The 144,179-nt window shown below is 43.2% G+C and overlaps 3 protein-coding genes across 6 annotated transcripts; 1 reads left to right on the top strand and 2 right to left on the bottom strand.

Annotated features, from left to right (window-relative positions):
- Window positions 1-466: 466 nt before the first annotated feature.
- LOC117966440 (putative aminopeptidase W07G4.4) lies at window positions 467-21,170 on the bottom strand. The gene is made up of 17 exons (XM_059008463.1): window positions 21,060-21,170; window positions 18,292-18,330; window positions 17,353-17,443; window positions 16,225-16,290; window positions 15,682-15,764; window positions 14,848-14,956; window positions 13,843-13,967; window positions 12,750-12,849; window positions 11,555-11,630; window positions 10,501-10,586; window positions 8,489-8,593; window positions 6,805-6,880; window positions 6,082-6,200; window positions 3,737-3,820; window positions 2,856-2,913; window positions 2,075-2,256; window positions 467-970 (listed from the first exon to the last, which is right to left on the bottom strand). The coding sequence occupies exons 1-17, from the start codon at window positions 21,071-21,073 to the stop codon at window positions 836-838; spliced, it is 1,548 nt and encodes a 515-aa protein (XP_058864446.1). The 5' UTR covers window positions 21,074-21,170; the 3' UTR covers window positions 467-835.
- Window positions 21,171-21,376: 206 nt separating this feature from the next.
- Window positions 21,377-27,635, top strand: LOC117397929 (fumarylacetoacetate hydrolase domain-containing protein 2). Of its 3 annotated transcripts, none has more exons than XM_059008465.1 (8): window positions 21,377-21,532; window positions 22,596-22,858; window positions 24,778-24,994; window positions 25,485-25,544; window positions 25,708-25,870; window positions 26,075-26,183; window positions 26,847-26,934; window positions 27,414-27,635. In XM_059008465.1, the coding sequence occupies exons 2-8, from the start codon at window positions 22,599-22,601 to the stop codon at window positions 27,474-27,476; spliced, it is 960 nt and encodes a 319-aa protein (XP_058864448.1). In that variant the 5' UTR covers window positions 21,377-21,532; window positions 22,596-22,598; the 3' UTR covers window positions 27,477-27,635. The 3 variants fall into 3 exon arrangements, with proteins under 3 accessions (XP_058864448.1, XP_058864447.1, XP_058864449.1); XM_059008464.1 differs by lacking the exon at window positions 21,377-21,532 and adding an exon at window positions 21,651-21,772; XM_059008466.1 differs by lacking the exon at window positions 21,377-21,532 and adding an exon at window positions 21,832-21,956.
- Window positions 27,636-31,189: 3,554 nt separating this feature from the next.
- LOC117397772 (glycerol-3-phosphate acyltransferase 2, mitochondrial) lies at window positions 31,190-66,395 on the bottom strand. 2 transcript variants are annotated; one of them, XM_059008677.1, is made up of 22 exons: window positions 65,403-66,395; window positions 63,218-63,373; window positions 55,702-55,812; window positions 55,085-55,158; window positions 53,433-53,543; window positions 53,056-53,217; window positions 52,862-52,961; window positions 51,397-51,533; window positions 50,713-50,812; window positions 49,635-49,847; window positions 47,880-47,987; window positions 47,432-47,511; window positions 46,331-46,449; window positions 42,654-42,724; window positions 41,276-41,540; window positions 40,333-40,481; window positions 36,382-36,459; window positions 36,115-36,240; window positions 35,226-35,343; window positions 34,081-34,149; window positions 33,798-33,853; window positions 31,190-33,160 (listed from the first exon to the last, which is right to left on the bottom strand). In XM_059008677.1, the coding sequence occupies exons 2-22, from the start codon at window positions 63,287-63,289 to the stop codon at window positions 33,041-33,043; spliced, it is 2,439 nt and encodes an 812-aa protein (XP_058864660.1). In that variant the 5' UTR covers window positions 63,290-63,373; window positions 65,403-66,395; the 3' UTR covers window positions 31,190-33,040. The 2 variants fall into 2 exon arrangements, with proteins under 2 accessions (XP_058864660.1, XP_058864659.1); XM_059008676.1 differs by having other exon boundaries at window positions 41,276-41,543.
- Between the last annotated feature and the right edge of the window lie 77,784 nt (window positions 66,396-144,179).

Consider the following 144,179-nt stretch of genomic DNA (forward strand, 5'->3'; position numbering starts at 1 on the left):
AATATATCACACAGTCGGTTCAAACAAACTGGTTTTATTCAGTGGGAGACACAGAGTGGCGAGTGGATGGAATGGGTCATCAAGCCAATTAGGACCTCCAAAAGCTATCTGCATGAGGTTCTGGGATCTTGAAAATCTGGTCAATTGACTGGTGAATGTCAACAGTAACTTTTCATAAGTTCTTATTGTGTTCTAGTGAAGAGTTTAAAATTCTAGATGAAGTGCAACTCAAACAGAAACTTTGTAGGCGAGGTAGTTCTGCTTTCAAGCCAAATTCATTTGAAGGCGTGTTTTGTGGACAGCGTGCTGGTAAACAACTTTGTCATGTAACATCTGGCGTGACACAAGTTTGACAGATTTAAACTTTTTGTTCAATCAAAACTCTGACAGGTAAATAGAAGAACCTTTACGATAGCTGAAATAAAGCCCCCCCCCCCCCCCCCAAAAAAAAATAAATTGACGCTGGTTAATATATCATTTTTATTATTTTTTTTTCAGCCGACACACACAAAAGAAATGCATAACAGTGTTGCAGGTTCCACGGTTGAACAAAGCAACATTTCAGGCACACTACAGCAAACGTGTCTGTTTGTGCAAAATGTTATAGGTTTACAGAACTCCTTTCCAATTGACTGGCTTTAAACAGGAAAAAGTGAAATTAATTAGATTTTTGTTGCTTTTTTGTTTACTGATTGGCGTGTGTGCCGCACAGCCAGCTCCTGATTGGCCGACTCAGACAATGATATGATTGGTATTGGCTGTACTGGCAGCGATGGCTTCTGATTCGGTGGGATTTAGACTGTGGTGCCAGGAGATGGCTTCTGATTGGCTGGTCTCAGAGGCGGTGCAAAATGTAATTGGTTGCCATGGTGAGGATGGGCGCTCCAGTGGGAATTCCAGGGAACGGTCCAGATGATCCGGCAATGTCAATGTGGGAATATCGGAGCGGCTTCTCGGAATCCACACCGTGCTGAAAAAACAAAACGGAGACAAAAAAAAAAAAAAGAAAGAAGGTGGTCAGGGGCCAGTTGCATAAAATCACCTTAAGTATTCAGTTTAAGTACAACACACTTAAGGATACGTTTTCCCTTAACTACGGTACTGAATCTGTGAAGCTGCTTTCTGCAACACCTGAACACTTAAGGGAAAAACCAAGGGGAAATTTAACTTGAGATGTTTCATGCAATTGGCAACAGGTTGTAATCTGTACAAAAAACACCCAGTCTGATTATACCAATCTACATTTCCAGAAGCTTATAGGAGCTTCTATACGAGTGCATGATGAAAGTTGAGAAGAAAAATTCAAAACCAGGACGAGCCCGGCTCTTGCATACAGTGGTTAAGACTCGCGGCCTGTTTGCATCCAGCTTCCACCCTGTTAGGGGGTGTAATGATTCATCACATACCGACCAATCGTGATACTTTCTTTACATGGATCGGATCGCAACAGAGGTATGGATCGCTTGTATCATGAGACGAGACCAGTTCACTAAATGGTTCCTGAATGAAGAAGTGTATATTATAGTTCATATGAACACCCTTTAAAAATATAGCTGGTATGAATTTTGTCTTAACATTAAAGTCCATCATTTAAAATGATGCATCATACAAGTATTGTAACACATACCCTACTGCAGCCTGCACACTGTGACAGGGATCATTACACTCCTAACCTGTTACACAGAGCACTGAAACAGACCTCGCTAACCAACAGCTGCTCTGCCAGGGGCAGACATGGGGGCAATTAGTCAGCATTGCAATCAGAATTGTTGACAGAAATTGCAATTACAATTCTATTTTGTTCCAAATTACAATTACACAAAAAAAACTACACATAGTAACATGTTTATTCTAAGTAAATATAAATGCGTCACCAAAAGTGGTTGAAAATACAAGGATAAAAATGACAAATGCGGAATTGAACAGTAAATCGATTCATCATATAGTACAATTAAGCAGGTGTGCCAATATTCAACTACGAATGACATTGTAATTGCAATGAACCATGAATTGCAGCTCCAGTGTCACTGGCCCAGGTCTGGCCAGGGCTACAGAGGAGGAGAGGCTGGGGTACCTGGTCGAGCCCCGAGGCCATGATGAGGAAGGCGGCGGGGGTCTGGTGCCCCCTAGGGGTGGCGCTGGAGGGCAGGTTGTTGCACTGCAGGATGTCTTCGTATTCAGACTTGCCGCGGTGGAAATCGAAATCCTCTCGGCGCACGGTGGAGATCTCAAACACATCACCCAGCTCGTCACCCGCTGAGAGGGACAACGCAGGGTTACAAATCAAACGCAGATTACACAAACAAATGCACAGGGCTCCCAGCTCAAAGCTATTTACACTAATTTACCATTAACGATAGTAAGAAGGCACTGAAAAAAACACTTTTAGGTCGAAACAGCTGGCATTTTATTGATTTAGCATCTTTTAGTATGTCTCAACTCAGCACACTTGAGTGTTTTATAGTGATGGATGAAAAATGTACCCAATAAAAAAAAAAAATAAAAACCATAAAACAAAAGAACTCTGACATAATAAGTTGTTCTGGAATTGTAAAGGTGATGAGGCAGTGAGGACGTGGAGTAAACAGCTTTGAGAATCTAATCCACAGTGGGGCTAATGAAGCTTGTAGTAAAACCCGGAATGGGTGAAACTTATGTAAACAGGAGTCTTGGTTCCATCCCCGAAAAATGAAAGAGCGTGACCTACAGCCAACTTACACGCATGGAAGATCCCCAACCAAGTTTCATCAGAAATTGGAGAAGCATTTTTTCTAGAGGTAGAACACTTCTCAAAATCGGTTTTGATTATTTTATTTTTTTAAACGTACAACTAGTTTTAGAAAAAGGACCCTCACCTTTCTGCCACTGCTGAGCATTCCCAACGCTCCGGGCTGGGCCATTATCCATGATGATCTGAGAGAGAGCGAGCGAGAGACACACAGACAGACAGAGACAGAGATAGAGAGAGAGGCCTGGGTTACACACCATGGGGCCAGGAAAGGCACAGGACTGTTTGTGCTCCCGGGCGCTATGTGATGTTGCAAATAACAAGGGTCTGCAAGATGGGAATTCTGCTTACAAGAGAAACAGCCAAAAATGAAATATTTACTGTGAAGTTGTTTCAACCCCAATGGAACCCCTGTCCCAGCATTTTACAGGAACAAAGAATCCTGCTGGATTTCTTTTTGTGTTAGGGGGTCTGATCTACCTTATCAGTTTTTTTGTGGTCTCAGTTTAGGGGGTCTAGTTGATCAGCCTACACCCTGATAAGCCACAGCTGGGTGTTTGAGTATTTTACAGCACTGGGGAATCACTTTGGACCGTCTCAACCAACCGTTTTTAGAATCCCGGGATAACCACAGACAGATGGTTGATGCAACCCAGGGAGGATTCCCACAATGCTGTAAAATGCTCTAAAAATCACAGTCCATGTGTGCGTTTACAGATTCTGTGGACCCCTCCGAATGATTGTAGAGAACTGGCATCTCAGCCCATTGAAGTGGATGGAGAGGCGAGGGCTTGACGCAAACTGCTAGTCGTACGGTTCAGAGAAGAAATATTCTCCGGAAGGGCCAGCTCCGTAGTGGAGAGGCAAGCGCAGGTCTTATGCTTATGTCAGTATTGTTAAGTAATCAGCCACTAGGAGGAGATTCATTACATGGTCCTGGGTGAGCCTGCAGTACTGCACTCTAATTATCTGAGTGTGCCCGCCTCCCCGCCCCGCCCCAGCACTCACAGAGTAATTGGGTCCCATGGCACGGATGGCGTGCCCGGTGAGGGTGGCGATGGTGAACAGCTCGGGGGCTACCTCCGACAGGGCCTGGGAGAACAAGAAAACAGGGATGGGAATCACACTCTCATTCCACAGATTGATCCATTCCTGGTTTTACTGCGAGTTTAATGAAACACACCTGAGTTTGTTACCTGTACAGTGGGGTTGATCAAGCTCCTAGTAAAACCTGGAATGGCGAAACTGCTGTATTAAAGACAACCTGCTTTACTCGTACAATAGGTAGATAGATAGATAGATACAAGTACAGAGAACTCAAACACACAAACACACACAGCTCTGTATCCAAGGAGAATCCAGATCCAACAGGATACTCAATCACTAGAAATACTTGAAGAAAAGTCATTGATAAACTGAAAACCTAGCTATTTCAATAATGCTACAACATTTCAGCTTGGTAGACTGATGTACATCTTTCAGTTTGTCAATTACTTTTTTCTTCATTATAATTTATATATACTGAGCATCAAAAGAAACATATTACTTGTATTTGGATAAAATTCACTAGATGTGATCGAAAAATGAAACTCTGTTTTAGAGCAGGTGCAGTGACTTTTTATTGTGCTGTTTAACAATTGACATCACGAAGATGCTGCAAAATGATCTGCCGATCTTGGGCAGGTGTTGTGACTCTTGGTCTCTCAGTTCGTGGCCTGTCATTGACAGAGTGTGTCTGGTTATACCGTCTCGCCAGGTTTGAAATTGCTGGCTGTGAGCACCCAATTTTTTTTGAAAATAAATGTGCTATAATAGTGATATTCTTTTGGATGTTCGGTATACATACAAAGTTGTAGTCAAAAGTTTACATACCCTAATGGAATTTTATAATTTCTAGAAATTTCTTGAAAACAAAGAATTTTAGGAAAAATCTTTTGTAGCAAAAGCTTTGCTTTTGTGGATGAGGAAAAAGTTACAAGAAATAGATGTCTACAATTATTTATTTCTGCAATTTTTTGGCAAAAATGCCAATTCAAAAGTATTCATACCCTTTCATGCTATGATCGTGTTGTCTACAAGGTGCTAGAAATTTCAATATGATAATGCAGAACCTAATTCTGGAAAAGTCTAGAAAATGCAGGATTGTAGGTGAACATTCTTAGAGAGTATAAAAGGCATAGGATAATTGCTGTCATTACCAAGAAGTCAATATGGGACAAAGTAAAGAGCTATCTGAAGACCTTAGTCAGAAAATGATTTATTGTCATAAAGCTGGAGAAGGGTACAAGAAGATTTCTAAGTATTTCAGTATCTCAATTTCACCTACTGTTTCTATTAACAAGCAGTAAAAGACGCATGATTTGCAAAACATCTTTTGAATGATGGATAGGAGTTCTGGTCAAAGGTTTTGTGGAGTGATGAGACAAAAATCAAGCTATTTGGTCACGCAGATAGTCGTTAAGCTTGGAGAAAGTCTGGTGAGGCGTACAAAGAACAATTTTGCGTTGAAGAATGGTCAAAAACCACAAAAGAATCATGCCAAAAGCTCACTGACAAATATCCTAATCATTTAAAAGAGGTTATTATTGCTAAAGGTGCCTCAACTAGCTATTAATTTCATTTTTCTTGTCAGGGTATGAATACTTTAGAATTGTCATTTTTTGAGTTTTGCCAAAAAATTGCTGAAAAATAATTTTAGACACCTATTTCTTGTACTTTTTCCTCATCCACAAAAGCAAAACTTCTGCTGCAAAAGATTTTTCCTAATTTGTCTGACAAATTATAAATTTCCATTAGGGTATGTAAACTTTTGACTACAACTGTGTGTTTACATATATATATGCCTAGAAAACTGAAGTAGTTGCTCTCTGCATTAATGATTCAGACAATTGCTTGCATCATCAGTGATGAAGGTTCAGATGAGGAAGACGTGGAGTTCTGATCAGATGACCGTCTGATTGATTACGCTGTAACCATATTTAGAATTTTTTTTTTTTTTGACATCACAAACACATTTTTTTGTATTGAACATTTTTAATGCTACTTTGGATGCAATGTTACTTTATTATTTTGTGTTGTGCTTTCACACTGGACACAACAACGTTTATTACACAGATTATGTAAAGCCATTAATTTCAGCGGACCGAAAATGTTACACGTTTAAATAATTTTTTAAATATAGCGACGACTTCTGGCGTTTTTCAATGTTTGTTTTGTGAAAATATTTGAAATGACAAGAGTATTTAGGATGTTTCTGACACAAGCGCCCTTCATCAGCTTTACTTTACTTTCAAGTGTTTTTGTTTATTTTTAATATTCTAGTGTGCACTGCATGTAAACCCTCTTCTACATACCCGCTCCTTCATCTCGCTCAGCAGGTCTGCCATCACCATCCTGCCCTCAGCGTCCGTGTTCCCCACGCGAATGCGCCTCTGAGCCCGAGATGTGATGAGCTCATCCGCCACATAGCAATCTGAAGGGAGGAGGGGAGGGGAGGGGAGGGGAGGGGAGGGGAGAGGAGTGGAGGGGAGGTTACATCACTACACTGTGCTGCAGGAATGAAGGCACAGTCTAGCTCATTTAATCAAAAATGTATTTATATTGTATATATATTTTTTTTTAAATCGCTATTTTTAAATTGCCCATTTAATATTTTTGCTTTTATTCTTAACATTTCTGATATCACATTGCAGCCCCTTTTACTTAGATTTTCAATTGAAATGAAGGGGCATTCTCAAGACACAAGTGGCAACTGTCCTCAGTTCTATAGCAGGGCAAGCTACAGAGACACAGATACTGTTGGTATTTGTGCAGTTTTCCCCATGGTTATACTATGCACTTACCATAGTTTACCCTGGTTTGTCATGTTCACTACCATACCGAACGATTCTTTACAATGCTTTATTACACTTTGCTGTGCTTTTACTATGGAGAACTTTTAAAAGGGCAGATACAGGGAGAGAGAGAGAGAGAGAGAGAGAGAGAGAGAGAGAGAGAGAGAGAGAGAGACACAGGTTCTGACACAGGCAGGCAGGCAGGCAGGCAGACCCCTCTCTGCTGTGACAGCGCTGACTCACCGGCCCCCACGCTGTTCCGCACCATCGCCATGGCACCCAGCACCTTCAGATTCTTAGGCTTCAGCTCAGCCAGCACCTACAAGAGGGGGAGGAGCGAAGCCAATTCAACAGAGAACCTGCAACAGCCATGGAAACAAGACTCCCGCGGCATAGCAGTTTGATCCACTCCTGGTTTTACGACGAGTTTAATAAGATACACCCGAGCTTGTTAACTATACACTGGGGCTAATCAAACTTGTAGTAAAACCAGGACTGGGCAGAAATGCTGTGCAATAGAAGTCTTCAATCCCTGTGGCTGCAAGACAGAGCACCAACCTCACTACTCACATGCTACCCCCCTGCTTCGCACTCTCCACTGGCTACCTGTCTCTGCTCGCATTCAATTCAAGACCCTTGCTCTTGCCTACTGCTCTTTTCACCACACTGCCCCCTCCTACCTCAATCCCTCGTGTCTCCCTACACCCCCTCTTCACTCCCCCTCTACTGGCTGACTGGTCCTGCCTTCCCTCCACTCTCCATCCTCCCGTGCTGCTCCTTCTCTTCCCTCTGTGGTGGAACCAGCTACCGGAGAACTTCAGGACTGCCCAGTCTCTCATTGCCTTCTGCCACCTCCTCAAGATCCACCTGTTCAGACTGCGCTTGTAGATCTCCTGCTCCGCCCCTCCTGCTCTGCACTGGACTCGCCTGACCTCAGCACCGCGTTACTGGATCCTCAGCTGATGCACTATCCTTGCACTATTGCACTGCTAATATGTCACTGTAGATATAACTTGTCTTAATCCAAAATTGTTACTTCTTAGAGTATTATATTCTGGTAACATTTGCACTTACTGTAAACTACGCTATTTAAAATACTGTTTTTGCATTGTAACAACTGTAAGTCATCTTGAATAAAAGGTATCTGCCAAATAAACTAATAACCACAACTAAACACCAGACACCTGGCAGGAATTACAGTAATGATGACAAAATAATAATACCACTGTCTGAAAGGATTTAAATGTGGGTTACTAGGTTACATTTCAACATCTCTATTAGCAGATCTGAGTGTGTGCGCTCCACACACACACAGGCTTGTCTATACCTGGATGAATCGGACCCTCCACACACACACACACACACACACACAGGCTTGTCTATACCTGGATGAATCGGACCCTCCACACACACACACACACACACACACACAGGCTTGTCTATACCTGGATGAATCGGACCCTCCACACACACACACACACACACACACACACACACACACACAGACTTGTCTATACCTGGATGAATCGGACCCTCCACACACACACACACACACACACACACACACAGGCTTGTCTATACCTGGATGAATCGGACCCTCCACACACACACACACACACACACACACACACACACACACAGGCTTGTCTATACCTGGATGAATCGGACCCTCCACACACACACACACACACACACACAGACTTGTCTATACCTGGATGAATCGGACCCTCCACACACACACACACACACACACACACAGACTTGTCTATACCTGGATGAATCGGACCCTCCACACACACACACACACACACACACACACACACACACACACACACAGGCTTGTCTATACCTGGATGAATTGGACCCTCCACACACACACACACACACACACACACACACACACACACGCACACGCGCTTGTCTATACCTGGAAGAATCCCGCCACGGCTGCAGAGCCACACTTATCCCGGTGCATTCCAGCCATAAACCCCCCGGCCTTAATGTCAGCTCCGCCCGTGTCGTACGTGATGCCCTGGGGGAGAAAGGAAAGGAAAGGTCTTGGGAAGTGCAAGGAATGGGAACTGAGAACTTACTTTAACCTGGTCACTGCGCTTCACAATCCGGCTCTTTAAAGTATCCTGCGTGAGGTTTCTAGTTTGAAAAGGCTGCAGATCAGTTAGAGCGAGTTCATTCAAAATGCAGCAAAACACATTTACTGTTGAAGCATGTTTAATGTTCAGAGGGCGGGTGAAACTGTGTCGAAGTGTATATGCCACTTCGAAATAGATTTAGGTCACAAGAAATAGATGTCTACAATTATTTATTTCAGCAATTTCACCAAAAATGCTAATTCAAAAGTATTCATACCCTGACAGGGAAAATGAAATTAATAGCTAGTTGAGACACCTTTAGCAGTAATAACCTCTTTTAAATGATTAGGATATTTGACAGTGAGCTTTTGGTATGATTTGTTAGTGATTTTTGACCATTCTTCAACGCCAAATTGTTCCAGTTCATTCAAATTCCAAGGACTTCTCTCGTGCACAGCCTTCTTCAACTCATACCAAAGATTCTCAATCGGATTTAGATTGGGACTCTGACAAGGCCATTCCAGAACCTTGATTTTATTCTTCTTTAACCATTCTGAAGTAGATTTTGACGTGTGCTTTGGGTCGTTGTTTTGTTGGAATGTCCAGTTGTACTTTAAACCAAGTTTTGTAACAGAGGGTTTCAGATGATTGGCCAATATCTTTTGGTATGCTATGGAATCCATTTGACCATGTATTGGAACTAAATTTCCTGTGCCATTAGAGGAAAAACAGCCCCATAGAAGGACATTACCACCTCCATGCTTGACAGTAGGTATGGTGTTCTTTTCTTTGTACGCCTCACCAGACTTTCTCCAAACTTAACAACGAAGTGATTCTCCTTGAGACACTTTCCTAAGAGTGGCTTGTTCCTTGGCCTGTGACTATTGAGACCTTCACCATGCAATACTCGACCTATGGTTGAAATGGAAACCCCAGTCCCACTTGCAGCCAATTCACTTTGAATATCTTTGGCAGTCAATCTCGGATTGTTATTAACCTTCCTCACAATTCTTCTACTTGTTCTTGGTGAAAGAACCTTCTTTCTTCCAGACCGAGGGAGCGTTGTGACAGTACCATGAGTCTTGTACTTCTTAATAATAGAAACAATAATTGAAATTGAGATACTCAAATGCTTGGAAATCTTCTTGTATCCTTCTCCAGCTCTGACAATAAATAAATCTGCCTAAGGTCTTCCCATAATGACTTATTGGTAATGACAGCAATCATCCTATGCCTAACCCTTTTATACTCTTAAGAATGTTCACCTTCAATCCAACATTTTCTAGACGTTTCTAGAACTAGGTTCTGCATTATCATATTGAAATTTCTAGCACTGTATGTATGTATGTATGTATGTATGTATGTATGTATGTATGCATGCACACACATTTCTTGTGTGTCTCTATTTGCCAAAAAGGCTGCAGTGTGCACGGAGCAGCGTGTTTGTAGCAGTAAAGGCTGCAGTGTGTACGGAGCAGCGTGTTTGTAGCAGTAAAGGCTGCAGTGTGTACGGAGCAGCGTGTTTGTAGCAGTAAAGGCTGCAGTGTGTACGGAGCAGCGTGTTTGTAGCAGTAAAGGCTGCAGTGTGTACGGAGCAGCGTGTTTGTAAGCAGTAAAGGCTGCAGTGTGTACGGAGCAGCGTGTTTGTAGCAGTAAAGGCTGCAGTGTGTATGGAGCAGCGTGTTTGTAGCAGTAAAGGCTGCAGTGTGTACGGAGCAGCGTGTTTGTAGCAGTAAAGGCTGCAGTGTGTATGGAGCAGCGTGTTTGTAGCAGTAAAGGCTGCAGTGAGTATGGAGCAGCGTGTTTGTAGCAGTAAAGCAGCCTCCTGACTCAGTCACATGGCTCCTACCTTTCCCACCAGCAGCAGGGTCTGATCGATGGGCCCCTCTCCAGTGTACTCCAGTTTGATTACTCTGGCCTGGTGACGAGGCACAGCTACAGGAGAGACCACAACAAACAAATCATTGAAACGAGAGTGTCAGTGACAGCACAGCACCAAGGAAGGGCGACACGCAGATAGACCTGCTTAAAGAAGTCTCCATTTATCCCCACACTGACTCTCTTAATGTGTGTGGTAAAGAATGTCCTTTCAAAACCTGGAATGAAGACTGACCCATAAAACGTACACCTATATTGCTTTTGTTCAGGTTAAAAGTTGATGAAGTAAACATGCACAAAATGGGACAACTGTTCTTTTATTATTATTTTACTGATCAGTCACCAAGTCTGCCTGCCCGCATTGCCATTGTATGCCCCGTCTGTCTGCAGTGCCATTGCAGTGCCCCCCGTCTGTCTGCAGTGCCATTGCAGTGCCCCCCGTCTGTCTGCAGTGCCATTGCAGTGCCCCCCGTCTGTCTGCAGTGCCATTGCAGTGCCCCCCGTCTGTCTGCAGTGCCATTGCAGTGCCCCCCGTCTGTCTGCAGTGCCATTGCAGTGCCCCCCGTCTGTCTGCAGTGCCATTGCAGTGCCCCCCGTCTGTCTGCAGTGCCATTGCAGTGCCCCCCGTCTGTCTGCAGTGCCATTGCAGTGCCCCCCGTCTGTCTGCAGTGCCATTGCAGTGCCCCCCGTCTGTCTGCAGTGCCATTGCAGTGCCCCCCGTCTGTCTGCAGTGCCATTGCAGTGCCCCCCGTCTGTCTGCAGTGCCATTGCAGTGCCCCCCCGTCTGTCTGCAGTGCCATTGCAGTGCCCCCCGTCTGTCTGCAGTGCCATTGCAGTGCCCCCCGTCTGTCTGCAGTGCCATTGCAGTGCCCCCCGTCTGTCTGCAGTGCCATTGCAGTGCCCCCCGTCTGTCTGCAGTGCCATTGCAGTGCCCCCCGTCTGTCTGCAGTGCCATTGCAGTGCCCCCCGTCTGTCTGCATTTGCCTGGGTGTCCGTCTGACCATTTCTCTGTCTGCCTCTCTCACCGTTGGCGCAGCGGTTCACGGCTGCCAGGCAGGGGTACTCCTTCTCCAGCTGCTTGACGTCACTCACAACGCACACCTGGAGAGAATGATGAGAAAGGTCAAAGCAAGAAAACTAAAGCAAGGAGACGATCGATTCGGACAAATCCTTCCTCAGTGCGGTCACCTGACCTGACCAACATGCATGGGATAGGGTAGGGGATCTCCAAGTAGAAACAAGACCAAAACATCCTTCCATGCAGTGAAACATTACAAACTGCTGAAAAAAGGAGCTTTGGGCAAATCATTTCTATTGAATTTTTTCAATTTATTTCCATTGCTTTATATGGGGGAAAAATGGCACCCTCATACAAGATCATAATGAATTTGCATCTTCCACAAGTCAAAGTGCAAAGACTAAAAGAGGGTTCGCCATGCCAATGTGAATGTGGGGAAGCTATAAAAAAGGCCAACAAGATGCTTGGATATATTGTGAGAAGTGTTGAATTTAAATCAAGGGAAGTAATGTTAAAACTTTACAATGCATTAGTAAGACCTCACCTAGAATATTGTGTTCAGTTCTGGTCACCTCGTTACAAAAAAGATATTGCTGCTCTAGAAAGAGTGCAAAGAAGAGCGACCAGAATTATCCCGGGTTTAAAAGGCATGTCGTATGCAGACAGGCTAAAAGAATTGAATCTATTCAGTCTTGAACAAAGAAGACTACGCGGTGATCTGATTCAAACATTCAAAATCCTAAAAGGTATAGACAATGTCAACCCGGGGGACTTCTTTGACTTGAAAAAAGAAACAAGGACCAGGGGTCACAAATGGAGATTAGATAAAGGGGCATTCAGAACAGAAAATAGGAGGCACTTTTTTACACAGAGAATTGTGAGGGTCTGGAACCAACTCCCCAGTTGTTGAAGCTGACACCCTGGGATCCTTCAAGAAGCTGCTTGATGAAACTCTGGGATCAATAAGCTACTAACAACCAAACGAGCAAGATGGGCTGAATGGCCTCCTCGTTTGTAAACTTTCTTATGTTCTTATGTTCATGCATGAAAGGGTTAAACGGACATAGATTAATAAAGGGGCGATATTGTACGTGAATCTCCTATTTTGTCACATGGGATTCATACAGTACAAGCCATTCAACCGAATTCAAAGAGCTATTGAGTGATTGATGCTCCCTTTACTTACTGTTTTGGGGTCTCACCTTGATGGGGGTGTTGTTGAAGAGCTCCTCAACGTACTTCACTACCAGGGGGGCTGCCATCCTCTCGGGGTCCGAGCCCCCGATATCCCGACACACCACCCTGCGGGGCACGGAGAGGGCGATGGCACACACATATATTAGGGCCGCGCCGACACTACCACGAATTGCTTAAGAATTTATCGCCGATTTCAAAACAAGAGCTGTCCTTCCCTCACCTTTACAATCAAGTACCAAATCGATGCCAATTCAACTTCAATACCGACAGTTTTAAAAGCTGATTGGAAGATGATTTCTCTCCTCCGGGACACTGGCATTTTCCCTGCCGTAACAAGGCGAAGGACAGCTTTTCTTGTTTTGAAATCAACACATTACTGAATGGATTTATTGCATACCTGCCAATAAATACTTCTTAAAGGCAACCGCACACCACTATATATATATATATATATTATATATATATAAATATATTTCTTAGCAGACGTCTTTATCCAGGGCAACTTACAATTGTTACAAGATATCACATTATTTTTACATACAATTAGATTATTTTTTACATACACTTACCCATTTATACAGCTGGGTTTTTACAGGAGCAATCTAGGTAAAGTACCTTGCTCGCAGCAGTGTCCCCCACCTGGGATTGAACCCACGACCCTCCGGTCAAGAGTCCAGAGCCCTAACCACTACTCCACACTGCTGCCCTATATCTATGTCTATCTATCTATAAAGCTCAAAAGAGCCAGCTGCCCTAAAATAAATCAATAAAATAATTTGACTATATATAAAGGGCAATTTTACGAATTAAAAAAAGTGTAATATTTTTTCAGCCCAAAAACGTAAATCAGTGTCAGCGAGACTACAGCTGTGCACCAGCAAGGGAGTGGGGGGGTGCTTAACTTCATTTCTGAGGATTCATTTGAGACTCCTATCGCAGAGCAGCTCTCAACACACAGGGACAGCAGAACAGACAGCTATCGGGATTGCAGCAATAATCATTTGATTACCCGAATAAACTGGCACTTAAACAAAACTGAAATAAAAACAGCGTTCTGGGTATATTTTCCACCCGATCCCGTTCCTGTTCCCTCCTCACCGGCCGCTCTCCAGTGCGCAGGCTAGATGCTTGATCCTCTTGCCCTCCGCCTCCCCTGGAACCCAGAACCCCAGGGCATCCACCTTGCGAGGCTTCTCTGGGTAAGCCTCTCGCACCTCCAGCGGCTGGGGGGTGGTTAGAGCGAGGAGAGAGGGGAAAGATTAGGTGTAATGGTGCAACATCTCTGGTCAAAAATAAAACCATAATATCATACCTGAAAATTACAACACAGTGAACTTACAGGGTTGCATGTTCCTATTCCTATGTGTTGCTACAACTGTTTACGTAAGGGGTTAGTATTTAATTTATTTTTTTTACATTTTGATCACTTTTGAATTGCATTCCCTGCCTCAAGATGGCTTCACATGTACCCGCACGGACCTCTCAGAACTACATTTCCCATCATCCTCCTGCTCACTGGTAAATCCATCTCACTTACATGTGAGCAGGAGGGTGATGGGAAATGTAGTTCCATGCGGGTACATGTGAAGCCATCTTGAGGCAGGGAATGCAATTCAAAAGTGATCAAAATGTAAAAAAAAAAAATTAAACACAATACACACACCTTACGTAAACAGTTGTAGCAACACATAGGAACATGTAACACAATAAAATAAAAAGGTCCTTATGTGCCCTTTAACCTATTATTACCTGTTCGAAAGCAAGCCACAAAACATTCGAAGCATCCTGGCAGCAAACAGAAAACCATAATCAAAGTGCACAGGACGCTGAACCACGGCAGCGTACAAGTTATACTACATAATGTCATTTTCTGACAATTACACGCAGTGATGGAAATAAGATGCCCCCATTGCATAGCAGTTTGATCCATTCCTGAGAGTAATACGACATACCTGAGCCTGTTACCTGCATACTGGGGCTAAGCAAGCTTGTATTAAAACCTGGAGTGAGTGAAACTGCTAATGCAACTGGAGTCTTATTTCCATCCCTGTCACTTTCTGGAAGTCCCTGGATGTTCCTCTCTTGTTCTCTGTCTGCACTCACCACATACAGAGCGTGCAGAGCTCCCAGCACAGACACCAGCGTGCTCTCCTTGAAGGTGCTGTGTGCGGGACACACCAGCAGGGGGCTCTGCATCCCCGCTTTCAGAGCTCTGAAACAAAAGACAAGGCAAGTGTCAATCCCTGACAAAGCACACTCTACGATCACGTCGAGAGAGAGAGAGAGAGAGAGAGAGAGAGAGAGAGAGAGAGAGAGAGACACACAGGAGGCAGGCTATGTGATCAGAGAGAAAACGGGGTAGGAACTGGAATTAATAGTTTGTTCTGAACTGAATATAAACTCATATTGCAATCAGGAGAGGGGAAAACTAAAACCAGGGATGGAAATAAGACTCCCATTGCATAGCAGTTTGCTCCATTCCTGGTTTCATTAGGAGTTTAATAAGACACGCCTGAGCTGGTCTCTCTGTACAGTAAGTGCTGAAAACACTTCCGCATTCTTCAGATAAAAGACAGAACTTACAATCAATTCCAATTCCCCTTTTAACCAACGCCAATCATTTTTACGACACAGGCTTTATAGAACAAACAGCTATATAACTTGTCAACACCACGTGGGACTAGACAATTACAACACACACATATCAGATCATTTCAGCTTACAATGAATCATCATGAGCTCCTCAGATTTAGAATCTGTCAGGTTATAGATTCTCCCTGCGAGGCTAAAAAGCTTCTCAACAGGTGCTAATGAAGCCAGTGCCGTAAAAGGAACTGAAATGGATTACAAGGGAATGGGAAACGGAAATGGATTTTAAGAAGGAATCGAGCCCGCCCCCGCTCAGCCGTTCCCTGGAAACACAATCGGTTCACGCACCTCTTCATCCCAGCGACGGCCGCGTCGGTGAATCTCCTCACGTCATCGTAATCGCGGTCCAGGGGTCCGGTCGGCGCAAACACCTGCACAGACACCATGCTTTACTTACACAGAATCTCAGCAATTGTGCTGTACAGCGGCTGCGGTTAGTAAAAGACTCTGCACAGCTCCACACGGTGATACAAATAAACACTCTGGAGGGGCAGACAAGTTTGGTTTCTTTTGCTTTTTTCAACTTGCTGTAAAATCGTGCAAACAGGCGCGCATATCACACAAGTGTGCTTATACAGTGCGCAGGCTTGTAGAGTTGGAGAAAGCAAAAAGATAGAACCCATAAGAAATCCAATTACCTTAATGTGGTATTTTTTCAATGTTACAACTTACCTTGCTGGTGTACAGCAAAGCAGATTTATAAACATCTTAACCTGACGCTCGTCTTCAGCCATGGGGGCGCCTACATCCATAGACAGGTACACAGGCTTGTATATGAAACTGCATTATCTAAGACATTGTTTTGGTTAGCACTCCTGACTGCAGACTCACCAATCTGTCCCCTGGAACGCCCGGGACCTTCAGCAGGACCACCTCGCTGTGCACAGCAGCGTCTACCTGTGAAAACAGCACAGTGAAGGAGTCACCACTCTGAACACAGCACAGCGAAGAGGAGTCACCACTCTGAACACAGCACAGCGAAGAGGAGTCACCGCTCTGAACACAGCACAGCGAAGAGGAGTCACCGCTCTGAACACAGCACAGTGAAGAGGAGTCACCACTCTGAACACAGCGAAGAGGAGTCACCACTCTGAACACAGTGAAGAGGAGTCACCACTCTGAACACAGCACAGCGAAGAGGAGTCACCACTCTGAACACAGTGAAGAGGAGTCACCACTCTGAACACAGCACAGCGAAGAGGAGTCACCACTCTGAACACAGTGAAGAGGAGTCACCACTCTGAACACAGTGAAGAGGAGTCACCACTCTGAACACAGTGAAGAGGAGTCACCACTCTGAACACAGTGAAGAGGAGTCACCACTCTGAACACAGTGAAGAGGAGTCACCACTCTGAACACAGTGAAGAGGAGTCACCACTCTGAACACAGTGAAGAGGAGTCACCACTCTGAACACAGTGAAGAGGAGTCACCACTCTGAACACAGCGAAGAGGAGTCACCACTCTGAACACAGTGAAGAGGAGTCACCACTCTGAACACAGTGAAGAGGAGTCACCACTCTGAACACAGCACAGCGAAGAGGAGTCACCACTCTGAACACAGTGAAGAGGAGTCACCACTCTGAACACAGTGAAGAGGAGTCACCACTCTGAACACAGTGAAGAGGAGTCACCACTCTGAACACAGTGAAGAGGAGTCACCACTCTGAACACAGTGAAGAGGAGTCACCACTCTGAACACAGCACAGTGAAGAGGAGTCACGTTTTGGCAAAGCTAGAATTTAAAAGAGGATATCTGGTACTACACTAGTTTAAAGAAATCTGTTTTTGCAGATCTTTCAGATGCACTTTCATGGTCATGACACCTAACAAAGGGGAGTTGTGAAGCCCAGGACTGTGTGAAGGGTGAGTGGGAGTTTCGATCCCTGCTTCAGGACCATTGCATTGTGACTGTATGGCACTGTAGAGTACATGAGGTACAGAGGAGAGGAGAGCCCACCTGTTTGTATTCCTTGAGGGGGGGCAGCAGGCACTGGAGTGCAGCAGGGAGCTTCTCTATGCAGTCTGTCACCAAGACTATCCCATCAAACCTGCAGCAAGAGACTCACGTCAATAAAGGCACCAAGTATTAAATAGGTAATGTTGTTGAAAATGTTAATTAGTGGGAGAGCAATACTTCTACAATACATCAGTCTCAGCATCAGGGGTGTTAACAGAGTCAAACTTTTAAAATTCATCTAACCCTTACAGGGATGGAAGTAAGACTCCTGTTACAGAGCAGTTTCACCCACTCCAGGTTATACTAGGAGCTGGATTAGCCATGTTGTGTAGGCAACAAGCTCAGGTGTGTCCGATTAAAGTCCTAGTAAAACCAGGAACGGATCAAACTGCTATGCAGTGGGAGTCTTATTTCCATCCCTGCGTTATGTGAAATGTGTGAATGGTAGACGCTGGGCATCGCACTGACACAGCAGTAGCTCTATACAGGGTGAGGTTGTGTATTTAATATGTATTCATTATCTGTGCCATATACACGATAGTGTTGTATGCAGTCTAACACATTCATATTGTGCCCTCTGGTTTTAAACTCTATTGGAGTGCTTGTTAAGGGTAGAGCTGCACAAACCCATTATTCGGACTGAGCTCGCCGCAGAAATCAGCTGCTTGGTTTTGTGATGATCGCTGCTTTTCTTAGACTGTGGAGAACAGCGATCCACACAAACCCAGGCAGCTGTTTCTTCACTCGTTTTACTCTGAATGGTAAATCAGCCCGATAATCTGTTTGTGTAGCTCTAGCTATGGGTTACCATTCCTGATACAGTACAATTTCACCTCTGAAGGGTCTGGTGTATGATAGGGATACATATAGATATATATATATATATATATTGCGCTAAAGGCTGCTTTGAAAAGCTCAGTGTAAATTAATCAAACTCACTTCTTGTCTTTGAGGTCAGTGGCAAAATCAACTGGAAACCTGAAGAAAAAAAAAGGGGGGGGGGGGGGGGGGGAGACAAATGACATTTACATATTTATAACATAATTTATTGTAGAATTGCAGTGAAAGAAAGGTGATTCTTGCTGACAAGTTGATTTGTGGAGCACGTGGATAAGGCTTGGACTGTGCACCAATGCAAAGTGCTTTACTCAGAAGCTGCACAAGACGTGAATAAATACTGATGAGCAAGAGTCATGTGCGAGACCAGACTTCTCACTTCCTTATTCTGGTCTTTACTGGTACTATTGTTTGTTTTTTAATTCCTAGCTGATGCAGAGAGTCACAGAACTCCGTATGCAATGCAAGGGATTTATGAGGCGTGTTCTCCTGGTACACCCTGGGTCCCTCGTTACTGTGGAAGACTTTACTTCAGCATCATTGCAGATTAAAACCAGCCAGCACCGCTGAACCCTGACAGCGACGGCTGCTTTCAATAACACACCCTCCACCGTGCCAGGACCGTGGCAGACTTCAGGCATCTTCCACGGCCACCACAGTCTCCCGAGCATGCTTGGGATGAGCTTGAACACTGCATTTGACATCACGAGCCTGCACGATTTGCATGAAATAAGAATGACTTAATACACTAACATCCCTTGAGACACCTTCCGGCACCTTGTGGAGTCTGGGCCACTATACAAGACATTATAATTATAAATTGACCTCAGGTCTGCACAGCGCCCTCAATATATAGCGACTGCACTGCGTCTTCATCCTGCTGGGGAATCCGACATGCAAACCCTAAAGATCACCGTCCCAAGAGATCACTGTTACTGATTAGCACACTGTAATGCAATAATAGCACTCTCCCTGTCTGCACTTGAAGGACGTGCCTACTGTAGAAGGCGCTCTGTAAATGCAATCGCCGCCAGCATTTTAAGTCCCAGACGGTTTGGGGTCGTATGGGAGATTTGGATGCAAAATGTGGGGCGTAAAACAAATTCACAGACTACATGTAAACACTATTTCCAATCACTACAAAAATATATATAGAGCATCCGCGAGTGGTTCTGAGGTCTGTTTTGTGCTATAAATTATTTTACAGTACAAGTTCAACACCATGAATGAAACTTAGTATTCAGACTCACTCAGGAGTAAGAAAAAAAATGCAAATCTTATTTATAATCAACTTTGAAATAAGTGGCCCAAAGTGATTTAACCCCTTAAATACCCCAGTTACTTATTCAATTTTCATTAATCGGATAACATGCCAACTCGCTATCTGTGCCATGTGTGTCAGCTGTTATGACCCTGAAATCAGTGTTGGGCTGAGAAAAAAAGAAATGAATATTGTTTAGGAGCTGCCCCTCTATAAATATCCACAGAGAAATTAGCAGCCCGCCGTGATTTAACCCATTACACACAAAGCCAGTCATTCAGTTTGGAGCAGATCAAAGTCTGAATAAAAAACAGGCGAATAAGAAACAGGCGAATAAGAAGCCAACTTCAGCCTCGTCTATCGCTGGTCAACCCCCTCGGGGTGCGGTGCTGAAGCTGGACACACTGGGGTTTTCATGCAGTCAGAAACACCCACAGACAGGGCACCCAAAAAAACAGCATTACAAACTAAAAACTGAACAACAATGAGCACTAATAACCCCTGTGGAACAGTGCTGCTGTACCCTTGAGCAAGGCAGTGGACTTTGCCCACGTTGTCCCAGTAAAATTAAGCCATATATATGATTAGTTAACTGTATGACTAACTAATATTGTAAGATTTCATAAAATGAAGATTTATTGGGGCTTTCTTAAGTCCTATTATTATTATTATTATTATTATTATTATTATTATTATTATGACCCAGAAGTCGCCAGGCAGGTTGTATGGGCATTGCTTTAGCCCTACAACACCTCATTTTAGTTTGTATCTATTATTTTGTGGGTCTCTTAGGTTCTCAACACCATCAGCCATGTCCACCGGTCGTACGCACACAGCTTGAAAACGGGCTGTCTTCAGCAGCTACCGGTAGGGTTACCATGTGGCTCCAGATTAACCGGACGCTGTGAGACAGAACGGGATTTCAAACTTGCCCCTAAATTGAAATAAATGAAAGGTGTAAATGAACCATCCTTAGCTACAATTAATAATGGTGCTTAAATACCCGCATGCGCGTCAAATAATTGTATTATACCAAGAATGAATTGCAGCCATGCTATTTTTTTCTGTTTGTTAAAATTCAATCGCCCATATTATTCTGCAAATACAATCGCATCATCATCTCGTTGCTCTATCGATAAATTAGCTATTCGTTCATTAAGATCTGATCAGAAGCAGCTGATCAGTGTGACTTGTTTGCTGCTCCCAAGCAATTCCACCACAGCAGGATTAATCTCAGCAAAGGCGGAGCTCATTTATACGTGAATTACTTTCAGTTTAGGGGGAATTTTGAAATTCGGGTCTGTCTCAAAGCGTCCGGTTAATCTGGAGCCATATGGTAACCCTAGCTACCGGTTGCTATGCAGAAGTCACCTGACTCCGCGCAAACCAAGGCTATGCATAACAAAACAATACTCGAACAGTTAATTATCGTTTAATTACTGTAAATGAAAGTGTATGACTTGCAAAAACTAGCTTCAAGTTTCAGATTCTAGACTCTGACAAAGATGACGTCTCTGTGAGTTTTGTTCAGCATAGCTAAGAAACTACAGGTTGTTTAATAATAATAATAATAATAATAATAATAATAATAATGTTATTTATTCCTCACCTTACCGACCCCATGTTCACTCCCGTGATTCTACAAATCGAAGTAAACCGACAATGCGAGCCGGGGCTCAACCAGCTGACGTAAGTGGTTTACAGTCGCCGCCTCTTTTCCAAATGCAGTAAGGTGATTGGCTGTCCGCACTTCCCACTCGAACGCCGAGTGGTCCGTTTCCTCACGGTCACAAGACATGCACGCAAAGCTCGCTGGGAGCTGTAGTTTTTAAACAAAGACAGTAGTTAACTTATTTCTTCGTGTTTTTTTTATCTTTAATAAACAAAATATTTTGAATGACAAGCATGCTTTCAAAGGTCTGAAGACAGTTGCGTATAATGTGCATATAAACGCTCCAGCGTGGTTAAATAGCTGTTAGGATGGGTTTTATTTTTGTAAAGCTGCACGAAAAGACGTCCCCGGAAGCACACTGACTTTAAGAGAGATAACACTAAGCCAGCGGGGTCGGAGTACGAATCAAGGTACATGTTTCATATGTCTGATTTAATTCATGTTATTTTCATTTAATTAGCTGTATATTGAAACCCCGCGGTGAGCTGAATTAACACGCGGCTAATGCACTGGAGGTCATTAAGCTAGGTGTATCGATAACTAAAGAGCGCTGTTTTGAACCAACGCATATGTTTGTGCAATCATTGCTCAATGCTATTAGATTGCTCTTATCTACGAGATATGACAGATCGCGAATAAGCACAGGAAAGGTAATAAAAACCGGAGTGTTAAAGATCAAACCGGAGCCCGTATTCAAAAACCCTTCATTAATTTACGTTTCAATTGATTTATTACATGTCTTAAGAAACCAACAGAAGTTTCGGAGTGTTTCGTCAACATCAAAGTTGTATTTCATTTATCAACAGAAAAAAAGTTTTTCAAAAGTATATAAAGGTAAATTAATTTGATCGAATCGAACTAAGTCTTCAAGGTCAGATCTAATGCAACAGCAACACCTTTTGATAATCACCGTTCTGTGTATGATGACGACACAGCGACAATTTGATCTCGTTAATTTAGCAGTGGAACAGTAAGAGTAGCATTGTCCTAGATTGACCCTGCGTTGGTATCATTGCAACGTGTTACCCTGACTGCACTATATTTAACATTTACTGGAGGTTCTGTTGCCCCAGTTCAGGGCTGCACAGACCCCGGGGGCAGAGTTCTGCAGGGTTTATAGGTTTCATTAATTCAATAATTAACTGTTTAAGACCTGGAAGGAGGTAGGTTGGTCCTGTTCATTTATTTAGGGTTCAGGTGGAACAAAAGAGGAAGGAGGTGAGTTCCCATCGGAGGAAAGGACGAGGGCTGTCGTTCAGTGGGGGGGCGGGGTGGATCACAGCAGTCCCCCGGTTGAACCCACACCCTCGTCCCTCCCCTCGTTCCTTTCCTCTGAGGGTAACTGGACTCAACCGAACAAAGAGCAGGGGGGCTGGAGCACTTGAATTGTGGACCCCTGTGCAAAGCTTTGCAAATATTATTCTCCTAATCAGCTGTACCCAGTTACTGCATGCCTCTTTGCTTTTGAAACAGCTGATGAGCCTGCCTATCAGATCCCTGCAAGGTGCGAGCAGACTCTCTGATTGGTTGCTGCGGAGCGGCGGGAGGCGGTGCTTGTCCAGAGGGATGCGATTGGTGCAGTTCCGGCGGGGAGGCGGGTCCCCAGAGGTGCGGGTTGGAGTGCAGCAGCGGGAGGGGGGGGAGCTGGTGGATCTGAACTCCTTCGACCCCTCCCTGCCACACAGCATGAGGGGCTTCCTGGAGAGAGGGGAGAGTGGCCTGGACACAGCACAGAGGTACAGCCATGGGACACTGCAGGGGTGGGAATAGGACTCCTATTGCATTGCAGTTTCACCCATTCCAGATTTTAATATATATTATATATATATATATATATATATATATATATATAGATTAGCTACAGTGTACAGGTAATAAGCTTCGGTGTGTCTTATTACCCTCTTGGCAAAACCAGGAATGGATCAAACTGTTATGCAAGACACACACGAGACACTACACACACAAATACAGATACACCCTCACACAGACACACACCAAGACACTACACACACAAATACAGATACACCCTCACACAGACACACACCAAGACACTACACACACAAATACAGATACACCCTCACACAGACACACACCAAGACACTACACACACAAATACAGATACACCCTCACACAGACACACACCAAGACACTACACACACAAATACAGATACACCCTCACACAGACACAGCCACTCTCACACAGACACAGACACAGCCACCCTCACACAGACACAGCTACCCTCACAGACACAGCGGCCCTCACACAGACACAGCTACCCTCACACAGACACAGAGGCCCTCACACAGACACAGACACAGCTACCCTTGCACAGACACAGACACAGAGGCCCTCACACAGACACAGACACAGCTACCCTCGCACAGACACAGACACAGCTACCCTCACACAGACACAGCCACCCTCACACAGACACAGACACAGCAGCCCTCACACACACAGACACCCTCGCACAGACACAGACACAGCCACCCTCACACAGACACAGCTACCCTCACACACACAGCCACCCTCACACAGACACAGACACAGCTACCCTCGCACAGACACAGACACAGCCACCCTCACACAGACACAGACACAGCTACCCTCACACAGACACAGCCACCCTCACACAGACACAGCCACCCTCACACAGACACAGACACAGCTACCCTCACACACACAGACACAGCTACCCTCACACAGACACAGCCACCCTCACACAGACACAGCTACCCTCACACACACAGACACAGCTACCCTCACACAGACACAGCCACCCTCACACAGACACAGCCACCCTCACAGACACAGCTACCCTCACACAGACACAGACACAGCTACCCTCGCACAGACACAGACACAGCTACCCTCACACAGACACAGCCACCCTCACACAGACACAGCTACCCTCACACAGACACAGACACAGCTACCCTCACAAAGACACAGCTACCCTCACACAGACACAGCTACCCTCACACAGACACAGACACAGCTACCCTCACACACACAGCCACCCTCACACAGACAGACACAGCCACCCTCACACAGACACAGACACAGCTACCCTCACACACACAGCTACCCTCACACAGACACAGACACAGCTACCCTCACACAGACACAGCAGCCCTCACACAGACACAGACACAGCTACCCTCACACAGACACAGACACAGCTACCCTCACACAGACAGACACAGCCACCCTCACACAGACACAGCTACCCTCACACAGACAGACACAGCCACCCTCACACAGACACAGCCACCCTCACACAGACACAGCCACCCTCACACAGACACAGCCACCCTCACACAGACACAGCCACCCTCACACAGACACAGACACAGACACAGCCACCCTCACACAGACACAGCTACCCTCACACAGACACAGACACAGCCACCCTCACACAGACACAGACACAGCTACCCTCACACAGACACAGACACAGCCACCCTCACACAGACACAGCTACCCTCACACAGACACAGCCACCCTCACACAGACACAGCCACAGCCACCCTCACACAGACACAGCCACCCTCACACAGACACAGACACAGCTACCCTCACACAGACACAGCTACCCTCACACAGACACAGACTGCCCAGTACACTCAGCTGTACTCTGTGTTTCTGTCTCAGAGCCCTGTCCAGCGGTCAGCACCTCGTCCCTCTCTCGGAGGCCTCCCTGCTGTCTCCCATCACTGGCCCGGACAAGGTGATCTGTGTGGGGATGAACTACGTGGATCACTGTCTGGAGCAGGGCGTGGCCATCCCCTCCGAGCCCATCATCTTCAGCAAGTTCCCCAGCGCCATCGCCGGCCCCTGCGATGACATCATACACCCCGCCCAGACCAAGGTCACTGATTGGTGTCAGCCAGGACTACATGTTTCTGGAAAAAAAAAAAAACTATTTATTAACCTTTCATGCATGGCTACCTCATATGGGACAGATAAAAAAAACCTCTTCTAGTCATTATATATATATATATATTATACACAGAGACATGTGGAAGACTAGCAAGCAAATGCATGATGCCCTCATATGAGGATGCCATTTTTCCCCTTATAAAGCAATTGAATATTTTTTTGGCTTTTTAACTGAAAAAATATATTTATTATTTGTCCAGAACGACTTGTTTTTCAGCTATTTTCAATATTTCAGGCATGAAAAGGTTAATAATACGACACTCATGGAAAATTATACTCTCTTGCCCGCCCACAGCTCTTTTCTGTAGTTGTGTAGAAATGTGCACTTGAAACATGACCTGTTTTTTGTGTTTTTGTGTTTTTTTTAAATGGAAGTTTCTTGTCGTATTTCTCGACTGCTGGAGTTCCTCTGTTTGCAGGAGCTGGACTGGGAGGTGGAGCTGGCTTTTGTCATTGGGAAAACAGGAAAGCACATCAAGGTGAGAGAACACAACACACTAAGTAAACGCAGTCTCTCAGTGTGCTATCGTATCAGGGCCGCTGTCTGTACTGTGCAGTATCTGCTCCCAGTCGATTGTGAAGCTGTTGATAACTCCGCGGTCCGCTGGTGGGTTCTGTGGTTTAACCCCTTCCTGCCTGCAGGAGGAGGAGGCTCTGGGCCACGTCGCTGGTTTCACCGTGGCGCACGACGTGAGCGCACGGGATTGGCAGATGAAGCGCAACGGGAAGCAGTGGCTGCTGGGAAAGACGTTTGACACATTCTGCCCCCTAGGGCCGGCGATCGTCACTACAGGAGCCCTGTCCGGTGAGTGAGATCCGACAACCGTTACCTCTTCATCCAGCAACACGAGAGAAACGTTCGGAAATAGGGAACAGAGTTTTCCAGATCCTGCATGCCATTAACCCACGACCGCAATTAAATCACGTCCTTGAGCACAGAATTAAAAGCGTGACCTAGTTACGAGTGAGGAGTGCGCAACATCTGCTATCTATCTCTCTCTCTTCTCAGACCCGCACAACCTGGGGATCCGTTGCCGTGTCAACGGGCGTGTGGTTCAGGACAGCAATACTAATCAGATGGTCTTCAAAACAGAGGCGCTGGTTTCCTGGGTCTCGCAGTGAGTAACCTCGTAACACCACAGCTCCCTCTAGCTCCTGGAGGGGCATACTGCACAGCAGAACCTGCTTTGCTGTTGTTTAAGCTCTTGAATTTGTACATGGTGTAAACGAGGTTGATCAAGGTGACCTTTTCATGTAACTCATGGACGCATAAGACGTCTTATTATGGATCTAGGACCTTTTTTGTGCGTTTCTAATTCCAATAGAATCATTTTTTATATGGATGACTCCATTAATAAATAATTATATTTTATAGCTTTTTTACTAAAATAACTGATAAAGCAGTTTTCCTGTAAAACAATAAATAAATAAAAAAATTGTAAACTAATTGTCATTTTTCAACTCATAAAACTTAGGTACTATATAATTGCGCAAATGGGTGCAAAGGCTTATACTAGCTAATCTTATACATCGTTTACAATGGCAATGCGGTCACCCCTTTTTTTATATATAAGCAAATGCGCCGGTCTGTGATTTATAAGCGCCCCCCACACAGCACAGGACTTCAATGAGTAACCTTCTCACAGCACTGAGGTGTTTGTAAATCATTACTTTGCAGAAGCAGGTTAAGCTGTGACAGTACCATGGGTAAAGACCACTTGGTTGTAAAGGGATTCCCGACTGATCTTCTCTTTGTATTTTCTGTGTCTCTCTCTGTTCAGGTTTGTCACGCTGTACCCCGGAGACGTCTTCCTCACTGGGACCCCGCCTGGCGTCGGGGTTTTCAGGAAGCCGCCGGTTTTCCTCAAGGTGAGGGGGGTTCAACCGAGGATTCAAACAAGATGCGCTTTTCTGAACCCCACTCTGATCCGGTCAGACCAGGCCAGCAGAGTAGTCGAGAGCAAACAGAGTTTATCTGCTTCTCGTTGAAGGAATGAAGCATTTACTCACTCCTGCAATAAGCAAATCCTGGCTATACCAAAGGTTAAAGCCGAGGCACATTCCAGTTTAATATGTAACTCGGGTGCAATTAAGGATGGGCAGAATCTCTTCTGATTAACCTTTAACCCATAATTCTGCACGACCATCACAACGACATGCAGGTAACGTCTCTGCACACCTTTAGTGCTGCCCAGCCTGGAACACCACGATGGATCGCTCACCCACTTCCTTATCCCACTGCACCAGGCCCTGCTCATATTAGTTGTTCTGATCGCAATCTGTACCATACTAAAATGAAACAAAACTTACTCTATGTATTTCTGTTACCTTTTTCTTTATATTTACAGAAAGGGGATGTCGTGGAGTGTGAGATCGATGAGATTGGACTCATCCGCAACACAGTGGTGTGAGCGAGACACAAATCCAGCTTGCTGCCTTCTGATCATCATCATTATTATTTTATACAAAAACCCTGGTTTATAAAACTAACAAAACCAGAGTGCCTTTTTCCTGCCTGGGTCTTACAAAGCACTGTGCATTATCAGAGATAATAAAATCTAAAAAGAAAACTTCCTAGTTTTTATACTCTTGTTGTGGGAGAACTGCAACACAGCCGTTAACCTCCACCCCCTCCCTTATAAGGAAATACATGTTCCTGACACTTTAAGGCACACAGGCTTTGCAAATTTGATAACGTTGTAATATTGTTGCTTGGTTTAGGACAGTGAAATGCAGCAGTTGGATGTTAAGCAAAGGCAAAATAAAGGTGGGGGTTTGTCCAAGTACATATTTTTCACTGAAATGTATTATACAGTAGTCTCTGTGTATAGAAACACCTCCTAAGGGAACACTTCGCCTAAAAGAACACCCTTGATTGTTCCCATTGTAAATGCTCCAGGTTAACAAACAGGAACTTCGCTTAAAGGAACACCTTCTTGGCACCGATAGTGATTCGTTCACAGCCGATACAGTACTGTTTCGTAACCTGATAACTCATCATCAAACTTAAATTCAAATAGCTTATTCAGTCTTTTCAATGTGTCATCACAAGAGTCTCTTGAGGCACACGGACTGGTTTATTCAATCTTTCCAGAACCAACATCACATCATTGCCTCGTTCTGTATTCTGATTTCCACGAGTATAGGTCGTCCCTACAAAATGTCACGTAAACAAAACAGCGAAAAGCGCCACTGTTTCTCATGCTACAAAAAGTTAAGACATTGTTTGAGCTCCTGAAAAAAACCTCAAATCAGACACAGGTCGCCGAGCAGTTTGATGTTTTCTGTTCGGGCGAGTTGCTTCACCGTTCCGTTAAATCATTTTCTGCATGTCTTGAATATTGCTCCTGTACATTGATAATTGATCTAGAGCTGCTGCTGCATTTCTTAGCATGTGCAGGGGTGCTGTGTTAATTTAGTTTGACAGTAACATCAGTTACTTTATTATAGTTTATTAACATACACTTGCCAATTGCTTTTCTCTTATTCTATTAATTTCATATGCTGATGCATGTGATTTATATTGTGTCTGGTGGTCAACTCCATCTTAAAGAACACTTCGCTTGCTTCCAGAGGGGTGTTCTCTTAGCTGGAGATGACTGCGCTGGTTTCAGTGAGTTTAAGTGATGCTGTATCAGTACTTTGCTATTCTTATTTTACCTGCTCACTGTGTTGCAGGGTGTACCACTGTACTGTTAGCGGATTTACCTGCCTGGCAGTTCTGAATCCACAACCATCGTTTCACGCCTCGTTTTCAACAGGATCATACTTCTGACAGCGTTACTGCCTGTTACTTTTTCTCCAAAAAATAAATAAAAATGATTCTAATGATAGCTGGTGCAAACCGTTAAATGTTTCTTGTGAACAACAAAACAAACAGAGAGAAATGAGTGCATCTCTGAAACAAGGAGCTGCATAAAAACAGCGATTTACTGAACTCGAACACCGAAGCGAATTGAGAACAGGAACTGTTATCATTGAATTTATTCTATATCTCCAATCCTTAAATCCAGCAGGCATTCGTGCACTCCAGTGCGTAATCTCAGTGAGGTGCTGTTGACCAGTATATTAAACTCTGTACGGACTTACAAACACTTCTGAATCAGGCACTGACCTTGTAGATTACCAGTGGAAGTCAATAGAGACACACTTGGCCGTACTCTTAACACATCCTTTTAACTTACAACATGACCACTGCTATTTTGTATCCAAAAATATGCAATTTTCAGCATTACAAGAGCCAATCAAATCACGTGGAAGTTGTCACAAGGCTTCTACATTCACAGTGTTTTAAAACTTGAGTACAGCAGCAGCTTTACTCTCCTGAGCTTTTCAGTTACACTGCACTGATGAGCCCCAAACAGGGTGCAACATGTCTGCAGCTGCTGTAGTCTTGAGTTTTAAAACTGTGAATGTAGAAGCCTTCTGGCAACTTTAACGCAATTTGATTGGCTCTTGTCATGCTTACATTTGCATATCCCCATTACCCAGAATTCTATAGCTACTGCTTTCTCTTACCTTCACTCGAAATCTAATTTTATATATATGAATAAATTTGATTTCTTAAAAATAATAAGCCAGTCTTCTTCAGTTTCAATCAAGAGTTTATTCTGGAATACAGTAAATCAGGAACGAAGCAAATCACACACGTGATACACACACAAGGCTTCAGAGATGGTATGCCTGAGCTGGCGTCGGTGTAGATGTTTCTGTTCTGAGCAAAGAAATGACTTCCTACAGCACAGATACACAGCTAGCTTACGCAACTTCCTTGACCAAATCTGGTCTTATTTCCCTGGCGTGATGCACAGTGTATGGTGTGAGACCAAGCACATTAACAGATAACATCTTGAAGTGAAGAACAAACGGCGCTCTGCAGAAATCCTCATAAGTTACATTTAACAACAACTTGATGGAAGAGTTTTGCGAAATCCTTACAGATGGCAAAGCGCTATACCCACGCATCACAAGGTCGAACGACAAGGCTGGGCTTGCAAGCTGCTGATGTACACCAGCTATGTAGAGCTTGATTTTAAGAGTTCATTGACCCTGCGTTGATTCAGAGCTTACATTAAAACACAGGAAAATCACACAATGTCTTCATCAGTAACTGCAGTGTTTAAATACACACCCAGTACCAGGAAAATGAGGGCAGATGACCCTCAGTGACCCAGATTCACTTCAGTCGCTTTTTACCACCCTTGTATTAAGAATAAAATCAATCCCCATTATATACACACATGCACATAAAAACAAATGAATGCTCTTGCCCGTCACACATGCTTTTCCAGTTTTCTGATACAAAGCCCATCTCTTCAGTGTTACAATGTACTTGTTTATCCGTCACAGCCTGCATTTTTTGTTGTATTTATTTCTCAAAATGCCAAGTCGGTGTCTGTATTGTGCAGATACACAGCTCTGCCTCCAGTTTCACCCAACGAAAATGCAGCAAAAACAAAGCAAACGAGACAAGCTACGGTAATGTAATAGTTAATCATTGAACAGTTTGACACTGTGATGCATTTCTTTTTTTTTAATCCGTGATCTTTAGTTGTTTTTGTGCATTTTCATTTGCAAGTGAACTGTGACATTAGGGCCTTATCGAGAACTATATTCTGCAATTCTGAATACTGAAAACTGGAAACTGGCTTTTTTTAATCTTTTGCTAAATTGCATTGCCTTTTACGTTTTACGCAGTTCTGTGCATGGGTAACATTATGATTTCATTTTGCTGTTGGGTCGTTACTGCTACAATACATACCAGATTTAAAAGTAGGTGCTGTATTACAGTCCACAGTCGTCTCTTTAGCAAGAGATATTTTCAGAATCATATCGTTCATAAGTATTTTAATTCACTTGAAAATATAGTACTGTACCAACAAAACCAACTACAGTACATCTAAATGGAAGCCTACTTATTTTAAAACACAGCCCTTTCAGCTATGTATTTTTGATATTGTATCTTTGTGTTCCCTGAAAAAACGGACAAGGGTTGGAACAGGCCAAAATGAATTAATCCGATATGCGTCACACGCGTTTAACCATCACTGAAGTCAAAATTGTATAGGGTCGGATATTTGAGTGCTGACTGCATTAGAAAAAAATTCAAAATGTTACTCTTCCCTTTTTCTGCATAGTTAATTTTTTTATTAGATTTTTTTCTTCAAGAAAACAAAAACAGAAAACAAGATCCAAACTATAATGTACAAAGAAGGGGCTCGTTCTGGTAATGTTGAGGGGCTTCTTTGTATAATAAAAACAATAAATCAGAACGGCATGTCTGAACAAAAAAAATAAATACAAAATAGAAATAAAACAAGCTCCACATAAAACTGTTTTGTGTAACTTGGCCTGAAATCTTTCTAAAGAAACTGCCAACTTGTGTCCCTCATCAATGTGTGTCTGCATACAAGACAATACATATCAAATCAATTAAACACATCTGTAAATAAGTAAGGAACAAAAAGCATATCGATTCCGAGTCACATCCCCAGCAGCAGATACACTTCCAATAACAGAGTGTCAATCTTGCACTCGAGGGACGGTGACAAAGCATTCTGAACAGGTTCTATATCAAACACATTAAGAACGCTAAGATCAGGGTTTGGTCTGTTTCCTTTTTTAATTTAGATTGAATGACTTGTTATATGTTTAAGTGTTTGGCGGCTGCCTCTAATCAAGTTAGAGTGTGAGTTCTCTTGCACTGTGTATGAAGACACAGTAAAGAGAGTATGAGAAATACACTCACCTTGATTAGAGGTAGCCACTGAACACTTACAAACATACAGAACAGGTCCAAATCTGGCATACTTTGAAGAGACATCGTTATAGATATGTTTTTTTTTCTCCCAGTCCCCTTCTAATAATGATTTACCTGGTGGAGGTATTATGATGCGCCATCGTTTAGACCAGGGGGGTCCAATCCCGATCCTGGAAGGCAATTCCATTCCAGGTTTAACAGGTAAAATGAGATCATGAACTACTTCATTGGTTCAATCATACAATTTAGGAACAGGGCTGGAACAAAGACCAGGACCGGAAAGAAGAAAGTTTGTCCACCGCTGGTTGAGACCAATTGAACAGGCCCTCGAACCTGAACTTAGAACCACTGCGCCCTGCACAGCATGAACTGTTCAGTAGTACAGAAACCGTTCTATAAACCTGCACAGCTTCCCCCTGTTCAGTGGTACAGGAACCGTGCTATAAACCTGCACAGCTTCCCCCTGTTCAGTGGTACAGGAACCGTGCTATAAACCTGCACAGCTTCCCCCTGTTCAGTGGTACAGGAACCGTGCTATAAACCTGCACAGCTTCCCCGTGTTCAGTGGTACAGGAACCGTGCTATAAACCTGCACAGCTTCCCCGTGTTCAGTGATACAGGAACCGTGCTATAAACCTGCACAGCTTCCCCCTGTTCAATGGTACAGGAACCGTTCTATAAACCTGCACAGCTTCCCCTGTTCAGTGGTACAGGAACCGTGCTATAAACCTGCACAGCTTCCCCGTGTTCAGTGATACAGGAACCGTGCTATAAACCTGCACAGCTTCCCCCTGTTCAGTGGTACAGGAACCGTGCTATAAACCTGCACAGCTTCCCCTGTTCAGTGATACAGGAACCGTGCTATAAACCTGCACAGCTTCCCCTGTTCAGTGGTACAGGAACCGTGCTATAAACCTGCACAGCTTCCCCTGTTCAGTGGTACAGGAACCGTGCTATAAACCTGCACAGCTTCCCCGTGTTCAGTGATACAGGAACCGTGCTATAAACCTGCACAGCTTCCCCGTGTTCAGTGATACAGGAACCGTGCTATAAACCTGCACAGCTTCCCCGTGTTCAGTGGTACAGGAACCGTGCTATAAACCTGCACAGCTTCCCCTGGGCCAGTGATACAGGAACCGTGCTATAAACCTGCACAGCTTCCCCCTGTTCAGTGGTACAGGAACCGTTCTATAAACCTGCACAGCTTCCCCGTGTTCAATGGTACAGGAACCGTTCTATAAACCTGCACAGCTTCCCCTGGGCCAGTGGCTGCTCAAAGGCTTCACTGAGTCGCAAACACACAGCTCCACCCTCCCCGGGCTCTTCTTTCAAAACCTGAAAATGAAAATAAAAACAAATCAAACCATGCTTGTGAGTTAAGCAGGGATGGAAATGAGACTCCCACTGCATGGCAGTTCGATCCATTCCTGTTTTTACAACGAGTTTAATAAGACACACCTGCACTTGTTACCTATACACTAACCAATCAAGCTTGTAGTAAAACCTGGAAAGGGTGAAACTGCTATGCAATGGGAATCTTATTTCTATCCCTGGAGTGTCAGATATACATCCATAAATGCATGAATATGGCCCCGCAAGAGGGGAAAGTAATGCAAAAAGGCTGGTTCATAAAACACATGTCCTTGTGCACCTCAGGGGACTAATCAGTAACGTCTAATAAATAAAAGGCGACCAGCTAGAGTTGAAGAATATTCAATTCAGGCTGCAGACAGCCTCCCGATTGAAGTATTAACCAGCCTTACAGTGTAAGAAATTACAAGACCAAATAAATACAAGCAGGTCTCCTATCATCCATCTTCACCTGGGGAACTCACTTATTTAAAAGAAAAAGAAAAAACTTCAGTCAATAGAAAACAAACAAACTAATCGGCTTGTTCACAGCACATTTCCACCGTGACGAACAGGGTGACAGAACTGCAGTAACAAGCAAGGACTGGAGCCCTGTACTCACTCCCAGGTCTCTTAATGTCCAGACTGCAGTGGCAGCCATCTCCAGGGTAGCACTTTCTGTATGAAGAGAGAAAAAAAAAAAAAAAAAATAAAGATTTACAGGTTGAAAGAGGCAATGCTGAGCATATGGGAATTGCTTCAGTGATGAAACAGTATTACACTGGAGAATGAGCCTGTTCTCAAGCAGCTGCCTTGTCACAGGCATACATTCTGAGAGTAATAAAACCAGCAGACCGCCACCCTTTCTTTGACTCGCTGCAGGATTTATTCATCTCCAAACTCACCAAAGTAAGAGGACTCTCCCTGGGCCTTGTCAAGGAGGAATCCCTGCATGCGTTCAATGCACTCCGACTCTGTGAACAAGCAGGCTTGTCAATGGATCATTGTAAAGCACTTTTCTATGGTATGCCAAAACATGTGGTATCCCGTTTGCAGCTTGTTCAGAATACCGGCGCTAGAATTCTGATTAAAACCAGAGAAAGTGAACATATTACCCCAGTTTTGGCTTCTTTACACTGGCTCCCTGTGCAGTATAGAATTCATTAAGATTTTGCTGTTAACTTACAAGGCGCTGAATGGATTTGCACCTAGTTAGGGTTAGGATTCCCTTATGGGAGTTTAATGAAAGCTACGCGGGATAAAGTAAACACTCCTGCACTGAAAGAAAATGTAAGTTTAAACAACACAGGGACAGGCCCGATTGACTGATTGAATGCACGGCATTTTCCATTTGACATGTTCTCAGCAACGCGGAATGTGTTGCATCATTACATTAATGTATTCAAAGAGATTTTCTGCAATAAAGGTGTTGAACAGGAAAACTGTACTGTGCCAAAATAACATGAGTGAGCATAGCCTGTACATCTCAAACCGTCTGTCAGGACAGCAGCATGCATACTGGAGAGAGAGTGCGAGTGTTCCAGGAGTTACGACAGCGGGGCTGGAAGATACAGGATACTTCTGCTGGGATATTTCTTTATTGTATTTATATAGCACTTTTTGTACAAAAGTATCGCAAAGCACAGTACAGTACATAGCAGAAAAAAAGAACAAACCACTATGCATGTGTATGGCATGGCACACATACAACTGCCACAGTCAGACCATTTAAATAACAGATTTCAATAACAGTTTACACAATAATAATACAAAAGCAGCCATTTTAAAGTTACATTAAAACCCACTAAGATAAGAAAGCCATTTTATAAAAGTGCATTTTTAGTCTTGACTTGAAATCTGTAACGGTCCCAGCTTCCCTGACAAATGAAGGCAGAGCATTCCAGAATTCAGGAGCTCTACAAGTAAAATCCCTACCTCCTCCCGTGTTGCTTGTGTTGACCCTAGGAATAATTAGGAGTCCATGCAAAGTCCTCACATACACTACAAACAAATGTGTGTGTGTGTGTGTTGAATGTACCGCTGTACTGACCTGTGAGTGGGGAGTAGAGGTGCTGGAGTCCACAGACAGACCAGGACAGCGCCCTCAGCAGGGGGCTGAGGACACTGCACAGGAAGAAGAAGTCTGGGCAGTGATTGGGCTGGTTCAGCTAAAGCACACACAAATAAAATAAATCATAAGCAATTACAGTGTGCTACTGCAGAATGACCGGGGCCGAGCCCCAGAACAGATTTACAGTGTGCTACTGCAGAATGACCGGGGCCGAGCCCCAGAACAGATTTACAGTGTGCTACTGCAGAATGACCGGGGCTGAGCCCCAGAACAGATTTACAGTGTGCTACTGCAGAATGACCGGGGCTGAGCCCCAGAACAGATTTACAGTGTGCTACTGCAGAATGACCGGGGCCGAGCCCCAGAACAGATTTACAGTGTGCTACTGCAGAATGACCGGGGCTGAGCCCCAGAACAGATAAACACTCTCCTTTCAGGACTTCAACGAGTAATCGGCCTCGCATGGGCTACCCCAAAATGCTACCCATTTTTATAAAAGCACTGAGTGGGGAGTTGAAGGTCTACAGCAAACAGCAAACCTTGTTCCTCAAAGAGCCATACAGCAAACCTCATTACTACCAGGGATGGAATTGTATAGCAGTTTGTAAAACCCGGAATGGGTGAAACTGCTATGCAATAGGAGTCTTATTTCTATCTCCGATTACAAACTTAAATAACACAAAATATTTAAAAAGACACTAGCTGAAATGCTAGCCTATTAATAGTTTTAAAAATATTAAAGAAACAAAAAAATGTTAAGTTTCTTTTAGCGTTTCTCGAGTGTTCAGTAGTTCTGGATTCTTAAGAGATTTCCGTTTGAATTGTGCTGATTGAAGTTAGGAGGAAGAAGCAGCCAGCTCCACTTCACCTTGTAGGACCGGCGGTCCGGTGGCTCCTCACAGTCGCTGTCACTGTTCGAGAGGTCATCAAAGGACTTCCACAGCAGAGCCTGACGCCGACCCCACAGGTCACACAGGGGGCGCTCTCGAGGCAGCTGAGAAGAGATCGAGAGCAGTGTTAAACATTTTCAGCAAAACCCGGAGGTGGGAGGTGGGGGGTGGGGGGGGTAGGGAGAGGCTATCCCAGTGAGAAGGAAGCTGAACCACTTACAGTATATAGCACTTTCAGGACTCACCTCCTCCATAACGAGGATCCCACAGCGCACCAGACTGTCGATCGAATCCTGAGCAAAACTGTACACCGACTGACAGGGCTGGAGAAGCACACAAAACACACAATTCAGTAAGATTTTACCGACAGATTTTCATGCATTTGTAATTTTTCCATCAGCTTTGAAACACAGGGAGAGAATTAAGCCTCCTATTGCATAGCAGTTTCATCCATTCCCTGTTTTACAATGAGCTTAATTAGCTACAGTTTCAGTAACAAGCTCAGGTGAGTCCTATTACAAAACTCATAGTAAATCCAGTAATGGATCAAACTACTATTCAGTGGGAGTCTTATTTCATCCTTGGGATGGCAAGGTGTCCATTGGCTTTTAAATATGGAAAGGAGCAGACGTTCCAGGCCAGACGTGATCTACTGTGACGAGCCCACACCCCTCCCTCCTCCTCACTGGAGAGTCTGCAAAAGATGACGAGATGGTGGCTGGAGAATGAAGAAATGGACCCAAGACTGGACATGCACATCACTGGCTCACAGACCTCATCAGCACTAATGTTAGGACTGTAATGTTAAGGTAATCCCCGACAAGTGCTAAATCAGGGTCTGTGAAACAAGAAGTTACAGTGATTGTAACAAAGCCATTCTAGAACTCTCAAAGCCATTCTGCACTTCCACTGGCTCCCAGGTGTGCAGTTTGGAAAGAAACACATTTTATACCACACGGGTATTTGTTTTCTTACAGTAGAGATCATGTTATAAAATGAAAATACACGTTTGCTATAACATGTCAAACTTGCACATTATATAACGGACAGATGTGTACAAGAGGCACAATACCACCCACTGGATTAGGAGAGGTTCTCATTCGAGCACAGTGACCTCAGAGTGCTCCATAACATGCCCTGTATAAAATCATAACTTGATTCAGCAACTTGGTTATTACCATTGAGAAGAAAAGAAGGAAAAAAGTATTGGATTGCAGAGTCAGACAAGTAAAACATAATGAAACAGAATACCCTGGAAGGATTTCATGTGCGCCAGGAAGCTAATGAGGAATGTAGGCAGTAAAACCACTGCTTCTTTTTTCTGTCTTTATATTTATGGGTTTAATTAAACCCCCTCACTCCCTGCATCTCTCTGCTGTGAAACATCAGGCTAACTGGCAGGTCTGCACAGTTCAATACTGTAAACACTGCCCAGAACTCTCTCTCTTCTTTTTCCAAGCAAGATGTATTGACAGCTTTGGAATTGATTCCTCAAATAGGGAGTTTATAGTCGGATTAAAACAGCAGAATAATAGTAATCCCTGTTGTATTTAATATAGATTAAAATCCCTCATTGGGTTACTCACTAGAAGCAGCTGAATTGTAACTGCTCTCAGTCTAACCCTGCCCCGATTTCTCACTGCTCTCAGTCTCTAACCCCGCCCCGATCTCTCACTGCTCTCAGTCTCTAACCCTGCCCCGATCGCTCACTGCTCTCAGTCTCTAACCCTGCCCCGATCGCTCACTGCTCTGTCTCTAACCCTGCCCCAATCTCTCACTGCTCTCAGTCTAACCCTGCCCTGATCTCTCACTGCTCTCAGTCTCTAACCCTGCCCCGATCGCTCACTGCTCTCAGTCTCTAACCCTGCCCCGATCTCTCACTGCTCTCAGTCTCTAACCCTGCCCCGATCTCTCACTGCTCTCAGTCTCTAACCCTGCCCCGATCTCTCACTGCTCTCAGTCTAACCCTGCCCCGATCTCTCACTGCTCTCATTCTCTAACCCCGCCCCGATCTCTCACTGCTCTCATTCTCTAACTCTGCCCCGATCTCTCACTGCTCTCAGTCTCTAACCCTGCCCCGATCTCTCACTGCTCTGTCTCTAACCCTGCCCCGATATCTCACTGCTCAGTCTAACCCTGCCCCGATCTCTCACTGCTCTCAGTCTCTAACCCTGCCCCGATCTCTCACTGCTCTCAGTCTCTAACCCTGCCCCGATCGCTCACTGCTCTCATTCTCTAACCCTGCCCCGATCTCTCACTGCTCTCAGTCTCTAACCCTGCCCCAATCTCTCACTGCTCTCAGTCTCTAACCCTGCCCCAATCTCTCACTGCTCTCATTCTCTAACCCTGCCCCGATCTCTCACTGCTCTCACTCTAACCCTGCCCCGATCTCTCACTGCTCTCAGTCTCTAACCCTGCCCCGATCTCTCACTGCTCTCAGTCTCTAACCCTGCCCCGATCTCTCACTGCTCTGTCTCTAACCCTGCCCCGATCTCTCACTGCTCTCATTCTCTAACCCTGCCCCGATCTCTCACTGCTCTCATTCGCTAACCCTGCCCCGATCTCTCGCTGCTCTCAGGCTAACTCTGCCCCGATCTCTCCTGCTCTCAGTCTCTAACCCTGCCCCGATCGCTCACTGCTCTCAGTCTCTAACCCTGCCCCGATCGCTCACTGCTCTCAGTCCAACCCTGCCCCGATCTCTCACTGCTCTCAGTCTCTAACCCTGCCCCGATCTCTCACTGCTCTCAGTCTCTAACCCTGCCCCAATCTCTCACTGCTCTCAGTCTCTAACCCTGCCCCAATCTCTCACTGCTCTCAGTCTCTAACCCTGCCCCGATCGCTCACTGCTCTCAGTCTCTAACCCTGCCCCGATCTCTCACTGCTCTCAGTCTCTAACCCTGCCCCGATCGCTCACTGCTCTCAGTCTAACCCTGCCCCGATCGCTCACTGCTCTCAGTCTAACCCTGCCCCGATCTCTCACTGCTCTCAGTCTCTAACCCCGCCCCGATCTCTCACTGCTCTCAGTCTCTAACCCTGCCCTGATCTCTCACTGCTCTCAGTCTCTAACCCTGCCCTGATCTCTCACTGCTCTCAGTCTCTAACCCTGCCCCGATCTCTCACTGCTCTCAGTCTCTAACCCTGCCCCGATCTCTCACTGCTCTCAGTCTCTAACCCTGCCCCGATCTCTCACTGCTCTCAGTCTCTAACCCTGCCCCGATCTCTCACTGCTCTCATTCGCTAACCCTGCCCCGATCTCTCACTGCTCTCATTCGCTAACCCTGCCCCGATCTCTCACTGCTCTCAGTCGCTAACCCTGCCCCGATCTCTCACTGCTCTCAGTCTCTAACCCTGCCCCGATCTCTCACTGCTCTCAGTCTCTAACCCTGCCCCGATCTCTCACTGCTCTCATTCGCTAACCCTGCCCCGATCTCTCACTGCTCTCATTCGCTAACCCTGCCCCGATCTCTCACTGCTCTCAGTCGCTAACCCTGCCCCGATCTCTCACTGCTCTCAGTCTCTAACCCTGCCCCGATCTCTCACTGCTCTCAGTCTCTAACCCTGCCCCGATCTCTCACTGCTCTCAGTCTCTAACCCTGCCCCGATCTCTCACTACTCTCAGTCTCTAACTCTGCCCCGATCTCTCACTGCTCTCAGTCTCTAACCCTGCCCCGATCTCTCACTGCTCTCATTCGCTAACCCTGCCCCGATCTCTCACTGCTCTGTCTCTAACCCTGCCCCGATCGCTCACTGCTCTCAGTCTAACCCTGCCCCGATCGCTCACTGCTCTCATTCTCTAACCCTGCCCCGATCGCTCACTGCTCTCAGTCTCTAACCCTGCCCTGATCTCTCACTGCTCTCAGTCTCTAACCCTGCCCCTCTTTCACTGCTCTCAGTCTCTAACCCTGCCCCGATCTCTCACTGCTCTCAGTCTAACCCTGCCCCGATCTCTCACTGCTCTCATTCTCTAACCCTGCCCCGATCTCTCACTGCTCTCATTCGCTAACCCTGCCCTGATCTCTCACTGCTCTCATTCGCTAACTCTGCCCCAATCTCTCGCTGCTCTCAGGCTAACCCTGCCCCGATCTCTCACTGCTCTCAGTCTGACACAGCACAGGTGTAACTAGCACAGCTACACAGCTCAATGCTGTAAACCCTGCCCTGATCTCTATCACAGCAGGGATACTGAAGTTACCCACTGGCAGCAGCAGGGCCTCGCTGGGCAGTAACTGGCACAGCTGTGCCACTCGCTCTGTCAGCTCCTCTTGGCACAGCGCCACGTCGAAGTCCATCTCATCAATGTTCACACAGTCCATCATCTCAGACAGCATGGCACTGACAGCACAGGCTGGTGCAGCAAGAGAGACAGAGAGAAGAATCTTAACTTTGCACACTTAAGTACAGTAAGCACTAAAACAAAGTGTTGTTTCTGAAGATGGCATCAGGTAAAGTAGTTCCGTCAGATCGCTGACAGCCCCCCCACACCAGTGAACGCCGGCAGGGTGAATTCTGTCGGAATACAAAGCGATCAGGTGGAAAAATAACAAAAGGAAAAACAGAAACAAAAAGTATTTTTGTGTGCCTGAGCCAACAAAGGGCGGCCATAACAAAACAATGACTACATAATATAGGAACAGGACATCCTCTCAATAGAATACTGTGTGCGACTATAGAGAGAGTCACCGACAGGACGTCACACGAAGCACCACGGAAGAGAGCTCCAATACATTCGATGTTAATTTGTTTTAATGGTTTTTATACAATATACTGCTCAAGGGGAGGCTGAAAATGGGTCAAAAGCTTTAGTTAACATGTTTTCTATTGAAATTGTTATACATTAATTTGCATTACAGTTCCCCTTTAATCTAATTTGTGTTCTCCCTTATAAATGTTTCCAATAGTAAAAGCATTACAAGGTATGATAACGCATAGTGAATGCACGGTAAAGCATAGGTAAGCACTGTAAAGCTCAAAGAGGTATGGTAAAGCACATTAAAAAAAATGGCAAACCAGGGTAAATACACAGTATAACCATGGGAAAGGCATAGGGGGGAATTGCAATACTGCCACGCTACACTTTCATAAGGGCTGGGCCTGACTTCCAACATTAAGCTGTGGTTGGGAAAGCTCCTCCCCTCTCACCCCCGACGGCTTCGTGTATGAAGAGGTGCTGCAGCGCCCCACAGTGTCGGGAGAGGGTCATGGCGGCCTGCGGGGTGCTCCGGGGTGCGACGAGAGGGGCGGGGGCGGAGGGGGGTGTGCAGAGCACCAGGCTGTCCCGCAGCAGGGTCATGGAGTGGCACAGCACCTCAGGAAGGCTCCCCCCGAACCCCACGTCCCGATTCCTGAACAGGACCTCCTCCAGCAGCCAGGAGAAATCACGAGCCAGCTGCGGCACGGCCACGCCCTGCTGCACAGACACGGGTTCAATCAGGGGGTGGCAGTTAGACATTATAACTTTAGACATTCAGCACTGACATTCTGTTTAATTTCCTAAACCGTTCACATTTAATTACAATTCTACACAGTATGGCAGCTCTTTCTTACATTTTCCGATCAACTCAAGCTCACCCCAGTCCCTCAGAGTGAATTACCCTAAATGCGATTCTTCTATGGCCCTAACTGTGTGTGTGTGTGCGTGTGTGTATTGAAATTAAGAACGGACTTAAGCTCAGTATTCCAATTCTCTAAGCTGGCCCATCGCTGAAAAGCCCAGCCCCTCTTTCTGCACCTGTGTCCAGATGGATTTGATCTGCTGCTGATGGGAGTCTGATTTCAAACTCAGTCCCAGTGGCAGACAGAAACGAGCCATTATAACTGTTAGCAATATTTCATTTCATTTTTGACCTCAATAAGGGGGTGAACCAACTACTGAACCCACAGTCTAAACATTTGGCAGCTGATCGTCATTTACTTCAGTTCTCTGCAGACAGTTCTGTTCCAGGTTACTTTCTACACCTATGCCTGAAATGCCATCCTAAGAAGCCTTCTACTTTTATAAACTCCTGCACCATGTATTAGACTGCATGTGCACAGCGTTTAACTGGATAGGGAAAAGACTTGGAAGAAACACTGCATATGAAATGAATGGCCTTACATTGTACACTACTATGCAAATACAAAGACTCAAACCTACATGGACAATGGTTAACAATACAAAAAATGAATTTATAGTCCTTGTTTAAAATGCACAGACCTATGCATTGATTGTGTGTCTGTTTTTTTCCCCTCACTGTGGGCTGAGCACCATGTAATACATGAAGTATGGATTGGGCAATTTGCAAGCAGGTTTGCCTACATTGGGCAAAGCTGCAGGCTCCTATACTCTGGGTATATTCTGATAGTAAACTGTTGATTGCATGAAGACCCTCTGTATGTGCATTGCACTGTTTTTTAATGTGTACGTGCAGCTAATTCTGCCTACAAAAGCCCTTACAAACAAAACAAAAAACTTGAGGAAAATACAGTGCAATGTCACCCCTGATCCACCAGGTGGCACCACAGGCAATGGCAGATTTACCTTGCGGTGTCTGTGCAGGAGCAGGCAGGACAGCATGGATGTGGACATGACCGCAGAACAGGAAGTGGCCGCTGCGGACAGGAAGTGCAGACACAACGAGGTGAATCAGAAACACACAGAGTGGAAAAATTACAAGATTAAATTTACCAGGAGTTAAGCTCAACTGCTTCAAAAAAAGGTGACAGACTCCAGGGATGGAAATAAGACTCCTATTGCATAGCATTTTCACCATTTCCAGGTTTAACGATAAGCTCGATTAGCCCCAGTGTATAGGTAAAGCGCCTTTTCATTATGCCCACCACTGCCTGCTCCATTATGCTGTCCTTATCAAAGAGCATTACTATTGGATTGCCAGAGGTTTCCCTCATTAAAATTGTTCTAAATGAATAATACATTAAAACTAAAATGAAAGGAAACCGAAAAAAAGAAAGTAATGAAGGGAATAAAACAGATTTATTTCCAAAGAAAGAGAAAGAGTATTAGGATTTCATTTAGCAGCTTTTATTAAATTCATCAATTTTTTGGTGACAAAAGTTTAAATGATAAGAAATGTAATTAAATACGGAGCACTCTAGCAGTATAGGAAAGAGAACTCCACTCAGCACTGCAGAGCGCTCTAGCAGTATAGGAAAGAGAACTCCACTCAGCACTGCAGAGCGCTCTAGCAGTATAGGAAAGAGAACTCCACTCAGCACTGCAGAGCGCTCTAGCAGTATAGGAAAGAGAACTCCACTCAGCACTGCAGAGCGCTCTAGCAGTATAGGAAAGAGAACTCCACTCAGCACTGCAGAGCGCTCTAGCAGTATAGGAAAGAACACATTCGAAAGCAAAATAATGTGAAAACCTGCATGTGCTTTAGAACTGAGAAAAGAGAATGATTACAAACACTATTAGATAGTAAGGAAGGGGATGTAAAAAAAAAGAAACACTTAAAAATGACTTTTGAAGCTTCATACACTAATAGAATGCTCTCCGTTTACCCTTATAGAAAGTCTACCAAAGTAAAAGCACAGCGAAGTGTAATAGAGCACAGTGAAAGCATGATAATGTACAGGGAAGCATTGTAAAGCACAGAGAGGTATGGTAAAGCATAGGGAAGCATTGTAAAGCACAGAGAGGGATGGTAAAGCATAGGGAAGCATTGTAAAGCACAGAGAGGTGTGGTAAAGCATAGGCAAGCATTGTAAAGCACAGAGAGGTGTGGTAAAGCATAGGGCAGCATTGTAAAGCACAGAGATGTGTGGTAAAGCATAGGGCAGCATTGTAAAGCACAGAGAGGTATGGTAAAGCATAGGGAAGCATTGTAAAGCACAGAGAGGGATGGTAAAGCATAGGGAAGCATTGTAAAGCACAGAGAGGTGTGGTAAAGCATAGGCAAGCATTGTAAAGCACAGAGAGGTGTGGTAAAGCATAGGGCAGCATTGTAAAGCACAGAGAGGTGTGGTAAAGCATAGGGCAGCATTGTAAAGCACAGAGAGGTATGGTAAAGCATAGGGAAGCATTGTAAAGCACAGAGAGGTCTGGTAAAGCATAGGGAAGCATTGTAAAGCCCAGAGAGGTGTGGTAAAGCATAGTGAAGCATTGTAAAGCCCAGAGAGGTGTGGTAAAGCATAGGGCAGCATTGTAAAGCCCAGAGAGGTGTGGTAAAGCATAGGGAAGCATTGTAAAGCACAGAGAGGTATGGTAAAGCATAGTGAAGCATTGTAAAGCCCAGAGAGGTGTGGTAAAGCATAGGGCAGCATGGTAAAGCCCAGAGAGGTGTGGTAAAGCATAGGGCAGCATTGTAAAGCCCAGAGAGGTGTGGTAAAGCATAGGGCAGCATTGTAAAGCCCAGAGAGGTGTGGTAAAGCATAGGGCAGCATTGTAAAGCACAGAGAGGTGTGGTAAAGCATAGGGCAGCATTGTAAAGCACAGAGAGGTGTGGTAAAGCATAGGGCAGCATTGTAAAGCACAGAGAGGTGTGGTAAAGCATAGGGCAGCATTGTAAAGCACAGAGAGGTCTGGTAAAGCATAGGGAAGCATGGTAAAGCACAGAGAGGTCTGGTAAAGCATAGGGAAGCATGGTAAAGCCCAGAGGGGTATACTACAACCTATCTAAAAACCATGACAAAACCATTGTAAATGCATAGCAGAACAACTATGGGAAAACCTACAGCTTCCTCCTATGAGAACGTTGTTGTACTCGTGGTAACGAATTAAATAATGTGTCTGTTTTTTAAACTCTTGCTGATTTCCCTGTTAAACGTGTATGCCTTTTCATTATGCCCACCCCTGCCTGCTCCATCATGCTGTGCTTATCAAAGAGCATTACTACTGGCATGCCTCCAGGGGTTCCCTTAATTACACTGTTAATACATTCACACAAAAAGAAAAAGGAAAAAAGTAATGAAGGAAATAACACACATTTATTTCCAGAGAGAAGAAGGGTTTGATTTGGCAGTGTTTATTACACTTCATAAATGTACTGCTCAGCACATTGTGGTAAAAGTTTAAAGGGAAGGCAATTCAATGAAATGCTGTGAGGGATGTGAATATAAAATTGCCCTGCACACAGTTCTGTTTCCAGTTACCAGGCTCACAGCTAAATCTACTCTGAACTAAATAAAACGCGAGTCCTACGTTTTCAAAACTTGAAGGGTGGATTCAGGCAAGTCAATTGCACACTTCTAAATCTGTTAAGATTCTTTTATTTTAAAAGCATGTATTTAAAAAAAAAAAGCACCACTTTGCTTGTTGCCTATGTAAAAAAAAAAATTCCCCCAAGCTGTACGATCAGAGATTTACACGACATCAGCTATGAAATACTAACAGAACATGAATAAATTCAATGAGAAACGACTGGAAGTCTGTCTCAATGTCTTCTCATCGAAACATCTGTCATCGACTTTATTTAGTTCTTTATTATTAAGTTTATTTTAGTATTTCCAAAAATTCAACACTCTTGAGTGTTTAATAAGAACATAAGGAAGTTTACAAAATGAGAGAAGGCCATTCAGCACATCTTACTCGTTTGGTTGTTAGTAGCTTATTGATCCCAGAATCTCATCAAGCAGCTTCTTGAAGGATCCCAGGGTGTCAGCTTCAACAACATTACTGGGGAGTTGGTTCCAGACCCTCACAATTCTCTGTGTAAAAAAGTGCCTCCTACTTTCTGTTCTGAATGCCCCTTTATCTAATCTCCATTTGTGACCCCTGTTCCTTGTTTCTCTTTTCAGGTCGAAAAAGTCCCCTGGGTCGACACTGTCAATACCTTTTAGAATCCTGAATGCTTGAATCAGATCGCCGTGTAGTCTTCTTTGTTCAAGACTGAATAGATTCAATTCTTTTAGCCTGTCTGCATACGACATGCCTTTTAAACCCGGGATAATCCTGGTCGTTCTTCTTTGCATTCTTTCTAGAGCAGCAATATCCTTTTTGTAGCAAGGTGACCAGAACTGAACACAATATTCTTACTAATGCATTGTAAATTTTTAACATTACTTCCCTTGATTTAAATTCGACACTTTTCACTTTATATCCCAGCATTTTGTTGGCCTGTTTGTTTTTTTTTGTTTTTTATAGCTTCTCCACATTGCCTAGCAGTATAATTATGGATTCTCTTTCACTGTTCTGAGACAGGGCTTGTGATACTTCAAGCAGACGATATGGTGCAGAGAGAAATATAAAAACATGCTTACAGTACAGGAGGTGCTTGCAGAGGCTGGCCACCAGATGGCACTCCTGTTCCTCCAGTTGTGGGCAGGCTGCTACTGGCAGGACCCAGCCAAGGGATTTATCTGCAAACAGGGAGTCAGACCTGGGGAGAAAACACAGGGGAGCTATAGTGACTGATTCAACACTGCAGGGCTAAGAGAGAGAACTCCACTCAGCACTGCAGAGCGCTCTAGTAGTATAGGAAAGAGAACTCCACTCAGCACGGCAGAGCACTCTAGCAGTATAGGAAAGAGCACAACGTTTTTGGAAAAGATGCATGTGCTTATTATAATTAGTAGTACAATATGTCTTAACATATGTGACAAAGTGGGGTGCTTTAGTCACAGTTGTCGGTCTTCTACTGTAAATAAGAGACCCACAACGGCAAGAATCTGGTACAAAATTAATTTTCTTTGTTGTTTTGAAGTTGTAAATGACAAATGTGCAATACTCGTTTTCAAATAAAAAACCACAAAACAAAAGCCTGTCCCCACACTGGAGAATTAAAATAAACACTTCAGAAGGCCAAGCCGTTTACCGATCAGAACACTTTCTATCTCTCTTTCATAAAGAGGAGAGACGATCCCTTGGAGTTTGTTGCAACACGCTGGGTTTGTGGGCAGGACTGAACCTTGTCAAAGACACAACACTGTTGCTTCAACCCTGCTTACATTACCTACCTTACCTTATCGCAGGTGTTTCTAATTCACACCAGGTAAGTACCTGTTTGGACACGTGTGGTATCCTGGGAAATGTAGTTCAGGGTTCTAAGACAAATGAACTACACTTTCCTTTTCAACAAGCAGCTACTGTGTACAAACCACGGTCGAATATATACACTGTCCAATACGTTTCACTGCACTCTGTTACAATATATATTCAAAAGCAAAAAAAAAAGAGGTTGCATCTCTTCAAGGATATATTTAAATGTATATCCTTTCTTTAAACAGGTAATGTGATGGGGTACTTGCTTATTTTTATAAAATTTATAAAAAAATAAATTCTAAAATGTAACACTATTTACTGAAAAATAAATAAATAAAAATGTAAGTCCTTAGCAGAGAGGTTAAACTGTGTCCAGTTACCTGGATCCCATCACGGCTGGCAGCAGAATGTCCTCCAGGGGAAGCCCTCTGACTGGCAGACGCCCGCTGCTGATCATCTCCTGCAAGCAGCAACACAGCCTGTCAGATCAGAGGCAGCACAGCGGCAGGGCTTCAATCACACACCAGCCCTGCACAGTCCTGGGTCTCACAACTACCTTCAAGAAGTATAGCGCTGGGACAAACAGGGACGACAAGAAGACTCCCACTGCATAGCAGTTTGATCCAGTCCTGGTTTTAATCAGACACACCTGAGCTTGGTACCTGTACACAAAGTTAAAACACCCATTGCTAGATTTCTCCACAGCAATAGTAGGATTGGTTCAGTATTTTGCCACAAAGCTTTCTTGGTTCGTCTAAAACTCAGCCCGTTCTGCTATTAAAACCTGGCCCGTCTCAAAGCGCTGTGCAAGGGGAGAGTCGTTCTTACCTTGAGTGAGAAGGGCTGCCCGAAGTCCAGACGCACACAGCCGTGACTCCTGCCCAGGAGAGAGAGAGCGGAGAGAAGGAGGGACAGAAACCCACCACAGCGAGGAGCCTGGGCACGAGACAGCAAAGCAAGATTATTGAAATCCAGTCTAGTACCAAATCTAGTCAAGTAACGAATGGAGGTGGTGCACGACATGCAACACTTACGACATTATTTCTGTTAACTGCAACCACCAAGACAAAGCAGCAGCGCACACACAGAGAGGTCCTCATAATAGTAGAATAACTGCACAATACATGAAAAATAAAAATGTGTATAAAATCAAGTGTACACCGGGATGGAAATAAGACTCCTATTGCACAGCAGTTTCACCGACTCCATGTTTTAATACAAGCTTGAATAGCCACAGTATATAGGTAAGACGTTCAGGTGTGTCTATATTGAACCAGGAATGGATCAAACCGCTGTGCAATGGGAGTCTTATTTCTATCGCTGGTGTATCAGATTACACAAAAAAATCAAGGCAGGTATTGATGACCAAGAGTGTGACTGTTTAATAAAAATAAAAAAAGTATTCTTTTAAAAAGTGCCACTAGTGTGGCCTAGAAAGTTTAGCCAGAGACTCGCAGCACCACAGGAGGGATTATGAACACACCTGGCGCCAGGAGGAAATGCATGTCTTGTGCAGCACAGAGTTTGAATAGCTCCGTCATGATTTATACCTGCACCCAGAGGTTATTAATCATGCACACATTTAGAACACTGGAGAAGGACATTAGAGAGACCTCTGATCGAAACGTTTTTCATTGAAATCAGGTTTCTTTTTGTACTTCTAGACATTCCTTTATAAAGGTTTCACGGTATTATTGCAGTTTTTCCCATGCTTTTCCTCTGGTTATACTTTGTGTTTATCACAGTTTACCCTGGTTTGCCATGTTTAATATGCTTTAGCACACCTCACTGTTCAGTACAATGCTTGCCTATGCTTTATTACACTTTGCTCTGTTTATTGGGTTAAGCTTTTAGAAGGGTTTCTAGGACGACCGAGTGTTCAGCATTTATGGATGATCAAATACAGAGAAAGAAGAACATGCTCGAAGTTTGACGGCTGCGATACTGAAACGCACTGGAACCTCTTCATCAAGGCTGTCAAGGGACCGACTGAATGAGGAATTAACATGGGGGTGGCCTTACGACATAGCTAAAACATTACGATGGATTGATACAGGGCTAGAAACACACACCAGTCCTGGTTCAGAACTGCCCTTAGTGAAGTCTATTATTATTATTATTATCAATATTGAAATGATCAGGAGCCAGGAGTTTGAGCAGGGTTAGAAACTCACACTAAACCTGCTGCTGCTGCACCCAGTCCTGGGGTTCAGAACTGCCCTCAACGATGTCTATACTGAAATTATTTAGTAGCCAGTTAGTTTGAGCAGCAGCCCCTGCTAAACATATTGCTCCTTCCCTTATAGCTGCAGAAACAAACTCCTAATAGTCAAGAATTATGCAAATGTGATCAGTTAACTTAGAACAGACTTAGCCTGATTTCTCAAACTCCTGGCACCTGTTGATTGCAATAATATGCCTGAATAAGGAGTTCTGAAACCCAGGACTGAGTGCAGGAGTGGTGGAAGTTTCTGACCCTGTATGGATACGATCAGCACATAAGGGTCCCCTTTTTAGATCACAGCCAAATGCAATTTAAAACATATATTAAGAGGAGGCCAGGAGTATTTGAGAAGTTTGTACCTGCTGACAAGAGCCCCCCAGCCCTTCCAGTGGTGCGTCATACGCGATGCCCACTGGTACCAGCGCCACGTCGGGCACAACTCCACTGCACACTGCCTCTCGAACCCAGGACAGCCCCTGCGCGCTGCAGGGAGACGGGCGCCGCTCAACACATCCAGGTTCCTCCAGGAACAGCAGGAGGTGCTGCCCCTCAGACAAGAGCTCAGAGACAAACTGCAGCACAGAGAGGGAGAGACAGGAGCTCAGAGAGACACTGCAGCACAGAGAGGGAGAGACAGGAGCTCAGAGAGACACTGCAGCACAGAGAGGGAGAGACAGGGGCTCAGAGAGACACTGCAGCACAGAGAGGGAGAGACAGGAGCTCAGAGAGACACTGCAGCACAGAGAGGGAGAGACAGGGGCTCAGAGAGACACTGCAGCACAGAGAGGGAGAGACAGGAGCTCAGAGACACTGCAGCACAGAGAGGGAGAGACAGAAGCTCAGAGAGACACTGCAGCACAGAGAGGGAGAGACAGGAGCTCAGAGAGACACTGCAGCACAGAGACTGAGAGACAGGAGCTCAGAGAGACACTGCAGCACAGAGAGGGAGAGACAGGAGCTCAGAGAGACACTGCAGCACAGAGAGGGAGAGACAGGAGCTCAGAGAGACACTGCAGCACAGAGAGGGAGAGACAGGAGCTCAGAGAGAAACTGCTGCACAGAGAGGGAGAGACAGGAGCTCAGAGAGACACTGCAGCACAGAGAGGGAGAGGCAGGAGCTCAGAGAGACACTGCAGCACAGAGAGAGAGAGAGAGAGACAGGAGCTCAGAGACACAGAGGGATCAGAAAGAATGACACACAACAGCAGGTGTGGGACAGAGGGGGACACACACACACACAGACACAAAAACACACACAGCAAGAAAAACATAATGAAAACATACAGCAAGAGACACACACTGTGACACAGACAACATGGATTAGGATACAGACAAGGACAAGAATTCATTTAACCTACAAGGCAAGACATTTTGCGTACACCGAGAGGCAGGTGTAACAATTCTTTATACTTGTGTATTTATTCACAGATAACTCACTGAGCTCAGCACAGCACACTGCAGAGCGCCAGTCTCTGTGTCCTTCTTCCCCATTGGACAGCGCGGGGCGAAGATCACGCCCACTTTCTGCAGGATGGGCCTGAATAGAGATGAGAACCACTCTGGTTTACACCATGCAAGAGAGACACTGCAGCTCTGAGACCAGCTGCTGATTTCACTGGAGAGTGGAGAGGAACAGCTGAGGGGAGGCAATGCCTGACTACGACACCCGTCTGATTCTATTAACCAGTGATTCTATTAAGCAGTTTTATCTACATTAGTCCACGAGTGAAGGATGTCTGACACATTTAGTCAGCATTACTTCCCCCAAAGGCAACCTGTACCTCAATAAAACAGGGATGGAAACAATGCTCCTATTGCATAGCAGTTTCACCCATTTCAGGTTTTAAATACAAGCTTGATTAGCCACAGTCTGCAGGTAACAGGTCCAGGTGTCTTATTAAATTCATAGTAAAACCAGGAATGGATCAAACTGCTATGCAAGAGTCCTACTTCCATCCCTGTAAACCATATGGGCAGAACTATTTCCTATTAGCTAATCATTTCATTCACAAATTCTGCATTGGGTCTGTACTTGTTGGGGGGGAACTCCATGCTGTATAATCATGCAAATGGCAGCATGGGCTTCTCCCTACAGCTTTAGGAGCAGCGAATGGGCTTTACCTGAGCCAGGTGTGCTCCAGATCTGTGCTGCTGACCATGTAGGGAACCCTCAGACTGTGACAAAACAGGACCAGTGGCACCAGTGCGTAATCCAGACTGGACTTGTGAACGGCGACGAAAACCAGTGGAGCCCCGTGCTGAGGAGGGAAAAGAAAACAAATGCAGCACCAGCCACGGGGTTCAAATCCACTTCCACTTAGATCTCAGGCATGGAAATAAGACTCCTATTGCACAGCTGTTTCACCCATTCCAGGTTTCAATACAAGCTTGATCAGCCATAGTGTATAGGTAACAAACTCAGGTGGGTCTTAAACTCACAGTAATATTTGGAATGGATCAAACAGCTATGCAATGGGAGTCTGATTTTCATCACTATACTTTAACTGCACTAGCAATGTCATTTCACCACTTTCTGTTACTTTGCTCGACTTTTTTTTTAACTTCAGTTTAAAAGTACATGCTGTAAAAGCTGCTGCAATCTTCACCACGTATCTACTGTGGCAAAGAGACCAGGGAGCAGCAGTCTATCTGTAAGCATTGTATCTGAAGTACTTGCACATCCTGAACTGAAAAAAACAGACGATTCTCTACACAACACAGGACTGGCAACAATGCTAGAGCAGCTATTAACTGAGTAGCGAGTTGTAAAATGCACTGCCGGTCCTACGGGAGTGAGTTTTTTTTTCTGTCTTCTGCATGGGCTCGATTATTATGAGTACAGCGTAGAAACAAGCTGAAAACTAGATGTTTGTATGTATGTATGTAATGAACACTGACGAAATACAGACAAATAATTTAATAAATATGTTTTATTTTGTCATAGGGAAAGGTTTTGACTAAAAAATAACAGATAGACAATAAACAACGGGGTGGAACAACAAAACACCACGTCCTAACAAAAAATAAATAAAAGGGCTGAACTAGAGGGAGAGAGCGAGAGAGAGACACGAATGAATCATATCTGGGTAAACAGGTTGTGGGGGCGGAGGGAGTGAGAGAGTCTAATGCTTCAGCGTATGATACTCCTGAAGCATGGAGCAATGCACAGAGCTTGGCCCCGCCTCTTTACTGTCACTTGATGTTGATGGGAAATATTCTTCGCTTATGTCTTCACTGACACACTCGCTGACATCCGATTCAGTGGAAGAATTGTATGTATTTGAATTTAAATCATAATCTGAATTCAGTATTATTTCTAATACTTCTTTCTCAATGAGCGATTTTCGCCAGTTTACAGACATGGCTGACATTTTTGTGATGATTTATTATATGTAATTCAGTCACTATCTAGCAGAGGGCACAAGAGACCAATGTTACAGAAACCTAGTGTTACAAAATCTTGTTATAAGAAATTTTGTAGGCTCAGTAATTCAAGATGTAGATCATACATGTTCGTACTACTTAAGAGGTAGGAAAGGTGATTTCAGAGTATTGTTGGTTAGCACTTTCAAACAGACATGCCTACCAGCTGTGGAGCTTTGTGCAGCGTTGCCAGCTGGTTCAAGCTGACCTGCACATTCGCAAACATGCGGCCGAGAAGCTTCAGCAGGATCCACCCAGCTAGCCTGGGGAGAAAACAAACAAAGTTAGAACGAGACAGTGTATGCTGGCAACCAGACGCACCCTTCAGCTTACTACGACTGCTACCTGCATACAGACCTGAGTAAAGGAGAGGAGATTGAGGTTTGAATCCCCTCCAGGATCTGCACAGCCTGCCCCCTCCTGGCCGTCGCTGCTATTGCAGTCTCCCCAATGTGAGAGCTCCCTTCTCCTGCCACAGCACCCCCTGTTGGCCCGCCAGAGGAAATGAGGCTCTGAACTCTGGAACACAAAGAAAAAATCAACAAACACATGCAGATATACTTAAGTCACCGGGCCCTATTCACAAAACATTTAGGGCTGTTTAAGGAACATTTGTAAGATTCACTAGTTATAGTTCAATGTAAACTGAAAATAGTAACACTGTAAAAAACTTTGTATGCCTCATCCTTAAACTACAGAGGGAGTCTGACCCCCTATCCATCCCCCTCCCTCACCTGCTGCTGCGGAGCACCCGCTCTGCTCTGTCTCCGGCTGGGCTGGGGTACACCTTGCGCTCCTGAACGAAAAGCAACCCGCACACCCGCCTCACCAGCCAGCCTCTGAACCTGCCAAAGGGGGGCAAAAAAAAAAACCCTTATGCGCCGAGAGTGTCCATCTGTCAGCCACACTCTACACGGTGAACAAGATAACTGCCTTGAGTTTGCACCAGTCTTCACCAAAACGTGCATCAGCAATCCCAGCCTCCTTCAGACGTTTCGGATAGCATTTGGCTGTAACCCGTCAAACCCCTGATTTTATACACGTCTCCACCTGTTCAGTACGGTGCTATTATGCCGTCTGCACCAGGGTGGGGATCACATGCCCTTTTGAAATGGAAATTTGAAAAAAAACAGGGAAAGGACCCCCAGCCTGGTTATAAATTACTCCCCCGGTTCCATTGATTAAACATGCATAACGATGAACCAGCACATTTAGACTGCACTTTGCTGCTCCACAGTGAATGAAGCCTCTGGGATTTCAAACTAATTCACGGTAGAAGGCTGCAGAAACGATTTAAAACAAAAGGGAGAGGGAGGTGAAAAAAAAAACATTTGTGAACATTTTTTATATCTTCTGTTTTATTACTCGTTTGCTTTGGCAAGTGTACAAAAAAATAAAGCAATAATAATTCCCTCGTAAATCTGGAATTTAAAAGGTAAATATTAAACATGATTAAAAAGCAATAAAGGTTGTGTTTGCCAGTTCACAATAAAAGCTTGATCGCAGCTGCCTGAAGAAGTCTCAAGGTTTACTATTAGGATTTCATCATGCAGCTATAAAGGAGGTAGATCTGATTACACACACTCCTGCCTTCCAGGTCCATTCAATAACATGCAGTGCTCCCTTGTTATAAAGCGTCACTTTATACCGCAGAACAGGTTATAATGCGGTATGCGCGGAACAGGTCACAAGGCATTGTGGTCGTTGCTCCCATTTGGCCCTGTGACAGAGATCGAATGATTCTTGGTGTTAGATCTCCCTTCTGACCTGCGAGGGTGCTGTATAAAGGGAACAGAGTACCCTGGACCGGATGGCCCAACAGTTCATTCCCAGGGTTAGGTGGAAGTTGGCCATCTAGAAAGGGGGCGGAGCTATGGTACACTAAATCATCGACCCAGAAGGGAAACAATGTGGCACTCAATGTGGCAAGGGGTCATGGGTGACAGTATTTAAGGGGACGTAGCGATGTGATCTGTTCCTTTGGAATGGTTAAAGGTTACTTTCACTGAAGAACTGTATTGTCACTACGAGCACTAGAGCACGCACTGTGGACTTCTGTTTGTGTTACATGTGGGTGAATAAGAACGGGACTGTGTATTATTTCAGGACCAACGCGTGGATTATAAACAGAGCAATACACGCCGCTGTATTGCTTGTTAACATGGTTATTGTTTACTGTTGTTTCGCCATCAGGCAATTGGATAAAAAAATTAAACACCATTGCACCTGGATTATCATTGTCTGTCTGATTGATCACCTGCACACAGTTAACCACTTTGCCACAGGCCCATAATGCCATTACACTAGCATTTGCATTCTCGTATAATGCGGAACACACATTGCCTGAAGCGGTCTGTAGTGTGAGTGCTGTGCGGTGCAGAAGTACCTCGTGCGGGTTTCATTTACATGCAGGACATTCTGGAATCCCAGAGAGGGAGAATTCTTGAGCAGCTTCATTCCCTAGAAAAAAAAGGCACACATTACACTGCATTTGTCTGAAATAAACCTTTAAATGCCATTTTAATTAGTCCCCCCCCTTTTTAAACCCTTTTGTGATTTTTCATTAGAAAAGTTTCCTGCGATATCCTGAATAAGGATAAATAGCATTGCAAAAGACTTGAGAAAAGCAAGGCACTCTGCACAGAACTATGATAAAGCATAGGAAAAAACGAGAGTTGGGATCAATACTGGAATATTCTTAAATTTGACACCAATCACCCCCAAACTTACCATACACTCCTCGCCTCCTATAAACATTTCTATACTTGGTAAATAGATGTGTGTTCCTTTCAGGCACTGTGCTGTTATGAGGGCCCCGTGCATGTGCCTGCACTGTTAAAGAACAGTATTCACCCTGGATGCAGATCTTCAATCAACCATACCTATGAACCTGCACATTTTAATGATGCGTGACTACACCTTGCGGAATGAAAGAATACGAGGAGCTGGTGGAGGCGTGGCCTGGGCTGGCTATTCAATTGGAGGTGGGTGCGTCCCCCTTACCAAGCTCTCCGGGGTGCACTGGTGACAGCATTGCCCCACTGTCGGACGAAACTTCCCCAAAAACGGGGTCACCCCTTTCAGCTTCTTCTTGATCTTCAGACTCCAAGACACCTGCAGACACACAACCCAGCGGAGCCCTCATGATTTCAAACAAACAGCTTTTCCTAATGGAACATCAGACAGCCAATAATGGTCACTATTCCATGCATAGGGAACACTGTCGTATTCAACAGCAAGAAGCAAAAATAAAGAAATGCTACAAAACACACATGCGTATATTAATATACTTATCAAAATACTCTCTGCATTGAGAAAAAGCAAGCATGTTTCTAGTCAAACCAAAGAGCTCTAGTCTATCATCAGGACCACCATGTGTATCACGACGTAGATCGTATCCCAACCTGCACATCACGATATGTGTGGTATCGTGACATTAGGGCATTGTTATGTCCCTATTAGCTGGGAAGAAAATGACATTTGTTAAGATAAAAAAACTGTTTGAAACTGATCTGCACTGTTGTTGGATTCTTTAATAAATATACGAGGCAGTTTTAGGATCAAACTGTATTTTATATAAAATACAAATGACTTGCTTGTAGCGATGCTACAATTAATCACTTACTGATCTCCATGGTTCATTTTGCAGCCCTAATTAATCAATTTGAAATCACTGATGCCCTTTTTGAAGCTCCCCGCCTCACTTAGCTAGCTACTCAGTAACACATGCTTTCCTTGCACACTGCAAGACTAAAGCTCCTTTTAATGGATTTATTTGTGATGACAAATGTCAAAAACTAAAAAAAAAAAAAAAAAAAATTCTTCCTGCTTTTTAATACCAAAACTAACATTTTAATAAACGACTCCTATTGCACAGCAGTTTCACCCATTCCTGGTTTTACTACAAGCTTCCACAGCCACAGTGTGAAGGTAACAAGGTCAGGTGTGTCTTATTCAAAACTCCTAATACAACAGGAATGGATCAAACTGCTGTGCAATGGGAGCCTGATTTGTAACCTGGAGTTGCAACAGAAAGCTTTTGTGTGGAGGTTTCAGCTGAATAACATAGTGTTCTCAATGCACTGTTGATTATTATCTGTACAATTTTCAACCAGGAAATTGGTTGTATTGCACCTCCAATTGCTAGACAGATCCGGGCAACCAGATCAAATGTACGCACACACACACACAATAAAAACTGAAGTCAGAAATCAGCTGAGAGACGTTTTCCCTGATTGATGTGAGAAGTACATTTTTTAATAAAACCTTAAGGAGAACAAAACAGTGCAAATCTCGCATTGCCATCTCCTGGCTGCCTAACAAACAGGAGAGAGATCACTTCCCAGGTGATTTGTTATTTCATATTACTTTAGCGACTACGTTCATAACTCTGAATTACCAGCTATATAAAGTTGCATCAAAGTGTTCACTAATAAAAGCATAAGAACATAAGAAAGTTTACAAACGAGAGGAGGCCATTCAGCCCATCTTGCTCGTTTGGTTGTTAGTAGCTTATTATGAGGAGGCTGTGTGGTCCAGTGGTTAAAGAAAAGGGCTTGTAACCAGAAGGTCCCCGGTTCAAATCCCGGCTCAGCCACTGACTCACTGTGTGTGACCCTGAGCAAGTCACTTAACCTCCTTGTGCTCCGTCTTTCGGATGAGACGTAATTGTAAGTGACTCTGCAGCTGATGCACAGTTCACACACCCGAGTCTCTAAGTCAAATAAAATAAACAAATAATAATAATAATAATAATAATAATAATTATTGATCCCAGAATCTCATCAAGCAGCTTCTTGAAGGATCCCAGGGTGTCAGCTTCAACAACATTACTGGGGAGTTGGTTCCAAACTCCCACAATTCTCTGTGTAAAAAAGTTCCTATGATTTTCTGTTCTGAATGCCTCTTTATCTAATCTCCATTTGTGACCCCTGGTCCTTGTTTCTTTTTTCAGGTCAAAGAAGCCCCCTGGCTCGACACTGTCAATACCTTTTAGGATTTTGAATGTTTGAATCAGATCGCCGCGTAGTCTTCTTTGTTCAAGACTGAATAGATTCAATTAGATTTATCTCCATATCTCTAGTTCATTTAATTTGACTTATTGTTTCGTTTTGGTATGAATGAGTGTCTTTACTGTTTAATATTCAATAATGACTGCTATTAATTATTCAATTGTATACATTCCGCTCCAATCTCTAGATTCTCTGGGTTATCAGTATAACTCTTTTTAACCTGTGTTAGCCTAAGTATGACATTGATATATTGTGTGATAAATATACATTGTATAATAGGCCATTCATTTTTGTTCATGTAATGACAAGGATTATTCAAATGTAAAGCATGTCGTGTTATACTGAATATAAGATGTTATTTATCGATTGTAAAATGATTAACATCTCTTCTAATTGAGTAATTATTACCTACTTAAAAAGGTCCCAGTATCACAGGCACCTGTGAACGCTGATGAAGCCTACGGGCGAAACACGTCCGTGACTGAGAACTGCACTTTGTTTTATTTTTTTTAACGTTTTTAATTTGAAATAAAGGAAATAATTTCTAATTTTTGAGTGCTGACCTTTTTCGGATTTCTTTATAGCCTGTTTGCATCGAACATCCCTTTTAAACCCGGGATAATTCTGGTTGCTCTTCTTTGCACTCTTTCTAGAGCAGCAATATCCTTTTTTTAGTGAGGTGACCAGAACTGAACACAATATACTAGATGAGGTCTTACTAATGCATTGTAGAGTTTTAACATTACTTCCCTTGATTTAAATTCAACACTTTTCACAATATATCCGAGCATCTTGCTGGCCTTTTTTTTTTATAGCTTCCCCACATTGTCTAGATGAAGACATTTCTGAGTCAACAAACTCCTAGGTCTTTTTCATAGATTGCTTCTCCAATTTCATATTTTTATTGCCTGCATGCAATACTTCACACTTTTCTCTATTAAATGTCATTTGCCATGTGTCTGCCAAGTTCTGAATGCTGTCTAGATCATGACCTTTGCTGCTGCAACAGTGTTTGTCACTCGTCTGCAAATTTAACAAGTTTGCTTACTATACCAGAATCTAAATCATTAATGTAGATTAGGAATAGCAGAGGACCTAATACTGATCCCTGTGGTACACCACTGGTTACCTCACTCCATTTTGAGGTTTCTCCTCTAATCAGTACTTTCTGTTTTCTACATGTTAACCACTCCCTAATCCACTTGCAGGCATTTTCTTGAAATACTCCTGCGTTCAATTTGAAAATTAATCTTTTATGCAGGACTTTGTCAAAAGCTTTCTGGAAATCTAAATAAACCATGTTGTATGCTTTGTAATTATCCACTGTCGATGTTGCATCCTCAAAAAATCAAGCAGGTTAGTTAGACACGATCTCCCTTTCCTAAAACCATGCTGACTGTCTCCCAGGATATTGTTACCATATAGGTAATTTTCCATTTTAAATCTTACTATAGTTTCCATACAAGTTTCCATATAACAGAAGTCAGGCTTATTGGTCTGTAGTTACCTGGTTCGGTTTTGTCGTTACCTGGATCGGTTTTGTCTCCCTTTTTGTGGATTGGTATTACGTTTGCAATTCTCCAGTCTGTCGGTACAACCCCAGTGTCAAGAGGGGGCTGAGCGAAATGTTAAAGAAGAAAAGAAAAGCATCAAAACGTTTTATTACTCTGTGCACACACACACCCTTTTGTACTTTGTTGAAAGCAGTGCAAAACCGTCAGCACTGCTAATCCTTCATTGATTTAATGCTGATTACTTCACAGGCCGGCTCGTACCATACGAACACCATCCACATAAAAGAAACCTGACAGGTAAAGTAATTAAGTTCTACTTAAGTCATCAACACATCATGAAGAATTCAGAACAAGGTATGTGATTAACACTCACACCGCGCCAGGGTAATTATGTGTGTTTTAGGGGTGGATGAAAATGAACTTCTTCCCTCATTAGCAGTTCTTTCTCTCTAACACTTTCTTTTAATCTGTCTGCTTTTTGCTCATTTACTTTTTAAAATAAAGTTATTTCAGGGATGTCAATAAGACTCCTATTCCATAGCAGTTTCACCCATTCCAGGTTTTACAACAAGCTTGATCAACCCCAGTGTGTAGGTAACAAGCTCAGGTGTGTCTTATTAAACTCATAGTAAAACCAGGAATGGATCAAACTGCTAAGCAATGGGAGTCTTATTTCCGTCCAGCATTCCCTCTAAGGTTAAAATGCGTGCATTTTTTGCAGTAACTGGCAACAGCCTTTGCACTCAGTTTACCAACTTTCGGAAGTTGTTATAAATATCAACATCAATCGAGACTCCAGCCTCTCGAGATAAATCATTTTTAGAGCATTCTTGCAAAGCATTAACATAAGCATATTTGCGTCTGTCTTGCAGACGATTCTCTGATTTCCCTCTGTAAGAACGCACGTCACATTCCAAAGCAGGCGTCTGGTGATTCTGCCTCTATAGAGAGCGCTGCTCGGTGCTGCTCAAGAGCTATGCGGTTTTGAACTTGTCGTATAATTGAATACTAACATAAATAAATCACAATGCTCATACAGGGCTAAAAAAATAATAATAATAATCTGATTATCTATATGAGTTTTGCTGTCATTCCATTGATCATGTAGGAGTCAATACCATTAAAAGATCATATTGCCAGCAGTGGTGTAGTCGACACAGAAAAGCACTCTACTTTTTTCAATAGGCAGAACCTTGACTTAAGAATTAACTTAAGAATCTTGAACGTTTTTTTTATGAAAACTGTACTGCGCTCAGACGGGGCTTTCCCCGAAGTAAGCAAGCCAAATTAATTGCGAGTTTAATTATTCTTTAGTTTATTTCTTTACCTGCTTCCTGCCTTTAATAACGCTATAATTAGCAATATTAAACCATGGCCGTTTCTTAATTACGTTATATTATCTGACGATGAAGCAACGAGCTCCAAGCTATTCTTCCAGCTACACATTCAAAGGAAACGGATCGCTTTACTGTGTAAGGGATGTAGTCACTACACTACACACCGTTTGATTCATGAAGACATTCTGTCCGGAGACACGCCTCTTTATTTGCTAAATTTAACAAAGCAGAATCAGCAAACAATTGGGAGGATTAATTAAGCGTTTACATTAAAGGGGCGCTATTAGATACACAACACTGAACCTGTGTAGAGCAGTGTTTCCCAACCCTGCTCCTGTCTGCTGGTTTTCGTTCCAACGCAGCGCTCAATTGCTTAATTGAACCCTTCATTAAACTAATAAAGTGATTAACTGGGCACGTTCCTGTTATTTTCAAGCTCTTCGTTTGTTGATACGGTTCAATTTAGCAATTTCGCGCTGCGTTGGAACGAGAACCAGCAGACACGGTGTGCCGCCAGGAACAGGGTTCATAAACACTGGTGTAGAGCGACAAGTCAGTTAACAGTATGCTTTTTTTTAATCAGTGTTTCATATTTTATCCTGGTTACTGTAATGCCAGTAAAACTCTGCAGCACTGTACATAGGATTGCTCTCACATGACAATGCTGGACTGTTCCTAAACGGTTTCAGATTGCTTATTGTTATTGTAATGCCAGCAATAAGCTAAACAGGTCCTTTCAAAACACTTTCATTTGTAGACTGAACCACATTGATAGTGGAAGACTGTAAATACGATTCTCACAACAGTGCTGGACCTTTTTTTTCTGAACCGTTTCTAATTTAATTTAGTTTTCTTTTCTACTCAGTTTAATGCCAACAATGAGCCGAGTGATGTCTATAAACATTATGACAGGTCTGAAGAGTCTTCAGGTGCTTTACTGACCGCTACAAGAGTCTTACTGAACATCTTGGCTTTCATAAAAAGAAAGAATTGTGGTAATATTTATTAATTTACTTATTTTAACTGTCAACATTATATTTATGTTCAAATGCCATGTTTAATTATTAATACGTTGATAAAAAAATGGGGGGGGGGGGAACAACTGGCCATTTTTTAAAAACAGAATTTGCTATTCCCAAAAATGGAAGATTAGTAGCCCTAAAGATGGTTACAATTAAAGGCAGTGCAGGCACCAGTGTTTTATACAGTAGTATAAAGCAAGTCTATGCAGCTACCAGTTAAGCATGCAGCCTATATCTATGATAACAACCGACAGGGCTTCATAAAGATTCTAGATTTATTTTATACAGATAAATCGGAGGACGATTCAGAATCCGAGGCAGAGCCACAATAAATGTCTTGTTTAAATTTAAAGCAAATTGTATAATTTTTAAGATACTTGTGTTGGAATATTGATTCTCAGTATCTAAAAAGATACTGAACAAGTTTCTAACAAGTTTCTCAGTATCCAAAAAGTATTTTAACACCATTACAGTATCTCTCAGTATCTAAAAAGTATTTTAACACCATTACAGTATCTCTCAGTATCTAAAAAGTATTTTAACACCATTACAGTATCTCTCAGTATCTGAAAAGCTTCGAGGGAACGCTGTTTCTATCCGAGCATTTTAGAATCTATCTAGCAACCAGGGAATTCAAAGAATTTTCTGATGAGCAGTTTAATGAAATGTCACTTCACACTCCCTCAGCATCTCTTTATGAATTGTCTACAGGAATAGAGGGGCGAACACATCTCGGTCCCAGTGGCACTGACCCTTTTTAGCTTGACTGTCAGAAAACACGATTATTACCGATCCAACGAGCATCGAAAATCACTTCAGTACAATAAATATCCAGACAAATTACAGTAGTGTCAGGCAAAAATAATGGAGGTTACTTAGAGTTAACTTAACGTGAATAAACTAACTGTCAACTTTCAATGCTTCTTAGCAGACGCCCTTATCCAGGGCGACTTACAATTGTTACAAGATACCACATTATTTTTGCATACAATTACCCATTTATACAGTTGGGTTTTTACTGGAGCAATCTAGGTAAAGTACCTTGCTCAAGGGTACAGCAGCAGTGTCCCTCACTGGGGATTGAACCCATGACCCTCTGGTCAAGAGTCCAGAGCACTAACCACTACTCCACACTGCTGCCCATAAACTAACTGTCAAACTAAATTAACGCAGCACCCCTACACCTTAAAATGCAGCAGCAATATACAAGACGTGCACATTATTTAACAGAATGGTGAAGCAACTCACCAGAACGAGAAACACCAAATTGCTCGCCGACTTGTGCCTGATTCAGTTTTTTCTTTTTCAGGAGCTCAGTAAATTTCCAACTTTTTGTAGCAAGAGAAACCTCAAGGCACTCTTGTGATGACAAGTCGCAGTATTATTTCTAAGTTCACCACTATTTTGAGTGTTCAATAGCTAGGATCAGGGAGGGAAATAAGACTCCACTTGCAAAGCAGTTTAATCCATTCCTGCTTTTACAGCAAGTTTAATAAGACACACCTGAGCTTGTTACCTATAGCCTGGGGCTAATCAAGCTTGTAGTAAAACCTGGAACGGGTGCCACTGCTATGCAATGGGAGTCTTGTTTCTAGCCCTGCTATGGATGATGGAACATTCATTCACAATCTTACGCCGGCTCTGCTCCGGATTGGCTGTGCCGGAGGTGGGTTGCCGAGAGTGGCGTCTCCTCTGTCCAATAGCATGACTGTTCGGGCCTCAGAGGAAGTGAACAGCTGGGGCACAGAAGAGGGGAGAATCAGGTTTGCTTCCCAGTCCAGCACCTCTACCTGGAGTGGGAAACAAAAACAACAAACCAGTTACTCAAAACCACCCTTATCCCAGTAAACATGCACTGGGCCTCTCCCATGGTTATACTGCAGTACATAGTTAAGTTTACCATGGTTTGCCACGCTTTTTAACTTTGCTGGACAATGCTACCTGTGCTTTTACACGCTCTCGCTGTGTTTTATTATACATTGATGTGCTTTTGCTGTGGTTTTTATGGGTGACAGGTATTGATGCACAGCTCTCTCAGAGGTTATTAAGGGCTGTATCTAAGTGGTTCCCCCTCCCCTTACATCTTTCTCTGCCTCCCACAGCACTTCTGTCAAACAATGCCAAGACTAGAAAACTGTTTTTTTTTTTTTTTAATTTTTTATTAAATCTCTTTAATGGTGTTAAAAGGGTAAAGCAGGCTTTTTTCCTCCCAAAGGGCAAGCCAAGATCCTCTGTGCGGAAAATAAAAGTGGTTTTATCACCATTCACAGAACACCACACACGAGACTGACACAATGTCATGGGTACATGTAATAGTTTACCAGGGTTAGAAACTCACACTAGCCCTGCTGCTGCTGCACCCAGTCCTGGGGTTCAGAACTGCCCTCATCGAAGTCTACTATTGAAATGATTCAGGAGACAGGAGTTTGAGCAGCAGCCCCTGTTAAACATATCGCTCCTTCCCTTATAGCTGCACAAACAGCTCCTAATAGTCAACCTACAGGCGCAGGTACGAGTTATGCAAGTGTGATCAGTTAATTCAGAGCGTGTCCAAACAAATGCATTTGCAATACCCTGCCAGTAAATTATAAATGAGGGAATAAATGACTGGTGTTCACAGTAATCTGGCAAGTCTAATACAATAGTGCCACACTCCTTCAACCCATGTGCCAAGTGCTGAGTTTTTTGGAAGTTTTATTATTTTATTTTTTTTAACTGGCACTACCTGTTTTAATTTTCTCCAACTATATTGTTATGAGAAGTTTCTCAAAGTTTGTTAACCGCAAAACTGTGTAAACGTAACTGTTCTGCAAATACGACCCTTCGGATGCTTTTATGACGCCTCGACATAAAATAATGATAAATGTCTTGGTGTTTTCCTCCCCGCAGTGATGATAAAGCTCAATTTCCTATGTGTGGAGCTTCATAGCGGGCGTGAGATTTCACTGCTCTGATTAAGAGCTCGTCTAACTTGACTGTCCTCAAAATAGGATGCTGGGATAGATGTGAAGATGCCTGCCATTTTACACTTCTGAAAGACTGGAAACTTTAGAATAGGAATCATATCAAATTACACAAATACAGCCTGCGTTGTGATTTTTTCATAGAAAATGTATTTGGTACTTAATGGGTTAATAATAAAGAATCATCACGCGTTGAAAACGTGAATTCGGAAGGATAATGACGTCATTTTCAGGCCGCAGTGTTAATCAGGTTATTAACACGCAAAGTGAAACGGTATGTATTTTCAAGCACTCAAACATGCCACTCGTTTTAAAATAGATTTGTTCAAGTAAGTTTCTGTCAAATCCAATTATATACAGTGGCATTTTATTTTAATCAGTATTTGCTTACCGTACTTGGCAATTACATTGTGTTCAGAAAAGACGACACCATTTGAATTAATTAAGGTGGAGTGTCGTTTTTGAAACTTTGAATAAGCAACTGAAAATAGAACCACCAGCATTTGGAAATTTAAAGTCAAAACTTTTAATTAATGTCATTCAACAAAATAAAAAAAAACACATTGGCCTGAACGTGTTAAGTGTGTATTATTTCGCTCTTTAAAAAAATGAAATATGTTTACCTGGAATATTGAAGACTGAGAGAAAGCGTGCGTTTTATATATATATATATATATATATATATATGTATATATATATATATATATATATATAGCGAAAGTGATATTTTAAAAAATGTAATTACCCACGACAGAATATTATTAATGGTTCCATGCGGTAGGCCTGTTAGGGTAGAGTATTGTACAAATATAAACATTAATAAATTAAAAGGCATCTTAGTTAAAATTGTACTTACGTGTATATAGACCAGTTTCAACCAAATTCTTTGGACGATCGTCCACGCCACAACTAGGATCTGTCAACCAGACCTTTGAGAAAAATCCCAATTCAGATTTTTAGCAGATAAACGTACCAACATACGAGTTCACGTTAGCAAAATTAAATCGTGCACGTTTTGTTAGCAGACTGAATATGGTACTTCGTTTTTACAAACACGCATTTGCTTAATTTAGCTCACACTGTCTACTACTAGTCACGTGTTGTTTCGCACGACTGTTTTCAATAGTAACCAGAATAGTAAATACATTTAATTCACTTTTTTAAATAATATTTTGTCGCCTGTGACGAGTGTAAATTTACCTCTTTTTTTTAATAACTTCACGTGGTCTTTTCACGCATAATATGGCTCATCAACACGTGGCGTGGCGTGACGTGTAAACCTAGTGCGTGATTAAATTAAACATCCTTGTGTGTCAATTAAGAGGCAGTACTGTATCTCTCAAAAGCGTGGTCAGTTTGTACTGTGCAGTCTACCCCAAGCAGGGTCGTCAAAATCTTCAGAACTAATATCTACTCTCCCTCTCAAAAAGGAACAATCTCCCGTCCAACACGGTCCTTTAATTACCGTTAATGAAAATGTGGTTATAATTTGACTCAATTAAAAATGCCAAGCCCGTCAATACCATCAGAGGTGGATATAGTACTGTAATATATAATCGTTTCATACATAGTCTCCTTTAGAGTTTAACTTTAAAAAAAAAAAAATACAATCAGCAACACATCTTCTTCCACGCTGCACTTATTCTCGGCATGATGAGTAAAATGACGTCACACCAGAAAAATCGCCGGCAATATTGCCAGAGCCAGAGTTGCCAAGTCTGCTTATAATAAGCGGGATTGGGCTTGTTTTTGAGAGTCGCGGGTTGGAATTTTCATAAACGCCCATACTCTAACATGGGTTGCGCTTGTTTGGTCTTGTTTTGAAGAAGGAGGTCGCTATTTTTGTGTCAGAAATCTGGCAACCCTCGCCCGTGCCTCTCCGACTCTCTCTGCAAGATTGCGCTCAGTCTATTACAACAGGCAAAGTATTTAACAGTAATTGTCTCGTGTAAACACAAACCTTAATGAGCACTGCTTAGGTCTTTTCATCTGCCTGAAGTGCACACGTTCTCTAATCAAAAAAAAAAAAAAAAAGCCAAATGGGATTTTGGTCTTTTTACAACCATTTTTATTATTATTTTTATTTTAATAAATGTAACCTTTCCATCCTATTACCCTAATAAAACAGATTTAGGGGCCTGATAACTCACACAAGCCCCGAGTGCCAGAGCAGCACAGTTACGCGTACTGTTTAACCAGTCTGGGGTAAACCCTAAACAGCAAAATTAATAGCACTGCACAAACACAGAAACAAAAAACACTCCGAGGTTTATAACTAAAGCAACAGTTTAGGATAAATGCGCCACTGTGGATTTTAGCAGAGCGCTCACCACAGCTGGTTACAATGCACACGCTGGAGTTACAACATTGTGTGTGCTGAGTGCCGGCACTCTGCTTCAGGAAGAGTCGACAGTGCGAGCACCGCATACCGGAGGTGCTGAATGGCTTGGCACCGATTGTTACAAGATATCACATTTTCTTTACATACAATTACATTATTTTTTACACATTATTTTTACATACAATTACCAATTTATACAGTTGGGTTTTTTTTTTTAACTGGAGCAATCTAGGTAAAGCACCTTGCTCAAGGGTACAGCAGCAGTGTCCCCCACCTGGGATTGAACCCACGACCCTCTGGTCAAGAGTCCAGAGCCCAAACCACTACTCCACACTATATATATACTGCACACAGGCTTGCAGCACTGAGAGAGCCCTGTGCCGAATGCTTGTGTGCGGGCACTGCAGAGAGGCTAGCAGCACTGAGAGAGTCCTGTGCTGAATGCTTGTGTGCTGGCACTGCAGAGAGGCTTGCAGCACTGAGAGAGCCCTGTGCTGAATGCTTGTGTGCTGGCACTGCAGAGAGGCTTGCAGCACTGAGAGAGCCCTGTGCTGAATGCTTGTATGCTGGCACTGCAGAGAGGCTAGCAGCACTGAGAGAGCCCTGTGCCGAATGCTGGTGTGCTTGCAGAGAGGCTAGCAGCACTGAGAGAGCTCTGTGCTGAATGCTTGTGTGCTGGCACTGCAGAGAGGCTTGCAGCACTGAGAGAGCCCTGTGCTGAATGCTTGTGTGCTTGCAGAGAGGCTAGCAGCACTGAGAGAGCTCTGTGCTGAATGCTTGTGTGCTGGCACTACAGAGAGGCTAGCAGCACTGAGATGTAAGTAATTCATTAATTAGCAGCTTGTTTAAGTACCTACTTATTTTTTTATTTATTTATAATAGAGTGATTGCTGTTTAATCAGACTATAGGCTAACTTCATTTTATGGCATTAGTGTTTTATTTTATGTAATTCTGTATTTGTCTCTGCTACATATTTTGTAATATTTTTTGCAAAATATACCATAAACAAGGTTGCTAGTTTTGCATAATTTAAACTTTTTTGTTTGTCTCTGTATTTTATAATACAGTGTGGAAACAAAGAATAAAGGGTTAGGTTGAGAGGCAGCTTTTGTTCTCTGCCTGACAATTTTCATTTTGTTAATTTTTTTTTTGTAACATATAAATGCTAAAAGCATTGCGTGTGTTTATTCATTTCCCTATTGTGATATAGGCTGGGTGACTCATCAAAGCGTTCAGCTGAATTGCTGCAGCAAACCCTGTTCAGTTTTGAAGGGCAGGAGTCAACAGACTGAAACGGGAGGGGATGGATTGGAGTGGAGCGCAATTCAGGGCTGGCTACATGTGTTTATCTTCGTTATTAATAGACCGTTTGTGTGTGTGTGTGTGTGTGTGTCCCCTCCTGCCTCTCTCTCTCTGTCTGTGTGTTTGACAGCTTAAAGAATTCTACAGCAGCTGAACTTCAGAGAGCAGAGAGAGGGAGTGTGGGCAATAGAACCATCCAGGACATGAAACCCTCAATCCACACTTCTCAGAAAGTCAAGCAGAGAGATATTTCAGCTGTTGAAGGCAGGAGGCAAAACCGCTGGTTGGTTATTGACAGGAATGTGAATGCTTTATATTAAAAAAAAAAAAAAAAACAGGTTAGCGAAAAAGTATGTATCTTTTCAAACTGTACAGTGAATGGATCAACATGGTGTGGAGAACGTACACATTATTTAGCTGCAATCGCCTACAGAATGTTAAACACACAGCTTTACATTGGATTTATGTCCTTTTTTTTACTATCCCTTCTCCTTTAGATTTCCAGAAAGCTTTTGACAAAGTCCTGCATAAAAGATTAATTCTCAAACTGAACACAGCAGGGATTCAAGGAAATGCGTGCACATGGATTAGGGAGTGGTTAACATGTAGAAAACAGAAAGTACTGATTAGAGGAGAAACCTCAAAATGGAGCGAGGTAACCAGTGGAGTACCACAGTGATCAGTATTAGGTCCTCTGCTCTTCCTAATCTACATTAATGATTTAGATTCTGGTATAGTAAGCAAACTTGTTAAATTTGCAGACGACACAAAAATAGGAGGAGTGGCAAATACCGTTGCAGCAGCAAAGGTCATTCAAAATGATCTAGACAGCATTCAGAACTGGACAGACACATGGCAAATGACATTTAATAGAGAAAAGCGTAAGGTACTGCACGCAGGCAATAGAAAATGTGCATTATAAATAGAAGGTGCCGGCTCTCACTTCAACAAACTTCCTGGCAGGCAAGGCAAGCAACGCGAGAACTTTCTTCAACCTTGTGCCCCATCTGTCACGCTTTAAAACTAAAATACATGTTAGCCGCTATACGTGTTTCTTTCGAAGCTGCACATTTGAGACCTGCTGTATAGTGAATGGAAGAGCATGACAGGTAAGATGCAGGGAGTTGTTTTGTTGACCCCAGTTACTTACGGGCTCCCCTTGGACAGGAGATGCACAATTCGGGTCCTCAAAGTCCAGAGCCCTCCTGATTTTTGTACCCAAATTACTGAACCAATCACCTCCTTCCAGGTCTTAATCAGTTATTTATTCAACCCATTAAGTACCAGATACTTTTTTCTTTGAACTGTAGCTGTGCTCTTTGATGCATTACATTTAGACAGCTTTTAACAAAATATATCATAACAATGTAGTTCAAGAGAAAATTAAAATAACAGTTAAAAATGCTCCAAAAAATGCTAAAGCAGCCTGTTCTCAAAGTGCACCCCTACAACGAAATTATACCTTATTTTCGTGTGACCGTGTGTTTAAAATAAGTGAAGGCTGATTGCTGGTAGAGTACACTAGGTGTGCACAGAAATAAACACTCACCTCGCCTGCACACAGTGAAGAGCCCATCGTGAGGAGGGGGCAGGCTATTAATAAATAGCGCACGATCCCCGTGTTAATACAAAGAACGACTGGATGATTCATTAATTCATATTTGATCAACCCTCCCACAGACGGTGACCCTAATAATCCCTAAATAGGAATTTCACAGCCCTGCTATTGGAGCTGCTAGAGTGTGGTCCTCGCCTGCACAGAACTCCCACATACTTCATGCTGCTAGCTGGAGCAGGTGATGCAGGTTATCCCTAAACACTCGCGCACACACACACACAAAGGTTCGCTTTAACCCTGCAATGCCCAAGCATGTTTGAAATGAGAAAAGCTACTTTATTTATGTAACTAGATTCCGTTTCTGCACATGAAAAATCCTGGCTTGTGAGGTTTAAAAAATAAAACTATAGAGAGGTGGTTAAGCATTGTTTCAGATGTGATACAGGAATGGGCATTAAAATAAAAACATTGCAAGGTATAAGAAAGCACAGTGAAAGCATTGTAAAGCACAGAAAGGTATGGTAAATTATTAAAAAAAACTTGACAAACCCTGGTAAAGTATGGTAAATGCATAGTATAACCATGGTAAAGGCACGATGGAATGTAAACTTTGTTACAGAATATGTTGGAATTGGGCACATGCAGATCTTTGATTCTGGCTCGCAATTCCTTTTGCACATTTTAAAACTAGCAGCACTGATCATGGGATTAGGACTCTCCTCATCTACTTCATTTAATTCTGTTTGCTACGGAATCCAGTCCCCTCCATTACATCAACATGCCTGTGTCAGCCCATCTCCACAGTAGCTGCTGTGCTCAACGATTCAGTGCATAAGTGCTTTCACTTCAGTGCCATGCTTGCCTTACCAAGCAGCCGCAACAATAAAACATGTGTAAAATAAAAAAAAACGTGTAAAATAAAAAACGGTGTACTGTACATTAGGTACTGTGCTATGCCTCTTTCATGCTCCCCTGTGCTGTACCCTGCTCCTCTGTGCTGTACCCTGCTCTCCTGTGCTGTACCCCACATCCCCTTGCTGTACACTGCTCCCTTGTGCTGTATGATCCTCCCCTGTGCTGTACCCTGCTCCTCTGTGGTGTACCCTGCTCCCCTGTGATGTACCCCGCACCCTGTGCTGTACCCTGCTCCTCTGTGCTGTACCCTGCTCCCCTGTGCTGTACCACCACATCCCCGTGCTGTACACTGCTCCCTTGTGCTGTATGATCCTCCCCTGTGCTGTACCCTGCTCCTCTGTGCTGTACCCTGCTCCCCTGTGTTGTACCCCACATCCCCGTGCTGTACACTGCTCCCTTGTGCTGTATGATCCTCCCCTGTGCTGTACCCTGCTCCTCTGTGCTGTACCCTGCTCCCCTGTGATGTACCCCGCACCCCTGTGCTGTACCCTGCTCCTCTGTGCTGTACCCTGCTCCTCTGTGCTGTACCCCGCACCCCTGTGCTGTACACTGCTCCCCTGTGCTGTATGATCCTCCCCTGTGCTGTACCCTGCTCCCCTGTGCTGTATGATCCTCCCCTGTGCTGTACCCCGCACCCCTGTGCTGTACCCTGCTCCCCTGCGCTGTACCCCGCACCCCTGTGCTGTACCTGACTCTCTGTGTCCCTTGTCTCTCTCACTCTTTCATTTATTACATTGCCTCAAAACATCCCCTCCACCTTTAAAACTGCAAAGAATTACAGCTCACAAAGAAATGTGCCTGATTCAGCAAAGCATAATAACAGCTTGGTTTCCAAAAACAAAAATGAATATTTGTGCAGTAAAGAGGATTAGGGAAAACAATCCAATCTTTATTAACTTTCTATTATAATCAGGCTTTGTTTCAAACTTTGACTGGAAATGCATCTTTGAGCAGAAGCAAAGAATGTTTTCAATAAGCTTCGCAGCTGTGAGACTTACATACAGCACATCACGCTGTGTTACTGGTGGAGATTACAAGTTCAAGCTATGCCTAAACTCACAAGCAACATGCTTTTATAAATCGGAAGCTAAATGCTGTATGAGATCTGGGAGAGTAATGCGATCAGGAGTTCGAATCCCGGTTGTGTCGAGCTGTGATCTTCACAGGGTGCTCTGCATTGACCTGGAGGAGGAAAACTGGCTGGGATTTGCCTCCCTGTGCAACAGCGACCTCTACTGTCCAATATTAGCAATTGGCTGAAGTGACACCCTCGGATTCTCAAGTAGACTACGTTTCAGCTGGAGCCTGCATCAGTACTGGTGATATAAAATTATATTGGTGCCGTACAATATCCACACAGCACCCTATAATATATATATTGTTTTTATAACACTGTGATAGGGCAGAGGCCCTGCACAAGCAAAGTGTGTGTTTGGTGGCTGTATATGCTCAGCAACAGGTGAATTGAATTGTTTATTGTATACTTGCTTTATTAGTTAATTAGAAAAGTGTGCAATGTGGCCAGGTGGCAATTGAATGACTGAAGTAAATTTCCCCTGGCCACACCCTATAAAAGGGAACAAAGGAAATGTTTGTTGGGAAGGTGATTCAGTGAAGGCAGTTGGGTCAGCTGGAATGGAATGGAATGGAAGGGAAGGGAAGGGAAGGCAATGGAATGGAAGGGAAGGGAAGGGAAGGGAAGGGAATGGAATGGAAGGGAAGGGAATGGAATGGAAGGGAAGGGAAGGGAATGGAATGGAAGGGAAGGGAAGGGAATGGAGGGGAAGGGAATTGAATGGAAGGGAAGGGAAGGGAAGAGAATGGAAGGGAATGGAAGGGAAGGGAAGAGAATGGAATGGAAGGGAAGGGAAGGGAAGAGAATGGAAGGGAATGGAAGGGAAGGGAATGGAATGGAAGGGAAGGGAAGGGAATGGAAGGGAAGGGAAGAGGATGGGATGGAATGGAAGGGAAGGGAATGGCTGGGAATGGAAGGGAAGGGAAGAGAATGGAAGGGAAGGGAATGGAATGGAAGGGAAGGGAATGGAAGGGAAGGGAAGGGAAGAGAATGGAAGGGAATGGAAGGGAAGGGAAGGGGATGGAATGGAAGGGAAGGGAAGGGAAGGGAACAGAACGGAATGGAAGGGAAGGGAAGGGAATGGAATGGAAGGGAAGGGAAGGGAAGAGAATGGAAGGGAATGGAATGGAAGGGAATGGATGGGAAGGGAATGGATGGGAAGGGAAGGGAAGAGAATGGAAGGGAAGGAAATGGAATGGAAGGGAATGGAATGGAAGGGAAGGGAAGGGAAGGGAAGAGAATGGAAGGGAATGGAAGGGAATGGATGGGAATGGAATGGAATGGAAGGGAAGGGAAGAGAATGGAAGGGAAGGAAATGGAATGGAAGGGAATGGAATGGAAGGGAAGGGAAGAGAATGGAAGGGAAGGGAAGGGAAGGGAATGGAATGGATGGGAAGGGAATGGAATGGAATGGAAGGGAAGGGAAGAGAATTGAAGGGAAGGAAATGGAATGGAAGGGAATGGAATGGAAGGGAATGGAATGGAAGGGAAGGGAAAGGAAGAGAATGGAAGGGAATGGAAGGGAAGGGAATGGAAGGGAAGGGAAGGGAAGGGAATGGAATGGAAGGGAATGGAATGGAAGGGAAGGGAATGGATGGGAATGGAATGGAATGGAAGGGAAGGGAAGAGAATGGAAGGGAAGGAAATGGAATGGAAGGGAATGGATGGGAATGGAATGGAATGGAAGGGAAGGGAAGGGAATGGAAGGGAAGGGAAGGGAAGGGAAGGGAAGAGAATGGAAGGGAATGGAAGGGAAGGGAAGGGAAAGGAATGGAATGGAAGGGAAGTACAAAGTAAGAGAACTGTAGCTTTGGTGTTGTTTTATGTGTTACAGTGTTTTGTTTGGTGTAGGTTTTTGTTCAACTCTTTGATTTGTTTCTGTGTTTTGATTTGTTTATTTGTGAATAAAGTGCTCCAAGGTGCTTTAAACTGAAGTGCTGTGTCTTGGTTTGCTATTTCTGCTGCTGACCAGCCTTGACGTAGTTAAATAAGAATATTTAAACAGCACAGCCAATCTTAATCACTTCCAGGTGAAGTTTCAGATGCCTGTATCACAGATTCATATCAGGGTCTGCTATATATAAAAGCTGCTCTCCCTGTTTCGAGTGAGCGTTAGTCACAAGCGTGTTTTACAGAAGGGGATCCATCTGCTAAACTGCTCCCTTGCTGATTAGTAAATGCACCGCTGAACCCCTGGGGAGACACACACTTATGTTAACAAGCAGGATATGTTCACAATGCTGTTGGTTTTTTAGATATTTTTAAAACACAAAATGTTTTTAGATGTAATGTTTAGCACTTAATAGCAGTTACAGAAAGGGCTACATGATTAACATTAATGTTGCAGTTCTCTCTGTCTCTCTGAGAGTGTGATAGACAGGTAAGTGCGTTCACTTACCTCTGGGGATGGGAATGTGTGTTAGTCTAAAACGTTTACCGCAGTAAAATGCCATGGTAATTTATCACACCCTGACGAAGCCACTTCTGTGTCAAAACGGTGGTGATGTGCTTTTATGAATTAAAGATCTGAAACAAAAGCACATTGGAAATGTGAAAAAAATGCCAAGTTATCAAAAGCGCCCAGCCATTTAAAGTGGAGATATCAAAAACACAAGCCAAGTTTCAAGAAACCATTGCGGCCATTTCCAATGTGTTTTTGTTTCAGATATCCCTTCTTTTTTCACTTCTAACACACACACACACACACACACATTACGGGAACAGCAAAATTGTTCAACCTATATTGAGTCAATGTATTGCCGTTTGGATAGGGTAAATGTAAATGGTAGCCTAGTCTGTTGAAAGGGTTAACATGTGAATCTGTGTAGCGTAGCAGTTCTGAAGTTGGAGTGAAAGTATGACTAGTTGGGCTCAAATCATGCCATATACATATATATTGATGCACAATGAAAACACAACAGTTTTGAAGTTTTACATCAATAGCTCATTGGGCACATACATAATGTTATTTGCATTTTAAATAGTGAGCAGATAGGTTTGTTGATTATTTGAGTAGTATTGTTCCTGAGGATAACAAAATACTGAGCTCAAGTCATGTGATTTCATAAAAGCGCCAGGTGCTCAGTGTTTGGTATTTGAGTTGAGTTAAAATTGCCAAAATGAGTTGATTAAGAATCTGTATAAATAGCAATTCGAAAAAGATGTGATTTTAATTAACACAAGAACAGCGAAATATACGATCATGCCCCGCTTGAGTAATGAAGATCGCCTGGTTGCTATCGGCATGATGAAGGCGGCCTGTCTGTGAGGGAAGTTCCACAGAGAATGAGATGTTCTGCTTCAACAATCAGCAGACTAGTCCAGAGAAACCAGGAAACCGGCTCTGTGAGGGACAGGCCACGTCCTGGAAGGCATAGCGTCATCACCCCTGCCCAGGACCGTCATGTCCGACTGATCCATCTGCGTCATCGTGTAAAGACAACCGTGCCCAGCCAACCTTCGCCAGCTGGCTGCAGCTGCACAGGAAGAGTGGCGGAACATCCCACAGCAGTCTATCCAGAGGCTGATCAGGTCTATGCATCAACGCTGCCAGGATTGTGTTAATGCTCAGGGAGGTCATATCTGATACTAACTTTGTAATGTTTTCATTTTGACAGTGTGTCACGTTTCATACTGAAAACTTATCGTGATTCTTTGATCTGTATCTTTGTTCACATTTTCTGTAATTTTGTTTGATACCTATGTTTAAAATATTTGATTAAATCCATTAGACCTGAATGTTGCGTTTCTTTTGTGCATCAGTGTATATATACAGAGATGTTTCGCTCCATGTACAGACACGAGGTGCTTCGTCAATAGGAAACACTTCTTAGATGTTGCCACCGCTGAACAGAAAAGATGGCAACTCCCATTAAAAAAGTCTATATCTGTGACACAGAGAGCGAATGAATCCGAGTCAACAATCTCCCTCCCGACCTGTGAGGGCGCTGTGTAACAGGAACAGTGTGCCCCGGACTGGATGGTTTGACAGTTCATTGCAGGGTCAGTTGGAAGTCGGCTAGCCAGCCACAATGCCAGAAGCCCTAATATGGTAGGCGAGGTGTCAGTCATGGATTGGAGGAGACGTGATTGCACTCGCTACCGAAGGGGGCGGGACTGAAGGTATATCAGGGGATGTGGCCGAGCGATCTGTTCCTCTGTTATGGTTACGATACGACCGGGCTGAGTAAAGCGAAACCGTGAGTGTTTAGTGTTGTCTTGTCTGTCTGTGTTGTTATTTGTCATTGTAGACGGCGAAAAACCGGGAGCTGTCTGTGTTAAGCCAGCATCAAACCTGGACTTCATTGCACCATTGTATTCACTGTTTGCGTATTTACAACACCACTTGCACCCGGAGCACTCACTGTTGGACTGGTGGACGTGTAGGTGTTTGAAAGTGTGTGTGTTATTTCGGGACTGAACCCTGCAGTACTCATTGTCATTGGAGAGATTGATTTGTCCACTGTGAAGTGAACCCGGGTTTGTTTGGAGTGGAGGCTGAACGGGTAGCCAGCAGGAGTAAAGGAACGGGCCCCTGATTCACCGGGTGGTAGGAAGACAAATAGGAAAGAAAGAGCCGTCCGATTTGAAGGCGTATCTCCCTGCCTGTGCTTTTGGTCTCCATTCTGTTTGTGTGTGTGTGTTTTTAAACTAGTATTTTAAAAGTATCAAATTCCCACCTCAAGCTGGTAGAGTACTTTCTCCACCCCCACAAATCATAATGAATGTGGAGATGATCCGTGACCAGATTTTTTATAGTGTTTGGCTGTTGCATATTCTTGATTTTGGTTCCTAATTGCTGCTTTGTGTTCAGAGACCCTTATTTGTAAGGCTCTTTTCGTTTGACCAGTCTGCATGGACAAGATAACGTATAAATTACTCCTGTGGTATTACATAGGTTACCCTGCTTTGCCATGTTTTTTAATATGCTTTATCATACCTCACTGGGCTTTACTATGCTTGCCAATGCTTTACCATGCTTTTACTGTGCTTTATTGAACTTTGTTATACTTTTACCATGGTTGATCATATTTTTAAATGCGCTTTACCATTCCTCACTAGGCTTTACATTGCTTGCCTATACTTTACCATGCTTCACTGTGCTGTATTACACTTTGCTTTTTAGTATGGTAAACTTTTATAAAGGAATGATCCACTATCTCCCCCCTGGTGATCTGTTAAGCACAGAGCGACAGACAGCTTTCATTAGGCTCATGGCTCGCTCTGAAACAGGAATGCATATCACCGCACTGACAGCTGTGTCATTTTATTATTTATTATCCAAGTTGTTGTATTGTTTCTAGTGCCTGTTTATATTTGACAGCGTTATCAAGAGGCACAGCGGAGAAAGAGGGGAATGAAACAAATAGGAGAGGAAAAGAGGGGACACAGCCGGATAGAAGAGAGGGGAGGAGTGGGTTAGAGGGGGCACAGGGATAGAAGAGAGGGGAGGAGTGGGTTAGAGGGGACACAGGGATAGAAGAGGGGAGGAGTGGGTTAAAGGGGACACAGGGATAGAAGAGGGGAGGAGTGGGTTAGAGGGGACACAGGGATAGAAGAGAGGGGAGGAGTGGGTCAGAGGGGACACAGGGATAGAAGAGAGGGGAGGAGTGGGTTAGAGGGGACACAGGGATAGAAGAGAGGGGAGGAGTGGGTTAGAGGGGACACAGGGATAGAAGAGAGGGGAGGAGTGGGTTAGAGGGGGCACAGGGATTGAAGAGAGGGGAGGAGTGGGTTAGAGGGGACACAGGGATAGAAGAGAGGGGAGGAGTGGGTCAGAGGGGACACAGGGATAGAAGAGAGGGGAGGAGTGGGTCAGAGGGGACACAGCGGGATAGAAGAGAGGGGAGGAGTGGGTTAGAGGGGACACAGCGGGATAGAAGAGAGGGGAGGAGTGGGTTAGAGGGGGCACAGGGATAGAAGAGAGGGGAGGAGTGGGTTAGAGGGGACACGGGGATAGAAGAGAGGGGAGGAGTGGGTTAGAGGGGACACAGGGATAGAAGAGGGGAGGAGTGGGTTAGAGGGGACACAGGGATAGAAGAGGGGAGGAGTGGGTCAGAGGGGACACAGGGATAGAAGAGAGGGGAGGAGTGGGTTAGAGGGGGCACAGGGATAGAAGAGAGGGGAGGAGTGAGTTAGAGGGGGCACAGGGATAGAAGAGAGGGGAGGGGATAAGAATAGGAGAGAAAAAGGGGTGGAGAAAGGAGGGGACAGGGGAAAGGATACGAATAGCGAGAAAGAGAGGGAGAAGAATGAAAGTAAGGCGGGAGGGAGGTAAAAAGAAAAGATGTAACTGTTGAGGAGCAAAGGAGAGATAGAGGTAACAGTGAGGAGAGAGGGAGAGATAGAGGTAACAGTGAGGAGAGAGGGTAGAGGTAACAGTGAGTAGAGAGGGAGAGATAGGGGTAACAGTGAGGAGAGAGGGAGAGATAGGGGTAACAGTGAGGGGAGAGGGAGAGATAGGGGTAACAGTAAGGAGACAGGGAAAGATAGGGGTAACAGTGAGGAGAGAGGGAGAGAGGGGTAACAGTGAGGAGAGAGGGAGAGAGGGGTAACAGTGAGGAGAGAGGGGTAACAGTTCAGGAGCCAATGGAACAGAGAGCAGGAAAGAAAGAAACATTAAAAAGAAAGAGAGTAGCTAATATATTGCATCCTGCAGGCTTCTCATTGTAAAGGCACAGTCGCAATCAGGTACAGAGCTGAGTCAGTACATGCCCTGCTCCTGAAGATCTGGGACAAGGAAGAACTGCCCTCAGAGCTCAGGGATGCTCTGATAGTAACAATCTTCAAAAAGACAAGGCAGATTGTGGGAACTACAGGGGCATCTCCCTCCTGTCAACCACAGGCAAAGTACTTGCACGTGTTCTTGCCAACCGACTTCTACCCCTGTCTGAAGAAGTACTCCCAGAATCGCAGTGTGGTTTCCGCCCATCCAGAGGTACTGCAGACATGATCTTCACAGCACGTCAACTACAAGAGAAATGCCGGGAACAAAAGCAGCCATTGTACTTGGCCTTCATAGACCTAACAAAAGCCTTTGTCACAGTTAACCGCCACGCTCTCTGGCGGATATTCTCGAAATACGGCAGCCCTGACAAGTTCATCAGAATACTGAGGCTGCTGCATGACGGCATGTCTGCCACAGTGCTCAGCAACAGCGTCTCTGAGTCAGAGCCCTTCACTGTGGAGACAGGGGTCAAACAGGGCTGCATCTTCGCGCCCACCCTGTTTGCCATTTTCATTGCTGCCATTTTTCACCTCATTGACCAAGACCTGCCATAGGGAATTCAAATCCTGTACCGAACAGATGGCAGGCTGTTCAACCTCAACAGGTTCAAGGCTAAAAGCAAACTCGTCACCACCATCATTATGGAGCTTCAGTACGCCGACGACAATGCCATCGCAGCACACTCCGCAGAAGACCTCCAGTGTGTCCTGAATGGTTTTGCCAAGGCATACAGGCTCCTGGGTCTAGCCTTGAATATAAAGAAGACACAAGTTCTTCACCAACCACCACCCAACAAGCCCTCTACTCTGCCTACAAAACAAGTTGACAATAACACCCTTGAAAATGTTGATCACTTTTCATACCTCGGCAACCTTCTCTCCTCCAAAGCAGACATTGACTCAGAGATAAACCACAGCCTGAGTTGTGCAAGACTGAGAAAAAGAGTTTTCGAAGACCATGACCTACAGGTCCATACAAAACTCCTGGTCTACAAAGCTGTTGTCCTCCACACCCTGCTATACGGAGCCGAAACATGGACCACCTACAGTAGGCACCTGAAAGCTCTGGAACAACACCACCAAAGATCCTTACGGAAAATCCTGAGGATCAGATGGGGGGACAGACACACCAACACCAGCGTTCTGGAGGAGGCCAACATAAACTGCATCACCACTACCATAATGCAACACCAACTCCGATGGACAGGCCATGTCATCCGGATGCCCAACTCACGCTTCCCAAAACAGATCATGTACTCCCACTTGAGGGAAGATCAGCAAGCCCCTGGCAGGCAAAAGAAACGCTACAAAGACAACATCAAAACAAACCTGAAGAAATTCAACATCACCTCCAACAACTGGGAAGACATTGCACTAAACAGACACAGCTGGAGGGAAATCGTTCAAGAGGGGGCTGCACTACATGAAAAGGATCTTCGCTGTGCCGCGGAGGACAAGCGGCAGCTACGCAAGGAGAGACTCAACACCAGGAAGAACCAACTACCAACCACAACCAACACTCACCCCTGCCCACACTGCACCAAAATATGTGGCTCCCGGATCAGTCTTTACAGCCATCTGAAGACCCACAAATAGAAGACCCTATGGAGGACAATCATACTCGACTCGAGTGATCGCCTGACTACAGTGGATGTAGTCAAGTACAGAGCTGTGTCAGCAGAACTGTATGCAGGTTCTATAGACATTGTCATCTCAAATATATTGCAAATGTCATGGACTTTCTTATGTTATGTTCTTATGATATTGTATCAGGAATCTACATTGAATGAACTTTAATCTAATTTGTCTAGCTTTGCCTAGAGATAACGATCAACCTAACACCTTGAATGCACCAGGCACTCAGGAAACAAAAGGCTACTCAAACCTGACTCCGTGATTTAATTAACCCATCTAGTGAGAGAGAGGTGGTTTAGCATAGGAGTCTGAAAGAGGGAAAAATAGCTTAGAGATTTCACATCATATTGATTTAATACCACTATGAGTACAAGATGCAAGCATTTTTATTCTTAAATTGCCTAACAAGCATAGAATAACCCAGGTAATAAATCCCTAAGAGAATTAAACTGTTTGCAATGTCTAACCAAAGTCGCAACCCGACATGTTCGGTGACTAAAGAAATGTCATTTCTTATGGTAAGAATAACAGGAATTCAGAATAAAATCTGAATTATTTAGCAAAAGTTATGCACGTTTTAAAAGTTTCCCCTTTCCAGATTATGATAATGAACTAATCAGACAGAGGAAGGGGGGAGCAATCAATCAAGATTGCAAGCCCATTCACTACCAAATAGCCAATCTGAGCATGCAGCGGGAAATTCAAATAATCTCTTTGTTTGAAAAGTATAAAACCCCTGCTTTAGTCCCCAGCTCTACCCCCCCTATGCTTGCCCTCTAATCTGAGTCCCCAGCTCTAGCCCTCTAATCTAATTCCCCAGCTCTAGCCCTCTAATCTAATTCCCCAGCTCTACCCCAGACCTGCGTTAGCCCTCTAATCTCTGCCCCAGACCTGCGCTATCCCTGCTCGCTCAGACTCTAAGAAACTACAAGACTGCACCTGGAGCCCTCAGCTCTCAGTATTTATCCATCAAGGTTGGGGGCCCTGACACTCGGAGAAACACAAGGTAACAGAATGCTGAAAGTGACTGCTTTCCAGGCTAGGTAACAATACTCTTAAATATCTATTCAGGTATTGTGTGACCCCTTGTTGTGTCAGTATGTACTAGTATTTCGTTGGTTGTTTTAAACCTTAGTTCTCATTGTAATGCTTTTAATGTGACATTAATTGTGTAACTGTTTTGTGTGATTTTCAAACTTATTTTGTTGCATGCTTAATAAATACCATCTTTCTAAGAAGAGATTCCCAGTATTGAGTCATTCGCTCATGTTGAACAGACATGATTTATGAACTTTGAACAGTCTGGAATGTGGTCTATTTTTGGCTTGTTGTAACGTGTAAATCCGCCATCGTTTCCAGAGAGCGATATTAAAAACGGGTTTGCACATTATAATAGGACACTGTTTATTGTAGAGGTCCCACCGAGATCTTGAAAATCAAAGGTATCTCTTTATCCCCTACAATTTTTGGAGGTCCTTTAATTTATTGCTTTTAAGAATATATTAACTGCCTACAATAGTACCCACATGTATATTTGATATACTCACTCTGGCAGTCGCTGTAAGAGTCTTTTTCCTGCTGCTGTCACTGTCCTAAACCAGCAGAGCTAATTTAAAGCAAGCATGTGGGTTAGTCGCCCCGCGTGTGAGACAGCCTATCTAAGATTGATGGTCTCTGCTGGTAACTGGTTGACATACAGTACAGGAGTGTATCTCCTGCCGCACTGAAAGACCTAACCTGGCCTCAGGAAATCAATGAGGGTATGCTGATCACCTCTCCATGGACAAGTGCATGCCTTCCTTAACTTGATGATGATTGCAATCATTCTCAGTGTTTCTTCCTGTAATTAATATTGTGTGTGTGCATATATATTGTGGCAGGCTAGGGGTAGGAACGGTGTAGTCCTTGAGGTTAGAGAGGGTACAGGACTACATTCCCCAGAATGCCTTGGGGTTTGGAATTCGAGCCAGGATGAGAAACCCCTGGTTCTAATGAAATGAGGGGCACCTGCCTGTGTTTAAGCAGGCAGGGATATAAGCAGGTCAAAATGTTTGTTGGTTGTGTAAAGGCTAAAGCGGTGACCGGCAAATGGCTTCGCGGTCCGGGTTATAGTCAAGAACTTGTAAAAGTTTCGTTAGAACTCCTTGGTGTTAGGCTTTTGTTTTGTTTGTGTTTTTGTAATATAAATAAATATACAGGCACCTCCCTGTTTGCAAGATATCCTGTGTCTGGGTCAGGGGCAGGACGCTACGCCAATATATATATATATATATATATGGAAATAATGATTTACAGCAAGACTAGGGGTGGGGATTGTATTGCCATTGTCTCCTCACTCGGACCCCTTACTTACTAAACACCCTGGTATCCCTGAACAGATCATCATCTCCTCTTTAAAAATATACTAACTATTTGAATGAGCGAGACATCTCGCAGATAGAATGGGTTATGGTACCCCGAAACATTCTCCTTTTTCTAGGAAAGCAGCAAAGCTGGGGACGGGGATTTCGTTGCCGGATAACTTCACTCACACTACTTGCTCACTAAGTATATTGGTATCCCTGAATAGAAAACCATGCTTTTACCTGAGTTCAAGAGGTGCTCTCCAGTTCTAGCTGCCTGATAAATGTAACATACTGTCGGCAACATCAAATGTGTTTTAGAAGTAAGAGCCGTCTAGTGATCTGCCACTTTAGATTTCTTTTGTTTTGCTGGTGATACGCTTGCTGCACCAGACCGTGTCGGCACTTACTGATATGAAGATTATGTGTATCAAAGAATGCATGAATTACTGATATTACAGGGATGGAAATAAGACTCTTATTGCATTGCAAAACACTGGGGTCCGCTGCAATCCTTATAGATGTGTCACACAGTAAAAGCACAGCAACGTGTAATAAAGCACAGTGAAAGCATGGTGAAGCATAGGCAAGCATTGCAAAGCACAAGGAGGTATGGTAAAGCATATTAAAAAAAAACATGGCAAACTCTGGTAATGCATAGTATAACCGTCTTAAGAGAACTTGAACTATGTAGGTTTGTTGTTTGGTTCTAGTTAAGTAATAGGTGTTGTTACCTTTAAAAATCGAATTGCTCAGCATATGACACTGCCTCTGACCCCTGATTTGCGTGACACTATGGGATGCTACAGGATATTGTCCTCACCTCTCTCTCTGGTAAAGCATTGCTGATCTGATTCCCAAGTTAAGGCTCTCAGAATTGCATCGTGCTGAGCTCTTGATCACTGGGCTCTTTCATCTAAAATGGATACAATTGCACCAGAAAGACAGGAGCTGAGAACGCAGTGCATTGTAATCCAGGTCTGACCCACTTTCCAGGCTCCGGAGTGGAGATCTATGACGCTCCACAGCCGGGACAGCGTCGAGCTGCCTTTACAAACGATCACCGCAGCTGTACTGAACACCAAGTATTTAAAAAAAAAACACAACTTTCAAGGCTTCCTGGGGCTCTTTAAATAAAAAGAAACATGTTTTCACCTCATCATTTTATGCTCGGCTTGTTTGAATCTGTTGAGATTCACAGCTGGTTTTTCACCATGAGCTACATCTCTGTGTTTGTGTGGCACAGTGGTGGAGAGGATTTCAGTGGAAGAAAATGACATTTTAAAGAACAAAAAAGGTTTTCTTTTGGAAAAGGCATGAAACATTTTAAAGGTACACACGCACATACAGTTTCTTCTTTAAGTGATTCAAAAGATATTTAGGTACACTATTGTTCAGATCACTTGAATACATCACCTGATATCTGGTACTACACTAGGTTGAAGAAAGACCTCAGTTTGCTTGCCTTAATTTCAGGAAGTTTGTTACTGTTTCACTTCCTCTGTAATTTCACCACTTTGGTTCTATGTTATATTGCAGTATTGGGTATTTTGTTTATATCAGTGGTGCAGTGTTGCAGGGGGACAGGTTAATGGTTACACTCTGGTGTATCAGATGTACTTAGAAGACAGGCATGATTTGGAGAGTTCTGTCAAGGCACTTTAAACTTCTGGGATGTGATGAAAACGATACAAAGGGTCTCTAAGCAACCACGATGCCATCCAGAAACACGTTTGTTTCCTCCTTATAGGACTCCTTATAAAAGTCCCCTCGTAAAAGCTGATGTCTGAATATATTCTTTCAAAATTGAAAATAATTAAAAGATTCTATACTTTTGAATGAGCTAGTATAATTAATACTTTAGTACAGTGAAAAAAACAACCTTTTTATAGTAATTTAAATCTGGTTCCCCAGTCAAATTCTCTGCTAAAGAAAGGCGAGTTAAGCACTCTTCTGTACAGTATTGGTGCATTGATTTCCTTTGCCTGATATTGTTGGCTGTGAATTTGTTAATCTTTGGAAAAGCGTGGAGGGGCCAAGGATATTCCCAGACCTGTCTGTCATCTGCTCCATGCTGAAATAAGAGAGAGACAGTATTTCAATGCAAACAATAATGAAATGTCGATCTTTCTTGTAAACATTGATTGCTCCATTCACTTGGCTCCTATTCGCTGCCCATCCCAGAGTCCCTTGTCTGCTTTAACTTGATTCCAATTGCTTATATTTATTACATCGTTCCTCTCTGCTCAGGAGATTTACAACCAGGTTCCCAGCATTTCAGCGATGTTCTGTTTCAATGAATAAAATACATTTGTGAGTGCAGGAAACCGGCTTTTCATATGAGTCCACCTCATTGCAATTATTCAAAGAGGATGTTTTTTATTTAATTTATTTTTTATAAATCTGTGTATGCCATGAGTTCAGTATCTACTCTCCATGTCTAGTCACTTGCCACAGACATACTTAACATTGGCTAGAAGACCAGGTGTCTTTATATTAATAAGTGCCACATGGTGGATCTTCCCACAGGGCTCCCTGTATCTGTTATCAATTATTGTACTGATGAATCACTCAAGGTAGCTATGACAGTGTAAGATTATATTCAGTAATTACAATTCAGTTGAGAAAACAGCCTGTTACAATATTATTATTTATTTCTTAGCAGACGCCATTATCCAGGGCGACTTACAATTGTTACAAGATATCACATTATTTTTACATACAATTACCCATTTATACAGTTGGGTTTTTACTGGAGCAATCTAGGTAAAGTACCTTGCTCAAGGGTACAGCAGCAGTGTCCCCCACCTGGGATTGAACCATCCTCATAAAGCAGAAAGACAGCAGCTCAAACGTGGTGTGTGTGTGTGGGTGAGTGAGAGCATGTGTGCGTGTGTGCGTGCGTGTGTGTGGGTGAGTGAGAGCGTGTGTGCGTGTGTGTGGGTGAGTGAGAGCTTGTGTGCGTGTGTGCGTGCGTGTGTGTGGGTGAGTGAGAGCGTGTGTGCGTGTGTGCGTGCGTGTGTGTGGGTGAGTGAGAGCGTGTGTGCGTGTGTGTGGGTGAGTGAGAGCGTGTGTGCGTGCGTGTGTGTGGGTGAGTGAGAGCGTGTGTGCGTGTGTGTGGGTGAGTGAGAGCTTGTGTGCGTGTGTGCGTGCGTGTGTGTGGGTGAGTGAGAGCGTGTGTGCGTGTGTGTGGGTGAGTGAGAGCTTGTGTGCGTGTGTGCATGTGTGCGTCTGGGGGCAGGTAGTGCTATCAATGTGCAGACAAAATTTGAGAAAATGCCCCCACAAAGATAGTAACTCCTGAAAAAACGACGTTGTGGGGACGTCCTCACTTTGTAAAACACCTTTTAAAGAACTAAATATGCCTTAAAAAATAAAATTAAAAAAGTGCCAAAATATTTAGTTAGTTGTCGACTTTCACCCTGTGTGGAGTCTGACTGGATTTTTATTTAATATTTTTTTTATATTAAATAAAAATATAGTGAGAGTCAATGAGAAGTCCCCAGAAATCTAGGAATGCAAACGTGTGTGTGGTGCGTGCGTGCGTGCGTGTGTGTGTGCGTGCGTGAGTGTGTGTGTGCGCGTGCGTGTGTGTGTGCGTGCGTGTGTGTGTGCGTGCGTGTGTGTGTGCGTGCGTGCGTGCGTGTGCGTGTGCGTGTGCGTGTGTGTGTGTGTGTGTGTGTGTGTGTGTGTGAGACTCATACTGAGGCACTGAAGGGAGTGTTTTTACTCTCTTTAGCACCTCATTTCTTTCTTGTTTCAAAGACTGCTGAGTTGCAGAGCTGAGACTGAGAGAACTCTAAATCTTTGAATATATATTATTTTTTCTGCAGGAGGTGTCTTTTTCAGAGTTTCAGGTTGGAATTTTTCTTAATTATTTACACTTATTGACGCTGAAAAACATACAGGATGCACAAAACTGAAGTGAATGAGGTCCCCATTGGGAAATAAATAACAGGACAGTCAAGACTTCACTTGTGTGTGTGTGTGTGGGGGGTGGGGGTGGGGAGGCTGAGGGTGGGGAGGGGGAGGGAGGGTTGTGCACTTGTGTGATTATGACTGTGACATTGCTTTGGAATCTTGTGCAGCAAGATTGTTTTGCAGTTCCAAAACTATTAATTGTTATGGAGACCAGTTCAAATTCTATAGACCTCCCGTCGGTTCAAGTGCACCAGACAAATTTAATGAAACATGATGCCAGTGGAGGAGTACAATGGAGGAGTAACTGAGCACCTATAACTACTGAGCTACTCAAACCCACTGCCTTCCACACTGCAGCCCAGCGCTTTCTCTAACCACTGAGCTACTCAACTCTGCTGCCTTCCACACTGCAGCCCAGCGCTTTCTCTAACCACTGAGCTACTCAACTCTGCTGCCTTCCACACTGCAGCCCAGCGCTTTCTCTAACCACTGAGCTACTCAACCCTGCTGCCTTCCACACTGCAGCCCAGTGCTTTCTCTAACCACTGAGCTACTCAACCCTGCTGCCTTCCACACTGCAGCCCAGCGCTTTCTCTAACCACTGAGCTACTCAAACCCACTGCCTTCCACACAGCAGCCCAGCACTTTCCTTCTTTCTCTAACCTGAGCTGTGACTCTTTAACAAGAGACGTCTGTCATCTGTCAAATACATCACTAGCGCCCCCCCTCCCACGCCCCGACCCCTATCTGCCTGCGGTAGAATGATGTGCCCGCCAGCGTTTCTGCTATTGACTGTAAAGCTCACCAGTGGGTAGTATTGTTCATGTGTTATGACCTGAATAATGTGGAATAAAGCACACATCAGGCTATGTGGTTGCGTATCTGCAATTATTTTACCGAGTTCAGAATTGCAACGTCAAAGGATCCAAAGCTAAAACAAAAATGTTCATCATAAAGAATATGTTCTTTTCCAAAATTACAAAATCAAATATTTGCATTTTTACCAGTTAGTCTCATAGCCACGAGGTGTGCATTATCAGTACATTTGAAGTGCCTTGAGGCCTTGCCTGTAACTTTAAAGTTTTCATTCATGTACAAAATATGACTTTTACAGAGTTCATTACCCTTCTAGTGACTAGCACTCTTTCATTAGAACCCATTAATTAGGTTATTTACACATACCTGAATCATTTTTTGATTTATTAACTGTACTAGATCATTATCTGTAACCTGATTACAGAAACATACCAAAAATGGCATTGATTGGGTCCCAGAGGTTCTCCCCTGGTACAGGCATGACTGCATGGTGTGCAGGGTGATTCATAGTCAAGGGAGTGCAGGTTTGCATCCTGGCTGTGTGAAGTTGCTGTTTTTCGTTGGAGGGAGGATTGCATTGGTTCTGGTGCTCCTGTGGGTCAGGGAGGCAAAACTGGCAGGGACTATTTCTCCTCATCGCGCTACAGCGGACTCTACCGGCCAGGCACCTAGTGTGCTCAGGCGGACACCTGCCGGACTGGCCTTTGTTCTCCAGTGGCCGGTAGCTTGCTGGCATCTGCTCTCAAGTTCCTGGGTGTAGAAGAGGAAGCTGGCTTGTTCGTGGGATCGCAGGACGCCCGCTAAATCTTCACTTACCCTGAGGTGTGTGGGGAGAAAAAGAATTGGGTAGAAAATTGGGGTTAAAATAATGATAGAATTGATTTGAAAGAGCGACTGCTGGCTCGTAGTTTTCTACCTCCCATACAGACAGCGCTGAAACACCAGCTGACAGGAACTTGGCAGCTTCAGAGAGGAGATCATCCTTCTCCTGACTGATGTGACTGAGTGAAACGACTGCACTGAGCTTTTCTTAGCCAGAGTTTCTTGAACTTTTTAGGATTTTAGAGAGAGAGAGAGAGAGAGAGAGAGAGCTTCAATCCTGACCCAAACACCCCTTTCCTACCGATTATTGGAGCAGTTGAAGAGAGAGCTGCTTGGATTTGTGCCGATTGCTGATCTCCACAAAACTGTCTCTCAGCTTTTCTTAGCCTCTGTGGAGAACAAGCTCAAATCCAAGCAGCCGTTTCTTCTACCGCTTAATTGGAAACGGTGAATCAGCTCCACCTGCATGCTGTGGTAAGGAGGCTGTGTGGTCCAGTGGTTAAAGAAACGGGCTTGTAACCAGGAGGTCCCCGGTTCAAATCCCACCTCAGCCACTGACTCATTGTGTGACCCTGAGCAAGTCACTTAACCTCCTTGTGCTCCGACTTTCGGGTGAGACGTAATTGTAAGTGACTCTGCAGCTGATGCATAGTTCACACACCCTAGTCTCTGTAAGTCGCCTTGGATAAAGCAGGCGTCTGCTAAATAAACAAATAATAATAATAATATGGTGGAGATCTGAATATGAACAGTCAAACAGCCTGGTCATGTGCATTACCCTAATGTAATCTAAGTGTCTGTCAGGGGCTAGGTATTGCACTTGTAGGGGTGCTGGTTCACTTGATATGGTCTGCACATGTGTGTGTGTACCTGACGAGACCTACATTAGCTTTGTGAAGGCTGTGTGCAACTATTCTGCAATGATCACAGGAAAGCAGAAGGCTCTCATTGCCTTCACAGTGAGAGCGGGTTGTCCTTGCTAGCAGGTTGTCCCTCAACGCTGCACTGACCAGCTGGTCCTGAAACCGCTTTGCAGTTGTTGTGAGATGAGGTGTTATTTTTCTATTGGTTTTCTATTTGATTATTATTATTATTATTATTATTTATTTCTTAGCAGACGCCCTTATCCAGGGCGACTTACAATCGTAAGCAAATACATTTCAAGTGTTACAGTACAAGTAATAATACAATAAGAGCAAGATAAATACAATGACTTTGTTTCAAGCAATTACAAGTGTGACAAAATACAATTCAATAATACAGCAGATAACAGTGACAGTGATAGTTACATCAGGATATGATTAAATACAAAATATTACAGATTAAACACTTGGCAGATTACACTACTCTGAAGTACAGGATTAAGTGCAGTAAAATAGGGGGCAGATAAGAGCAAATAAAGCGCATTTTAAGGAAGGGTGATAGTGTCCCAGGGGAAAAACAGAGGAGTTCTACAGGTGCTGTCTGAAGAGGTGAGTCTTAAGGAGGCGCCGGAATGTGGTCAGGGACTGGGCGGTCCTGACATCTGTAGGAAGGTCATTCCACCACTGCGGCGCAAGGGTGGAGAAGGAGCGGGCTCTGGAGGCAGGGGAGCGTAGAGGAGGTAGAGCCAGTCTTCTAGTGCAGGCGGAGCGGAGAGGTCGAGTGGGGGTGTAGGGAGAGATGAGGGTCTGGAGGTAGCTGGGTGCAGTCTGGTCAAGGCATCTGTAGGCTAGTACAAGAGTCTTGAACTGGATGCGAGCGGTGATTTGATATGTTGCTGTGCTTTGCCCTGTGCATGCTCTTGAACTCAATGTAAAGGCAGTCTTGTGGAAAGTTTCTGATCAGGACACACATTCCTTATTCGGGTATGATATGGTGTCGGTGTCTTGTACTCTCCTGCGCCAATGTCTGTGTCTTGTAATCTCTTGTAGTAATATATCATATTAGCAGGGTGTGTGTGTGTGTCAAATGCATGGATTGTGAATCTGTTTATCTGACAAGTAGAAGGACCAAGAGAGGAAAGGTACAGGAGGATAGCAAGCTGTACTGGAGAACAGTTACAAAAAGAAAGAATTGTGGAAGAATGATGTCACCACAGGTTAGGTACAGACAGGCTTGTTCAGAGCTCTTTTGTTAGACCAGAGGAAGAAGAGAAGACTGCTGCACTCTGCATCTCTCAAATTGGTAATTGCGCCTTTCTCATATTGCTTGCTGTTCTGTAAGTCTATTAAAGTATTAGAACTGACTGACTAATTGTTGTATTGAGTGAATCATTCTGGCTTAACCCATTCAGTGCCATTGTCCTCATTTGAGGACAGGATGCTTTGTGTTGTTTTGGAGCATTTTCAACTGGCATCTTTTAATTATATCTTTAACTATCTTGTTATGATAACGTACTCAAATTTTGTTAACTGCAAAAGTGAAGTCTTAATGTAATGTATCAAATTACACAAATACAGCTTGTTCTGATTTTCTTCAAAGAAAAAAAATAATTGGTACTTAATGGGCTAATCCACAAGATAAGTGTCACACCAGTGAACCAGTTAACACAGAAAACCATCTCTGAATGAAGGGAAGCTGAACAGGTCATGAAGTATGGAGCCTGCTTGCATGTGTAAATCCGACATGCTTCAGAGCCCCAGATACAGCACCATCAGCACTGGGCAGGACACACATCTTCTTCCACTCAGAGCCTGTGCTGGAGCACTGGCAGCTAATTCAATAGTTTCCTAGCCTAGTGTGCATTTTAGGTGCCTCCCAAATGACCTGGATCACAAACAAAACACGCTAACTCTTTGGCTACGGAAAGGTTGTTTTGCTCTGGTGATTAAAACTCTGAATCTTAACGAAGAGTGCGGGGACTGTTTTATTTGTCGTCGTGGAAACAGAGGAAGATGAAGCTGTTTGCCTGTAGCTGGGGAGAGTAGATTAGTACATTGTATAGTGCAGGGCTGTCAAGAGAAAGCATCTTCACGCTCACTCATTTATATATTTCAGTTGAGCACAATTGAGTCTTGGTAGCGCAATGAAGAATGGGCCTGCCTCGCCCCAGGCACAGAGGCCTTAATGAAAAATCTAAATCCATGTGCTGCCAAATCAGGGGCAGAAACTTACCTACAGCTTGCAATTTTCTTTATCTGAAGAATAAACACATTACACATTAGAAGTTTCACTACGCATATAGCTTTATTTATGATAGTTCAGGTGTATTAACCAGTGCAGACACATACAGACGGTATATTTTTTAACATAAACGTACTTAAAAAAACCTGTTTATTTTTTGTAACTTGAAATATATATAAGAGGATAGGTTCAAATGAAGATAAAAAAAAGCAAGGCCGTTTTTGTGTTGATGGACTGACAGACTGTGACAGAGAGCGAATGAATCTGAGTCAACAATCTCCCTCCTGAGCTGTGTACAGGAACAGTGTGTCCCGGACTGGATGGTTTGACAGTTCATTCCAGGGTCAGTCGGAAGTCAGCCATCCAGGAAGGGGGCGGAGCCACAATACCACAAGTCATCGCCCTAATGCGGTGGGCGAGGTGTCAGTCATGGATTGGAGGATATGTGATTGGACTCGCTACCGAAGGGGGTGGGACTGAAGGTATATCAGGAGATGTGGCCGAGCAATCTGTTCCTTTGTTATGGTTACGGAAAAGACCTGTAAAGGACTGTGGCAAAGTGGTGAGTGAATACAGGTGAGTGCAGTGCAGAGCGGATACAAAACAGACAGACAATGATTTCCAGGTGCAAGGGTGTTTATTGATTTAATTAATAATGTCCAGAGCCTTATGACAAACACCTGTAAATAATAATGATGGAGTGATACAGCGGCGTGTATCACTCGGTATTTGTAATTCCCCGGGTTTGACCCGTAACCAAAAGTCCAGTTTTACACACCAACACTAAACACAAAACACAAACACAGTTCTTAGTCATAGTGAATACGTGCCAGTGGTGCAATACAGTTCTCCGTGAAATGCAGGGGTGAAAGTGATGTCCGGGTTTATGCTGGCTTTCGCTACAGCTCCGGATCGTGCAACTGGTAGTCTATTAAAAAACAGACGACAGTTAACAAAACACTAACAAACACAAGACAAAACTCACGGTTCACGAAACAGCACATAGACTCCTTGTAGGTTTTCAACACTAACCATTTACCAAGGAACAGATCACGTCCTCTATGACCCCTATTTATATCCTCGCTCATGACCCCTAGGTTAACGAGCACATCCGCTCCTCCAATCCTCAGATGCCACACCGTTTAACGTCTGGGTCATTGAGTTTGGATACCATAGCTGTGCCTCTTTCCTAAATGACCAACTTCCACCCTACGGAATAAATTGTCATGCCATTTAGTTAAGGGTACTCTGTTCCCGTTACACCAAGCACCATTCGATCTCTGTCACAGGTACGTACTGTGATTTAAACCGTGAGTGTTTTTCCTATTGTTTTTGTCTGTCTATTAATAATTATATTTGTCATTGTTAGACGGCAAAACTATCCAGGAGCTGTCGCCAATCAGCCATCATCACCCCCGGACTACACCGCACTACTGTTCACTGTTACTGTATAATTCACCACTTACACAAGGAGCACTCACTGTTGGGATTCGTGACCGTGTCTGTGTATAGTGTGTGATATTATTATTTCAGGACTGAACCCTGTGGTTTTACTGACTTTACACATCGCTGTGTATTAGTCAGTATTATTATTTAAAAGCAAATAATAAAGCATTGAACCGTTGTTGGGTTGTTGTTACTGAGCACTGCATCACCTCTGCACCTCAAACCACTTTGCCACACAGACCGATAGACAAGATCAGTGCAGTAGGGTTTCTGAGTCGCAGTGCCTTTAATTCCTAAAATAAATCACTGGGACAGTTTAAAATAATTCTTCACGCTTCACACATGATTCGGAGAAACTAAAAACGCATTTGACCACTTTCATATTTCCAATGTTTTACATACAGAACACATTTTCAAAATAATATTCCTGCTACAAAAAGTGGGCAGTTTTGTCAGACAACAGACCCCCTCCCCGGCTGTCTGCACCACGCTGCTCTCATAATGAAGCACAGGCTGACAGCAGCTGCAGAAACCCAACTTCAATATCAATTCTGTCCTAAAACAGGAAACCTGTTTTAAAAGATCGTCTCTGTATTTTTTATTATCGATTTCTGATGAAATGTAAGGATAAAAAAAACAAAGGTTAGACAAGGCACTCTGAGTATGTTCAAATTTACAATCAAACCAAACCACTTCAAGTCCCAACCAGGTAAAAGTAGTATATTGTAGCTTTTCAATAAAGTTTCTTACATGGTCATTTTCTGTTTACAATTAATTATATTAATCTACTATATATATATATATATATATTATATGCTTCATATTACAAATAACTAGGGCTTCTGATTTTCGGTTTTAACCGATAAAACCCGATAAAACACCCCTGATACAAAAAAAAAAATGAAATCGGTGGCTAGCCAATAAACACCGGAAAACACTGGAAAAACTGTGGAAATTGTTAATCAATTCATGTTGACTTTACCCTATTCCCATTAAAAAATAAAACCTACTACAAAAATAATAATAAATACAATTCCCCGTGCTGCTGGGCAATGTCCCGCCTGCCTGACTTGCATCTATCATTGATTCGTTCTCAATACTTTAAACCCACCCCATCTACTGAATGACAGCGCATTCCTACATTTCTATTGGAGACTTCGCTTGTGAGATTTAAAACGAGATTACAATCAGGATGGAGGCTTGTTAGCGGGATTTCAAACTCTATTAAGTGTGCAAGTACTGTCGAGTTACGACTATACATATTTTGACAGGAAAAAAAAAAACGCTCAAGCATTTTGGAAAGTAACCGAAAACACTAATTTCATACAGTATATCAAAAATGAAAGCCCCGAAAAAACGATTTACATAAAACTCAAAAATAGCTAAAAATAAGCACCGAAAAATACAATTAATAAAACCCAAAAAACAGAAGCCCTACAAATAATAAATGCCCATATGTTAAACATACTTATATATTTAAGTATATTGCATGCTTTATCATATAATTATACAGAGAACCGGACACCGTTGTTTTCTGTGGAGGTTAGCTGTTCTGTTATTAACTTCTGAGAGATGGCACTAATTAATAGCACCTGCTCTATATAAATTCTTAGTGATGAAATGCCTCACAGGGACACTGCAGCCTTGCAATGCCGCAGCGATTGTTTCACCAACTTTAAAAATGAGTTTTAAAAAAGTAACAACGGAATTCCCTCGTTCAAATAATCTCTCACAGCAATTATCCCTTAATTAACAGTATCCCTTGTAGGCAACACAAAGCAGTCACATTGAGTGTTGCTGCTCCACACGGGCTTCTTGTAGGCGTACGTTTTAAAAAACAAACAAACATTAAAAACACGAAAAATTAAAATCTGACGCACTGCAGAAAGCCTTACCAGGACTGACAAACTCTTTGGGTCTAACTCTGCTCTAACTTTGTTATTTGCCAGAGTTAAGAACATAAGAAAGTTTACAAACGAGAGGAGGCCATTCAGCCCATCTAGCTCGTTTGATTGTTAGTAGCTTATTGATCCCAGAATCTCATCAAGCAGCTTCTTGAAGGATCCCAGGGTGTCAACTTCAACAACATTACTGGGGAGTTGGTTCCAGACCCTCACAATTCTCTGTGTAAAAAAGTGCCTCCTATTTTCTGTTCTGAATGCCCCTTTATCTAATCTCCATTTGTGACCCCTGGTCCTTGTTTTTTTTCAGGTCAAAGAAGTCCCCTGGGTCGACACTGTCTATACCTTTTTAGGATTCTGAATGCTTGAATCAGATCGCTACATAGTCTTCTTTGTGTAAATGCCCCTGTTCATTCTGCAAATATAGCCCTTCAGATGCTTTTATGACGCCTCGATATAAAATAAGAAACTGACGACTAGAATGTCTTGGTGTTTTCCTCCCTGCAGTGATGATAAAGCTCAATTTTCTTCTATGTGTTGAGCTTCATAGCCGGAGTAAGATTTCACTGCTCTGAATGGCACGTCTAACTGGACTGTCCTCAAAATAGGAGGCAGCAGTTTGTAGCCAAAACGAAGGCTTTAAATATTTTTCTGTGAAGCAATGTTGATTTAGAATGACAGAATTACAGCTTGTGTTCTGATTTTCTTGAAAGAAAAATGAATTCGGTGCTTAATGGCTTAACTGCTGCAGCTTATAAACTCCCACCTCTCTCTGAGTCTCACACTGCAGTGCTAAGAGCCGGCCAGGCGATGCGTGGCTTATGAGAAAAGTGACAGGCTGATACATGCGATAAGGGGGAGTTTGTCGATTTCGGCAGTTACAGTATGTTGCACATCGTTTCCATGCAGTCAAAGAGATTTCAATAAATAATAAAACTCTACAGCTCATAATAAGAGGATGATGCTGTCAGACGCCAGAGTTATGAGCGCAGACAGCAGCACACACTATTTTTTCTTTTTAAACTTTTTTGTTATTATTACCAATTCATTACGGGGATCACATACTGTACTCTCCAGAAGGTCTGTGACGCTCCGAGTCCTGATACTGTCCTAACGATGTCCCAGTACTGCTGCCCAATGCTGTCCTACAGTGTCTAATATTGTCACATGATGTCCCAGTGCTATGCTGTCTGATCTCCTACTGCCCTAAGCACCATTATGAATGTGATTTCAACGCCTCCTGTATGTGACAAGTTTGATCAGTGAGTCAACTCAGGAGAGAATCTCAGCACGCCATGTGGTTCTGCAGAAACTTTGCTTTTAACAGTTTTTTTTTTTGGTCTTTATAAACTGTTTGCAGATTTTTTTTCTGTATACATTTCATTGTTAGAGACAGTACACTCTCTGTCTTGGCTTCCCATTGTTAATCACCTTGAGGGGTAGAAGGAGCAATTTGCCCAGAGACAAAGGAGAGTGAGATTGAGAGGAGAGAGAGACGCGGAGAGCAAAGCAGGAGGCTGTCACGCGCTTCATAACAATATTTATTTAGTTTTTTTGTACAGATGCTGGTGTATTTAGAGGCTGAGAAAAGCAGGCAGGCATGAGAACATCCACACAGCTCTGCAAGAGCGAGAGAGAGAAAGAGAGAGAGAGAAAGAGAGAGAAAGAGAGAGAGAAAGAGGGCGCTCCTCAAACCTGACCTGAAAGCACAAATATGCGTTAACATGCCTTGTTAGTCTTTACAATGCTGCCTTTATAACATAACTTGTAAAATGCATACCTGTGCATTACATGCTTTCACTGTGCTTATTACACTTTGGTATGGTTTTACTATGGGAAACTTTTATAAGGGTTAGTTTATCATGGTTTGTTTTTTAATATGCTAAACCTCTCTGTGCTTTGCCATGCTTCTTATACTTTCACTGTGCTTTATCACACTTTGCTGTGTAACTTTTATAAGGGACCTGGCTGACTTTTATAATGGAGTGTTGTGCTGGTAGCTTAATTTGGATGAGGGATTGCACTGCTGGGGGCTGTTTAAGGACCACTGACCAACAAACTCATTTTGCTTATGCTCTGAGCAGCCAGATTGTTCAGAGCTGCGCAGTGGAATAATTACAATGCATGGTGTCTCAGAGGGATTTCTCAAACCTCTCTTTAGGGCGAGCCAGGCTATCCATCTTTCTCAGTTGGTGAGCACCAAATTCATCAGGAAAATGCAGAGGAAAAAAAAACTTAGTTTAAATAGATTATTGATCAGAAGGGAGGTGCCTCTTGCAGAATGAGCGATGTTCAGAAGGGAGGTGCCTCTTGCAGAATGAGCGATGTTCAGAAGGGAGGTGCGTCTTGCAGAATGAGCGATGTTCAGAAGGGAGGTGCCTCTTGCAGAGTGAGAGATGTTCAGAAGGGAGGTGCCTCTTGCAGTATGAGCGATGTTCAGAAAGGAGGTGCCTCTTGCAGAATGAACGATGTTCAGAAGGGAGGTGCCTCTTGCAGAATGAGAGATGTTCAGAAGGGAGGTGCCTCTTGCAGTATGAACGATGTTCAGAAGGGAGGTGCCTCTTGCAGTATGAGCGATGTTCAGAAGGGAGGTGCCTCTTGCAGTATGAACAATGTTCAGAAGGGAGGTGCCTCTTGCAGTATGAACGATGTTCAGAAGGGAGGTGCCTCTTGCAGTATGAACGATGTTCAGAAGGGAGGTGCCTCTTGCAGTATGAACGATGTTCAGAAGGGAGGTGCGTCTTGCAATATGAACGATGTTCAGAAGGGAGGTGCCTCTTGCAGAATGAGCGATGTTCAGAAGGGAGGCACCTCTTGCAGAATGAGCGATGTTCAGAAGGGAGGTGTCTCTTGCAGTATGAACGATGTTCAGAAGGGAGGTGCCTCTTGCAGAATGAGCGATGTTCAGAAGGGAGGCGCCTCTTGCAGAATGAGTGATGTTCAGAAGGGAGGTGCCTCTTGCAGTATGAATGATGTTCAGAAGGGAGGTGTCTCTTGCAGTATGAACGATGTTCAGAAGGGAGGTGCGTCTTGCAATATGAACGATGTTCAGAAGGGAGGTGCCTCTTGCAGAATGAGCGATGTTCAGAAGGGAGGCGCCTCTTGCAGAATGAGCGATGTTCAGAAGGGAGGTGCCTCTTGCAGAGTGAGAGATGTTCAGAAGGGAGGTGCCTCTTGCAGTATGAATGATGTTCAGAAGGGAGGTGCGTCTTGCAATATGAACGATGTTCAGAAGGGAGGTGTCTCTTGCAGTATGAACGATGTTCAGAAGGGAGGTGTCTCTTGCAGAATGAGCGATGTTCAGAAGGGAGGTGCCTCTTGCAGTATGAACGATGTTCAGAAGGGAGGTGTCTCTTGCAGAATGAGCGATGTTCAGAAGGGAGGTGTCTCTTGCAGTATGAATGATGTTCAGAAAGGAGGTGCCTCTTGCAGAATGAGTGATGTTCAGAAGGGAGGTGCCTCTTGCAGAATGAGCGATGTTCAGAAGGGAGGTGCCTCTTGCAGTATGAACGATGTTCAGAAGGGAGGTGTCTCTTGCAGTATGAATGATGTTCAGAAGGGAGGTGCCTCTTGCAGAATGAGTGATGTTCAGAAGGGAGGTGCCTCTTGCAGAATGAGCGATGTTCAGAAGGGAGGTGCCTCTTGCAGAATGAGCGATGTTCAGAAGGGAGGTGCCTCTTGCAGAATGAGCGATGTTCAGAAGGGAGGTGCCTCTTGCACAATGTTCAGAGAGCGAGCAGGACAGCAGCTTCACAGATCCACATATTGGGAATCGATGCTGGAGCGAGTCTCCAATACCAAAGCATTATAAACACATGGTAAAAGCATTATTACATTACAACTTATATGGCATGTATATGGATGCATTTCTATGCATCTCATGTATATGTCTGAATGCAAAATATGTTTGGTTAAATATATAAATGCATTTTACAAAAATAAAAATATTTCATGTACAAATTACAAATGGAAAACATCTCTCCTGGGCCTAGACTTAATGCACCCTTAGATGAAACGCTAGTCTTGCATTATCTTGTACTTGCACTGAACTGCTCCACACTTTGCTCTATTCTACTACTGCTCTCAATCATAATTATACTTGTTATATCTTGTACTTGATTTTACTCTTAAAGGTAATCGTGTTCACATTTTTTTGTAATTGCTCTTATTTGAAATCGTTCTTATCCATTTATTGTACTTACTACTTGCTCTTAATGGAATGTACTCTTATAACCAAATATTTAAGTTTAACTGCTCTTAGTCGTAATCCCTCTCAAACGTAATTATTAACTGTAATTTTTATTTCCTCTCATTTGAATTTGCTCTTACTACTGATTTTATTGTGCTCTGTAACTGCTATTATCTGTAATGTGATACTTTGTAACAACTGTAATAATAGTGCATTAACATTAACCCGCTAGCGCCACCTAGCCCCCCAGATTGGAACCCAGGTCTCCAGAGGTGAAAGGCATGCAAGGTTTAGAAGTCAGTCTCAGCTGCACAACGTTGCTCCCTGCAAAAAAAAAAATTAAAAAATGCTGTGAAGAAAGTGAAGAAGAGGAGAGTGCACATCTGAGACTGTCATCTCCCGAGCACCCCCGCTAATGGTGTTAATAATTGTGTAATTGCCTCGCTGACAATGGCTGCCTCCCTTCAATTATCCTAATGCAGCTCCAGGGCTCTAGACCTGCAAACTCCAAACCTGACTGTTCTCAACCTCAGAATAACAGAATAATGGAAAGAAAAGACAAGAGCAACAGCACCATCAGCTTGGAGACAGTCCATTAACCCTAATGATGTGCCACAGTGCTCCTGTATCCATCCATCATGTAACAGGACCAGCGGTGGGTTTGGTCTGTCACTCAGCTGTGTGAATGTTCTGTTTCTGGTTACTTAACTGCTTCATTAATACTTAATTCACTTTTAATGACGATACCAATTTTTATTTTTTTATCAGTAGTTCAAACGAAACCAGTCAACCCACTTACAATACAGAGGGGTCCCTATAATGACACACTAATAGCACAGTGCCTGAAAGGTTAGATACATGTGCATCGCACATTACAGCCAAATGCAAAATGTGTCCAGGAGGCTAGGAGTGGAAGATAAAAGTTGGTTCAAAATCAATGCCGTTTTGTTCACCGTGTATGCGACTGTGATGGGCGGAATCTATATCTTTCTCTATATATATATATACATACAGTGCTTGGAATGGTACACAGTATCACCACCTCCATATTCCAAAGGCTTGCCTACCCGCTCTTCTTATAGAAATGTTTTTGAAAGTTGCCGCTGCATGCTTGAAAGCGCGGGGCTCCTTGGGAGTTGTATTTCCCAAGTGTTTATGATTCCATCTGTTTATTTTTTACTGTATATACTGTCGGACTACAATACCCAGAATGCATTCGACGCTACGTAAGATCACCTGAGCCCCTGTGGAAGTTAATTGGAATGCAGCTCTGTTTGGTGAGTGCACTCTAATTTTTAAGCTAAGTTTTAAGCTTGAGATACATATCGTAGGTAAAATGTTATAAAGTCATGCATAACCGCTGTGTTCCCCCCCCCACCCCCATCCCCACCCCCCACCGCACTCTCTCAATTTCTCTGCATGTGGCACTTCGTTCTCCTTTTCCAGCACTGTATATATATATATATATATGCATGTGTGCGTGTGTGTGCGTGTGTGCGTGTGTGTGTGTGTGGAGTAGGGGGAGCTGACAGAGTTAAACTCACATGGTTTGAATGGAATGCGGAAGGCTGTTCAGTGCCTGCCACTTAGGATTCTCCAGACAAGCTGGAAGCCAAATCAAAAGCCAGGCAAGGGCAGATTCAAATAAAAATGATAACATAACTCAATAGTGGAGCAGCAGAAACTAAAACACAATGTCAGAATGACAGAGACGGCTTTGAATACGAAGAGAACATAAACCAGCAAGAGAAATGCTATTTGAAGTCCTGTGTGGTGTTCCCACCCCAAACATCGGAATGGGCGTTTATTCCCTTGCTCAGGGGAACAACTTTGAAATGCAGTAACAAGGTTTTTTCTTAACCTACCATTATTTCTGAAGGGAGCTTTATTAAAAAAGGCTGTTGGAGAGCATTTCAAATCCCAGCGTAGATGTAAATCTCAAACCAAGTCTTCAATCACCGAGCTGTATTCATAAAGCTATAACCTCATGAGTTATTTATTGGATATATATATATATATATATATATATATATATATATATATATATATATATATATATATATATATATATTTTGTTCAATGTCATTTTTTGATCTTACAGTTTGATATTCATGAATCGTATGAATTCTTACCAGATGTGAGAGACAAATTGTGCTATTCACAAAGCTCATGAGTTATTTAAGGAATATATGTTTTTAATGGAGTGCAAGGATTTAATACTTTACAATGTGAGCGTTTACAGCATATTGCATTTTTATACCTGTTTGTATGATGTACTTTTTCAGATAGTTCTTCTATTGCTGTGTCTTCTCATATCATTCTTTACCAGGCATTGAAAAAGATTTCAAACAGAAATGACTGTCATTAAATATTAAATATATTACGTTTTTTTTAGTATTTCTAAATTTACCATACTCACCAATTTAGTTGATTTAGCAAGTTGTGACTGCACACCCCGCCCCTGTGTGCAGATGTATTATTTTGTATTTGTATTTGTTGTGTTATTATTTAAATGCACTGTTTTATGTATTTAAAACACGTTGTTTTATTGTCATTGTTTGACAGCCTGGTTAAAATGCCCCATCCAGATAAAATCGTGAGAATGCGCAGTCAACAGCGAGTGCTTATTGATAAATATGATAAAACTCGTGCCGAATGTGGTTCAGGGGTCACCACAAGCCATCGTGTCACACAAGTCTAGAAAAGTTAGATCTTTCAAAGTTTGATTTGGTAAAGCTTTATTTTGAGTGTTACAATTTTGTATTTAATTAATATGCAATTAACCATTTGCTGAAGTTTAGTTACATGTTAATAAACAGTCAATAGATATGCCATGCATGTGTGTGTCTCATTAGACTGCTATTGGAGCTCATATTTCATATGTATGTTGAGTGTGTTTTTGAGACTTGGTAGTTTCCTTCTCCAGTAAATAAAACGACATACAAAGACTGCTATGTAAAGACACTAATACCCTATTCACACGATCATCACAATGTGAAAATGTGTTGGCTTGTATTTAAACTATACGGCAATGCTAAGCTTTCTTTACATGAGCTGTTAAAGCTGTGTGAAACTTAAACAGAACAGTACGAGATCTGCGGTGAATGTGTGAGGTTCTGAGTTCATTTCAATCGGAGATCCGATTCCTTTACGATTGGAATATAGCAAATTGTTCTTTTTAAGTTTCAGGGAAACAATAAGACGCAACAGGACATTTAAATCTCAGTGCAGGGAGTGACATTTGAAAATGTGTTCAAGCACAGAGTGTCACTGCAGACGAGGGGGAGGGAACGAGAGCACCGAAGAGTGGGGAAGAGAGAGGGGGATGGGGAAAGCAGGATAGAAAGAAGGAATGAAAGAGATCATAGATATATTTATATATATATATAGAGAGAGAGATAGAGAGAGGGAGAGAGAGAGAGTGAGAGAGAACCAAAGGGTTTGAATACAGACTGTTTACAAGATCTGTATCCAAGATGTAAATGCATGAGTCTTTTTTTTATAAATTCACAGCTGGTGTGTTGTGGCGATTGAACAGAATCTACTGGCTGAAAAAATGAGCCACCCGGACCCCCCCCCACCCCCCACTCTCCTCATTCAGATGGACAGGCTTCACAAATCACCAGGGAACACGATTCAGCAGCCGTCTCTGCGCTGGAGCAGGTGCGCCACAATACAGGAGGATAAATCTACACCCAGACAGCAGGCTTCTTCACTTTCAGTAATCCCATCACAGCAATCCGGGAAACAATACCCTGAAAGTGATCCCATTAAAATCTCATTAGAAACCCCAGCTAGCAGAATCATACGCAGACCCACAGCATGACCTGCAAGGGAACGTCACAGTGCAGTGGAGCAGCTATTGCACAGTGTAGACAGTGGTCCTGATACTGCAGCTCACTGCATGGTGCCATGGTACTGCCATGGGTCACCAGCAGTGTGGATTGTGTGTTCATACCATGGGGTTACTGAAAGTGGTACCATTCTACCAATGGCAGTCTCACCCATTGCAGCTGCCCTTGTGCTACCATTGCCCACAGTGCAGAGCCATTACCATTGTAGTGCCACTGTCTGTCTGTTTGCATTACCATTGTAGTCCCACTGTCTGTCTGTTTGCATTACCATTGTAGTGCCACTGTCTGTCTGTTTGCATTACCATTGTAGTGCCACTGTCTGTCGGTTTGCATTACCATTGTAGTGCCACTGTCTGTCGGTTTGCATTGCCATTGCCGATAATGTGGGAAGGGCCTACTTAGCACACTGTGGTACCATTCTACCAATGGCAGCCTCATCCCATTGTAGCTGCTTTATACTTTATGCTGGCATTGACCCTTGGTATAATATATGACCCTTGCATTGCCTCTGTCTGTCTAACCGCCATGCCATTGAAGATCATTCAAGAACGAGCTCTCATCCAAACCATTTCAAAGTCAAGCTTCAGAAGTACTTCTCTAAATATTCCCAGTTGAAAACTGAAAAGATAAACAGATTGAGAATGCTTCTCTAAACAGACCTGACCCTTCGCAAGACCCTTTGAGACAAACCCTGACCTCTGGACAAAACACTGAGGAATTAAACTGCTGGCAGCGCTATAGACTGAGAGAGGAAACAGTCATCCCTGTCTATCTGTACTCTGAGGAGGAGGAGGGAGCAGTTCAGTCTCCATGCCTCAAACCTGCCCTGGACTGGAGGGAGCCCCCTTTCTCTTAGGAGGTGAGGGAGGGAGCAATTCAGTCTCCATGCCCCAAGCCTTCCCTGGATTGGACTGGAGGGAGCCCCCTTTCTCTTAAGGAGTGAGGGAGGCAGCAGTTCAGTCTCCATGCCTCAAGCCTGCCCTGGACTGGAGGGAGCCCCTTTCTCTTAGGAGGTGAGGGAGGGAGCAGTTCAGTCTCCATGCCTCAAACCTGCCCTGGACTGGACTGGAGGGAGCCCCTTTCTCTTAGGAGGTGAGGGAGGGAGCAGTTCAGTCTCCATGCCTCAAACCTGCCCTGGACTGGACTGGAGGGAGCCCCCTTTCTCTTAAGGAGTGAGGGAGGCAGCAGTTCAGTCTCCATGCCTCAAGCCTGCTCTGGACTGGACTGGAGGGAGCCCCCTTTCTCTTAAGGAGTAAGGGAGGGAGCAGTTCAGTCTCCATGCCTCAAGCCTGCACTGGACTGGAAGGAGCCCCCTTTCTCTGAGGGGTGAGGGAGGGAGCAGTTCAGTCTCCATGCCTCAAGCCTGCCCTGGACTGGAGGGAGCCCCTTTCTCTTAGGAGGTGAGGGAGGCAGCAGTTCAGTCTCCATGCCTCAAACCTGCCCTTGACTGGACTGGAGGGAGCCCCCTTTCTCTTAAGGAGTGAGGGAGGCAGCAGTTCAGTCTCCATGCCTCAAGCCTGCTCTGGACTGGACTGGAGGGAGCCCACTTTCTCTTAAGGAGTAAGGGAGGGAGCAGTTCAGTCTCCATGCCTCAAGCCTGCACTGGACTGGAAGGAGCCCCCTTTCTCTGAGGGGTGAGGGAGGGAGCAGTTCAGTCTTCATGCTTCAAGCCTGCCCTAGACTGGATGGAGCCCCCTTTCTCTGAGGGGTGAGGGAGGGAGCAGTTCAGTCTTCATGCTTCAAGCCTGCCCTAGACTGGATGGAGCCCCCTTTCTCTTAGGGGGTGAGGGAGGGAGCAGTTCAGTCTTCATGCTTCAAGCCTGCCCTAGACTGGAAGGAGCCCCCTTTCTCTGAGGGGTGAGGGAGGGAGCAGTTCCGTCTCCATGCCTCAAGCTTGCGAGTTGTTTTTGCCACCTCTAATCTGATCCTGTCAGCACTGTGGTTAATATGACAACATAATAACAGGGCTATTTGTGGCTCTAATTAGTTCAGAATAAATGCGGTTTTCATTTTCTGAAAAGAGACCTAAATCTAATTAATGCTCAGAGAGATTTAATTTACCTCACTGTAACAGGGTGGCTTTGTGGATGACGTCAGATGCAGGAAGCAGAGGAGTGCGGGGCAAAGCGGCGCGGCTGCACGTCTTTGATTAAATAAATACAAAAAATAAGCAAAACAATACTACTTTAAAACAGATGCAAAACAAAACGACACGCGGGCCAAAACAAAACACTATGACAGATCAACTGTAAACGAATACCCTTCAGGACGGTGACAATCCTTACAGTTCATCTCTCTCCAGGCAGACACGTCTCGGTTCTTGTTTTTTTTTTTTATATATACCCATACGGAAAATAAATATATTTTTAATATATGGAATTATATATTTTTTTAAACCTGAAATGTATTTATAATATGTTAAATATATTTTATATAACGTTACATACATAATACATATATTTTTCCATATATTTTATCATTCCCAAAGACTATGAGTTTTATATGAATAATATGTTTACAAAATATATATTTAAAATATATATTTTTTTAGTATATATATATATATATATATATATATATATATATATATATATATATATATATATATATATATATATATATTAATTTAATGGTCACCAATTATTTTTATTGTTTTCTCCCCAATTTAGTAATGTCCAATTATTTTTAGGCTCAGCTCACCGCTACCACCCCTGCTCTGACTCGGGAGGGTGAAGACGAACACACGCTGTCCTCCGAAGCGTGTGCCATCAGCCACCTGCTTCTTTACACACTGCGGACTCACCGTGCAGCCACCCAGAGCTACAGCGTCGGAGGACAACGCAGCTCTCGGGCAGTTTACAGGCAAGCCCGCAGGTGCCCGGCCAGGCTACAGGGGGAGCTGGTGCGCGGTGAGCCGAGGACACCCTGGCTGACCTAGCCCTCCCTCCCCCCGGGCGGTGCTCGGCCAATTGAGCGCCGCCCCCTGGGAGCTCCCGTCCTCGGTCGGCAAAGGAATAGCCTGGACTTGAACTCGCGACGTCCAGACTATAGAACGCATCCTGCACTCCACGCGGAGCGCCTTTACTGGATGCGCCACTCGGGAGCACCAGGTTCTCCACTTCTTACACTCTCCACCCCCTCTGGTAGAGCTGTTTTTTTATAGCCTGTGGCTAGGAGTCGATTTGATAATTAAGTGATTAACTCCTAGCCACATTCTACCCGAGTTTTAATTTAGTTTGTGTGACTGTCAGCTACTAATAATTACTTAGCTGACAGCCACACATTCTCACGAAAGGTACAATCACGTATAATACAATATGCTAGTTAATGGGTTTCTGCCTGTCATACATAGAATACATAAATCATAACACTAAAACAAATACAAAATAATAAAGGGGAGGGCACCCCATCACACTCACATACAATACTGCAATGAATGAGCTGGCTCCTAATCTACCAGGACAGCACTATAGTAAAACCTGTCTAATCCAGCCCCTCTATAAACCGGCATTCTCTATAATTCATCATAACATTTGGGTCCAGACCAAATCCCTATTGAAATGAATGCAGTGCTCCCCTCTGCAATCGCTATTGAAATGTATGGAGTGCTCCCCTCTGCAATCCCTATTGAAATGAATGGAGTGCTCCCCTCTACAATCCCTATTGAAATGAATGGAGTGCTCCCCTCTGCAATCCCTATTGAAATGTATGGAGTGCTCCCCTCTGCAATCCCTATTGAAATGAATGGAGTGCTCCCCTCTACAATCCCCATTGAAATTAATGGAGGGCTCCCCTCTGCAATCCCTATTGAAATGAATGGAGTGCTCCCCTCTGCAATCCCTATTGAAATGAATGGAGTGCTCCCCTCTGCAATCCCTATTGAAATGAATGGAGTGCTCCCCTCTGCAATCCCTATTGAAATGAATGGAGTGCTCCCCTCTGCAATCCCTATTGAAATGAATGGAGTGCTCCCCTCTGCAATCCCTATTGAAATGAATGGAGTGCTCCCCTCTGCAATCCCTATTGAAATGAATGGAGTGCTCCCCTCTGCAATCCCTATTGAAATGAATGGTGTGCTCCCCTCTGTAATCCCTATTGAAATGTATGGAGTGCTCCCCTCTGACAATCCCTATTGAAATGAATGGAGTGCTCCCCTCTGCAATCCCTATTGAAATGAATGGAGTGCTCCCCTCTGCAATCCCTATTGAAATGAATGGAGTGCTCCCCTCTGCAATCCCTATTGAAATGAATGGAGTGATCCCCTCTGCAATCCCTATTGAAATGAATGGTGTGCTCCCCTCTGCAATCCCTATTGAAATGTATGGAGTGCTCCCCTCTGCAATCCCTATTGAAATGAATGGAGTGCTCCCCTCTGCAATCCCTATTGAAATGAATGGAGTGCTCCCCTCTACAATCCCTATTGAAATGAATGGAGTGCTCCCCTCTGCAATCCCTATTGAAATGAATGGAGTGCTCCCCTCTGCAATCCGGAACCTGTCTGTTCTGGAATCCAGCATGGCTAGTAAGTCTTGTCTGCATCAAATCAATGGGAATCCTACTGTGCAGTCTGGAAGAGTCATGTGACTTTTCTGTATAATCAGGTATGTTTTGTAAATACACCCTCGCCCAGCGGGTACGGTGCAATCCTTGTTTACTTACAGGAGAAAGGAACATGAATGCGATCCTTGAATTCCAGAACATACCTGGGCTGTGCCTCTACTGTATTGCAATAGAGGGTTTTTTAAGTGTATAGATAGTCTTGTATTATTATTATTATTATTTATTTCTTAGCAGACGCCCTTATCCAGGGCGACTTACAATCGCAAGCAAATACAAATACATTCAAGTGTTACAATATAAGTCATACAATAAGAACAAGAAATACAATAATTTTTGACAAACCACAATTCAATAATACAGCAGATAATAGTGATAGTTACATCAGGTTATGATTAAATAGTGATAGTTACATCAGGATATGATTAAGTACAAAATACTACAGATTAAACACTTGGCAGATTACAATATTCTGAGGTACAGGATTAAATGCAGTAAAATAGGGGGCAGATAAGAGCAAAATAAAGCATATTTAAATGAAGGGTGATAGTGTCCCAGGATACAACAGAGGAGTTCTACAGGTGCTGTTTGAAGAGGTGAGTCTTAAGGAGGCGCCGGAATGTGGTCAGGGACTGGGCAGTCCTGACATCTGTAGGAAGGTCGTTCCACCACTGCGGAGCAAGGGTGGAGAAGGAGCGGGCTCGGCAGGCAGGGGAGCGTAGCGGAGGTAGAGTATACATACCTTTATTTTTGCTGTATTAGATTTTGCAGTCCCTCCATAATCCAGCACATAGTATAATTTGGCACAATCTTCCGGTCCAAAGCGAAGCGGGATTAGACAGGTTTTACTGTATAATGTTTTGACAAGAGTTGTTCTGAGTACCATGTTCTCTATATTATACGATACTGTACTAGACTGTACTGTGCTGTGTATTGAATTTGGCAGTTCAGGGGTTAAGTCCGAACTCTGCTGTGTATTACCGATTATGCCTTAAACTCCTGAGAAAAAAACACACAGGGACACAAATTGCCAGGCTAATTAGTTAAGTGGTGTGACTCGAGTCCTGTGTGATTAAAGTCCTAATGAAGCTGCCTGTTTTTCTGGGGTTTCAAATCGACGCTGGGCTTTGGAACCCTGTGTGTTATTACAAGGCCACGGATATAACAGGAATATCATGGACATAGGAGCCTTACATCACAAGCCACTTACAGGTGACTATAAATCAATACTCCCGCCATCACACAGGCTGCACTGCGCTGTTAACCCCTTCACTGCTGCTGCCTGGTACTCAGAGAGCCAAATCATTCAACAGAGTGTAGGATAGAGAACTCAGTGCTGCACTGGGGATCTGAGAGCCAGCTAATTCAATACAGTCTAGTATAGAGAACTCAGTGCTGTACTGGGGATCTGAGAGCCAGCTAATTCAATACAGTCTAGTATAGAGAACTCAGTGCTGTACTGGGATCTGAGAGCCAGCTAATTCTCTACAGTCTAGTATAGAGAACTCAGTGCTGTACTGGGGATCTGAGAGCAGCTAATTCAATACAGTCTAGTATAGAGAACTCAGTGCTGTACTGGGGATCTGAGAGACAGTTAATTCAATACAGTCTAGTGTAGAGAACTCAGTGCTGTACTGGGGATCTGAGAGACAGTTAATTCAATACAGTCTAGTATAGAGAACTCAGTGCTGTACTGGGGATCTGAGAGACAGTTAATTCAATACAGTCTAGTGTAGAGAACTCAGTGCTGTACTGGGGATCTGAGAGACAGTTAATTCAATACAGTCTAGTGTAGAGAACTCAGTGCTGTACTGGGAATCTGAGAGCCAGCTAATTCAATACAGTCTAGTATAGAGAACTCAGTGCTGTACTGGGAATCTGAGAGCCAGCTAATTCAATACAGTCTAGTATAGAGAACTCAGTGCTGTACTGGGGATCTGAAAGCAGCTAATTCAATACAGTCTAGTATAGAGAACTCAGTGCTGTGGATCTGAGAGCCAGCTAATTCAATACAGTCTAGTATAGAGAACTCAGTGCTGTACTGGGGATCTGAGAGCCAGCTAATTCAATACAGTCTAGTATAGAGAACTCAGTGCTGTACTGGGAATCTGAGAGCCAGCTAATTCAATACAGTCTAGTGTAGAGAACTCAGTGCTGTACTGGAGATCTGAGAGCAGCTAATTCAATACAGTCTAGTATAGAGAACTCAGTGCTGTACTGGGAATCTGAGAGCCAGCTAATTCAATACAGTCTAGTGTAGAGAACTCAGTGCTGTACTGGGGATCTGAGAGCAGCTAATTCAATACAGTCTAGTATAGAGAACTCAGTGCTGTGCTGGGGATCTGAGAGCCAGCTAATTCAGTACAGTCTAGTATAGAGAACTCAGTGCTGTACTACATATCTGAGAAATAGTTAAAGAAACTTAACAATCCACTACAAACGTTTTGGGCTAGGAGGATTTTTCATCGTCTTCAAATGAGAGCTCAAGTTGAAGATCTGAAGACGTTGAAAAGGCTATTTGTCATTGAATTTCAGTTTCTTTTAGCATTTCTGAATTTAATACACCAATTTATAAAAGGAATAATTTTACTTGATCGGGTTAATAACTACTCTTTTATTTGATGATATTTTGAGGCAAAAGTGGGTTTAACCCTACTTTAAAAAATGCAACTAAGGGAGAGAAGAAACTAAAAGCATATTCAACATACAGTATGCATAAGATTTATGACAGAACGGGACCTGCACCCCCCTAGTCTCTCTGTATTGTCACACGCCTACGTCTTCTCTTACCAGCACATTCCAGTAGTTTGTGAATCAGAGATCTTGATTGCATTACGGTGGTTCTGTGTGCGCATTCACACAAGCCCACACTCCCAGGATATCAATATTTCAAATCATAGTGCTGCCGGAGGCCCTGGAAGACCGTTTGTTTGATTGCTGTTTCTCTTTTGGGTTTGGGGAATTATTGTTTTATTAGATTTTGCGAGAAGAAGAATACATTTCCAAAGTTGCGCAGAACAGCATATGCAAAACAGACTTGAAATCACTGTATGTGTAATATTATTATTATTATTATTATTATTATTTTTATTATTATTATTATTATTATTATTATTATTATTATTATTATTTTATTCTTTATATACAGAGGGAACAAAACAAACACAGAAGCCAGACAACTCCCATTAAAAGTCCATACCGCGGCTCTGAAAGAATTGAAAGTCCCACTGGCTCCAATTATAGTTCCAGTTTATTGCTCTGTGAAGAAACCCGAGCTGGAAGACCAATCAGCAGCCACAGAATTACCACCAATGGACCCCTATAAAAGTGTATCCTATTAACAGCACAGCCCAGTGTAATAAAGCACAGTGAAAGCATAGGTAAGCATTGTAATGCACAAAGAGGTATGATAAAGCATAATAAAAAAAACAACAACGCATGGTAAACTAACCCTGTAGACATTCCCCATAGTAACAGCATAGCAATGTGTAATAAAGCACAGTGAAAGCATTGTAAAGCATAGATAAGCATTGTAAAGCACAGCGGTTTATGGCAAAGCATATTAAAAAACAAACCACGATACACTAACCCTTTTAAACGTTTCCCATAGTAACAGCATAGCAAGGTGTAATGAAGCACAGTGAAAGCATGGTAAAGCTTACTATGGGTAAGCATTGTAAAGCACAGAGAGGTACGGTCTGTATCACCAGCAGCGGCAGTGAGAAGGATGCTCCCAATACCTAAAAGTAAGAAAGCGGATTCAACTTTAAAAAGCTCTCCAATGAACAACAAAAAAGCAAGTTAGTTCAATCAGATAATCTGCTCGCCCACAGAACAGACGGTCTCAATATTGAGCAGCACGATTTTCACTCCTTGATAGAGACGCTCTGCCATTGCTAAGCAAGCAGGTCATATTAATAGCAAGAGTGGTAGGGCATAGCTTTGGTAGGGCATAGCTTTGGTAGGGCATAGCTTTGAGGCATGCAGGAGCCCACAGCACTCAGGTACTCTACTGCTGATGAACCCTGGGCTCAGCCGCGCTGGCTGCAATGGGTGATGAGAATGCAGGACCTCTTTCACAGATTTGCTTTTTCACCAAAAGCTTCTGTACTTGAGAGTAACAAGCAACCTTATGGGCCTGTTTCACAGAGCCCAATTAGCACTGCTCGTGGGCTACCCCTTATAAAAATGTCTCATAGTAAAAGCATAGCAAAGGCCATAGAGCACAGTGAAAGCACTGAGAGGCATGGTAAAGCATATTAAAAACCTATGGTAGGACATAGTATAGCCATGGGAAAACATTTTTTAACAAGAGGAGGCCATTCAGCCCATCCATCCTCATCTGGTTCCTAGTAGCTGGTTGATCTCAAAACTATGTCAAGCTGTTCTTAAAGGACCCATTACTGGTAAAGTACAGCCAAACATTTTGTCTCGTTACATTGATTAAAGCTGCAAAATTAAAAATGTACACGCACACACAAACACACACACACTCTGTCACACACACACACACTTCAAAACCACGAGCCGTTCGCAATCGTGAAGATTTTCAAAAGCTTTTTGCCCTGTGTGGGGGTGTAGCTCCCCAACACCTCAATCTGCTTGCAGTGCAAATATCCAGATCTATTCCGAGAAAACAGAAATCACGCATCATCACACATGAAAACCCTGTGGAGCACGCTGCCTCACCGAGGGTCAGTGCTCCTGCTGCAATCCCCAGACGATTCTCAAGAGCTGTTAACAACTGCAAAGCTGTACTTTATAAAAGTGTGCTGCGCTAACTCAGGGTCCAAAACCACAGCACAGTACTTTGAATCAAGCCTCCCTTTATATCACCGCTGTACACTAGACTGCTAATATAAAGACACTAATCCATCCAATGTTAAATATATGCTCAGGGTCGTAATGTGCATTGAAAGTAAGGATTTTTCACCTGAGCCCAGGAGCTGCTCTTCAGTTCTAGTTGCTGCCATAGAGACATGTAACACAGGCTAGAACAGCCAAAGGGTCTTTATAGAAGTAAGAGCCAGCGCCATCTGGTGATCACATACACTGGATCAAGTGTCCTTTTGTATGCATAGCCAGTAATACACTAGCTGCACACTAGGTGGCGCTCAATAATATAAAGACAATTTGGGTGATCAAGCATACAGTATGTTAACCATGTCTCTGGATGGATGGTTAAGTGTTGCAATGCACAGCGAAAGCATGGGGAAGCAAATGAAAATTGATGGGACTTACTGGAGTTAGTCATTTGATAGAGATCAGTTCTATTGCGGTTATTAAGGTCTGTGAGAATCCAACAGCAACACCAAGAAGAAAGATTAAAGGAAACACCATATTAAAGGAAACAGCAGAGACTTGCACCACACTGTTGTTCCTACCGAAGACATATCATTAAGATTAATGGTTATGACTGAGAGGGAGTAAGGAACCAGGAGTTTGAGCTGAGGAGAGACTGGGAAGGAGGGAGGCAGTGTGGCTCTAGTGGTTAAAGCTGAGGAGAGACTGGGAGGGAGGGAAGAAGTGTGGCTCTAGTGGTTAAAGCTGAGGAGAGACTGGGAGGGAGGGAAGCAGTGTGGCTCTAGTGGTTAGAGCTGAGGAGAGACTGGGAGGGAGGGAAGCAGTGTGGCTCTAGTGGTTAGAGCTGATGAGTGACTGGAAGGGAGGGAAGCAGTGTGGCTCTAGTGGCTAGAGTTGAGGCACTGGGATGGAAGCAGTGTTGCTCTATTATTATTATTATTTATTTCTTAGCAGACGCCCTTATCCAGGATGACTTACAATTGTTACAAGATATCACATTATACATTATTTCACATTATACAGATATCACATTATTTTTACATACAATTACCCATTAACACAGTTGGGTTTATACTGGAGCAATCTAGGTAAAGTACCTTGCTCAAGGGTACAGCAGCAGTGTCCCCCACCTGGGATTGAACCCACGACCCTCCGGTCAAGAGTCCAGAGCCCTAACCACTACTCCACACTGCTACAGAGGTACCTTGCTGCACCCTGGTTTTTCTCTTTTGTCCTTTTTAATAAAGCCAGTCCGTGAGAACGGATGCACTAATTGCCTGTTCTTCTCTGTGCTTATAATAACAAAACACTGGAAGAAACTCAAACTTCCACAGCAGGGATCTTTGGCAAGGTCTGGGAGAGGGACAGGGGGCAGGGGCACGGGAGCGGGACACTGGGGCAATGGCTCTCCGGCTGCCTCTGCAGTGTTTAGTTTAGCTTGAGGTCAATGAACTCAACCCACCCAAGCACTGTTACTTATCCAGGACCAGGCCAGCAGTGACCAGATGGGACCGGCAGCACACAGATCCAGAGCTGCTGAGTCACAATGTATCTGACAGAGTACAGCACAGTTACTGAGTCCTTCATCTTTAAAGAGAGGTTTGTTTTAGCATTCCCCCTTACTGCTTTACAGTGTTTGCAATCATATGCATTTGTATCATTTTATAGCTAAAGCTCCCTTTACCTGGCTTGGATCTTGCTTTGGAGCTTGTCTGCAGAACCATAAGTGCCGGTGTCACTGGAAATTGGTACACCGTACAAAACGCAGATATCGCCTATGCTGTGCATGAGCGAATTTGTGCATTTAAAGGGAATGTTCACGCACACCAGTTGGCATTTTATATCTGTGCAATTTAATTGTTGAACTGCCTGTATATCGGTAAGAGGCTGATGAGCGCCGTGTTTGTAAAGCATTCAGTTTGAGAATTAATCTTTTATGCAGGACTTTGTCAAAAGCTTTCTGGAAATCTAAATAAACCATGTCGTATGCTTTGCAATTATCCATTGTCGATGTTGCATCCTCAAAAAAATCAAGCAGGTTAGTTAGACACAATCTCCCTTTCTTAAAACCATGCTGACTGTCTCCCAGGATACTGTTACCATATAGGTAATTTTCCATTTTGGATCTTATTATTATTATTATTATTATTATTATTATTATTATTATTATTATTAATTATTATTATTATATTTATTTATTTATTTATTTCTTAGCAGGTGCCCTTATCCAGGGCGACTTACAATTGTTACAAGATATCACAGTATTTCACATTATACATTATTTCACATTATACAGATAACACATTATTTTTTAACATACAATTACCCATTAATATAGCTGGGTTTTTACTGGAGCAATCTAGGTAAAGTACCTTGCTCAAGGGTACAGCAGCATTATAGTTTCCATAAGTTTCCATATAATAGAAGTCAGGCTTATGCATTTAACATGCGATTTTTTATTATGTGCAATTCTATTTATGTTAAAATGTGTTATCTTATTATACACAAAAAATGTACAGGAATTTGTATGAGCGCTTCTCAGCTGAGTGGAATTATTTATTTATTAATGATTTTTGTTAATATACAGTGCCTTGCGAAAGTATTCGGCCCCCTTGAACTTTGCGACCTTTTGCCACATTTCAGGCTTCAAACATAAAGATATGAAACTGTAATTTTTTGTGAAGAATCAACAACAAGTGGGACACAATCATGAAGTGGAACGAAATTTATTGGATATTTCAAACTTTTTTAACAAATAAAAAACTGAAAAATTGGGCGTGCAAAATTATTCAGCCCCCTTAAGTTAATACTTTGTAGCGCCACCTTTTGCTGCGATTACAGCTGTAAGTCGCTTGGGGTATGTCTCTATCAGTTTTGCACATCGAGAGACTGAAATTTTTGCCCATTCCTCCTTGCAAAACAGCTCGAGCTCAGTGAGGTTGGATGGAGAGCATTTGTGAACAGCAGTTTTCAGTTCTTTCCACAGATTCTCGATTGGATTCAGGTCTGGACTTTGACTTGGCCATTCTAACACCTGGATATGTTTATTTGTGAACCATTCCATTGTAGATTTTGCTTTATGTTTTGGATCATTGTCTTGTTGGAAGACAAATCTCCGTCCCAGTCTCAGGTCTTTTGCAGACTCCATCAGGTTTTCTTCCAGAATGGTCCTGTATTTGGCTCCATCCATCTTCCCATCAATTTTAACCATCTTCCCTGTCCCTGCTGAAGAAAAGCAGGCCCAAACCATGATGCTGCCACCACCATGTTTGACAGTGGGGATGGTGTGTTCAGGGTGATGAGCTGTGTTGCTTTTACGCCAAACATAACGTTTTGCATTGTTGCCAAAAAGTTCGATTTTGGTTTCATCTGACCAGAGCACCTTCTTCCACATGTTTGGTGTGTCTCCCAGGTGGCTTGTGGCAAACTGTAAACGACACTTTTTATGGATATCTTTAAGAAATGGCTTTCTTCTTGCCACTCTTCCATAAAGGCCAGATTTGTGCAGTATACGACTGATTGTTGTCCTATGGACAGAGTCTCCCACCTCAGCTGTAGATCTCTGCAGTTCATCCAGAGTGATCATGGGCCTCTTGGCTGCATCTCTGATCAGTCTTCTCCTTGTATGAGCTGAAAGTTTAGAGGGACGGCCAGGTCTTGGTAGATTTGCAGTGGTCTGATACTCCTTCCATTTCAATATTATCGCTTGCACAGTGCTCCTTGGGATGTTTAAAGCTTGGGAAATCTTTTTGTATCCAAATCCGGCTTTAAACTTCTCCACAACAGTATCTCGGACCTGCCTGGTGTGTTCCTTGTTCTTCATGATGCTCTCTGCGCTTTAAACGGACCTCTGAGACTATCACAGTGCAGGTGCATTTATACGGAGACTTGATTACACACAGGTGGATTCTATTTATCATCATTAGTCATTTAGGTCAACATTGGATCATTCAGAGATCCTCACTGAACTTCTGGAGAGAGTTTGCTGCACTGAAAGTAAAGGGGCTGAATAATTTTGCACGCCCAATTTTTCAGTTTTTTATTTGTTAAAAAAGTTTGAAATATCCAATAAATTTCGTTCCACTTCATGATTGTGTCCCACTTGTTGTTGATTCTTCACAAAAAATTACAGTTTCATATCTTTATGTTTGAAGCCTGAAATGTGGCAAAAGGTCGCAAAGTTCAAGGGGGCCGAATACTTTCGCAAGGCACTGTATGTATTACACGTATTTCATGACAATCAAATCAGCTTATCGTTATCGTGGATTTAAAACAAACATGCACGCGAATGAAATAAAATCACGTGTCATCTGCCGTGCTCCTCTCCCCTGCTGAATTATTATTGAGGGAACCTTTTAGTCCCGTCCCATACCGTCCCATACTTTTAGCTGTTCATGGTTGTGAATGAGAGGTAGATGAACCTACTTATCTGTTTACATATATATATATATATACACACAGACGTGCTCAAATTTGTTGGTACTCTTACAGCTCATTGAAATAATGCGTCATTCCTCCTGAAAAGTGATGAAATTAAAAGCTATTTTATCATGTATACTTGCATGCCTTTGGTATGTCATAGAATAAAGCAAAGAAGCTGTGAAAAGAGATGAATTATTGCTTATTCTACAAAGATATTCTAAAATGGCCTGGACACATTTGTTGGTACCCCTTAGAAAACATAATAAATAATTGGATTATAGTGATATTTCAAACTAATTAGTTTCTTTAATTGGTATCACACGTGTCTCCAATCTTGTAATCAGTCATTCAGCCTATTTAAATGGAGAAAAGTAGTCACTGTGCTGTTTGGTATCATTGTGTGCACCACACTGAACATGGACTAGAGAAAGCAAAGGAGAGAGTTGTCTGAGGAGATCAGAAAGAAAATAATAGACAAGCATGGTAAAGGTAAAGGCTACAAGACCATCTCCAAGCAGCTTGATGTTCCTGTGACAACAGTTGCAAATATTATTAAGAAGTTTAAGATCCATGGAACTGTAGCCAACCTCCCTGGGCGTGGCCGCAAGAGGAAAATCGACTCCAGATTAAACAGAAGGACAGTGCGAATGGTAGAAAAAGAACCAAGGATAACTGCCAAAGCGATACAAGCTGAACTCCAAGGTGAAGGTACGTCAGTTTCTGATCGCACCATCCGTCGCTTTTTGAGCGAAAGTGGGCTCCATGGAAGAAGACCCAGGAGGACTCCACTTTTGACAGAAAAACATAAAAAAGCCAGACTGGAATTTGCTAAAATGCATATTGACAAGCCACAATCCTTCTGGGAGAATGTCCTTTGGACAGATGAGTCAAAACTGGAGCTTTTTGGCAAGTCACATCAGCTCTATGTTCACAGACGAAAAAATGAAGCTTTCAAAGAAAAGAACACCATACCTACAGTGAAACATGGAGGAGGCTCGGTTATGTTTTGGGGCTGCTTTGCTGCGCCTGGCACAGGGTGCCTTGAATCTGTGCAGGGCACAATGAAATCTCAAGACTATCAAGACATTCTGGAGCGAAACGCACTGCCCAGTGTCAGAAAGCTCTGTCTCAGTCGCAGGTCATGGGTCCTCCAACAGGATAATGACCCAAAACACACAGCTAAAAGCACCCAAGAATGGATAAGAACAAAACATTGGACTATTCTGAAGTGGCCTTCTATGAGTCCTGATCTGAATCCTATCGAACATCTATGGAAAGAGCTGAAACTTGCAGTCTGGAGAAGGCACCCATCAAACCTGAGACAGCTGGAGCAGTTTGCTCAGGAAGAGTGGGCCAAACTACCTGTTAACAGGTGCAGAAGTCTCATTGAGAGCTACAGAAAACGTTTGATTGCAGTGATTGCCTCTAAAGGTTGTGCAACAAAATATTAGGTTAGGGGTCCCATCATTTTTGTCCATGCCATTTTCCTTTGTTTTATTATTTACAATATTATGTTGAATAAAAAATCAAATGCAAAGTCTGATTTCTATTAAATATGGAATAAACAATGGTGGATGCCAATTACTTTTGTCAGTTTCAAGTTATTTCAGAGAAAATTGTGCATTCTTCGTTTTTTGTGGAGGGGTACCAACAAATTTGAGCACGTCTGTATATATATATATATATATATAAATTACAAAGTTTTCAGTAGGCTACAATATATAACATTTGCACAATTTTATCAAAAATAATCTTTATGTATGTAACAGGGTTGCTCACTTCAATTTAATTAGGCACGTTTTATTAACGATGGCTTGTAGTTGATTCACTGTTTGATTTGTCCCTTTTGGTTTAATGGTTTTGATTTTACACTATGTATAAATCACGCTTATTTTTGCACATTACTTTTGTTCCTATTATTGGATTAGCTACTACAACACTTCATGTTAGCTGCTCATGTATAGTTTACTTTGAGCTGTTGGGATCACAAGTTTTTGAAGATTCTGATCAATGTGAATTAAAGATTGCTAAATGACAAGCTTGGTTTCTTCTCACTCAAACAGGGATAGAATAAACGGAAGAACAGATACAAGTTGCCTACTAAATAGCAAAAATGAAATACGTGATTAAAAGAGGGCATATAAACTTATACTCTAGTCTCTAGAGAGTTTAAACTAGATCGATCAGTTGGAAAGGGATGAGAAGCTTTCAGAAATAGTGATGGACTCCAGTGGGTCGAAACGCAAGATGTGGATTTATAATCCTGAATCTGAAGTCTTTAATTGTATTTGCAAAGACAGTCTTACTCCTAGCTCTTACACATACCAAATACAAATAGCAGCAAGTTACGAACACTGTCAAATTTATCAGACGGGACTGAAGGTGTATGCTAGCGGGCAGGACTATAGGTGTGACGGGACCGGGCAGGATTATAGGTGTATCGGACAGTATCACACGGGACTATAGGTGTATCAGACGGTATCACACGGGACTATAGGTGTATCGGACGGTATCACATAGGACTATAGGTGTATCGGACGGTACCGGGCAGGATTATAGGAGTGACGGGACCGGGCAGGATTATAGGTGTATCGGACGGTACCGGGCAGGATTATAGGTGTATCGGACGGTACCGGGCAGGATTATAGGTGTATCGGACGGTATCACACGCAATTATAGGTGTATCGGACGGTACTGGGCAGGATTATAGGTGTATCGGACGGTACCGGGCAGGATTATAGGTGTATCGGACGGTACCGGGCAGGATTATAGGTGTATCGGACGGTACCGGGCAGGATTATAGGTGTATCGGACGGTACCGGGCAGGATTATAGGTGTATCGGACAGTGTACCAGACAAGTTTTAGTCACACTGGTTAGAGAGTGTCATCGCTTACAAACCATAGAAAATGCATTGCAAAGTTAATGCTGCATGTAGAAGCAGTGAGGTATGGTACAGCATATTAAAAACATGTTAAATGCACAAGATACCCTTTGAAAAACTGCTAATATGCTGCGGTACCGCTTACAGTTACAGTATTATAGGATCGACATTTTTTAAGCAAATAGTTGGCAAGGAGTGATTTCAGCCACACACACACACATATACATTATAACAAAAAAAATCATTTTTTTAATTATATATATATATATTTTTTGCTAAAAGCACGTCATTAAATACTCAAATACAGCCATTTGTTTAAGAATTAAAAAAAAAAAAACATGTTTGAATGGTGGGATCGATCTGAAGATACAACTAAATTAAACATGAATTTACTTTACACCTAGATAGATAAGATGACAAATGTCACACCGTTAAACAAACAAACCAAAAAAATCTTAGTTTTTGCATTTGAAAAATAACTAATGACGTTTTAGTCCTGTTAGTCTGTCGGTACAACCCGTGTCAAGAGACTGTTGCATGATCTTGGTTAGCGGTTTGTAAATAACTTCCTTCATTTCTTTGAGTACTATTGGGAGGATCTCATCCGGCCCAGGGGATTTGTTTATTTTAAGAGCTCTTAGTCCCTTTAACACTTCTGCCTCTGTTATGCTAAAGTTATTTAAAATTGGATAGGAACAGGTCGACATGTCGGGCATGTTGTCCGTGTCCTCCTTTGTAAAAACCTGTGAGAAGTAATCATTTAATATATTTGCTATTTTTTTTTCTTCATCTATGATTTTGCCATTTGTGTCTCTTAGACATTTAACCTCCTCTTTGAATGTTCTCTTGCTGTTATAATATTGGAAAAATATTTTGGAATTGGTTTTAACCCTCTTAGCAATATTGATTTCTATCTCTCTCTTGGCCTTTCTAACTTCCTTTTTGACTTGTGTTTGCAGTTCCAAGTACTCTTTCTGTGTACTTTGTTTTTGGTCCCTTTTAATCGCTCTGTAAAGTGCCTTTTTTCACTTAATATTTTTTTTAATTGATCTATTAAACCATTTTGGCCATTTTGTTTTAGATTTAGATTTGTCTACTTTTTGGATGTAATTGTTTTGCGCCTCTAGTACTACATTTTTAAAAAACAGCCATCCTTTTTCTGTGGGCGTTTTCTCTATTTTACTCCAATCTACTGTTAGTCTCTGTTTCATACCTTCATAGTTTGCTTTTCTAAAATTGTAAACCCTAGCTTTAGTCATTACTTTTGGGGTTTTAACTAGCACTTCAAATGAGACCATGTTGTGGTCTGAGTTTGCCAATGGCTCTCTGACCTCTGTTTTAGTTATTCTGTCTTCATTATTTGAAAAGACTAAATCAAGGCATGCCTCCCCTCTTGTCTGTGCCTTGACAAATTGCGTTCGGAAGCAGTCATGTGTCATTTCCACCATTTCAATTTCGTCCGTCGTGCTCCCCACCGGGTTCTCCCATTTTATATGGGGGGAAGTTGAAATCCCCCATTAGTATGGCTTCTCCTTTGCTACACGCATTTCGAATGTCATTGTATAACAGATTATTTTGCTCAGTGTCTGAATTTGGCGGTCTATAGCATGCTCCTATTATTATGCCCTTTGAATTTTTGTCCATTATTCTGACCCATATTGATTCTGCATTGTTTTCTTTGTCCTGATTTAACACCTGGGCTTCAAGACTATTTCTTATGTATAGCGATACCCCTCCGCCTCTTCTGTCCTGCCTGTCTTTCCTATACAGTGTGTACCCACTAATATTATATTCGTCTCCATCACTCTCAGACAACCAAGTTTCTGTAACACCTATCACATCGTAGTTACTTGTTAGGGCAGTAGCTTCAGGTTCTAACATTTTGTTTCTGAGACTTCTAGCATTAAGATAAATACATTTAATAGTTGTCTTACCCGAGTTGTTGCCCTTGTTTAGATGTGGTCTCCCTTCTGTTTTTTTGTTTTCTCCCCCCTTCCTTTCTAGTCTTATTCTGATAATAAGACTTCTCCAGTAGTGTAGTCGAGAGTAAACACGGCTAAACAGAGTTTATCTGCTTCTCATTTGGGGAATATGGAGTTTACCCGCTTCTCTGTCAAGGAATAGTGTTTACTCACTCCTACTGATAAGCAAGTCCTGGCTATGCAAGGGTTAAGGCAAGGCCCATTCCAATGTATTATGAAGGGCAGAATCTCTCTCTCTCTCTCTCTCTATATTACAGGTTCCACTTTTGTTTGATGATAATTTTCAGGGACCGATTGTTCTGGTGTAGTGCTGCACCATCTTACAGGAGTTGTTGAGTTTCTCCATGGAAAAAACAGCTCAATCACTGACACAAGGCAAAGTACTGCTGTTAACCGCAGCACAGAGCAGAGAGGAAGAACAGAGGCAGGAGGAAAACAACACGGGCGTAAACACACACATACACGTACACACACACAAATACACACATACACAGACACACAAATACACACATACACATACACACAGGAAAGTCTAGCTATCATTATGCAGGCCTTGCATTGACTCTCATTGGAGCACAATTCTCATTCTGAGCTGCATGCCGTCACGCTTCACCACTGCAGTGAAGTCGGGGCTAAACAAATTATTTCTGCATCAGAAGTTTTCTCTTAAGTCTGGCAGCTGATAAAAAGTATTACGGGGATGTGAGGCAGGTGTTTTTCAGTAGCTGCTATTTGTGTGGTATGGGTGGCGAGATCCCTTATAAAAGTTTACCACTGTATTTTTGCAGTGTTCCTCCATGCTTTTCCTGTGGTTATGCTACACATTTACCACAGTTTACCATGGTTTGCCATGTTTTTTAATATGCTTGACCATAGCTTGTTATAATTTACAATGTTTTGATATGCTTTAGCATGCTTTCACTGTACTTTATTACACTTTGCTGTGCTTTTACTATGGGAAACTTTTGACAAGAGATGTGCACATGCTTTACCTGAGTTAACTTAGTGGAATCCCAATCGAAAGCCTGCTAATTCACGCTGCCAGGACCAGCTCCCCTGACTGCCTGACTCACCCTGCACACCTAACAGTGGTGCCTTTACCAGATGAGCTCATCAGGGGACTGTGGCAAAGTGGTGAGTGAATACAGGTGAGTGCAGTGCAGATACAAAACAGACAGACAATGATTTCCAGGTGCAAGGGTGTTTATTGATTTAATTAACAATGTCCACAGCCTTATGGCAAACACCTGTAAATAATAATGATGGCGTGATACAGCGGCGTGTATCACTCGGTATTTGTAATTCCCCGGGTTTGACCCGTAACCAAAAGTCCAGTTTTACACACCAACACTAAACACAAAACACAAACACAGTTCTTAGTGATAGTGAATACGTGCAAGTGGTGTAATACAGTTCTCCGTGAAATGCAGGGGTGAAAGTGATGTCCAGGTTTATGCTGGCTTTCGCTACAGCTCCGGATCGTGCAACTGGTAGTCTATTAAAAAACAGATGACAGTTAACAAAACACTAACAAACACAAGACAAAACTCACAGTTCACGAAACAGCACACAGACTCCTTGTAGGTTTTCAACACTAACCATTTACCAAGGAACAGATCACGTCCGCTATGACCCCTATTTATATCCTCGCTCATGACCCCTAGGTTAACGAGCGCATCCGCTCCTCCAATCCTCAGATACCACACCGTTTACCGTCTGCAAAGGACAAATCATAAAAAAAAATCTTCCACTTAATACTTGAAATCTCCAATATGTTTTTTGGAATTGCATTAAATTTAGAGAACGTATTTACAGTAGAAACAGCCCTCCTTTTAAGGACTGGACGCTGACTCCTCGTTTTATTCACACCAGCTTAACGAGTCCTCTTATCTCCCCCGTTCAAGAGGAGCTAATTAAGCATGCAGCAGGTGTTAACAACATGTTAGATCTGCATCCAGCCAACTTTAATAGAAACCATTACAGCTCTCATGCTAATTAATATAATTACAGCCCCAAAAATGTGCTGGGAAGCCCTCAGCTGGAGGCTGAAACACAGGCGCAGTTTAATATATTTCATTCGTTTGATTCGTAATTTCCTTTTGGCTAATTAGCTTTCCGTGGCTGTGAATGATACCGTGTAACAATTTTTAATTTTTTTTTGGTTCCTGGGTAGTAAGTGTTATTTCCTAATTGCTTATGCCTCAAAAGTATAGAAAATGGCTACTATTCCCCACAAACTTTGCTTTTGTGACCAGGACAGTGATATTTTGAAATTTACCTATTTCCAATGAGAAAACGGGCGAATTTGTGTCTTTTCGTTCACATAAAGTCAGAAAAAAACAACATATGAATCCAAATTAACATGTATTTATACTAAAGTAATACAAAAATGACTACAAAAGATTTAGAAGTGAGTAGTTTTTCAAGATTTACGATTATACTGTAAATCACTTTCACGAATCAGCCCCCAAATGTAGTCTCCCATCATGTTCTCGTTAAACTGTCCTTGGTAGCGGCGTTCAAAGTCCAGTATATCCTGGTGGAAGCGCTCGCCTTGCTCCTCCGAGTACGCTCCCATGTTCTCCTTGAATTTATCAAGATGAGCATCAAGGATATGGACTTTGAGGGACATCCTACAGCCCATTGTGCCGTAGTTCTTCACCAGAGTCTCAACCAGCTCCACATAGTTTTCGGCCTTGTGATTGCCCTGGAAGCCCCGAACCACTGCGACAAAGCTGTTCCAAGCCGCTTTCTCCTTACTAGTGAGCTTCTTGGGGAATTCATTGCACTCCAGGATCTTTATCTGTGGTCCGACGAAGACACCGGCTTTCACCTTTGCCTCAGACAGCTAGGTAAAAAGTCTTGAAGGTACTTGAAGGCTGCAGACTCCTTATCTAGAGCTCTGACAAATTGTTTCATAAGGCCCAATTTGATGTGCAGTGGTGGCATCAGCACCTTCCAGGGGTCCCAGCTGTACTCATCATACTTCAAGGCGTCCAGCAAGGTCTTGATGCTGTTGTAATCCTCTTTGAGGTGCACCGAGTGAGCCAGGGGAAGAGACGGGTACTTGTTACCATTATGGAGCAGCACAGCTTTGAGGCTCCTGGATGAGCTGTCAATGAAGGACAGTATAACGAGAACATGATGGGAGACTACATTTGGGGGCTGATTCGTGAAAGTGATTTACAGTATAATCGTAAATCTCGAAAAACTACTCACTTCTAAATCTTTTGTAGTCATTTTTGTATTATTTCAGTATAAATACATGTTAATTTGGAGTCATATGTTGTTTTTTTCTGAGTTTATGTGAACGAAAAGACACAAATTCGCCCGTTTTCTCATTGGAAATAGGTAAATTTCAAAATATCACTCCTGGTCACAAAAGCAAAGTTTGTGGGGAATAATAGCCATTTTCTATACTTTTGAGGCATAAGCAATTAGGAAATAACACTTACTACCCAGGAACAAAAATTGTGTTACATAGTGTAATCGGGGGATCATCAGCGGTAGGGACATGATGAAGCCAAAGCTCTTTTAAGCGCCGCCCAGGCTTTGCAGATAGGGGGCGCTCTAAACAGCCATTGAACTTGCACTGCGGGCAGTCTTTGACGCCTCAAGCCATCACACTGACTGAAACTAGAGGTTTTGGCTGCCGACAGGCTAGGAGAAGGAGTTTAACTGAACAAGCTTTCCTTTGTTTGCTCAAAACGACAAAGGCATTAGCGTTTGTCTAATTGACTTATTTTGATCAGCCTAAATCTTGATAAGCCAGAGCTGGATCTTTCTCAGAGCATTTTACAGAATCACCCTGGATTGCATCTACCACCTCTCCATGGCTATCTCAGAGTCCACTTGTGCTGTAAAATGCTCTTAAAAAGTTATCCTTAGGTTTACCAAGGTATAAGCTGATCAAATCAATCCCAAAACATTTAGTGTATAAGGAAGCATGGTTTTCATGAACAGGAAATATAAATGTTTGCTCCTGGACTTCACAAGGAAGTCAGTTTTGATCTTTATATCTGAGTTGCCTATTGTACCTCTCTCTCCCCCCTATAGATGTTATCCACTGTAATGTTGCAGTTCTCCCATGCTTTTGCCATGCTAGGTATTTACTGTACCTCTCTGTGCTTTACAATGCTTAACTCTGATTCACCATGCTTTCACTGTGCTTTATTACACTTTGCTCTGCTTTTACTATTATTAATTTTTTAGCAGATGCCCTTATCCAGGGCAAGATATCACATTATTTTTACACACAATTACATTATATTTTATACATTATTTTTACATACAATTACCCATTTATACAGGTGGGTTTTTTACTGGAGCAATCTTGGTAAAGTACCTTGCTCAAGGGTACAGCAGCAGTGTCCCCTACCAGGGATTGAACCCACGACCCTCCGGTCAAGAGTCCAGAGCCCTAACCACTACTCCACACTGCTGCCCCGTATTATGGGGAACTTTTATAAATGTCGTCCTGGATATTAAAAATACTGATGTTGAAAACTGCAGACCTTTTTTTTTGTATTTTGCAGCAAAGGGTTTTAATAATTGATCCAAAATACAATATTTGCAAATGAAAGACAGGGTTACTCTGAACTGCTTTATGAAAATTATGGAAAACCTGAATCAATTATTTAACTAGAGAGTGACATCTGATATTGTACATCCTCAATATATATCATTTAATATTAATAACAGATTAGTGTGACACCGCGTATACAAAATTATTTCTGATTAAAGGACAATTCAGATGCGTGCGTTTGAATGCCTGTGTGTAATTTGCAAAATGTTTCAATTACCAGTAATTTATTATCAACTAACTTTTCTGTCTTAATCCAATTTTTTGTTAGCACTTTGTGCAAAAATCAATCAAGTCAAGTGCATTATCCATAGCGAGTCTGCTATTCTGCTGCCAGCACTTAAAAGAAGCAGTGAAATAAGTTCTTGGAATTTCTTAGCTCTGGATTTGAAGCGTGTGTCAAACCAAAATGCATTCAAAGACGGGTTGCCATTAATCTGAAAGCAAATGGCGGTTTCCTCTCACAGAATAGCTCTCAATCTAATTACACATAGGAAACTGAACACAACTTTGAAGACAGTTTTTCCTTCATGTAAATCTATTTGGCGGATTGGCAATTTTGAGCTCAGAAGGTTGGCAATTTGTATTGTTTTTCATTATGGTAAACAGATGCTAATTTATGCTCTTCTCGAGTGTTGTACATATTACATTCTATATTTCTGCCCCCCTGCATTCAGCCTCCTTGTGTTATTGAATAAAAATAAATACCAGTAAAAAAGAACAAAGACAAAAAGCATGTGGCGCTAGTGGGTTAATGTTAATGCACTAGACCAGCCTTTCATCTTCCTCTGGAGGCCTGGGTTCCAATCTGGGGGCTAGGTGGCGCTAGTGGGTTAATGTTAATGCACTAGACCAGCCTTTCCTCTTCCTCTGGAGGCCTGGGTTCCAATCTGGGGGGCTAGGTGGCGCTAGTGGGTTAATGTTAATGCACTAGACCAGCCTTTCACTTTATATAATTTATTGGGCAGCAGTGTGGAGTAGTGGTCAGGGCTCTGGACTCTTGACCGGAGGGTCGTGGGTTCAATCCCAGGTTGCGGACATTGCTGCTGTACCCTTGAGCAAGGTGCTTTACCTAGATTGCTCCAGTATAAACCCAACTGTATAAATGGGTAATTGTATGTATAAATAATGTGATATCTTGTAACAATTGTAAGTCGCCCTGGATAAGGGCATCTGCTAAGAAATAAATAATAATTATAGCACCTTTCACACCGAGGTGTCTCAAGGCGCTGTACAAAACAATCAAACACAAATCAACATTACAAAAACACAATGAATACCAATTAATCAGTTAAAACATTCTGTAGATAAAAAATACAATAAAATAGGTAAATACAGATATAAAATCTATCATAAAAGTACAGTATATTATAATAAACAGTGCAGACTGCAGTAGAGTCAGAGTTAAAAAAAAAATCCAGTGTAGAATAAGTGCGTCTTAAGGGTAGTTTTAAATTTGCCTACTGTTGTGGATTCTCTAATGAAAGTTAAAAGCACCTTGGGATGGCTTGCCATGAAAGGCACTTTTTAAATAAAATTTGATTTGATTTGATTTGATTTGATAGTGAGTTCCAAAGAAAAGGAGCAACACAGCAAAAACTACGCCCTCCGAGCGGAACACGTTTTGGAAGCATGCATTTTAACAGTCCAGAGTTAGAGGATCTAAGCTGCCTCCCAGGGATGGAAGGGCTAAGAAGGTCCATTATATAACTAGGACCCTGACCGTGCAAAGCCTTGTAGGTCAACAGCAATATTTTAAAGGAAACACGGGACTGGAAAGGAAGCCAATGCAAACGCTTGTTGACCTGAGTAATGTGTTCTGTCCCCTTGGTAAAGGTAAGAACCCTTGCTGCTGCATGATGCACCATCAGCAATCAATGCAAAGAGCGAGCAGGAAGATTAACAAAAAGAGCATTACAATAATCCAACTGAGACATAACACATGCATGAACAAGAATCTCAGCATCCCTAGGGGGCAGAGAACGACACACTCTGGTAATTTTCTAGGAAATACATTTTACCTCAGGGGAGGAGGGGACTACAGTAACCAAAAAGTGATCAGAAATTGCAACATCAGTGACAGTTGAATTAGTCAAATGTAAACTCTGAGAAATCAGAAGGTACCCCCCACCCCGGACACTGACACCCGGTTTCTCCATAAAGGAGTACCCCTGTGGAGCAGCTAACTGAATTGGATGTAAATGCCAAGTTTCAGTAAGACATAGTATATCAAGTGAATTATCAATAATCAAGTCTACGATCATAAGAGCTTTAGTAGCAAGTGAACGCGTATTAAATAAAGCTACTTTAAGTGGAGGACTCTTTTGTACAGGTGGAAGTAAAGCTCTCATCGCCATAGAAGCAGACCCAGGAATTAGAGTTAAGAATCTTTTGTTACAGGCTTTTTCTAACGAGCATCGGCATGTCTGGGGGATCTCAGCTCACACCCAAGACTGCAGGTAGCAGCACTAGACCAGCCTTTCATCTTTCTCTGGAGGCCTGGGTTCCAGTCTGGAGGCTAGGTAGTGCAATGGGTTAATGCACTAAGTACTTTAATATTGCTTAGCTATTATCAAGCAGTATAATGTGTGTGAAACAAAACATATTTCCTTTTTAAAATTGGTGTCTAAAAACTGAAGAAAATGTTCAGGGTGATTTATTTGCTAAGAGTGTGAAAAATGGAAACGACTTTCACCTGATTTACTTACATACGGTATACACTATTGATCTACTTGCCATTGAGCTGCTATCACACAGAGCTGCTCTCCAATGAGCTGCTATCACACAGAGCTGCTCTCCATTGAGCTGCTATCACACAGAGCTGCTCTCCATTGAGCTGCTATCACACAGAGCTGCTCTCCATTGATCTGCTATCACACAGAGCTGCTCTCCACTGAGCTGCTATCACACAGAGCTCCTCTCCATTGAGCTGCTATCACACATAGCTGCTCTCCATTGATCTGCTATCACACAGAGCTGCTCTCCACTGAGCTGATATCACACAGAGCTCCTCTCCATTGAGCTGCTATCACACAGAGCTGCTCTCCATTGATCTGCTATCACAAAGAGCTGCTCTCCATTGATCTGCTATCATCCATTGAGCTGCTATCACACAGAGCTGCTCTCCATTGAGCTGCTATCACACAGAGCTGCTCTCCATTGAGATGCTATCACACAGCTGCTCTCCATTGAGCTGCTATCACACGGAGCTGCTCTCCATTGATCTGATATCACACAGAGCTGCTTTCCATTGAGCTGCTATCACACAGAGCTGCTCTCCATTGAGATGCTATCACACAGAGCTGCTCTCCATTGATCTGATATCACACAGAGCTGCTCTCCATTGATCTGCTATCACACATAGCTGCTCTCCATTGAGCTGCTATCACACAGAGCTGCTCTCCATTGAGATGCTATCACACAGAGCTGCTCTCCATTGATCTGCTATCACACATAGCTGCTCTCCATTGAGATGCTATCACACAGAGCTCCTCTCCGTTGAGCTGCTATCACACAGAGCTGCTCTCCATTGAGATGCTATCACACAGAGCTGCTCTCCATTGATCTGATATCACACAGAGCTGCTCTCCATTGATCTGCTATCACACAGAGCTGCTCTCCATTGAGATGCTATCACACAGAGCTGCTCTCCATTGATCTGCTATCACACAGAGCTGCTCTCCATTGATCTGCTATCACACATAGCTGCTCTCCATTGATCTGCTATCACACATAGCTGCTCTCCACTGAGCTGCTATCACACATAGCTGCTCTCCATTGATCTGCTATTACACAGAGCTGCTCTCCATTGAGATGCTATCACACAGAGCTGCTCTCCATTGAGATGCTATCACACAGAGCTGCTCTCCATTGAGATGCTATCACACAAAGCTGCTCTCCATTGAGATGCTATCACACATAGCTGCTCTCCACTGAGCTGCTATCACACATAGCTGCTCTCCATTGATCTGCTATTACACAGAGCTGCTCTCCATTGAGATGCTATCACACAGAGCTGCTCTCCACTGAGCTGCTATCACACAGAGCTGCTCTCCAATGAGCTGCTATCACACAGAGCTGCTCTCCATTGATCTGCTATCATCCATTGAGCTGCTATCACACAGAGCTGCTCTCCATTGAGCTGCTATCACACATAGCTGCTCTCCATTGAGCTGCTATCACACAGAGCTGCTCTCCATTGATCTGCTATCACACAGAGCTGCTCTCCATTGAGCTGCTATCACACAGAGCCGCTCTCCATTGATCTGCTATCACACAGAGCTGCTCTCCACTGAGCTGATATCACACAGAGCTCCTCTCCATTGAGCTGCTATCACACAGAGCTGCTCTCCATTGATCTGCTATCACACAGAGCTGCTCTCCACTGAGCTGCTATTACACAGAGCTGCTCTCCACTGAGCTGCTATCACACAGAGCTGCTCTCCAATGAGATGCTATTACACAGAGCTGCTCTCCATTGAGATGCTATCACACAGAGCTGCTCTCCATTGAGCTGCTATCACACGGAGCTGCTCTCCATTGAGATGCTATCACACAGAGCTGCTCTTCATTGAGCTATTATCACACAGAGCTGCTCTCCATTGAGCTGCTATTACACAGAGCTGCTCTCCACTGAGCTGCTATTACACAGAGCTGCTCTCCACTGAGCTGCTATCACACAGAGCTGCTCTCCATTGAGCTGCTATCACACAGAGTTGCTCTCCATTGATCTGCTATCACACATAGCTGCTCTCCACTGATCTGCTATCACACATAGCTGCTCTCCATTGATCTGCTATTACACAGAGCTGCTCTCCATTGAGATGCTATCACACAGAGCTGCTCTCCATTGAGATGCTATCACACAGAGCTGCTCTCCATTGATCTGCTATCACACAAAGCTGCTCTCCATTGAGATGCTATCACACATAGCTGCTCTCCACTGAGCTGCTATCACACATAGCTGCTCTCCATTGATCTGCTATTACACAGAGCTGCTCTCCATTGAGATGCTATCACACAGAGCTGCTCTCCAATGAGCTGCTATCACACAGAGCTGCTCTCCATTGATCTGCTATCATCCATTGAGCTGCTATCACACAGAGCTGCTTTCCATTGAGCTGCTATCACACAGAGCTGCTATCACACAGAGCTGCTCTCCATTGATCTGCTATCACACAGAGCTGCTCTCCATTGAGCTGCTATCACACAGAGCTGCTCTCCATTGATCTGCTATCACACAGAGCTGCTCTCCATTGATCTGCTATCACACAGAGCTGCTCTCCACTGAGCTGATACCACACAGAGCTCCTCTCCATTGAGCTGCTATCACACAGAGCTGCTCTCCATTGATCTGCTATCACAAAGAGCTGCTCTCCATTGATCTGCTATCATCCTTTGAGCTGCTATCACACAGAGCTGCTCTCCATTGAGCTGCTATCACACAGAGCTGCTCTCCATTGAGATGCTATCACACAGCTGCTCTCCATTGAGCTGCTATCACACGGAGCTGCTCTCCATTGATCTGATATCACACAGAGCTGCTCTCCATTGATCTGCTATCACACATAGCTGCTCTCCATTGAGCTGCTATCACACAGAGCTGCTCTCCATTGATCTGCTATCACACAGAGCTGCTCTCCATTGATCTCCTATCACACATAGCTGCTCTCCATTGAGATGCTATCACACATAGCTGCTATCCACTGAGCTGCTATCACACATAGCTGCTCTCCATTGATCTGCTATTACACAGAGCTGCTCTCCATTGAGATGCTATCACACAGAGCTGCTCTCCATTGAGCTGCTATCACACGGAGCTGCTCTCCATTGAGATGCTATCACACAGAGCTGCTCTTCATTGAGCTATTATCACACAGAGCTGCTCTCCATTGAGCTGCTATTACACAGAGCTGCTCTCCACTGAGCTGCTATTACACAGAGCTGCTCTCCACTGAGCTGCTATCACACAGAGCTCCTCTCCACTGAGCTGCTATCACAAAGAGCTCCTCTCCATTGAGCTGCTATCACACAGAGCTGCTCTCCATTGATCTGCTATAATCCATCGAGCTGCTATCATCCATTGAACTGCTATCACACAGAGCTGCTCTACATTGAGCTGCTATCACACAGAGCTGCTCTCCATTGAGCTATTATCACACAGAGCTGCTCTCCACTGAGCTGCTATTACACAGAGCTGCTCTCCACTGAGCTGCTATCACACAGAGCTGCTCTCCAATGAGATGCTATCACACATAGCTGCTCTCCATTGAGATGCTATCACACAGAGCTGCTGTACATTGAGCTGCTATCATCCATCAAACTGCTATCATCCATTGAGCTGCTATCACACAGAGCTGCTCTCCATTGAGCTATTATCACACAGAGCTGCTCTCCATTGATCTGCTATTACACAGAGCTGCTCTTCATTAATCTGCTATCATCCATCGAGCTGCTATCATCCATTGAGCTGCTATCACACAGAGCTGCTCTCCATTAATCTGCTGTCATCCATTGAGCTGCTATCACACAGAGCTGCTCTCCATTAGTGGCATAAGCTTAGGCCATGGGGTTGTGCAAATGAAAACAACAATGCACTGTTTTTGCTTTCCTTGCCTCCTTTTTGCTAAGGCTTGGAGTGACACATAAGAACATAAGAACATAAGAAAGCTTACAAACGAGAGGAGACCATTCGGCCCATCTTGCTCGTTTGGTTGTTAGTAGCTTATTGATCCCAGAATCTCATCAAGCAGCTTCTTGAATGATCCCAGGGTGTCAGCTTCAACAACATTACTGGGGAGTTGGTTCCAGACCCTCACAATTCTCTGTGTAAAAAAGTGCCTCCTATTTTCTGTTCTGAATGCCCCTTTATCTAATCTCCATTTGTGACCCCTGGTCCTTGCTTCTTTTTTCAGGTCAAAAAAGTCCCCTGGGTCGACATTGTCTATACCTTTTAGGATTCTGAATGCTTGAATCAAATCTTCCTTGTTCAAGACTGAATAGATTAAATTCTTTTAGCCTGTCTGCATACGACATGCCTTTTAAACCCGGGATAATTCTGGTTGCTCTTCTTTGCACTCTTTCTAGAACAGCAATATCCTTTTTGTAACGAGGTGACCAGAACTGAACACAATATTCTAGGTGAGGTCTTTCTAATGCATTGTAAAGTTTTAACATTACTTTCCTTGATTGAAATTCAACACTTCTCACAATATATCCGAGCATCTTGTTGGCCTTTTTTATAGCTTTCCCACATTGTCTAGATGAAGACATTTCTGAGTCAACATAAAAATTTCATTTGCCATGTGTCTGCCCAGTTCTGAATGCTGTCTAGATCCTTTTGAATTACCTTTGCTGCTGCAACTGTGTTTGCCACTCCTCCTATTTTTGTGTCGTCTGCAAATTTAACAAGTTTGCTTATTATACCAGAATCTAAATCATTAATGTAGAATAGGAATAGCAGAGGACCTAATACTGATCGCTGTGGTACACCACTGGTTACCTTGCTCCATTTTGAGGTTTCTCTTCTAATCAGTACTTTCTGTTTTCTACATGTTAACCACTCCCTAATCCATGTGCATGCATTTCCTTGAATCCCTACTGCATTCAGTTTGAGAATTCATCTTTTATGCAGGACTTTGTCAAAAGCTTTCTGGAAATCTAAATAAACCATGTTGTATATTTTGCAATTATCTATTGTCGATGTTGCATCCTCAAAAAAATCAAGTATGTTAGTTAGACATGATCTCCCTTTCCTAAAACCATGCTGACTGTCTCCCAGGATATTGTTCCCATATAGGTAATTTTGGATCTTATGATAGTTTCCATAAGTTTACATATAATAGAAGTCAGGCTTATTGGTCTGTAGTTACCTAGTTTGGTTTTATCTTTTTGTGGATCGGTATTACATTTGCAATTCTCTAATCTGTTGGTACAACCCCTGTCTCAAGAGACTGTTGCATGATCTTGGTTAGCGGTTTGTAAGTAACGTCTTTCATTTCTTTGAGTACTATTGGGAGGATCTCATCTGGCCCAGGGGATTTGTTTATTTTAAGAGCTCCTAGTCCCTTTAACACTTCTGCCCCTGTTATGCTAAAGTTATTTAAAACTGGATAGGAACAGGTCGACACGTGGGGCATGTTGTCCGTGTCCTCCTTTGTAAAAACCTGTGAAAAGTAATCATTTAATATATTTGCTATTTTTTTTTTCTTCATCTATGATTTTGCCATTTGTATCTCTTAGACATTTAACCTCCTCTTTGAATTTTCTCTTGCTGTTTTAATATTGGAAAAACATTTTGGAATTGGTTTTAGCCCCTGTGACAGGCTAGCTGCAGGGAGGACTTCAGACCAGAAAGAATCACAGAGACAGACGTACTGTGTGCAACTGAGTCGCGAGAGCGATCAGTGTTTTAATGAACAAACAAAAGGTTTTAAACAAAACAGAAAAACTTGAGCAAAAATAAACAGACAAACAAAACAAAACAAAACAAACAGACTCTAACAAACAGGGATGAATAAACAGGGTGAGTACAAACACCACTTCTTCTTCTTCTTCTTCTTTTTGTTTATTTTACCTCCTCTCCACACCCGTTCTCCACTCACCGAACACACAACCCAGAGTGAGTAAAACGTGCATCTATATATACTGTTGTGCCGGGATTCAATTACTAATTAATTATTCACTTGAATCCCAGCATGTGAATTAATTATGTGCAACCTCGTGCTCACATATTAAATACTTTAAATGCACGTGAAGTGAAGTGCAATCCCGTGGCTAAATACAATTATACATTTTAAACACTCGCGCTCATTACCCACATTATATCCTGTGTACCAACTACAATACACCAACATTAACACACCACACGCAACATATAAGACAGAAATGCACACAGGGGCGGGACACATTGCCACAGACCCCTTATTGATTTCTATCTCTCTCTTGGCCTTTCTAACTTCATTTTTGACTTGTATTTGCAGTTCCAGGTACTCTTTCTGTGTACTTTGTTTATGGTCCTTTTTAAACACTTTGTAAAGTGCCTTTTTTCGCTGAATATTTTTTTTTTAATTGATCAATTAAACCATTTTGGCCACTGATGCAGCATGGTCAAGAACCGGAGCTACTGACCTGCAACATTACACTCGCTACAATGGAGCGAGTGTAATGCGTGGCCAGACTGGTGGGGTACAGAAGTTTGTAAGGGATTAATATCCAAATGCACATTATGTCCATTGCTGTGCCCATCAACTCAATCTCACAATGGGACAAGCAGCGAGTCAGTTTCAGAGGCTTGAACTGGTTTCCAGACCCTCTCTGGTTTTTCAACTTTTTTCTTTCGCTCTCAAAAGAAAACTGTTGTTTTGGATGAAGTTTTAAAGAAAAGACAACCAGCTGCTCCCCAAACAAGATGGACTTTTCATAGTGGAGCAGTGAGGACAGTGTTTGAACAGCGCAATCACCTGTTAGAGTGTTTTCAAACAATGAGGGATTCAGGAGACTTTGACACAGTTAGAGAAGCTAACGGTTTTTGCCATAGCCTCATGGACAGAGAGTTTCTGTACTTCCTGTACTTGTTCCAAAAGATGATGATGAAGGTGGATATTTTGTATGGGAAACTCCAGGCAAGGAATATTACACCTGTTGATGCAAATGAAGCGATTTGTTCAAAGTATTCAAGTCACCCTAGCGCAATTCAGCACTAAAGATTACATTTTAAAGATCCAGCCTCCCTGAGAACCTGCCACCAATGCCAACAAGACGAAGGGGCCCTGTGGCAGACTAGGGGGAGGAAGAGAGAAAGATGTGGTCAAGGAGGGGTCAAAAGACTACATCCCCCAGAATGCCACGGGAGGGAGCCACGATGGGGTTCACCTGGTTCTGATTATCAATGAAGGTCACATGCCTGCAATCAGCAGGCAGGTATAAAGCAGGACAGAAATGTTTGTTCAGGACAGCCTCCAGTCTGTGTGAAGCGAGGCTGTCACAGTGAAGAAACCTGTGTGGTTTTAGAAGGAGGTACTGTGTGAACTTTTTTGTGTTTTGTTCTAATCGGTAAACGGCTTAGCCTAAAATCTGTGAAATATTTCACAGGCCCAAATACCACCAAAGATTATGACACAGCTGCCTTTCAAATTTGTGACATCATCTCTTGTGCAAAGGAACGGTTTGTCTTCAGAAAGCACAGCTGCAGAGTGACTGTTTTGATCAATATCAGGTAGCTTTCCCAGACGGTGTACTATAGGAAACAGTTCAAGCATATCCAGTGCTTAGTAAGACTTACTTATGCATTGACTTACAAACAGTGTATGAAACAGAAGATTTAAAATATGCTGAAAATGTAAGTGTGCTTGAACTGATGCTATATAACAACTTGGACAGAACATTTCCGAGATTACAAAACTACTGAAGATAGTTATTACCACTCCGATGACTATAGCAGAGGCAGAAAGGTGTTTCTCAACACTGAAGTGGATAAAAACCTTCTTGAGAATTATTACTTGTACTGTGATACTTGAAATGTATTTGCTTTCGATTGTAAGTCGCCCTGGATAAGGGCGTCTGCTAAGAAATAAATAATAATAATAATAATAATAATAATAATAATAATAATAATAATAATAATAATAGTACCTTTGTCCAGCAGGAGGCAGTGCGGAGGACAGGAAAAACACAACTTGCTAAACCAAGGTTTTAAGCCTGTGTTGCATACTTGAAAACCAAAACAGCAAACCTGATCACATCTGTCCAAACCCCAAATAAGAAATGAATTGAGAAAGTTAGAAACAAGATGATCTTACTATAGTTGTGTTTCCATGGCCCCATGAGCAGAACCTTTCATTGCCTGCCCTCCCCTCCCTCTGCAAGCAGGTTCATTCAGGTCTCAGCGTGGAGAATGGGTAGTAAAGCACTGTGCTGTTCCAGTGACTGCCCTCCCCTCCCTCTGCACGCAGGTTCATTCAGGTCTCAGCGTGGAGAATGGGTAGTAAAGCACTGTGCTGTTCCAGTGACTGCCCTCCCCTCCCTCTGCACGCAGGTTCATTCAGGTCTCAGCGTGGAGAATGGGTAGTAAAGTACTGTGCTGTTCCAGTGACTGCCCTCCCCTCCCTCTGCACGCAGGTTCATTCAGGTCTCAGCATGGAGAATGGGTAGTAAAGCACTGTGCTGTTCTAGTGACTGCCCTCCCCTCCCTCTGCACGCAGGTTCATTCAGGTTTCAGTGTGGAGAATGGGTTGTAAAGCACTGTGCTGTTCCAGTGACTGCCCTCCCCTCCCTCTGCCAGCAGGTTCATTCAGGTCTCAGCGTGGAGAAGGGGTAGTAAAGCACACATTCGGGTCTCCTTTGCATTGTTAATGAGTCATGATGTACCAGAATTCTTCACTCTTAGATTGGTTAGATAAGCCTCAGCACGTGTGCATATAACCCTGAGCTGCTTTTCTGCCAGCCCTATAGTTTTTGATTGCTATGCCTTGTTTAGCACAGAAGAGGCACCAGTGAGTGTCGCCTCATGGCAACTGGTTTTGAAGTCTTGGTAAGCACTCTTTTAAAGGGGGTCAGTGATGATGTTGCTAACAAGACAGGAGAATGGATTGTAAAGCCTGGGTTATCCCTCCAGTAGCGTCTGGAGGAGCAGCCTGTGTGGAATGGAGTTTATTTGTGGCGACCCCAAGTTGACCCCATCCTGCCTGAATGACCTAACAAACTCTGACCTCGTCTCCCCAGCATTAAAGAGCAAGGCGCTTTTTTTTTCCCCTTTTATTGTATTTTCATTTGCTACAATTGGTATTGTGTTTTATTGATTTTTTTTGTACGACCTGGGAAAGTGGTTTGAACTGTGTAGAAAAGCCTGGCAACTTTGCAAACTTCTCATTTCTCTTCCAGTTCCTGATACTGGTTACCAGTGGCATTTTTCACCCCTCGCTGGCATCCACTGGTGTCGTCCTAAATCTGAAGGAATCGCAACGCCACTAAAATATAGATTTGCTTAAACAAGAATTATTATACAAATTCACGTTTTATTTTATGTACTGAACTTCTAGGAACACCTAGTGCATTGATCTCATTTCTACAAGTATTTCCATAAAGTGTCTTTCTCCATCTTGTCAGAATGCTTCACTTTATTTACGTGTCTATGTGTGTGCGTGTGCGTGTGTGTGTGCGTGCGTGTGTGTGTGTGTCAGTGGCTTCGTTTGGGTGTCCACAGTCGTGCTCGATGTGCTGTCTGTTGCTGTCGTCTTCGTCAGCATTTTTAGCCTTCTTAAAATAGTTTGTAACAGAAGTTCCTAATGCTCTTTTCATTGCATCAGAGAACAACTGACTGAATCAGACAGGTGTGTGGGAGATGTGAGTCATGTGACTTGCCTGGTCAGCGCATTCGGCTCCACTACACCACTGGTGGCATCACTCCTATAGAAAACAATCCCATTCTGTCACTCCTATTCCTGTCTCTGATCAAACAAGAACAGCGTGGACTGGACGGTGAGTGAGATTCGATAACAATGAAATGAATTCAATAAACCCACAGAAAACAATTCCAGAGGGTGCACTTTACGAAAAACAAAAAGGACCTTCACTCAGGGGTCAAGGGGTGCTACTGGTTGCCAAGGAGACACCCAGCCCCCAGGAAAGTGGACCCCAGCGTCATGAACATCAAAGCACTCTGACACACAGACCTGTGCAGATTACATTCATTGTTTAAACAACAGTATCATATCGTCTCATTGTGCGAAACGAACAGCTGCAGACTGAAGCTGGTTAAAGTGGATGCAAAGTTGGAAGAATGACCATAAAATGCAGGCCTACACACTGTAGGATTGAATACACTCGTGGGGGGGGGGGAACAGGGAGGCAGTGGACAAGTTTATGTCTGCAAAAATACCCTGTGGTCATTCCATTAACCATTTCATGAACAAAATATTGAAAACAGCAGAAAAAAGTTTGACACCATTTTTTTCCCATTGCTTATATGTGGAAAAAATGGCATCCACATATGGCTATCATGCATTTGCATCTTCCACACGTCCCCATATAAAGACTAGAAGAGAGTTTTTTTTTTTAATCGTGCCCATATGAGGTCGTCATGCATGAAATTGTTAAAGATGAGAGAACTTCCATAGCAAACATTTTTGACCGTCGCTGTCAAAATCCCCTTCTCATAGAAGTAACACGTTGTTCTTGTGTTTGATCAGGCTGCCTAGCGCCACTCTGTGTCACTGTACCTGCTTTGAGACGAGGGCAGTATCACTGAGGCTCCACACTTGCAGTTAAATCACTGAGACAAGACACTAAAAGCACGGCTGACAGCTGAACAGACTGAGGTCGTGCATCACAGGAAGATGAGACAGTTTTGAACCAGGATCAGCAGACATCAGTCATTCTTTATGAAGTTTCTCAGAGGCTCTGATATTGCACTACTATCCATCTTTCAGATTCCTAGGAATGTGATTCCTGATTTCAGAGAAGCGCTCCAGTGGAATGAATATAAAAGTAATGAACACTTTTGAGAAATACAGTTATGGCCAAATGTTTTGCATCACCTAGAATTTTAGGATTAAGACAAAAAACTAATGAACCCTAAGTTAGTTCTTTTATTTTACATCACGTAATCAATGAAACTACAAAATGATATTGCACAAGTCTACCAGAAGCCATATAGTAGTACAGTATTTCATGTTAGATTTCGAAACATCACGTTTTTCATTAAGTATATGGAAAACTACAAAGCGGTACGTAATTCAATATGTTAATATCATTTATTCAGCAGGTATCATTTGACTTTATGAAGCAAAATGAATTAATTCTATAGGGTTATGCAACACTTGTGGCTATAGCTGTTCAGTTTATTATTGCTCAGTTCTGGTTGGTCAAGCAGCGAGACTCCAGCTGGGAGGTGAAAGGTCACCCCCCCCCCCCCCCGCCCCACCCTGCGGTGCTCAGCAGTCCAGACCCCATGTTTAGTGTTGATTAACCAGCCAATCAGAGCAGAGAAGGAGCCAGTCCATGAACCTCCATACTGAGAGAGAATGAGAGAAGGAAAGAAAGAAAGAAAGTAAAGAAGAAAGAAAGAAGAAAGAAAATTGTACTACTGGAGTACAGTACTGTGGGTAAATAGTTGCTCACTCCCACTGACAGAGAGAGAGGGGAGGCAACACTTCCACTAGCAGGAATGAATCCACATAGAAACCCAGAGCAGAGTTAGCATAGTGCTGTATAGTGAAGCACAGTGCAGTGCAGTGCTGTATAGTGAAGCGCAGTGCTGTATAGTGAAGCACAGTGCAGTGCAGTGCTGTATGGTGAAGCACAGTGCTGTATAGTATAGTACATAACAGTGCTGTAAAGTGAAGCATAGTGCAGTGCAATGCACTGCTGTATAGTGAAGCACAGTGCACTGCTGTATAGTGAAGCACAGTGCAGTGCTGTATAGTGAAGCACAGTGCAGTGCAGTGCTGTATAGTGAAGCGCAGTGCTGTATAGTGAAGCACAGTGCAGTGCAGTGCTGTATGGTGAAGCACAGTGCTGTGCTGTATGGTGAAGCACAGTGCTGTATAGTATAGTACATAACAGTGCTGTAAAGTGAAGCATAGTGAAGCACAGTGCAGTGCTGTATAGTGAAGCACAGTGCAGTGCTGTATAGTGAAGCACAGTACAGTGCTGTATAGTGAAGCACAGTACAGTGCTGTATAGTATAGTACATCACAATGCAGTACAGTACAGTGTACAGCATTATACCTGACTGCTCGCATTACTGCACATGGTCCTCTGAAGTCCCTGTATTTGTTTTAAACATTGGAGATACAGCAGGGAACTTCGAACACATTTGAACGCTGTACAAAAAAAAGTTTCCACTCTGCCGTCCCCTTCTGGGTGACCTCTGGCCCCTGTGAGAGGCGGTCGGGTCACGTGATCCCGGATGTTCCGCTGCGCAGTTGGCAGTGTGCCAGGTGTCTGTTAACAAGCACAGAGGACATCAATCTGCGTCACAAAACCATGCCTTTTAAATCTAACGTTATCAAGCTGTAAAGAGGTACTAAGCAAGGGTTTAAAGAAAAAAACCCAAAGGCATTTTCCTGTGCCAGAGCAGAGGCTCGGCACGTGTGAGGGCGTGTTTTGGGGCTGGCAGCCATCTTGGCTTGGGTGTGGGGCAAACAGCCTGGAGTCAAGATGGCCACCGTTTGCACAGCCACGTTGTTTAATTGTTTAATCAATTAAAGAATGGAAAAAGAAAGGAATGCAGCCAGGTGGGGATCGGATAAATAATTGATAGCCATTGGGTGTTTCATTGTGTTTATAGTGTTTTTGTTTAAACCTATTTATTTGTTTTATTGTAAATAAAAGTGCCCAAAGAAGCTCTAAACTGCTGTTTGTGTGTCTGGGTTTGCTATTTCTGTCGCTGGCCCTCCCTTATCGGAGTTTCCACTGGTAAAAGCATGCGAACGCATAGGGAAGCATTGTTACCAGGAGCTGCTCTTCAGTTCTAGACAGATGAAACAAGACTAGATGATCTGGATCAGCTGCAGTGTCTTCGTACTGGTGAAGCGCTGGGGCTGGCACTTGCTTCACAGCGCTGTATTAAATGGCTCTGTCTATGAGCTTTATAAAGACACAGGCTGATTCAGCCCTGGTTACCCATGTCTGCAGCAGACAACTAGAACTTAAGAGCAGCTCCTGAACTCAGCTGAAAACACCGTGAAAAGTTAAGGGGACAAAATAAACAACCCAAATAAAAAGTAACTTGAAGTTTAGTGTTTTACAGACTTTTATTTTATTATAATTTGTTTATTTAGCAGACGCCTTTATCCAAGGCAACTTACAGAGACTAGGGTGTGTGGACTATGCATCAGCTGCAGAGTCACTTACAACTACGTCTCACCCAAAAAACAGAGCACAGGGAGGTTAAGTGACTTGCTCAGGGTCACACAATGAGTCAGTGGCTGAGGAGGGATTTGAACCAGGGACCTCCTGGCTACAAGCCCTTTTCTTTAACCACTGGACCACACAGCCTCCTTCTTTACTTTTACTGTGTTACAGGTAATAGAGTCCCAACTGAAACTGACATTAAGCCCAAAGGAAACTAGGGAGCCTATTACCTGTAACACAGGAAGTGAGGAAGCACTTTTTGGAATGACAAGGTGAAACATATAAGAATGCAGCAACAAAAACCAAGGAATCGGATATCAGGGTAGAACTGAAGCGGGTCACTGCACATGGGAAAGGAAACAGCAAGAATGGGGTTGGAGCTGCTGGAAGCCTGGTTGCACAGCCTCGGCTCATTAAAACTGAACTTCTTTTGGTGCAAAAGCTAGTTTGAAGTAGTGGAAGTGTTTTTTACAGCTTCGAATGTACGAATAAAATACACTGAAAATTTCATTAGAAGAAATACAAACTGCTAGCATTGCAAAATTGGAGGCACGGCAGGGTAATTAAAGGTCTCCTGCCACACAGCATACAAAAGGTTTCTTTTAATTACTATTATTGAGTTTTCTCTGTTTCATCTATATTTAATCTTAGATTAGATGGTACTCCATCTCTTAGGGGGTGAGGGAGGGAGCAGTTCAGTCTCCGTGCCTCAAGCCTGCCCTGGACTGGACTGGAGGGAGCCCCCTTTCTCTTAGGGGGTGAGGGAAGGAGCAGTTCAGTCTCTGTGCCTCAAGCCTGCCCTGGACTGGAAGGAGCCTGCTTCTCTTTCTCACCATTTCAGTATAAATGAATAAATAAACATGAAGCATATTTAGAGCTCTGCATCATATAACCTCCTCCTGTCTTGGCAATGATGAAAAGTTTGGTTTGGACAAATATTTAGGAAAGATAAACAAACAATGCACAGACCAACACACACACATATGCACCTCCCCCCCCTCACACACACACATATACACCCCCTCCCCACACACATACAAACAATGCACACAGCTCCATACACAATACACACAAACAATACACATAATACACAGACACACACACACAAAAATTACACACACACACAAACAATACACACACACACAAAATACACACAAACAATACACACACAAATAATAGACACACACACACACAAACAATACCCACACACACACAAAGCACACACACACTCAAACAATATGCACACACACACACACACACACACACAGGCCACGCTGTACTAGAGGTCCCAGAGTGCATTCTTAGCTTGCAGAGAGGTCTGGGGAGACACCTGCAATGTGGATTCATCTGTCATGAAGAGAGCGAGATATTCAAGCAGAGGGAGCAGGTGTGACGTCACGGGGAAGGAAACTCTGTCTCCACTTTGCTTAATCGAGAGGAGAGAGAGGCTGGAGCACAAGAGGAAACCATTCATCAGAGCTGCTGAGAAAGAGCGCTGAGCCAGGCTGAGTGGAGGAGGGGCTGATGAAGCCAGCTTGTCCAAACCTGCAGACAGGGGGCGCTCTCAGAGAACAGCCGTTGAACTAGCTTTCTTCAGTGTACTGATTACAACTGTATGCAATGGTACCCTTATAAAACTTTAGCGCGGTAGTTTCACACCTTTCCCATGGTGGTTATACTATACATTTATTATAGTTTAACATGTTTTGTCATGTTTTTAAATATGCTTTACCATACTGCTCTGAGCTTTACAATGATTGCCTGTGCTTTACCATACTGCTCTGAGCTTTACAATGATTGCCTGTGCTTTACCATACTGCTCTGAGCTTTACAATGATTGCCTGTGCTTTACCATACTGCTCTGAGCTTTACAATGATTGCCTGTGCTTTACCATACCGCTCTGAGCTTTACAATGATTGCCTGTGCTTTATCATGCTTTCATTTTGCTTTATTACACTTTTTTATGCTTTTCCTATGGCAATCTTTTATAAGGGTATTATTTTAGAGACCTTCGGTAAGACAGACAGACAGACTGACACACACAATACACACAGAGGAAGAAGAACAGAAACAGACCTAAACACACACACACACACGTTCAACATGGAGACTGATAAGAGGCACACACACAGTCACACAGAAAGACAAGCACAGTCTTTCACAAATATATTGCAACACACAGGATTGGGGGAGGGTTTGCAGAAATATTTCAGGCTCTGTGATGACAACGTGCAACTTGGTCACAACTTGGCTACTGACATCCCACCCCCTGCCTAATGTTTCCATCCTGGGAACAGCTGGAATTCCCAAATGGAGCCTGCTTGTGCAGATGTGCTGTTCTGCACAGAATTCCGATGCAGATTCTAATCCTGCAAGACTCCTGAACATCTCTTGGGAACTGACTGCAGTGACTCTCTCATCTCAGGTTATATAAACAGGCAGTATAATTATATTATCAACAAGCACGCCACGCCATCAGTGTGAGGAATGACGGCAGTGATATATATGAACAGTATGTACAGGATAGTACACAATAAGAATTAGCCACGATGGGCCGTATTTTCAAAGTGTTTACTCCAGTCTTTAATGCCTTTTTTAA

This window comes from Acipenser ruthenus, chromosome 37 (genome assembly GCF_902713425.1).
Source record: "Acipenser ruthenus chromosome 37, fAciRut3.2 maternal haplotype, whole genome shotgun sequence".
Classification (NCBI taxonomy): Eukaryota; Metazoa; Chordata; class Actinopteri; order Acipenseriformes; family Acipenseridae; genus Acipenser; species Acipenser ruthenus.

Bases quoted from the DNA above. Each gene is read 5' to 3' on its own strand.
- LOC117397772 (XM_059008676.1), bottom strand. From the start codon at position 63,289: ATGCTATTGGACAGAGGAGACGCCACTCTCGGCAACCCACCTCCGGCA. The intron at 49,848-50,712 runs GTGAGTTATCTG...TCTGTGCTGCAG, and splicing joins AGTGTGCTGTGCTGAGCTCA to TTTGTCTCTGAGCTCTTGTC. The intron at 42,725-46,330 runs GTAAGCATGTTT...TCCTGTCCGCAG, and splicing joins CTGCAAGCACCTCCTGTACT to CGGCCACTTCCTGTTCTGCG.
- LOC117397929 (XM_059008464.1), top strand. From the start codon at position 21,692: ATGTTTGTGCAATCATTGCTCAATGCTATTAGATTGCTCTTATCTACG. The intron at 22,859-24,777 runs GTACAGCCATGG...TTTCTGTCTCAG, and splicing joins GGCCTGGACACAGCACAGAG to AGCCCTGTCCAGCGGTCAGC. The intron at 26,935-27,413 runs GTGAGGGGGGTT...TTATATTTACAG, and splicing joins AGCCGCCGGTTTTCCTCAAG to AAAGGGGATGTCGTGGAGTG.
- LOC117966440 (XM_059008463.1), bottom strand. The intron at 14,957-15,681 runs GTGCGTGAACCG...CTTTTGTTTCAG, and splicing joins GCCGTCGCTGGGATGAAGAG to AGCTCTGAAAGCGGGGATGC. The intron at 11,631-12,749 runs GTGAGACCCCAA...CATTCTCTCCAG, and splicing joins TCAACAACACCCCCATCAAG to GTGTGCGTTGTGAGTGACGT.